Below are 143,467 nucleotides of genomic sequence, written 5' to 3' on the forward strand. Positions count from 1 at the left end.
AGATCTCAGTGGCCCCGCAGGTGTAGAGCAGCCCAACTCCCCTTCATTGAATATTTTCTCACCACTTGAGGTACAGGGGGTGTCCCTGAAGAGAATCAAGGACCTGGATAGTTCTCAGTAAAATAGTCATGAAGAACGAGAGGCCCCCTCCTTTTTCAGAAGCCAGTGATTAGAGGATGCTACCAGGGGGTGAAGCCTAAATGTGGGACCATATGGACGGGGAACAGCTGCCACAGGCCATGGGATCTAACCTGAGTGGGGGGAAGTACTCTGACCTGATTGGGGGAAGAGACCCTGACCTGATTGGGAGAGGGGGGGGGCTCTGAACTGACTGGGTGAGGGGGCCTGATCAGGTTGAGGGGATCCTGACTGGTTTTGACTATGGGACCCTCAGCTAGTTGGAGTTGGAATACGGGCAAGTATCAGCAGAGATGCTGCATCGTGTGCTGGGGAACATGATTTACTTCTGCTTGGGGGAAAATCTAATGATCCTCCAGGGTTACTCTTGGCTCTGTGCTCAGGAATCACTCCTGGTGGAGTTCAGAGCACCATATGAAGTGCTGAGGATTGTACCTGGGTCTGTCACATGTAAGGGAAGCACCAGCCTTCTGTAGTGTCTCACCAGTTCTGGAGAAACATCCTTTAAACTTGACCCTGAGATCACCCCACTGGGAAGGCTCCTTAACAAATTATTTTCTTCCTCCAAGCCTGGTCCTTTGGTCCATGGGAAAGAGAAACTATGTTCAGAACAAACATTTACCTGAGCAGTAGGAGAGGTGACCAGACAGCCATCTGCTCCTAGAGCAGAATCAAATTGAGAGGAAGGTCATGTTTCTTGGTGGTGGGTGGACAGTGAGAAAACTGGGCAGGTAAAAGAAGGACCTTGTGGTGGGACCAAGGTTTGTGCCCCATCCCCCTATCCTGTCCTCGCCTCTCAACATCACTTTGCTAATATTTAGGAGCTTGGATACTGCAGAGGAATCACCACTGTCAATGTTTGATGAGCTAACTTAAATCAAAGCTCTCTGTGGGCCTCTTGGAGACCCTGAACTAGAAGAAAAGCTTGGAGAGTTCACTGCCATCATCATCTGGGCTTGGCACACAGTGGGCATGTCATAAATACCTGTGGGCTGAACAGGAGAGTTCAGCCTTCATGACAAGTCTGTGTTAAGGAGGGATCATCTAGAGAAATGAGATGCTTTCTTCAGGTCACACTGTTGAAAAGCGCAGGGACAGGAAATTCTATAGTCCAGGTCTGGCTCCAAGTGTGATGCAAATCAAAAGGGAGAAGAGGGTCCAGTGCCACATCTCCAGAAGAAGATAGTACTGCTGAATCTTCTAAGGTAGACTGATTTGGGCTGACAACTCCAAGGCTTTCTCGAAATGGAGGTGGACAGATTCCCCTGTCTGCTTGAAGACACAGCAGCCCACAGCCACAACCAACAGCCTCCAACATAGAAATGGAGCAGTGATAACCACTGAACTTGAAACTGCCAAGCCACCAAATTGTTCCAGGTCTAAAGTTACTGTACTATGTAGTCACGTACGTGGTCACACAACACCTCAAAATTTTATAGTACTGTCAACTCAGTAGAACCACAGCAAATCTGCTGGGAAAGTTGCATCACCAAGATCAATAATGAGCTTTAACAACACAAAAGACTCAACTAGCTCTAACCAGCACAACAGATTCTCAGATAATTGTAAAAAACTAAGGAACGCCGAGGGGCGTGTGCACGCGGGCTCTCTGGGCGGCTCTGTCTCACCGCCCGCGTTCGGTGCTCTGGAACCGCTGTGTATGGGCTGGATCAGGACGGCCGTTGGCCAAGGACAGGCGAAGGAAGAACGAGGACCAAGCTGGTTGCTGATTAGTTACCGTTTATTCAATCTTCCATCTTTCCCATCTCCCGCACTCCCAGCTCCGTCCTCTCTCTGGATCTACTCCAGCCTTCTCGCTTCTCTAGTCTCTCCTCCTACTTGTCTCTCCCACCTTGCCCTCTAGGCTACCACCAGCCAGGTAGCAAAATCAACATAACAAAGCCCTTCTTGAGGGCAGGGCATTCCAAAGCCCTTCCTGACTCTTAAGGTTTTTTTCCTTTCCTTAGTCCAAACACTTATTAATGTCTTAATACTAGTTATTTTTGTATGGACATAGCAAGAGATACATTGAATCTTGCAAGGCAGCTCTCCTGGCAACATCTTGCCACAGGCTCAGACCACAGCACTCAGGCCAGATTAATCACTCCTAACCCTAGTAGGGTCCAAATCTAGTTATCACTGTTTGAATCATGACACATTTGTCCATGATCAAGCTCTTAACTTATAGTTAAGCATTAGGCGCTTTGGCCAGGCCCATCTCGATGCCAGGGTAGCACACAACTCATCGCTTGCCCTGGGTCCATCTCGTCCCTCATTGGAACCCTGCTTTTGGGGGTGCTAGGAAGTAAGGACAGCTGAGGCTTAGGTTGAGAGAACAGATGCCCAGGAGGAAAATATCATGTAGAGTCAAATGACTCCCAGGTTACAAGAGCATAGCATTTGTTAAGTCTTCCTGTGCCCATAAAAAAGGACATTGCTCTGAATAAACTATGCAAAGGACTCAAGGAGAAGAGAAAAACAATATTTACAAGTCAACAGAACACTGAGAAAGAAGCTACAAATAAACAGAGGAATGGGAGCACTGTAACAGGAGTAACCCAATAAACCTAAACTACCTGAGGCTATGTAATCCTACAGATAATAACATTAGTAACATCATTGTGATATATAACATTTATCACAAATTGACCACTATTGATCTAAAGTTTGATAATTCAATTTGCTTTTGTGTTGTAACAAATATTATGAAGTAAATCTTTTGTGCCTACAAGAGAGCAGGCTGTGATGGTGAGTGGGAAACTGGGGACACTGGTTGTTGGAAGGTCACACTGGTGGTGGGATTGCTGGTGGAATTTGGTGTTGAAATGTTTAAGGCTTGAAACAACTGAATTATAAACAAATTGGTAAATCTCAATGTTATAATAAAAATATTTTTAAAAGAGGAGAACTCAGTTCCACTTGACAGCAAATATGAACTGGGGGGACATTGGAACCTAACATAAAGAGAAAATGGGGATTGTCAGATGGGAGCCAGTTCTCTGGTTTCTATCTCAGATCCTCACCCTAAGGTCTGGTGAGGCAGAGACATTGGACCCCTAAGGAGTTGTGTTCACTACGTAGACCCCTTTGTTCTGTGTGGCTACCCTCCAAGGTGTGTTGAGATAGGGAGGATAGGGGCCTGGTGGGTTTACAGCAGTAAAGCATCTCTACTAGACACTTGCCTAGAAGCTCTAAGGGGTGAGGCATAATTGCTTGTGACCCTCTGAGACGAACAGGGTGTAAGTTGTGTGTCTGTATCTTGTGATCTGAATCACATCTCGTGTGATTTTAATGAAAAGATGGAAAGGAAGGGGTTGTTCTAGAAGTTCCTGACCTCACTGTGGGGCTCGTGGTGTGCCCTGAGGAAAAGATGGTAGTTGGGGATGGTAATGACTAAGACCAATATTGTCCCAATGTTCTTCCTGTTTTAACTAAGTTGCTCCACAACCTCCCAGAGCTGTTGATTCACTTGGTTTGATTTTCTCTCACCTGAAGTTTGATGGTGTACAGCAGAGAGTCAGTGTTGGCTTTCAGACATTCCAGCCACAAATGTAAGCGATTTAAAGTTCTCTCCCCAGTCCTCGGATTGTCTAAGTTTTCTCCTGAGACTTGAGGAGAAAATCACACTGGCTCTCCCTGGAAGCCTGTCCATCTCACTTGGCTGATTTGGAGTCAGGGGCTTGGCTTCTTGGAACAACTGTGGATTCAGTCCAGCAATGTGACTCCAGGTTGCGAACCACCTCAGATCAGAGTGTATTCATGGGTTTCATGAGCTGGTATGATAAAACTTTCTCTAAGTTTACATCAAGTGCAGACACTCCAGGACTACCTGACGGAAGCACCCATTCTTCAGGCAAAAGACGCCATTTCTGCAGAATCATCCCTAGGTGGAAGACTCTGAGGTAGTCTGGGATGACAAAAGTCTGTCTGGCGGTAAGAGTGTCACCTCTCCTCCAAGTGCAAAGTTGTGTTGAGTTCAAGGAGGGGTGTGCCTGTGATCAGGGTCTGCCCACCTGCCCAGGTGTCCTGGGGCTGGGGATTTGGTCTCACCAGGATGCTTGAGCAGCACTTCACAGCAGGATCCCTGGCACCACATAATGTCTCCTGAGCCCACCAGCAGGGATCCCTGTGCACAGAGCCAGAAGTAATACCTGAGTACACTAGAAGTGGCCCCAAAACAAATAAAAGACTAAAAAGGAGGGAAAGGAGAGGTTAAGGACCAAAGAAATCAGGGGGCTGGGACAGAGTGCAAAAGGCACATGTCTTGCTGTGGGAAAATTGGTTCCATCTCCTGTACCTTAAAGTCACTTGAACACCAGTAGGAGGAATCTCGAAGCACCAAGCTGGTACCAAGTGCCTCTGGGTGTAGGCCCAAAGTTAACTAAATATGAAGTGAAGAAAATTGTGGGTGGATAGAGATGGGTAGGTTGCTTGTTTTGCGTATGAGTTCCAGGTTCAATTTGTGGCACCACACATGGTCCCGTGAGCACTGCCAGGAGTGATCCCTGAGAGGAGAACCAGGACTAAGTCTGAGCACCATAGCAAAGTAAGGGAGGAATGGAGGAAAGGAAGGAAGGAAGGAAGGAAGGAAGGAAGGAAGGAAGGAAGGAAGGAAGGAAGGAAGGAAGGAAGGAAGGAAGGAATGAGTGAAAGAAAGGCAACCATTCATCACCTGATGTGACCATCCTGAGTCCCCACCCTGCTTCCCTCTCTGATATTCTCCTTCCAGTCCATACATATTTGTAATTGCACACCTATTCAGATAGTGGTGTTACATCTTTCCCCTATTCCTTGGGCCATAAACTCTAAGACTTAGGCACTGTATTTCTCTTGGTCAGCACCATAGCAAAATTTCCACCACAAAATGCCCAGTAATATCTGTTGAATGGAGAAATGGACTGTTGTTACACAGACGGAGGGACTAAAAGGATGGGTGGGTGGGAAGGATGGACAGTGAGAGTGAATATAAGGTGGCGTTGCCACTGACGAAGAACCATCCAATAAGGCTTATGCGGATAGAACGAACCCACCCTCAGTTTCTGACTGGATTCTAAAGCCAGGAGAGCGCATGATGCCCAGTATTTATTCTGGTTTTCCTGAGAAATCAGGACTTTCTGGAGGCAGCCTGTGGGCATTTTCAGCTCCCTGCTGAGGGCAGCAAGGGGAATGCACTCAGGAGGGCATTTGGAAAATCCTGTGGTTCTCTGAGGAGACAAAGTCTTGTTTGTGCATTGATTCAGAAGTTAAAATGTAATTTGTTATTTATTTAAGAGGTTGTTTTTCGGGAGGGAGTATCGGTTTGGACACACCTGCAGGTGTTTGGAAACTACTCCCAGCTCTGTGCTCAAGAATTGATCCTGGTGGTACTTAACGGGGGTGGAGGGGTGGGACCTTTTGGTACTGGATATCAGACCTGGGCCTCTTACATGTGAAGTGTGTGCTCAGCCCATTGAGCTACTTCTCCAGCCCTTGACAAGTGGAGGACCCTCAGACTGGTTGGCTGGACCCGAGTGTCCCCTCTCAGCACAACAAATAAAGCTGCTTGACTAGAGCCTTACAGTAAAGGGCACAGCTTTCTCCTGGGGCCTGCTGCCAGGAACCTAGCCTGCTGCCTCATCAGAACACAGCAAGCTCACCTTGGTAGCACATCAGAGCACTGTCATACATAGTTTACATTACACTCTGGGCTAGATCTTCACTACATAGCAAGGTTATTGATCTGAGTTTCCTACCCTTTGGACATTTTATAACGTCAAATATCTGCCCCATCAGCCTTCTTCTGGAGAAGTATGTGACAAGCCAATTGGGCAATACCCTGGCCTTGGCCTAGAACTTAGAAACTGAAATCTGAGCCTCTGCGTGAAGGGTCCTCAGCCTGGGAGCCGCTATGGACCTTCCTGGCTGGATTCCCTCACAGAATACCTATGGATGCAAGCAGCACCCCTTACCAACCCTCCCTTCCATGGATTTAAATTCCTAGCGTTGGTGCCTCTGTCCTTCAGGTTAGATCAACCAAGCTCCTGTGAATGTACATATAGACATTGTCCCCTGGCTGGAGACCATGTGCACTTCATGAACACACCACTCAGAGCAGACATGATTCCAACAAAGCCTTCCTTCAAGCAAACATCTCGAAGACCAGAGGAGAAGACATTATAAAGAGGATGATTAGGTATCTGTGGGGCCCAGAGACCAAGGGGCAGTGACAGAGGCATCAGGAGGGCTTTGGGTTAAGAAGGACAGATAATGAGCACTAACCTGAATTCATTGTATGTACCTGCCCTGAACTGTCACCTCAGAACAGCTCTTCTGAGATACTACTTTTATTTCCATTTCACAGATGAAGGAAAAGAGACATAATGAGGTTCAATATCTTGGGGAGATAAGAGGAACAAAAGGAGGGCAAAGTAGAAAAAGGTGCTTCTGTTGATTCATATCAAGATGGGGATGAACTTGATGGGACACTTAATAAATGCTTGGTGCATTTGTGCTGAAAGGGCTAGTGGCTTAAGGAACAAATGTCTGTGTGAGTGAATGAAAGTATGGAAGGGCAGTCAGGATGGGATGAAGGTAGGATTAAGAAATGACATGGCCTGAGACTGAGGAGATGAGGACAAAGCTGGTGGGGGACCCAGGAGGGTGAGCAAGCAGGGGAGCATAGTCTTCATACAGAAGGACAGTTTTCCTCTATCCACGAACTTTGGTTTGTTTGTTTGTTTCTTTGGGTCACACCCAGTGATCCTCAGGGGTTACTCCTGGCTCTGCACTCAGGAATTACTCCTGGCGGTGTTGGGGGACCATATGGGATGCCGGGAATTGAACCCAGGTCTAGCCGCATGCAAAGCAAACGTCCTACCCACTGTGCTATGGCTCCAGCCCCTCTATCCACAAACTTTGGATTTCTGAAATATGGCTTCATGAATAAACCTCAAGGAGCCAGAAGTCTTGGAAATATATCCTTATGCTCCAAGCAACAGGATGCCAGCCAGCAGGTTACAGCACCATCTGGCATCATAATCACTGTCACTGTTATCCTGTTGCTTATCGATTTGCTCGAGCGGGCACCAGTAACGTCTCCATTTTTGAGACTTGTTATTACTGTTTTTGGCATATTAAATATGCCTCGGGAAGCTTGCCAGGCTCTGCTGTGCGGGTGAGATACTCTCCATAGCTTGCTGGGCTCTCCGAGAGGGGCAGAGGAATTGAATCCGGGTCAGCCATGTGTAAGGCGAATGCTCTACCATTGTGCTATTGCTCCAGCCCCTTTTTACATCTGGCATCATGTAAAAAGAAAAGTCCAAAGAATGCTAACTGCAAATACAATGCCTGCCGGTAGGTACCAAGCAAAGGACTCAAGGAACGTGAGGCCAGTGGAGTCCACAGAAGTGCTGTAGAGGATGAGCCTTTTAATTGGCTAAAGGTGATTTCACCAGCTGCCAAATCAAATGAAAAACCTAATTGGATCTCTGACCCTGATATCTGGAATATAGATAATAACATCATTCCTCATTCATTCTTTCCTTTGGATGGAGGGGCTTGGAGGGGGGCACTCCTGGCAGTGCTCAGGGATAATTCTGGCTCTGAGCTCAGAGATCACTCCTGACAGACTCAGGGAGCCATATCAGTGCCAGGGATCAAATGGGTCAGCCACGTGTTCATTATTAATACGTTTGTTCCCAAATGCTAGTTTGTGAAAGTGACTCAAGAAGCAAAAAAATGAATTAACATTTGTTGCTTGAATATTCGTTCAGTCGGAGGTGATCAGACAAAGAACGAGAAAGAAATTCATGTCATGGAGGGTCCAGGTTCTCTCAGAGCTGTGACAAAGGTAGAGAGCCCCGAAATATTCTTTTATTGGTCATGGTACCTCTAAAGGGTGCAATACAGTGAGGTCATCAAAAGAAGTCACAGAAAGAACATTGAGGCAGTCAGGGCATGTATTGCTTCCTTGCATCTGCAGGCAGTCATTTTGGCCTCGGGAAAGAAGATACTAAACCAAGACCAAAACCTTTCTTGGGCTACAAGCACTTGGATTTGCATCCCAAAGACAAGGCTGAGTTAGAGCCCTCAGGCTGGGCTTTTGTGAGAAAAAGAAAAACTTGACTCTTTCAATATACTGAAATTTATGAAATTATTTACTGAAGGCAGCTTAAAGAAAAAAAATGTTCAGCTTCATCAAAACCAGTCAGGACACACGAGAAATCTTGCCATTTTCATGGGTCCCTATGTTCCTGCCTGTTGTATGTGGTAGAGTTCGGAGTCGACCACCCTTCAAGGGCAGAGAACAGAGTCAATAAGGCAAATCACATACTGAGGCTTATTGTTCCAGCTAGCTGGGGTCCAAGTATCGGCCCGACGCAGCGGGTTTCAACAAGGACCCCAGCACTGAATTCAACAAGTTCTTATGCTTTTCATTTATTCAACAATTTTCATTCTAACAGGGCCGCGATACCAAACTATTTTCACGTGTGCATTCCTCAACTACTTTCACTATCTATAAAGTACGTATCTATATATCTTTTCCTCTTGGTCTGCAGGGCTCCATCGGTGTCGCTGCACCTCTTAACCCTCTGCAGCCCCAGACCTTCAATAACCACCGTTCATCTGGTTCTGGGAACAGCCCCCCACCCCACCTCCTGATACTTGGATGGCCAGAGAAGCATTTTCCATAAGTGCCTGGCTGCCTCTCAGGCTCAGCAACTCCATGCCACCTCAAATTTCAGTTTTGCCAAGTCCATTCTCAAATGTTCAAACAGGCATTTGACTTTGCCAGCTTCCTCTAACCGAACTGTTCAGAAAGTAACATTTTTTGCTTTAACAGCTTACCCCCTATTTGATACTCCTGAGAGCCTTCTAGAATCTGGCCCTCCCATCCTCTGGCTGAAACTGGCCTTCATTCAGGATACCCCCAGCTTGGTAGCTGTCACAGATGATCTGTCATGTCTTGCTTATGTGTCTTCTTTTCCTAGGGCTTTACTTTCTTATTTCTTCACCCCTAGGGTTCCATTTCTTAAGTGTGGATTAAACTGCAGGAACACGATTTCCACTCTTGGCGAACTGGCTTTGTGTCCTCAAGTCATTTCTTCCGTTCTCTCCTAACCCACTTAGCACTCCATCATGTGAAATGGAGACAATCAGTTTCCAAACACACTGCCAGGCTGGATGAAGGTAAGAGGGTGCTGTCATAGGGGCTGCCTGGTGGCTGGGCTTTGATGGGAGCTGGGACAGGATAGGGGGTGCGTGGGGCAGTGGGTAGCAGGTTAGGCAGCAACCACCGCCCTTCACCATATTCTCTGCAAGGAACACCCCGAGGTTTCCCTCCGTTCTTCCTCTCCCACATTTTTGACTGGCCCCTTCATTTCTTGTGAAGCTGCTGGTTCCATCCTGAGAATGGGAGAATAATCAACTACTCTTGAGGGCAGGGGTCTGGGCTGGATGCAGAGGTCTGTCCTCACTACAGGACACCAGGCCAGGGCCTGGCTTTCTCTGAGTCTTGCTGCCTCCTAGATAAATTCCATCTTCCTGGTAGAGTCCTGGGTGATGGAGAAGCCAGCTGCACCCTCCTGTTCCACAAGGGGCCCATAAGGAGTTAGGTGGGAGCACAGGACAGGAATACAGGGGTGGGGAGGGGGAGATCAGGGCTTACCAGTGACTCCACACCTCTGTGCCCCACGATAGATCTGCTGTAAGAGAAGGGCCAAGGGTCAGAGGCCTTCACCCACCTCTGAGGCCTTCCCCAGACCTCGTGGCCTTCCCTCTTTTCCCCTAACACTCAGAGGAAGATGAGCCAAGAGCCTGGTCTAGGGACAGCCTAGAAGGGACCTGAGAACCCGAGCCAGGGTTAAGTAGTCCCAGGCCAAGTGACCATGAGTGGGTGCCCCAGGAGCTCTGTGGATCCCGTTAGTTTGTCTTTGACTGTAGTGGGCATCGGTGGGCCAGCAGGGAGGGAAGTGCCAGAGCTCCGACCCACAGACTGGCGAGCACCAGAGCAGAGACCTCCTGCAGGCTGAGCACCCAGATGGGAAAGGCCCCTGATAAGAGGACAGAATCCTGGCACCTGGAGACCTTTATCCTTGGGCACTGCTAGGGGCCCCCAGCTCTAAGGAGCACCCTCCCTTTGCCTGACTGAGACCTCCAAGACAGCATGAAAACCGAGCCCCAAGGAAGCATCCACACACTGTCACAGTCAAGCAATCTTTCTCTCTGTTCTTTCTTCATCATTTTTCAGGTTTTTCTTTGAGCTGGTGGGCACATATGACAATGCTTAGGGGTTATTCTTGGTTCCACACTAAGAAATTACTCCTGACAGTGCTCAGGGACCATATGGGATGCTGGGAATTGAACCCTGATTGGCCACATGCAAGGCAAATGTCCTGCCTGCTTTTACTGCCTTTCTAGCTCCTCAACGTCATTTTTCATTTCACCCTCCCAGCCCTTTGCTTCCCAGGACACTAGAGAAGAGTCAAGTTCTGGGACTAGCTTATAGTCAAGAAAGGTCAGAGGGAACACACCAGGGGTGGGAGGGGGACACCTGGGAAAGAACAGAAACTTCCGCATGGGTGGTGACTGCCGAGAAGGCTCACATTGAACTTCTCGGTTGGAGGGAGGACAGTTCTGCTCCCAGACAGAGTCATCCTGCCTTCCCTCCAGCCCAGCCCAGGGAGCCACCCCTCAGCCTCCAGCCTAAGAGCAAGAGAGACTAGAGATTTTCCTGGGACCCTGGTGGGTAGGACAGTACAGACAGGGAAGAGCAGGGAGACAAGTTGCAGGCTGGAAAGTGAGGGTGGGTGCAAAGGGCTCTGTCTGGATGACACCTATGAGGGGCAGCACAGGCTGGGCCTCTGACCAGTGCCAGTGTGTTGTCTTGTAACCAGAGGTGAGAGGGCAGGGTGGGCAGTGCAGTACATGTAGGATGGTAAGAGGGACCGGTGGTTCACCTCTAGCCAGCCCTTCTCTTCTTTGGTCCCCAAACTGAAAGAAGACCCAAATTCCCTGAGAATGCATCCTATCTTCGAAGAACTCTGTAGTTGCTTCCTGCAAGACTTTTGTTGTGCAAAGGAAGGATACACTGGAATCAAGGAACCAGTGACCAAAGCTGATTCCCCCTTTGGAGAAACTTCTCTTAAGAGCTGCGGCTGCTTTTGTTTTTCTCCCTCTATCCGCTTTTAGTACCTAACATGTTGATATTTTGCAAATGAATTTTGAGAAGCTCTAGCCAACTCTAGGTCACGTTGCAAGAGAATCTTGAGAAGCTCCGGCCAGTTCTAGGTCATTTAGGTAAAGATTTCAATCTTTTTCAGATGTTGGAGGCTGCTTTTACTAGATGCTGGTTAGGCTGAAGTAGTACTGGTTTGTTCCTCGTTAGCCTTCCATAAAGTTGAACAGGATTTAACACATAAACCAGGGGCTACAAATTTTTGGCATAGGGGTCTAGGGCCTATTCTGTTAGATCTTTGATAAAAGTTGAATTGCAAAGTATTTGATAGAGTAAGAACCCTCTGATTAAACAAACATCCTCACTATGTTGAATTTTCTCATTTATGCTATGTGTCTGAACCTGAAAGCATGTGAGCTTGAGACACTGCATTGTGATGAGAACCATGAACATTATATGCCAAAGAATTGTAGTAAGGGCTGGGTAAGGGGAATGGTGTCTATAGGCAGAAAAAGCAGGTAAAAAGAAAAGCAGGATATTCTTCTGATGTCTGAGCATCACAAGGATACTCTGTGACTGCCTAGAGCAGAAATGTGGCTCACTCATTAATTCCCCATTATCCTAAGATGCGGTTTGATTATTTGAAAGGATTCTTCCACCATGTTTCAAAAGGCACTTGCTAAGTGGTCCAAGTTTTGGAAAATTGTTTTTAGTGTTAATCCTCCAGGATGGAGGTAGATGAATCAAAAGTTTGGAGCACATATTCTTTAGGTCCCTCTGCCCCCTTTAACCTGTTTAACCTCATCACCTATTGGTCTACAGAATGATAAAAGAACACATTCCATTTGGAGTTAGTTATATAGTAACCGCTATGAATCATATTCCTATTTTATCTAATTTTTATATAATTAATATTGAACATGTGTTCAGAGATGACATCTGTAAGCCTGTAAGGATGAATCCAACCATTACTAAGCTCAGTCTCAGGAGCAGTGTATATTCTAGAACCTAGAATCAGTTTTCCTGAGTGTTTACTCATTGGCCTCTTCTTCTCCTCTCTCACAGGAATTATTCTTTTTTTTTCCTGGCTTTTTTTGGGTTATACCCAGTGATGCTCAGGGACTCCTGGCTCTGCACTCAGGAATTACTCCTGGCGATGCTCAGGGGACCATGTGGGATGCTGAGAATTGAAGCCAGGTAGTTCGCATGTAAGGCAAACACTCTTCCTGCTGTACTATTGCTCTAGCCAGAATTATTCTCGACATGGTATTCAAAAATGAAATGCCTTGACAATTTCCTAGCAATGCTTAGAGCTGTTCCCTCTACTCCTCCAACTTTTGCTTGTTGCAAGTGCATAGCAGCCGTGGTTCTGGTGCTGAATGTGGAAAGTACAAAGGTGAGAATGCCGGAAAGCTTCAAACCAGCCAATCAACAAAAAATGAGAAGAGGAGACAAAAGAAGAGCCACAGAGGGAAGCCAATGTGGTAAAAATCTATTTGTGTCTTCTTTACAGTGTTGTCTGTTGTTGGGGTCTCAGCAGCCGGCCTGAGACCCTGGCCAAATCCCCTGCCCTTAGAAACAGGAACAGGCTCTACTCACAGGGGCCTAAGGCCCTGTGCCAGCACTCCACCCAGAAAGGCGCTCTGGTTGAGGAGATAATGGGATGAAACCTGAATGTCACCACTTGTCTGAGCTAACATACCCGGCCTTGAGAAGCGGGAAACAGAAATCATTAGCTAACATCTGTAAAGGCCCAGCAAAGTGTGCATGATGAGTATATGACCAGGTGTTCATAATATCTAAGCCACCCTGAAATTTTGTATATAAATATCCTGTGTGAGAGCTAATAAAATGAGAGTTGCTTGACCTCCAACTCTGCCCCCTCTGTGTGGTTCTTTCTTGGTGGCGGTGGCTGGGTACCGCGGTGTGCAGAGGGTCAGGACAGAGGCTTCTCCCTCTCCCATCCCCTCTCCCAGAGGGAGTAAGTCCGGTGGCTTGGGGGATCATACCCCAGTTTGCCAGGGTCGACTGGCCAGAACTCTGACAGTCTATGGAGTCCTGTCTCCACAGTGCCTGACTCATAGATTCTCAATAGATAGGTCTGGAAGGGATAGATGGAATATGTGTGGAATGTAAACCCTAATGGCTACGAAGAGGCACTTAATGTGAATAATGTGTTTGTGTATTTGTGGTGTTGGGGACTGAACTTCATGCCAACTTCTTTAGCCATCCAACTACTGCTTGACATAGATCATGGCAATGTGGTTTGGGGTTCAAATGAGCCCGTATTTACTAGGAGCCCACCTGTCTCCCTTCAGGTGTTCCTGGGACACAGTTGATCAGTCAGAGGAGATGACAAAACTCCTCTGTCCCTCAGCTTACGAGTGACCCTTAGAGAGCAGCTCAGAACCCAGCAGGGTTGGCATTGTCACTTAGTGAAGTGATGGCTACAGGTAGGGCAGAGCAGGGGACAACAAGGCCAGACTGGGTCAGGTGCCATGCTGGCTCTGTAACCTGTGAACTGCTTCTGAGGCCTGTTTGCATGTCTGGATTATGCCAGAGTCACAGTGCTTCCCCTATTCATTTGGTGGTGGGGATTTTCCAACCCTGCTATTCCTAAAGATAGCATGCCAGAGAGCTGGCATCTCCCTGCACCTGCCAGGAATACGGATTCCAGTCAGAGTACCAGGAGCTCAAGGACTTCCCGCAAGCCTTCAACACTCGCCTCCACTTTTCTATCTGTGAAAGAGGCATGATGATGATGATGTCTGTCCTTGCAGGTGAGGCGGGAGAGAGTGAGGATATATGGAAGTCCTGGCAGCGCTCCACAGGCAAGATTCTTTGCCCTTGACTCCAGCACACAAACCAGTCAGGTCTTAGGACCAGCTTCCCCCTCATTCGTCAGCACACACAGGAGCTGGGATCTTGGGATCTTGCCCTCAGAGAGCTTGCCCTAACCACTGAAGCCCCGAATGAGCAAGTGATGGAAATCATCTAAACATGGTATTGGTAGATTGACTGTTAGTAGTTATTCTTAGTGTAGCTTCTATTCTCATAGGTATCACCAAAGGATGTGAATTGACCACTAAGGTACCTAGACACTGGTAGGTTCCAGACATCCACTGGGCATGAGCTGAAATGAATTTGAGGGGCACATTTGACCCCTATTCCTACCAGCCCCTCTTCTTTTTACTCAGGTTTGATCGTGCAGGAACAGAAGGATAAAATTATCCCTTTGTTCTCTCCTGCTACAGAATTCTCCCTGGAACTCTTGCTCCAAGATCTCCAGGCAGCAGGCAGTTCCAGGCGGGGTCCAGTGAAGGGTGGACTTGGATTTAGTTCAATCCCTCTGCAAACCCATCGAAAAGTATAAAGGATTCCCTTTTGACATTTCTTAGATGAATAAAGGTTTCCCCAAAGTCATGGTTGAGTCAGAGTCAGAGATACAGATAGGACAGACAGACAGACAGACAGACACAGCACTTTAGTTTGGGCACAGAACCATCACACACTCTGGCAGTGGCAGGAGCAGCAGTTCCTGATGCTATGTGACCTGTGACCTAAAGGAGGCCCACATATCTCAGGAACCTCAGCAATTTTGTCTGAAAAAGGGAAGTTTCAGGATGTTTAATTCCTTTAAGTCTGGGAAAGAAACTTCTTCCTATATAACAAGAATAAAAGAAAGAAATCATAAGAACGGTTTTTTTTTTTTTTGCTTTTTTTTTGGGTCACACCCAGCAATGCACAGGGGTCACTCCTGGCTCATGCACTCAGGAATCACCCCTGGTGGTGCTCAGGGGACCATATGGGATGCTGGGATATGAACCCAGGTCGGCCACATGCAAGGCAAACGCCCTACCCGCTGTGCTATCGCTCCAACCCCGTAAGAAGGGGTTTTGAGGGAATTTTTTTGGTGAAAAGTTGATTGGGATCTGTTTCATGTTTCTAGCTCTGCCCATGAATTGCAATGTAGTACCTTTGCTGAGCACAAGGGGGAGTTGGTCTCAGTTGGAGGAAAATGAAGGGAATTAGGAGCAGTAGCAGAAAAGAATGGAATAGAGGTAAATTCCATTTCACTGAGTCACATGTTAGTGCGTGGTTGCTTTCTTCATTTCTGGGTCAATTATTTCCAGATGGGTATTGGGGCTGGATGGGCTGGAGCGATAGCACAGCAGGTAGGGCGTTCGCCTTGCATGCGGCCCACCCGGGTTCGATTCCTTGATCCCTCTCGGAGAGCCCGGCAAGCTACCAAGAGTATCCAACCCACACGGCAGAGCCTGGCAAGCTACCCGTGGCATATTCAATATGCCAAAAAACAGTAACAAAAAGTCTCACAATGGAGACGTTACTAGTGCCTGCTAGAGCAAATCGATGAGCAATGGTATGACAGTGCCACAGTGCTACTGGGGCTGGATGTGGTATGGAACCAGTCGGCTGCGCTGGAGACTTAATCCAGACTTAACCCAATCCCTTGGAAGAGAGCATTTCTGGAAAAAGGAAAGATGGGATATCTCCAGAAAGGAAGAGGAATCCTTGGATTGTAGGATAACATAGCCTCAGTAGTTTAGGTTTATTGGGTTACTCCCGTTACAGTGCTCCTATTCCTCTTTGTTTATTTGTAGCTTCTTTCTTAGTGTTTTGTTGACTTGTAAATAATGTTTTTCTCTTCTCCTTGAGTCCTTTGCATAGTTTATTCAGAGCAATGTCCTTTTTGTATGGACACAGGAAGACTTAGCAAATGTTATGCTTTTGCAACCTGGGAGTCATTTGACTCTACATGATATTTTCCTCCAGGGCATCTGTTCTCTTGACCTAAGCCTCAGCTGCCCTTACTTCCTAGCACCCCCAAAGCACGGTCCCGACGTGGGACAAGAAGGACCCAGGGCAAGCGGTGAGTTGTGTGCTACCCTGGCATCGAGATGGGCCTGGCCAAAGTGCCTAATGCTTAACTATAAGTTAAGAGCTTGATCATGGACAAATGCTGTCATGATCCAAACAGTGATACTAGATTTGGACCCTGCTAGGGTGAGGAATGATTAATCTGGCCTGAGTGCTGTGGTCTGAGCCTGTGGCAAGATGTTGCCAGGAGAGCTGCCTTGCAAGCCTCAATGTATCCCTTGCTATGTCCATACAAAAATAACTAGTATTAAGATGTTAATAAGTTCCTGGACTAAGGAAAAGAAAAAAACCTTAAGAGTGAGGAAGGGCTTTGGAGTGCCCTGCCCTCAGGAAGGGCTTTCTTATGTTGATTTTGCTACCTGACTGGGTGTAGCCTAGAGGGCAGATCCAGCGGGAGATACAAGGAGGAGGAGAGAGAGAAGCCAGAGAGAGGAGCAGTTGAGCAGTAGATCCAGAGAGAGGCCGGAGCTGGGAGTGCGGGAGATGAGAAAGTTTGAAGATTGAATAAACGGTAACTAATCAGCAACCAGTTTGGTCCTCGTTCTTCCTTCGCCTGTCCTTGACCACCGGCCGTCCCGATCGAGTCCACACACTGCGGTTCCAGAGCACCGAACGCGGGTGGTGAGACAGAGCCGCCCGGAGAGCCCGCGAGTGCACTCGCCCCCTCGGCGCTCTTTAGTTTTTTACAGCGGATGACATTAGAGAAAAAATGGAAAAGAGGACTAGAAAGCTTGGTGGATAAATAAGAAGAACATGAATTGGTCTGGAGTTGAAAAATGAGGGGCACAGAAACTGGAAGGTTATGGGGTGAGGTGGGAAAATAAGACATCCCTGGACTGGATGGCAAGACAGGACCAGAGAGCACCAGATATGGCAAGTGTTGGTTTGTTGGGTTGTTGCTGGTCTGTCCAGGTGAAGGTGAGTGTCCTCCACAGCTCCTCTTTCTTTAGACACCTGCCTTGGTGGGCATCCTAGCGCCCAGTTTTTGCCCCTTTCGGGTCCCCACAGAATTTCCATTCTTCTTACAACCCTAGGCTTCAGATATTGAGGTTGACCTCTGGCCTAGGAGAAAAAGTGTGGCAGTGATAGAGGGCTGACATGAACTTGTATTTTGGGCGTGCTTTCTTGTTTTATCACTAGGTATTCAGAAAAATATTAGCCTCAGGCACTTTTTAGAAAATTCACTAATATTTGAGTGCCAGTGACTCCTCTCCAAACTTCTCTTTCAATTGTAGGCATTTGTCAGATGATTTTATTGGAGACAGGACTTGACAATTCACTAATCTCCAGTTCCTGTTGTTAATCAAGCTCTTCCATGATTTGTCAGAATAATAATCATCATAAAACAAAAGTTGGTATTCATGCTATCTCAGCCAGAATCATTGATGAGGGTCTATGTTGGTCCACCAACTATCTGAAATACAATCTCTGATTCAGAGCTGCAGATGTTCTGGGCAAATCTTCCCCAGCTCCAGTACGGCTCTGTATATCACAGTGTCTGATACCCTGTAAAATCTTTCTGGCCCTTAAGAATTGATTTTCAGGTCACCGGGATGATGCGCTGACCTCATAGTAAGATTCAAGGGAGGTTCATTTCACACAGCATGTGAATGCCCAATCATGCTTATGAGTCACACAAGGATCAGTGATTTAATACTTCTATTAGACTTTTCCAAGACCAATTTTCTATTGAATATTTTATTCTATTTTATTTATATTTTATTAATATTAGGACCTGCTCCTGTACTCAGGGATCACTTCTAGCAGGATGCAGAGGAACATTCATGGTGCTAGGAATCACTCACAGATTGGCAGCATGTTTATTACAATATTTTTTCCTTTCACCTTTTGTTTTAATTTATTTTTGAGGGGGGAGGCACAACTGGTTATGTTCAGGAAACAATATGGAGTGCTGGGGAACAAACCTGAGTTGGTCACATGCAAGGCAAAGAAGCTTACACTGTACTATCACTTCAGCCCTGCTTTTTATACCTAATGTCTTAAATTTTTTTTAAATATGTGAATTTATAAAGTAATTTTCCCTGTGTATACTCTTATCTGCATCTTCAGACTTTCTTATAGTGATACCTTAAAATTTCTCATCTCATCATACCTGCTGCCAATTTCTCACAAAAATTGGCAGCAGGTATGCTGATGGATATAAACTAGACTTATTTGGACTATTTCACAATATTATAAATGTTAAATAAAATTTTGCACACCTGAAATAAATATATTGTATGTCAATTATATTTATGAACTCAGAAGTTACACTATATACTGGACAGCTCAATCATTTCAACCTCTGTTTACTCAAAAATGCTTATTTGGACCTGTGAATAAATTATGGTCATGATATGTTGTGCAGGGAAACTCACAAGAAGATAGCCATGTATGGTGGAAGTGCAGGACTCTGATGAGAAATACAGTTGCATGAATCCAATGTTGACAGATCAACATTGAAAAGAAATGGGGTGGGGCTTGCTCAGGTCAAAAGCTTATACCAAGAGATTCTTGAAGTAGAACCTATAAATGAGGCACTAAAGTCAAGGATGTCACCTAGACACAGGTATTTTATTTTATTTTATTCTTTTTTTGGGGGGAGAGATATTGTGGATCTATTGTACTTACTCCTCTGTTTCTATTTCAGGTCTCTCTCCATCCTCGTGAAGCCAAGACATTCTACAGTGGCTCAGAAAACTCCAATTATAGAGCGGTTGCCATGCGCACTACTGGCCACCAGGTGATGCTATTTACTTCTTCATCCTCTCATTTTATATCTTTTTGGGAGAGGGTGGCCTCCCAAATAGAGCTCAGGGAAACTGGGAGGCCTTTCTGGTGATTCTCAGTCAACTCAGGCAGCAAGTCAATGCATGGAATTGAGGATGGGGTGCTCCGTGGATCTCCAGGGTGTGTGTGGACCAAACCATGGTGAGCCGCATGCAAGACATTTCCCTTAACTTGTGTGCTATCTCTCTAGTACCAAACTCTCCTTACTTACAACATTTCTCTTAAACTTTTCATCCTGGGACTAGCTCAGGGTCATCAAATCTTGCCTCAGAGCTCTGAAACTGAGGTGATTTCCTACTTTCCTTCTTTCTGAAAGAATTTCTGTATGTCAACTGGTGAGAATAATTCTGGATACCCATTCCTGTGAGTCCTCAGAAGTCATCTGGGGATCTTGAATGTCACTGTCACTGTCACTGTCATCCCATTGCTCATTGACTTGCTCGAGCGGGCACCAGTAACGTTTCCATTGTGAGATTTGTTGTGACTGTTTTTGACATATCGAATATGCCACAGGTAGCTTGCCAGGCTCTGCTGTGCAGGCGAGATACTCTCAGTAGCTTGTTGGGCTCTCTGAGAGGGGCGGAGGAATCAAACCCGGGTCAGCCGAATGCAAGGCAAATTCCCTACCACTGTGCTATGGCTCCAGGGATCTTGAATGAACTGAACAATGTCTCCAGCCCTTGACAAAGGTGATTGCCCTCAGGAAGCATATTGTGGCTCTTCATTGATTCTCTATATTCCTGCATGGATACTGGAAGGAGTTGGCAGAGCCAATACTGGAGGGAAGGCTCTGTGCGAAAGGACAGGGGGAGATGGAGAGCTAGCACCTCATGAGCCCCTCTCAGATGTAAGGCCTTTTTCAGTGCCTACTGAAACTTTCTAACAGACCTCATGGGGTAGGTTTTCTCATTTCAGAAAAAAGGAACGTGATACTGGGAGTCTAAATCCGTCCATCCCAAAGTGGGGAGGGTCTGTTTTAAACCCAGGCCTTGATTATCTTCATGGTGCCACATTCTCATTCCTCATCTGTGGGATGTGCAAGATGAAGTACCCTCACTGTAACTCTCTTTGTAATATGCTTAGAGGTCAACAGCATGAGGTATCTTCCTTGAGGGCCAATGTGACTCAACATAACAAAAAAGAAGGCTTAATTTTTTTGACTTATCTTATTCACTTGTCACTTGTATCACTTGTCATCTCATTGCTCATTGATTTGCTAGAGCAGGCGCCAGTAATGTCTCCCTGTTGTGTGTTAGTCTACACTAGCCCAATGACTTCTGCTCGCTCCAGAAACATGAAAAGCCTCAAGCCGTTTGTTCAGGGTCTTGACGAAGAAGTCTGACCATCCCGTAGGTGGGCGGCCAGGCATTCTTTTGATGTCCTGTGGAATTAGTGATAACAGCTCTAGTCCAGAGGTTGTCTCCAATTTGCATTATGTGTCTGACCCATCTGATTTTCTTCTTTTTTTTAAAAATTTTTTATTGAGTCACTATGTGGAAAGTTACAAAGTTTTCAGGTTTAAATCTCAGTTATACAATGCTCGAATACCCATCCCTTCACCAGTGCTCATATTCCACCACCAAGAGTCCCAGTATAGCTCCACCCCGCCCCCCCACCCCTAACCCCCCCCACGCCCCTAGCTTCCCCACCCTTAGCCCCCCCCACCTGTGTAACTATTAAATTTCACTTTACTTTCACTTTGATTGCATACAATATTTCAACAAAACTCACTGTTATTGTTTGGAGAGTCTCTCCCCTAAAGTCAGACCTGCTGAAAAGGAAGCATTAGATAATTTGTTTTCCATTGCTGAGGATGAAGAGGTATGAGGTCGAGTGACCACACTTAGCGGCCTCTCAGTTTTGGGTTTCTGTATTTTAGTATTTTAGTAACTAAGTCCAGAGAGATATCTGCCAGAAGTTGCATCGTTGCCAACTTGTACTTCTCAGTTACATTATATTCCACATATGAGTGCAATCTTTCTATGTCTGTCTCTTTCTTTCTGACTCATTTCACTCAACATGATACTTTCCATGTTGATCCATTTGTATGCAAATTTCATGACTTTATGTTTTCTGACAGCTACATAGTATTCCATTGTGTAGATGTACCAGAGTTTCTTTAACCAGTCATCTGTTTTGGGGCACTCTGGTTTTTTCCAGATTCTGGCTATTGTAAACAGTGCTGCAATGAACATAGAAATACATATGCCATCTCTACTATACCGTTTTGCCTCTTCGGGATATATTCCCAGGAGTGGTATTGCTGTGACCCATCTGATTTTCGATGCCTTGGCAAACGAGACAGTGTCCCTGATTCTTGATCATTGACGGAGGTCAGAACTCCAGATTCGTTCCTTGAGTGAAACGTGATATTCCAAGTATAGATCTTTCGATTCCTCTTTGGGAGACCTGAATAGTATTCTTATCCTGTTTTTGTAAGGCCCAGGTCTCTGAGGCATATGTTAGTGCAGGAAGAACAGTGGAGTCGAAAAGATGTTCCTGGAGTTGGAGGTTCTTTGTCCTCTTAGCAACTTCTTCGATGCTCTTGAAGGCATTCCACGATGCTCTCTTCCTCCTGTGCAGCTCAGGTGCCAGGTTGTTCATCATGTTGAGTTCTCAACCTAGGTACACATAACTGCTGCATTCGGAGGTGTTTGTTCCATTGAGAGCAAATGGAATGTCAGGAACTAGTCCGTTTCTTATGAACATTGTCTTCGTGAGATTCAGCTACAGTCCAACCTTTTCACACTCACGGTCCAAGTCAGCCAGCATTCGTGGCTCTTGGCTAATGTTTGGTGTTATTAAAACAATGTCATCATCGAAGCAGAGGTGGTGTAGTTGCCGACCGTCTATCTTCACTCCCATTCCTTCCCATTCCAGTCGTTGCATAACGTTTTTGAGGGTAACACTGAAAAGTTTTGGTGAAATGGTGTCGCCCTACCAAACCCTTCTCTTTAAGTCGAAAATGGGCCTTATTATTATTTTAGGGCTGGAGTTATAGCACCGCGTGGCAGAGCCTGGCAAGCTACCGGTACATATTGGATATGCCAAAAACAGTAACAATAAGTCTCTCAATGAGAGATGTTACTGGTGCCTGCTCGAACAAATTGATGAACAACGTGATGACAGTGACAGTGACAGTGATTAATATTTTAGTTCATGGGCCAAATCAAATCCTGCTCAGGGTTATTCCTGGCTTTGTGCTTGGGGGTCACTTCTCTTGGTTCAAGGGATCAAACCAGGGTGGCTGAATGCGAGGCAGGCACCTAAACCCCTGTACCTTGACTTAGTTAATGACTGGTAGAAGAACACCTACAATTGTGTTAGGGAGGAGAATAAACACAACAGAGCACAAAACCCATGATGCAGAAAATACCTTGAGATCCGGCATCATAGAGAAGGAGATGTGCAAGTAGGTATATGGACAGAAGTCCGTACTCACTCTGGGATGTGATAGGCAAACACTTCTAAGTTGAAAGATTTTTGTTGTTCTTGTCTTTCCCCAAAGATGCCAATGCTCAGGAAAACACCAAGAGAGAATATATATAAGTATATATGTATATGTGTATATGTATACATATATACATGCACATATAAATGTGTATATATATACATACATACATACATAAACATATAAATGTATAATTTCCTCAATAGCTCTTGGAGACTGAATAAAATTATATTTCCTGATTTAGAGGTTATAACTAAAATATTCTGTGGGCAAGCAAAAGGGGAAATTTAGTAATAGATGTATTGATTCTTATAATCTACACTAATAATTACACGTTCTACAGTATCTCAAGTGATGTATCTAATTATGACAGCAGAAGCTATTACCCCTAGCAGGTAGGAGAAAAATGGAGTTTCAAATAATCTTCTTGATATCTATTAATGTCCCTATAAGAGTAAGCCAGAAGCAGAAGAAGAGATACAAGATGACCTCACTTCTCTATGGTATATAGAAAAATAAATCAAGGGTATGGGAAATATTAATTGATAATAAACCTCAAAGACTAGAAATCAGATCTGAGAATAGTAAGTTGAGGGGTTGGGGTGACCAGGTTGGGGGGAGGCAGCACAGAAACATAAGGGTAAGATGTTGAGCACACGGGGTGGGGGGTGTTAAGTGCTAAGGGAAGGAACTGTACCAAAGCTATAGCTGTCAGTTGTCAGTTAGCAAACAATGGGGGCAGGGTGGGTGGGAGGGAATTCGGGACCTCAGTGGACACAGGAGTGGGAAGGAGGATCATGGGCAGTGGTGTGAGCAGACCTTTGTGCATTACCAGCAGAAACTTGAACACTGTTGTGACGCTGTCACCTAAACTATAATAAATGCCTTTAAAAAAACAAAACCAAACCAGAAACAGGAGAGTCTTTATATCTTAACCAAATAAAAACTAGATTTTGCTCATTGACCCCTAAGTCTAACAGACAGTGAAAATATCAATTTGTCAAATTTCACTCAGTCTATACATGTCTTACTACAGGAAAAGAGAATATTTCTTCTGTTGATTTTTCCATATATTTTGTATGCAGAATTGCTTAGAATGGGTGTTGTTTGCTTACCTGTGGTGCAGAGGTTTTATACGGAAAATCTTGGGTCACTTCTCAGTTTTCTCAAAGCCTGAAGAAGCCCTGTATGCTCTTTAAAGAGGCCACAGGAGCCCAGAGCAGAGGGAGCCACACCTGAGCCCTCTGTGTAGGCTACAAGAAAGTCTCAGAGCAAAACGGATGACTAGGAGACAACTCCAGAACTCCAAAAGTGTCACCAGAAAGAGCATGGCATGGTCCTCTTGAGTCCCCACTGGAAGTAGCCCTGAGCAGTACTGGGTGTGATCCTCAAATAAAAACTAACAAAATAAAACAATCCCATCAGTATAGCTTCTGAGTTGATTAGCCAGAAAAAAAAAATAGGTAAAATGGAAGCAGGTTGGGAAGAGGTAAGCTCAGAGCTCAGTGGCCAAAGGACTCATCCCCAACCTTATGAGGTGAGTGTGAGTCGAACCTGGGAGCTCTGCTGACTGGTTCCAGCTGTAGGGAAGCCAGGTGTGTGGGAGCACTGTCACTGAAGGTGCCCTTCACCAAGAGCATGCGCATGAGCCCTGAGTACTGTGACCAAGATATGTGTTATGCCAATCTGAAAGAGAGTGACGCTGAGGGAGCACGTGTGCAAGCATCGCCCCTGCAAAGGAGTGAAGCCTGGGGCATATCACAGTTCAGTGTGTGAGCCCCACAACCTGGCATGTGACCCCAGCAAGCACCCACAGTCAGGTGTGAGTGGGACCCCATCATTACACTATCTATGAAGGAAGGGAGGGGGAACACCTGCAGGGAATGTATCATTTATTTTATTTTATTTTATTTTAGGTTTTTGGGCTACCCCGGCTATGCTCAAGGCTTACTCTTGGCTCTGTGCTTAGGGATCACTCCTGGCAGGGCTCAGGGAACCAAATGGGGGTGTTGGGGGGAATTGAACCTGGATCGCCTGCCTATGAGACAAGTGCCCTGCCTCCTGTATTATCACTCTGGCCCGGATATGTAATTTAAGCACAGTGCTGAAGGGCGAAAGTGCAGGTGAGAAGAGACGTGAAGGAAGTGAGGGAAATCCTAGCACATCAGCCTGAGGACCAGTAGGTGTAGTGGGATCTGAGGTGAACAGTGCTGGGAGTAGATGATGAGCGAGAGAGAGAGAGAGAGAGAGAGAGAGAGAGAGAGAGAGAGAGAGAGAGAGAGAGAGAGAGAGAGAGAGAGAGAGAGAGAGAGAGAGAGAGAGAGAGAGATGGGGGTGGGGGAGGGGAGAGGGAGAGAAGAGCGTGCATAGAGAAGTACGAGGACCCAAAATGTAGACCAGCTTGGAGGCGCTCAGGATGTTCCTGAGGGCAAGGAGAGGCCTCTGGAGGTGGAGCAAGGGAGGAATTACCTCTGATTTTTGTTTCTTCTCATGCAAGCTTTCTCAAAAGTAATTTTGTCAATGTAAGATGGACTCAGTTCTGCTCTACTACTGACTAAGGTTCGAATCTTATGACTTAACACATACATTTCCTTATTTACTTTAATTTCTAATGAAGGTTCTCTGGAACTCTGCTCGTCATGGTCACATAGAGACTGAAAGGACACATGTTTTTCTGTCACTGTTTTCAGGGCTATGACTCCCACCGAGAAGTGAGTTCATGCTTACAGCCCTCTGCCCCGAGCAAGTAATTTGACTACACCCAACTTCATATGATAGGGAGAAACTCATCCCAGTTCTGGAAGATGAGAATGACATGTTGGCAAACAGCTCAAGTAACTTCTGTAATTAGCTTCTTGGAAATACAGCCTTGCAAATCTCTGTTTCAGTTGAGAACCCTGCACAGCCAAGAGCTCCACTAGTATGCATGTGCATGTGTATGTGGGGTGTGTGTGTGTGAGTATGTGAGTCGCTGAGGGAGATGGAATTTAAAACTTTTCTGTTATCATAGCAGCAAAGAGCAGTGAAATCCAAAATAGAATTGGTCTCTCTGAAACCAAGTTGGCTCAAAAGTTGAAACAGAAACTTGCCTTGCTTTCTTCATGTGCTCCTGGACTGAGTCTGATTTAGAGCTCAGGTAAGCAGGTCCTGCTCACAGACATACTCACAGTTCTGCAGGAAGGCCTGTCCACACCCTCAAGCCTTAGGTCAGGCAAGTCCCCTGATTTGGAAGAGAAGATGGTAGAAGATGATAGGTACCTCATGGCACCTTCTGTATCTCTTCTATTTATTTCCCTTTCTTTTTCTTTTTTAAAAATAACACTAGATGGTCTACCATTGAAACTGTCAGTGGTTTTCAAAACAAAGTCATCAACAGCCCAGTGTGGAGGAGGGCGTGGAAAATAAACATTTTTCTTTCTAGTCTGTTCTATTAGTGATACTTTATATTTCCACTCTTAAAACCTCACCCTTTCAAAATCTCTTGGTTGTGGTTTGAAACGTTTGAAAGTAGAAAGACAATAAAGTGGCTCACTGAAGGACCTCATAAGTATGTCCTGCATTTATTAGAGGATACAATCACCCATTTGTTTCTATGGTGAAAGGCCAACCGAGTTGGAGCCTGCAGATATGTGAAGATAATGAGACCTGTAGTCTGGGACTGTGTCAGGTAACTTTTTAATTGAAATTTAATACATAAAGTGAAAGGAACATCCTGAGAGTTACCTATAAATGTTCATCTGGCGTCAGTCGCTAGGAGTCACCAAACTCTGGAAGTCCCCGAAGAACTCATTCGATCTCCTTCCAAGTCATGGCCTCTCGCTGGGAAGCCCTGCACCTCACTTCTCACATCAGAAATGAGGAAGGCTTCTGGGAGAAGATCCCTTAACACAGTGTCATGGGCAGACCTATTTCTGTGACTGACCGCCTCCCTTCCACACACTGTCTGAGGGTGGTCGTAATTTACAAATTCTCACAGCTACTAAATACTTCATTGAATACACCAGAGTTGACTTCTCCTCTCTGCTCTGAAGAGGTGTTTGGGTTGGTTCCTGCTTATGACTGTTTCACTAATACCGTCTGGCCACTCTTCTTTGGTGGCTCTGGGGCTTGGTGCCGGCATTTCTGGGAGTGGATTTGCTGGGTCATACATAGCCCGTTTTCTCATTTGGTGACAGAGCTCCGTGAGGAAGGCTGTGGTCAACAAAGTGTGTGAGTACATCCAAGAGAACATGAACTGTTGGCCAAGGTGGTAGGATTTCCGGCATCAGTGCGAGTAGGAGCTTGTCAAGAGAGGACATTGGTTGTTCAAGTCTGGCTCCTGTGAAGATCTGGTGAGGTCACTGCAGATCCCTGACGGATGGTTGGAAGCTCAATTTTATCTGTTTGCTCTGTTGAGTCGTTCCAGGAGTACTCAGTGTCCTGGTCAGTTGTTCACCTATAAACAGAGTCACTGTACTCACCACTTGGGCTCCTCCTTCACTGAGCCTGAACACGAAGCAAAGGGTGAGCAAAATGGCCCCGAGCTAGGGAGGCGGGCTTCAGCACAAATGGGTGTGTGCTGAGATATTTTGTCACCTTCCTTAGGTTGGTCTTGGGTCAGGTCCTGGAGCTGCTCGTAGCAAGAGACTTCCAGGAGACCTCAGGGCAGGGGTTTGGTTCTCCCTGAAGACAAAGTTCCATCCAGCACACCTGAGGAAAATTGGGCAACCGCTTCCTGTCCCAAGTATCTCAGCATGAGAGGCTGGTGCGCTGCCCATCTGTCTCCCTGGGCCTGGTTTTCTCTAACATGACCAGGAGCATTGCTGCTTCTTACATGCTTCCAGTAACTCTTCCTCTGGAGCAAACCGATGTTGGCTTGCTAAAGGATTTACTCTCTGTCCTCTGGAATGTTCCTTTAAACTCTCTATTCCTCGGTTGCCTCATTTGTGAAATGGGGATGATAAATTTATTTCTTCAAACTGTGCTGATGAAATGAAACATTGCATGGAGAACCATCTACAATGTAGTAAGAGTTGAGAAAATACTTTCTTTTCCAGTTCTTCTCCTCTCCTGTCCCCCAGCCATAATTTAAGGAGACAGTCTGGATGTTTGTTGTTGTTTTCAAAGCATCATCCAGGGGGGAGGAGAGAAAATGAGCAGGTAAGGCTCTTGCCTTGCACATGGCTGACTTGGGTTTGATCCTTGACACCTAGTGTGGTCCCCCAGGCACCGAGAGGAGTGATCCCTGAGACAGTCTATTGTTGTCCAATGCCCATCCCCCTCCCCCAATATATTCTAAGTATCACCCACGACACCCTCAGAACTTTCTGCTGTAGGGGATTGAGGAAGATGCCAAAATCTGTCCATTTAACATTGATTCTTGTTAGTGTCAACATTTCATCCTGGTTTGCAGCTTCTCAGCGTGTCTCCAGCCCCATCTCCATGCCAGAAGCTCTTAAGAATCACTGCATCCAGGGCCTGGGATGTGTGAAGCCTGGGATTCATCCAGTATCTGCCAAAGGTTGTTGCATAATTAGGAACACAGGCCTCAAGGCTACACACACCGGACCCGATTCTCTCTCCAACGTGCTGTTTTCAGACCTCTGGGTACCACCCACCCACTGGAACCCACTATAGGTAACCCAGGCACCGTCCATGCATCTGTAAGCCAAGGAGGGGCTCGATTTATAAGCCACTTCAGCGACTGTAACGCCGATCCGTTTTCAAGAAGAAAAAAATATCACTGCTTATGACCGCAAGTGGTCAAAGGATCCTGGTTCTGTATATTTCACCCAACACCGCTCTTGGCACGGCGCCCACACAAGGCTCAAAGGCGCCAGTAAAGAAGACTCGCAGAGGAGCGGGGGTACTCAGGGTTGCCCTGGGCTGCCTGCCCACCCTGCAGCCCTCCCGGGTCCCCGCCGAGCCCCCAGACTGCGGCGCGGGAGCCCGGGGCACTGCTTTGCAGGGCGAGGTGCTGGCGGTGCTTCCCGGGCTCGGGTCCCCGCGGGCTGGCGGCGGTTGGCGCGGGTTCCCTGCGAGCACCTGGACCCCAGCCCCGAGCCAGCCTCGGTCAGGGCTTTTATTGTGAAAGGAGCCCCCCCCTCCTCCCTCCCTGCGCTTTCGGGGCCGGGCTCGGCCAACTCTGCAAACGTCCCGGGACCCCCGCGGCGCGCAGCGCGCGCACCCGCAGAGCCTCGCAGCGGTTCGTGGACCCCCGGGGAGCGTGTGCCGGGGGAACTCACCCCCGGGGCAGCCGGGCGAGCCAGGAGGAGCTGGCGAAGCCCCCCGAGTGGCCGCGGGGGACATGGTAGGAATCTGCTCAGGGTAGCGCGCGGGGCGGCTGGGGCTGGGGGCGCCGGGCAGGTGGGCCGAGCCCGCGAGACGCCTGGTGGGGGGCCGGGGCGGGGAGGGCGCTCTCGTTTCTGCACCCAGGACGGGGCTGGGGGTGTATGGCAATGGGTTTTGCTACTTTGCCTGGGAGGATGTAATAACGGGGTGGTGTTTCAGATGCCCGGTCCCCTGGCTGAGCTGTAACCCACTCCGAGGGCTGTACGCCCGGCAGGGAGGGGAGATTCCAGGGCGCACCGGTGGGCAGCTCTGTTAAGTGAGACTCCTTTGTATCTTCTTCCATCGCCTACTCCTGTTTTTGTTTTAAATGCACTTAATTTTTTTTTCTTTTTGGGTCACACCTGGCAATGCACAGGGGTTACTCCTGGCTCTGCTCAGGAATCACCCCCGGCGGTGCTCAGGGGACCATATGGGATGCTGGGAATCAAACCCGGGTCGGCGGCTTGCAAGGCAAACGCCTTACCCGCTGTGCTACCGCTCCAGCCCCAGACTTAATTTTTTATCTTTGGAGGAAAGGCATACCCTAGCAGTGCCTGGGATACTAGGCACTGCTGTATCCTAGTATCCTGTAGGCAAAGCATGTGCTCCAGCCCTTTGAACCGTCTCCCCAGCTCACCTCAGTCATATTATAGTATTTGAAAAGGTATCTTACATTGGTTGCCTTAGAATTAAAGCAGCCCTGGAAACATTCCAATGCCCAGGTCCCTGTGCCACCAGCTACCCACTTTCCACTCCTACCACCTTCAGGACCTTAGGGTAGGTGTGGGAGGGCTGGGGTGTGGAGGCAATGCGCCTTGTAGAGATCATTGTTTCACTGATAAAATCCAGGATAAAAAAGCCAGGAGCAGCAAGGAAGGAGTCCAAGGGTGCCTGCAGGAAGTTATGGCACATCATGTGTGTGTGTGTGTGTGTGTGTGTGAGAGAGAGAGAGAGAGAGAGAGAGAGAGAGAGAGAGAGAGAGAGAGAGAGAGAGAGAGAGAGAGAGAAAGAGAGAGAGAAAGAGAGAGAGAGAGCGAGAGAGAGAGAGAGAGAGAGAGAGAGAGAGAGAGAGAGAGAGAGAGAGAAAGGGGTGGGACAGACAGACAGAGACAGAGAAAGAGAAAGTTTGAGCCACTAAGATGAGTGTTAAGGTGCTTTTCTTTCCTTGCGCACAGCAGACCCAGCTTCTATCCCCAGCACCATGTACAGTCCCTTGGGCCCCACCAGCAGGGATCCTTGGTGCAAAGCCAAGAGTAAGCCTGAACCCCAGGGTGGCCTAATCCTCCCACAAATAACTTCGTTAAAATGGAAATGCAAACACCACCAAGTTATTTGAATGTGATGCCCTTTATCTAATCATTCCTTAGGAGTATCCTGATGCTGATCCAAAGTGGATCCTGTGGGATACTCTGGCTTAAAAATTTGAAGTTATAAGTGTGGACTTCTTCAAAGTCTTTTGCAAAAGTGAAAAATGAGCTGCAGGACCTGGAGGAGCATTTTGGATTGTCCTGAAGAGTCTGTGGCTCTCTGTCAGGGCTGGGTGCATCTGTATCTCAAGCTAAGAATGGGACTCTTGTGACTTTCTTTACACTTAGAGTGGGAAAATGGGGGTGTGCCAAGGACTCTGAAGTTGGATGATAAATATCAGTAGAAGAAATTTTTGACCATTACGGCCAGTTTTAGAAAACTCTTCCTGATTTTTAAAAAGCAAAACAAAATGAAGCAAACAAGCAAAAGAAACCCCAAAATCAACTTCCTGAACAAATGCATTTATGTATGATGGCCTTACTGCCAGCTTCTACAGATAACCCTCTTGTGTTGATATCAAAACACGCAGTTTTGCCACGTGGCTGTTTTCCTTCCCTTTTTATTGAAGCCCACTCCCATGCCTGCCTATGGGAAGACTCTTTATAGCCATCCCTTTCATGGACACTTCCCTGATCGAATGGCCATCTCCCTGCTCATGGACTCTAGGTCATTTATAGTTTGGGGGCTATTTGTGGTGGCAGGTGGCCAGCTTCTGATTGGCCATGGAAATGGGGATCTGAGAACCCCGCTAAGTGGCAATCAGACAAGCTCAGGAGAACAAATTACTTCGGCTTTACTGCAACATCCTGAGGGCTCAGAATGAGGGCCTGGGGGAAGAATTTTTCCTGCCCTCTTCATTTTGTGCTGGCGGGGTACATGTCATTGTAGGAAGAGGGGGGCCCCAAGAGAGGGGGGTGGGGTGGCTGTTTTAGAAAATCCAGGAGCTAAAATCCCTGGAGGCAGAATCTCCATTTATAGAGAAGAGCCACTGGGCTGAGCTCAGGTCTCCCACTTCGGTGGCACTTTTCCGGAATTTTGACACCACATTCGTGTCTGTGCCATATGCGGCCACGGCCACGGTGTGGTGTGTGGCTGTGGGCAAGCACCCCAGTGCTCTGAGTTGGTTGCTCTGGCTGAGAGAGCCTGCAGGTCCCGGGGCTCAGCTGGCAAAGAGGTAGGAGTCAGAACTGGGAATCAGGACAAGCAGCCTTCAGGAAACTGGATCCCCCCTCTCTCCCTCCCTCCCTCCCCCACCCTCTCTCTCTCTTCCTCTCTCTCTCTCCCTCTCTCCCTCCATTCCTCCCTCCCTCCCCCCATCTCCTAGAGACCAGTTGCCCCCATAAGGACCAGCTCCTGCTGCCTCCATGAGCCCAGCTTTGCCTAGTGCTGGATGGTTTTTTTTTTTTTTTGAACATTTTATTTATTTATTTATTTTTTATTTTTTTTAAATTTATTTATTTTTAATTAGAGAATCACCGTGAGGGTACAGTTACAGATTTATACACTTTTGTGCTTATACTTCCCTCATACAAAGTTTGGGAACCCATCCCTTCACCAGTGCCCATTCTCCACCACCCGTAAACCCAGTGTCCCTCCCACCCTCCCCAATCCCATCTCCCCTCCACCCCACCCTGCCACTGTGGCAAGGCATTCCCTTCTGTTTTCTCTCTCTAATTAGCTGTTGTGGTTTGCAATAAAGGTGTTGAGTGGCCGCTGTGCTCAGTCTCTAGCCCTCATTCAGCCCGCAACTCCCTTCCCCCACATGGCCTTCGACTACAATGTAGTTGGTGATCGCTTCTCTGAGTTGACCTTTCCCCGGAACGTGAGGCCAGCCTCGAAGCCATGGAGTCAACCTCCTGGTACTTATTTCTACAGTTCTTGGGTGTTAGTCTCCCACTCTGTTATTCTATATACCATAGATGAGTGCAATCTTTCTATGTCTGTCTCTCTCTTTCTGACTCATTTCACTCAGCATGAAACTTTTCATGCCCATCCACTTGACTACAAAATTCTTGACCTCCTTTTTTCTAACAGCTGCATAGTATTCCATTGTATAGATGTACCAAAGTTTCCTCAACCAGTCATCCGTTCTGGGGCATTCGGGTTTTTTCCAGATTCTGGCTATTGTAAACAGTGCTGCGATGAACATACATGTGCAGATGTTGTTTCGATTGTACTTTTTTGCCTCTCTGGGATATATTCCCAGCAGTGGTATTGCTGGGTCAAATGGGAATTCAATATCTAATTTTTTGAGAGTCGTCCAAATTGTTTTCCAGAAGGGCTGAACCAGTCGGCATTCCCACCAGCAGTGAAGAAGGGTCCCTTTCTCCCCACATCCTCTCCAACAGCGGTTGCTTTTGTTCTTTTGGATGTGTGCTAGTCTCTGTGGTGTGAGGTGGTATCTCATGGTTGTTTTGATCTGCATCTCTCTGATGATTAGTGATGTAGAAGTGCTGGATGGTTTTTAAACCTACAGGCACTATCATCCACCTGAGCAAGGATCAGTTCCAAAGTTGTGGGTGGTGGAGAGTCAGGGTGGGGGTTCAGGCCCCACAAGGAACTGAGTCAGTGGGAGCAACAAGCCTCACTTAGGTCCCCTAAGCACTAACCACCCTTTAGAACAGGTGGTTAGCTGCCCAGTCTGAAGTGCCCATGGTGAGGGTGGACGGGGGGCGGGGGCACGGAAAATCTCTCTGAGCCTGATGCTCTGAGTGAGCTGGGAGCACTTTGGCTCAGATCATTTTTTAATGTGACTGCTGATATGTTTCCATCTGGGGACCTAGGGGGGTGGGGCGTGTAATCCTGGTGTCTATCTATACAGGCCTGTTTGAAGGGCCACTTGGTCTGAGAGTAAGAATGGAGGGATGGTTTGTGGGTGTCCCCCCGCCCCTGGTCCCCAGCTGCTATTCTCTCTGTGGAACACCCCCAGCCCCCCACATACACTATATATAGTCTCAGCAGTGGTGGCCTGGGATCTGGCCATATTCCTGAGACCTTGGGCTGCTGGCTCAGTGCAAGCCAGAGTGGTCAGATGACAGCAAGGTTGAATCCAGGGGCGAGTGGGGTTCAGAGTGAAAGGGGTACGCCAGAGAGATAATACAGCAGGTGAGCCACTTGTCTTGCATGCAGGTGATCCTGGATCCCTTGTACCCCCTGTCGTCCCTCCAGCTCCACCAGGAGTGATCCCTGAGTGCAGAGTTCAGGAGGAAGCCCTGAGCACAGCTGGGGTTGCCCCCTTTGCCCCCAAGAGTGAAAAGGGAGGAGGCTGTGGAGGATAAGGGGCAGTAGGCTAGTCCCTGGGGTGGTTTCCTCAGTGAACACTCTCCCCCTAGGGAGGCAAGTATCTTACTCTCTGGCGGCTTTGGAATTCTTCAATGTCCTGTCCATAGGTCACGAAAAGGCAATTTACAGACTCTCTTACGAAGGGGGCCAGACACAAAAACTCAGACACCCAGACACCCATTCCTGAAAGACCTCCACGGCGATCTCAGAGCTCCCTCTGAGCTGGGCCAGCCCCTGCCCTGACAAAGCCCCAGTGGCTTCTCTGCTCTCACACCCCTAAGCTGCTGCCCAACCAGATTGCTCAATTAAATATTCTGGATTTTCTGGAGCGAGTCTCCAAACTCTACAACACTGACATCACAGTAGTGGCACACCAGGTCCGATGGGTTGTAATGCAGAATCGAAGCAATCTCCACTAACATCATTGTTAACACAGAAGGCTTCACTTGCAACCACAGTTTAGTAAACCCTCAGATGAAGATTTAAGGTCCCCATGGTGAGATACAATAATATTTACAAATTTCCTTCTATGGCAATATTTTATGATCATTCTGTTACCTAGTTAGTGGTAACAAGCAACATAAAAAAATATTGTGGGCCTGCTACAGGGGCAGGCTTGAGGGGTGGCTGGGAAAATGGAGACAATGATGGAGGGAAGGTGACAGTGGTGGTGGGACTGGTGCTGGAATATTGAATGCCTGTATCAAATCATCATGAACAACTGTGTAAACCGTGGTATTTAAATAAAGTGGGGGAGGGGAAAATGAATGGGGTCAGGGAGATAGTATAGCAGGTAGGGCGCTTGCCTAGAATGTGGCCAGCCTGGGTTCGATCCCGGCATTCCATATGGTTCCCTGAGCCCTGCCAGAAGACCAAGGAGACTGTAGGGAATGGAGGCCAGGGGGCGAGTCTGGTGTCTGGGTGGAAGATGGGGAACAGCCTGCAGCTGGCAGAGGGATAAAGGCCATCAAGACTCAGGAAAAGAGCTCGTGCCAGGGACTTCTCTCTGGCGCCAGAGATTGCTCAGTTTCTTGGTCTGGTGTCTGGGTACATGGGCCTCTGCCTGCTTTTTTCTTCTCCTTTTATTCTCATTTCTTTTATGGTGGCCTTTAGTCACACTTAGAAATGTTATGTGGAACATTGTGTACAAGGGCTTGTGTAAAATGATACTCTGCTTAGTTCTATAAAATGGCTTGTTCCTCAAATACAAGTTCAAGAATATTTCAAAAAGCTAAAAGTAATTTCACAAACGGCATTGTATTGAAAAATAAAGTTGATTGTCAAAGTCTTCAGGCAAAGTGTTTGTCATTTCTTCCTTAGTCATCTTACTGGCTTTTGTCTTTCTAATGCTTACCTAAAACTGGAGCCCATTAAAGAGGTAAAGTATGTTTATTTGTGGGTAAAGAATTGAAATTTGGGGAACATAGATTTAAGTAGAGACCTAAAAACACGGCTCAAGAAAGGACAAAAGTTAGGGGGTTTTGTGGAAATAAAAGAGGAAGGATGAGATCGAAGGCTAAAGAAAAGAGTTAATTAGTTAAGAGTCAATCACTTTGACAATTTTTAACTATTTGTGACTGTATGAAATTAGTTCCCAGTTGGTTCTGTTCTCTGGCATTCAGTGTCAGGCATCAATCATTATGATCAGGGTTTCTGTTCTGCTGACTTCAACAATTGTTGCGCGCAAGACACAATTGCCATTTGGTCTGTTCTAGTGGCCTTTGGTGCAATCCAAACAAGACTCTGAAGTGGGCTTTTTCTACCGTGGCACTAGTGGCGTCCTGTTAAAATGGTTTCACAGCTTTTGACAAATCATGCAGGGAGACAGATTTGTCAGATGATAGACATTTGTCAGCTTTTCACTAATCACAAAGGACAGAGGACAGAGATAATTACCATAATAATGAGTCCAGTGCAGCCACCCTAACCACCTTGCCTGTGGTTCAGGAGATCCTGCCTGACGAATGGTGGCAGATTTCTTCCTCCAGGCCCTCCCCCAATATCCAGCCCCACCAGTGGGTGGGCAGGGGCTGTGGCATCTCTGCCTCTCCCACCCCAGCTTTCCCACCTGTCTCAGGCTTGGGTTTCTTCGAAGTGGCTGCGGGAAGGAGCTGTGTCTCATGCTATTTATTTGTGGGAAGATTCTGTTTGGCTTTCAAGGGTGTTTGCTTGCAATGAGCAAACAGTCTCTTCCAAAGCATCTGGAGAATTTAAATCCATCTCGGCTTGGCCAGTGGGTGCAGGTTTAGGAGCCAAGTTGGGTAGAGATTTTTTTTCAGGAACGTCATCAGCCAAAACACTGGTCAAAGGCAGCAAGGGTATTTGGGCTGGAAGAGAAAAAGGGAGGAACAGAAACTCCTTTGGAGCCATTGAAGTAAGAGAGGAGAGTCCCAGACATGGGCCATCTCTGCAGGGCTCCTTGTACTCCTGGTGCCTGTCCTGGAAAAGCAGGCGTCGCTCCCAGCTCATGTGAGAGCCACTCGGGGACCCGGGGGTCCCAGGCTGCACTGGGCTGGATGACAGCAGGGCCCTCTGGTAGGGCAATGGTGTTCTTGGCTGGCCTGGCTGTGAGAGTGATTCCATATCCCTCTGGACACTTGTCCCTGCAGATATGGCTCTGCACTCCTGCCTGCGCTTCCTTGTGCGACAAACACGCTGCCCTTGGTGGCTTTCCTGGCTTTGGCCCGCGCTGGCCTGGCAGTGCTGTGAGGCGGCTCCACACTATCCCAGGTCGTGGGGGAGTCTCAGGACCTTCTGGCAAGGATTGCAAAAGCTTCTCTGGTTATTTTAAATGGCTGGCACCAGGTTTGAGGTGGGAAGGGCAAACCTAGATAGTGTCAGGCCTCCAGTACGGAAGGGGCATCGTTCTGGCCGGCCATCCTGTGCGCTTGGATTCTCCAGGGTCCAGAAGGCCCTAGATCTTCCTGATCTTTTGAACCTGGAGTTGCAGTCAGAACTTGGGAAGCCAGCAAGAATCACCTTGCTGCTTCTCCCTCCCACCTAATCCTGGGAGAATTTCCCCTTCGGTTTTCCTCTGGAGCCTGAGAGCATTTTTCAAAGTTTTCATTGTCTCCCTTTCTCCTTCAGTGAGAATCCCCTGCTTGGTTGGGGCAGGGGCGGGGAAGGGTAGATGTGAAGGGTTGGGATGGCCTTTGGGTCTCCCTGGCCTAGTCACTGAGCAGAGCTCCCCCTGGTGAGAGGGGCACAATCTCAGCCCCTGGAAAGCTTCAGACCAACCTCTTTCGGGGCAGCTCCCGGCACTAGAGGACACTCAGCTGTGGGGGTGGTAACAAAGGGCGCCCATGTTTGCTATGGTCAGTAGACACAGAGCGTCTGCTGATCAGGTCTTCTGTGAGTGCCTGCCCCTCCCCCACTCCCTCTCCATCTTCCCGTCTTGGGCAAGGGGGATGAGTCTCCTGAATCCCAGGTGTGAGACACTGTCCCTCAGGAGGGGGTTTGCTGCCTCCCAGGTGTGTGTGGTGGGAACTAGATGCGACTCTGCCTTTTTTTCCTTTTTTTTTTTTCTTTTTGGGTCACACCAGCAATTCTCAGGGGTTACTCCTGACTCTGCACTCAGGAGTTACTCCTGGCAGTGTTCAGGGAACCATATGGAATGCTGGGAATCGAACCCGGGTTAGCTGCATGCAAGGCAAACACCCTACCCTCTGTACAATCATTCCAGCCCCATGACTCTGCCTTTTATAGATGCAGAACTTAAGCTCATCTTGTTCAGCTTGTGGCTGGGGAGGGGGGTGTGGGGTGGGAGGGAAGGGCTCCGAACTATTTTGTATTGTTTTGTTTTGTAGTCTGTGCTCAGCCTTATCCCTGTCTCTGTGCTCAAGGATCACTCCTGGCAGGGCTCAGGGCACCATATGTGGCACCAAGTTGGCTGAGGGCAAGAAAGTGCCTTAACTCCTTTACCACATCTTTTTTTTTTCTTTTTGGGTCACACCTGGCGATGCACAGGGGTTACTTCTGGTCTGCACTCAGGAATCACTCCTGGCAGTGCTCAGGGGACCATATGGGATGCTGGGAATCGAACCCGGGTCGGCCGCATGCAAGGCAAATGCCCTACCTGCTGTGCTATTGCTCCAGCCCCTCCTTTACCATCTTGTGGATGCTGGGTCCCATCCTTAGTGAGTGACAGCCTGTGTCTTTGTCCTGACCCTGAAAAAGTAGGGGCAGAGAGAGCGCAAAGGGCAAGGACACAAATAGTGGCAGGGAGCTTGTCCTCTTCCCACTCAGCACCAGCCAGCCAGCTGGGGGAACATCTGGGAACCCGGAAAGGAGCCCTGAAGTTAAAACGGGGGGGGGGTGAGTGTGGTGGAAGTGGGGGCCAGGCGGGTTTGCCCTGAGCCAGGGAAAGTCCCAATAAAGATGACTTCTGAGTCCTTGGAAGCCCCTTGGGAGTCCCTTTTTGAAGTTTTCTTCTTGCTGGTATCTCAGTTCTTACTGCCCCCGTCCCATCCCCCCAACACACACACAGACACAAACACAGACACACACAGACACACACACAGACATACACAGACACAAAGTTACTTCCCAAAACTCTCACCCTGGAGACGCGTACCCCGCGCGCCTTCACACACACTTGCACACCACAGCGAAGCCTTGGGGTGGGCTCCCGGCACTCCACCCCAGAAGGGGCTGCTGAAGAGAATGGTGGGGTGAGGGGTCCAGAGCCAGGCCCACGTTTGCCCAGGCTGGGGTGGGGGCCAAGGCCCGAGCCAGCGGAGGTGGAGGCTGAGCTCCGGAGGTGGGGCTGGCCAGAGAATGGGCTGTTAGGAAGCCTGTCCTGTGTGGCGGCGGGACACACACAGCCCTCTTCTCCGGGACAGAGGGGCTGTGTTGTCTGTCCACACAGAGGCCCAGTGTGCACCTCCTGGGGGGCCTGGACCCCGGCTCAGGGACTGGCCTCCTGGACAGCAGGAGGCTGCTGGGCTGTTGCATACCGGCCACTCTCTGCAGACCACGTGAGTCCCTCACTGCGCCGTCTCCTGCCCCCACCCCCCACCCCCCAGCGCCCTGGAGATCCTGCTGTATGTACAGAGATGCTATTGTGTTCCTTTCTTTCAGAACCTTCTCCGAGGAGGACTCCAGTTACAGCCCCCTCGCCCCCTCTGGGGAGGGTGTGTAGACGGGTTGGCTGGACTATGCCACCCCATTTAGTCTCTCCACCACGAGGCAGAAAAGCACTCCTCGGTCATTCGCTTGTCTTTCGAAGTGGCCCAGGGTAAATGGGTTTAGACGGTGCCGATTCCTGGCCTTAGGGTTCCGAGGGTGAGTGTCAGTGAGACCCACTCGGGCATGCCATGAACCTTTCACCTCCCAGCCTCAGTTGCCCCATGAAGAGAACACTGCTTCTCTGGGGAGGTGGGTGTTGGTGAGGTTCCTGGGCACATACTAAGTACTCAGCTAATGGGGGCGGGCCCCACTGTCCTTAGTCTGCAGAGGGGGGACACAGTGAGGCCTGGGCCCAGCAGGCGGTTTGCTGGATCCTTTAATGCAGGCAGGGGAGCAGGGCCTGGGGAGAGTCCTGGCCCTCAGCCGCACACAGCAGGGGGTAGGGATGGGGGTCAGGGGCCATGAAGCGCCTGCTTGTCTCGCAGATGTGAGTGGATTCCTAGAGCGATGGACAATTGCCTTGTTTAGCTATACAGCAGGTGAGCAAGGCCTGGGGTAGGAAGCTCTGTAAGTGAGCTGCATCTTGGCTAGGGAGCGGCCTTAGGGAGAGGCCAGCCTTAGGAGAGGAAACATAGACACTGGGGGTGTGGCTGCTGGTGCGGGCAGGGCGGGGGGGGGGGAGGCTCTGAAGCTTTAGGCTTGGCTTGAGGTGCCTCATTGTGAGGGACTGGTCCCCTTCTCCGAGCAGCACCTCCAAGGCAAGGCTGATGGAGGCAATTTCTGGAAGACTCTGGAGCCTGTGAGAGAGGAACAGAGCATTTTCTTGGAGACAGACTTGTCCCGTTTTTCCTCTTGTCATGGTGGCTGGTGCTTGTGATGCTGCGGGCACTAGCCTTCTGCAGGGTTGAGAATGAGCCCAGGGAAAGCTCAGGTGTCCCCACACCTGCCCCAGTGCCCGGGCAGTGAGGCAGAGGCTGTGCCTCATCCTAAGGATTGCCACTGTTCCGTCGCCTCCCACTATGTGTTTTCTTTGTTCTGTTTTACTGTTTTTGACATGCAGACAGATTTCTTGAGACATATAAGGCATTTGTAGAGAAATAATTAAGTGGCACGTCACATGACTTTTAATTTACACATGCATTTAAAGCATTGTACATTTATATCTCTGTGTGTGTGTGTGTGTGTGTGTGTGTGTGTGTGTGGTGCTGGCAATTGAACCCAGGGCCAAACACATGCTAGGTAAGTGCCCTAGCCCTGAGCCACATCCCAGCATTTCAAATATATCATTTGAAAATTATAAATATATATATATATTTAATGATAAGCCTTTGACCAAGAAGGTAAAATCATTGAACATGCTTGTGAAGGGAGCCAGAAGTAGATTTTGAGGGGCTTGAGAATGTGTTTGGGTATAATGCTCAACACCCCCAGTTCAATCTCTATATCACCCCATGTTGCTGATGGTCATCTCCTGCACTGCCAGGAACTATCCCGGTATGAAAACAACTGAGACCCCGGCAATCTCCACCAAACAAACCACCCCCACACCACACTGCATGTGATCCCAACACTTGCCACCACCACAATGACAGCACGAGATAGATTTTGAACCTTGCACTGCATGGCACCCGGGAGAGTCTGTGCAGGGCTGCCCTGGTGGCAGTTGCCAGAGGAGGTGGGCAGGCAGGCCTGTGAAGCTGGTGGCTGAGCTGGCTGGACAGAAGGCCGGGCTGGTTGGTCAGGCATGGTCCGGGACAGGCAGGAGGCAGGTGTGAGCCCAAGTCCTCCCTGCCAGTTTTTCTTAAAGAATTTTTTTAAAATTGAATCCTCATGAGATACGGTTCCAAAGCTTTCACAACTGAGTTTCAGTTATACAATGATTGAACATCCATCTCTCTACCAGTGCACATTTCCCACCACTAATGTGCCCAGTATCCCTCCCGCCACCCCTACCTCACCCCTCCCCCTGCCTCTGCGTCAGGCGCCTTTTTTCTTACCTTCTCTCTCTCTTTTTGGGCATCATGGTTTGCAATACAGATACTGAGAGGCCATTATGTTTGGTCCTTCATCTATTTTCAGCAGCACACATCTCCCATCCTGAGCGAGTCCTCCAACCATCATTGACTTAGTGATCCCTTCTCCACCCCAACTGCCTTTCTCCCACAGCTCATCGCTTCCAATCATGAAGCGATCCTCTTGGCCCTTGTCTTCTACTATCCTTGGATGTTAGTATCATATTATGTTATTTTATATTCCACAAATGAGCCTGTCAGGTTTCTTTATCAAGTACACGAGGTGTTAGGAGGCTCCTGAGGTCTGCCCTGCCAGCTATGGGTGGGCACCCTTGGGAAGTACTCCTTCAGAGCTGCTAGGGGCCCCTACAGGTTCTGGAGGCTAGACTTTAGACTCCGTTTCTGTGGTCCCCTTGTCCTCCACAAACCAGCATGACCCCGACCCCTTCAGTCTCTGCTTCATTTCCCCCAGAGCTGCCCACCAGGTCTTTCTGAGCTTATGGAAATGTTTCACATGGAGTCCCTGCCCAAAGGGCTGTTGAGTGCTTTCAATGTGACTACTGCAACCAGAAAAGGTAATTCTAAACTTTAATCAAATGTATATATGAATGGTCTCAAGCGGTCAGTGCAACTCTGGACTGAGCAATCATAACAGAAATGCTGATGGGGTTGCATGCAATATTTAAAGCATCATTTTGTTTGCTGGTTTTGTTTTTCTTTTGGTTTTTGGGCCATACCTGGATGTGCTCAGGGATAATCTCATCTTCTGTGCTCAGAGATCATCCTGACAGGACTTGGGGGACCATACATATGGGGTGCTGGGGGTAGAACCTGGGTTGTCCATGTGCAAGGTAAGCAGCCTACCTGCTATAGTATCTCTCCAGCCCCACTGTCTATATTTTCTTCTCTCAAGTGTCATTGAGCTATGACCAAAGACAATAAAGTCAGTGAAATTTCAATGGCAACTGTTCTTCTGTCTTGGTATTGGGAGGCAATTGGGAGTAGCAGGGACTGTGGTGAACTCAGGATCTGCTATTGAGAGAGGGAGCCTTACTATTTGCTTACTTACACACACTGGGAGGATGGGCCCCGAGTGTGGCTGGAAGCCCCCCTTTTCCAGGGAAGTTGGAAGTCTGGATTTTCATGAAAAAAATCTTGGTTCTCAAACATTGGCTTAAATATATTTAAAGTATTTCAGGCTCAATTAAACACATCTGCAAGCCAGATTTGGCCCATGGATCTTGTCCATAAACTCTCCTCTAGGTGTTAGGTCTAGAGGTCCTGATACTAGTGTGATAGTTTTAAGGAGAGTAAGACAAGGGTCTTCCTTGAGAGTCTATAATCTGCTCATGCCGGTTTGGTTGCGTGCGTGGTTGGGGGGAAGGCTGTCTGTAATACAGAGAATTGTCTCCTCCTGTCTTCTCTGACTCTGGGCTGGCCTCTGAGCCAGAGATTAGAAATCTCTGGAATGCTGGATCGACTGGCCTGGAGAGAAACGGCTTTGTCCTTCTACCAGCACTCCATCCTCCCTTCCTGCCCCAGCCCCACGACTAAATGTATGGCTCTGAAGACAAGGCACCAGAGAAAATTCCCAACAAATGACAAGGCCTTGCAGATCGGTTTGGCCTGCGGTATTCCTGCACTGGTACCCTTGGAAGCTGGAACAAAGTGGTCCCTAATTCACTTATGGATAAGGAGAGGGTTCCTGGGGCCAGCAGGACTGCAAAAGCCCCAACATATAATCAACAAGGAGACTTGGAGCAGAACCACTAGAAAGTGGGAGTGTGGTGGATAAGGGACAGAAATTTAACTCCCTGTGCTCGGGACCAGGCAGAGGGTTAAACTCCCACCTCTGAGCTCTGCTTTCTCAAGTTTCCCCACACTCTACGGTGGGGATAGTCCCAGGAGCATTGCTAGGAAGCTCTCATCATGGCAACGAACAATCCGAACACCGACTTAACTAGAGGGCAGACAGTGTTGAATGTTTTTCCTGCAACCACTCCCGTAACTCTCTCAGGGCTGTCAGAAGTGATTTTACTTTATGAAGGGCAGTCCTGTTTATTCCCCGCCCCCCCCCCCCCCCCCCCCGCAGTGGCCCCTCTCCAGGGGAATGACTTTGGCCAGCTTTGTCTTGCTGGGTCTCTTCTGCCTGCAGTAGTGCTGGGCTCGGTGGTATCTCTGCTCCATGAGCATCTACGAGGAAGGTTCTGTGCTTATTGCCACTGGAACGGTGAGGCAGCCAGGACGCAGTGGAGCTGGACAGACATCAGGGCCTGACTCCAGAACTCATGGGTTGAGTCAATAGGGCTCAGAGATGAGGCTTGTCAGACAGCTTTGGGGACTGGAGAAAGGTCACGGTGAGCAGATTTGCTTTGGGATCAGGGACTGAGGAGGGCCCCTTAAGACCAGTTGGAAGTGGGATGCTTGGTACCTGGCTCATACTATGTTTTCTGTGGGCTGTGGGACCTGAGGACTTGTGATCTTCCTGGAGATATGATGAGAGAGAGGAGAGACAGAGAGAGACAGAGAGGAGAGAGCGCACGCGCGCGCGCGCGCGCACAACACACACACACACACACACACACACACACATACACACACACAAAAGGGGGAGAGAGAGAGAGAGAGAGAGAGAGAGAGAGAGAGAGAGAGAGAGAGAGAGAGAGAGAGAGAGAGAGAGAGAGAGAGAGAGAGGGAGAGGGAGAGGGAGAGGAAAACTCTCATTCCAGGGAAATCCTTTTCCTTGTTCTTTCCATTATCTTTTTGTCCTGACCCTTAACTCTCAGCAGAGTTACCTGACCCTTTTTGTCCTGACCCTGTCCTCCCATTGTATTGCCTGCTCTTTGGTAATCTGATCGTTCTCTGCCTCTTTTAGGGGGCATATAGGATTCCATTAGGTCTCACCATCTCAGATAATATTATCTTAACATCCTCACCAATTTCCCTTCTTCTTCATCCACCTCCCAATAGAGTTAGATGATAATCGTGTTTACATGTTTATGACAACATTGAGAGGATTTAGTGCCATGTGAGTTTTCCCTCAGTACGTTAACAAATGATTGCCTGGTGGTGGTGAGGCTATGGGGATGTGAGGCTATGGGGATGCTTTCTTGAGAGGGAGGTGTTCAGGGAGTAGATGAGTTGATGTGGGTAGAGTTCTTCTGGGCATGGAACCAGGCACAGGAAATGCTCTGGAGAGTGCTGGGGACAGTTGCCACCACGGAGTCCTCAGGAGCAGGACAACTGTGTGTCAAGTTGGTGTGACCTGGACCCTTGCTGTGGCCACTTGAGTCTTCTCTAGTCCCCTCTGGCCCTGAGCTTCCTGCCAGAAAGAATCTGCGCAAGGGTCATTTTAGACCAACATAGTCCAATTCCTCCATGTTCTTTACGGTTCGTCTTTCTCAAGTAGGTGTCTGGTAACTATTTGCAGGGGAGCACAAAAGCCACCATCTCCTAGGCCAGTTGGTACAGGTCATGCAATGAAGAGACAGACCCAGGAAGCTCTCTTGTCTCAGTCTCCCTCTGTTGGCACTGGTTTCCCATGTTCACTGGCGATATTGAATGTTTCTGGATGAGGATGAACTCCCAAAGATAGGAGCTGATCCTTCTATCATATGCCCCAAGTCCAGACCCAGGCCCACGTCCGCATGCTGGGATGGGAACACTTGGTCCCTGGAGGCTGAAGACCTTGCTGGAATCCTGTCTCTTTGATACCATGAGCCGATGACGCCGTATCTCTGAGCTTTGAGGTCTTCAACTGAAAAATGGACATGATGAGAATTCTTCTGCTGGGACAGTGTGAGTGTCTGGAGGCAATCTTCTTGTAGCCATCCTGGTGAGAAATGCAAAAGAATTAAGAGATGCTGTCAGACTGTGGGGGTGTCCTTGGGGAGAGGCATCTGGCTCTGTCCCTCATCTTCCATACTCTACCACTTGTACCCCTACATGCTTGGAAGATAAATACCCTGGGAGGAAAAAAGGCTAGAGGGTTTTTATTTGTTGACGTTCCCCCAGTGAGTCACACCTGACTGTTCTTAAGAGTTATGTGATGCCAAGGGTCAACTTAGGAGCCTCACAAATGAAGGCATGCACCCCTTTACATGGGGAGTTTTGAGGTAGGAAAAACCAATATGGGCAAATGATTATATCCTTCTCATTGTTCCAAGGAAGCCATGATTCTTCCTCCCCTGTGTCCCTGGCTTCTGATCAGTGGCTGGCAACGGGGCTGCTGAGAGTGAAGGGATCAAGTTTTGTTTTGTTTTGTTTTGTTTGCTTTTTGGGTCATACCTGGCGACTCACAGGGGTCACTCCTGGCTCTGCATTCAGGAATTACCCCTGGTGGTGCTCAGGGGACCATATGGGATGCTGGAAATCGAACCCTGTTGGCCACGTGCAAGGCAAACACCCTACCCGCTGTGCTATTGCTCCAGACCCAGGATCAAGTTTTGAGAGGCAGACTTGGTTGTGTCTTAGCATTAGACCGTCCCTTGGGGGAGGTTGCTGATCTCCCAGCCTACAGCCCACTAAAGGGGCCCCTTTAGTCCCCACACTGGTCACTGAGGTGCTCGGAAGTACCTGCTGACACCTGGTTTACCCAGAATCCTTCATTCCATGGTGTCCAACATGCCATGTGTCATATCCCAGGCAAGTTTAAATCACAACTCAGCTGCCACTAACAGAAACCTTTGCAGTGATTGAGGGAGACCACAAAGGCAAATCTACTCAGAGGCTGCCCCACCTCTGGGTCCTCCTTCCTGCTGGGTCTTGGAGTAGGAAGCTGATGTTGTGGAGTGGGAGCAGGGGGCTCTCACACCCCTGCATTTGAAAACACCGTTAGCATGTTGTGTTCTAACTCAAATGCAGCAGGATAGACTGGGAGGGTTAACATTTCAATTCCTCTTACTGTTCTTGCAAATAATTTTCATTTTGGCTGAAGTCCTTACAGAAATGGTTTCCTGGTGTGAAGAATTCATTTGAATCTTAGATTTCTGCCACCTCTAAATGTAACATTCTTCTGTTTAGTGTTATTTTTTCCCTTCTAAATTTAAATAAATGCCTCCCCATCTCATTCTTTTATTGTTCTGACAACCAGGGGTTGCACATACTTGGCTGGAGCTCACTGAGGGTTGTGTGCAGATATTTTTCATGGCAGTGCTTGTACATGCTTGGTTGTGGTGCCCCAGCGAGTTTACAGGTGTGTCTCTCTGTGTGTGTCTGTGTGTGTGTGTGTGTGTATGTCTGTGTGTGTATCTGGGGTTTTCAAACAGCAGAGCCCTGGGACAGCACTTGAACTTGGAGGAGGGTGTAGGAATTGAACTCACTGATGCTGGCAAGGCAGGCGCTCAACCACTACACAATGAATCCTTAGGGTCCTCCTTGTTTGTAAAATTGATTTTTTTTCTGGGGCTCTTCTCCACTTTCTAGTCCTCATTTTCAGATGATTCCCATATCTAGGACTTGCTCCCACCATGTGCTCATTTGGAAAGTAGCCCATTACTTTTCAAGGTCACTGTGTCCCTATGGCAAGGCTATGCGAGTGATTAGGCAGCAGAAATTGTGTGGTGGTCCCTGACATACTTCTCTGGTGAAGTAATCTCAAATATGAGCTGCAGGAGTGCTTCAGACTATCCCTGCCTGCTATAAATCTCTCAAGGTGGGGAATCTAGAGATAGTATTTTAGTAAGGTCATCCTTGCACACGACTGACCCAGGTTCGATCTCCAGCATCTCATATAGTCCCCTGAGCGTACAAGGAGCCTTTCCTGAGTGCAGAGCCAGGAGAAACCCCTGAGCATCACCAGGTGTGACCCAAAACCAAAAAATAATCTCTCAAGGCCAAATATCTGTAGTAGCTTTTGCCTGATCACCATACTTTTCTCCCTAAAATGACAAGGAGTGGTTGTGGGCTTGGGCCAATGAAAGAGAGAGGGAGAAGAAACAGTCATTTTCCAAGGTTTTAGACAGGACTTCAGACCCGCTGGGCAGACTACCCTTTCCAAGACTGAGCTGGCTTCTTGGACTTAGCAGCTATGGAATTGGGCAAGTCAAGATGGGAAGCCTTGGGAAGTTGTTGACAAGGTAGCCAAACCCCAGGTTCCTAGCCCATGTCAGTCTATCTCTAAACTCACCTCTGTCTTCCGAAATCAGGACTTCCTTTGTTTTCTTTTATAGTGGGGTGAAAAGTACATGGGCTTTGGGGGAAATTTAGATCCTGCCTGGCACTCATCAGCTGCGAGCCTGCTCTAACTCTTCATTCCTACCATGGCGAAGTCTTGAGATGAGCAGATACAGTGCGGGGCTTAGAGGGGGTCTGATCCTGGGGTGCTCAGTGTGGGATTTTTGCCTGCAGAGAAAAATTTGATTCCCTGGCTTAAGAAGGCTTGAGAAAGAAAGAACTTGGGCACCACTTAATTCTGGAAGGAGCCAGAGGCATGGAGCCTGTCTGGTTTTGAGATCAAGCCTTGGATCTAATTTGAGGATAACAGATGATAGAAAGCTTCTTCTGATGTCACCTCTCAAATACTCCCAGACTTCAGCTGGTAGCATTTTCTCATCCATATTCTTTCATGCAATAGGCTAGGACAGAAAATAGAATCAAGATTTTAGGAAAATATGAGGGGGAAGTCACGGGTGGCGGTCTTTGGGGTCTACTCATGGCTTGGTACTCAGTTTCCGGTGCTCCTCTCTGGACCATGCAGTGCCAGGGATTGAACTCAAGGCTTCAGCCCTTTGAGATATCTCTCTAGACCTTAAATTATTTATTTATTTATTTTTATATATTTTTAAATTTTTATTTTTTTTTTTTTTTTGCTTTATGGGTCACACCTGGCAATGCACAGGGGCTACTCCTTTTTTTTTGTTTGTTTGTTTTTTTAAATTTTTTATTAGTTTATTTTTAATTAGAGAGTCATCGTGAGGGTACAGTTACAGATCCATACATCTTTGTGCTCATGCTTCCCCCATACAAAGTTCAATAACCCATCCCTTCACCAGTGCCCATTCTCCACCACCCATAAAACCCAACATCCCTCCCCCCCTCCCCAGTCCCGTCTCCCCGCACAGGGGTTACTCCTGGCTCTGCACCCAGGAATCACCCCTGGCGGTGCTCAAAGGACCATAAGGGATGCTGGGAATTGAACCCAGGTCGGCCGCGTGCAAGGCAAACGCCCTACTCGCTGTACTATTGCTCCAGCCCCCTTATTTATTTTTTTAAAGGAAAATAGATGTCACCAGGAACTTCCCTCAATTTGCCCCAGTGCACAAAAAGGTTGTTATCAACTCTTCAAGTCTCAATTTATGGAGGGTTTATGCCCTGATCCAGCTCTTGCTAACTCTGGGTCAACACAGAGCTTTTGTGCAACCCTCAAGTTTTCTGCCTGCTGCTCTCTTCATCTCTAAAATGAGACACTGGTACTGATACCTACCTCTTAAGACTGGTGCCAGTGAAACAAATTCATGGCAGCCAGCTTCTTCCAATGATCTCAAGCTCTGAGCAACTCTAATACATGTCAGTTATTGCTCCTTTGCTTCCCTCTCCCTGCCCTGAAAATGGGCCCACACGGCAGGGGCAAAGGTCCTTTCTAGTTTTGCAGCTGCTGACGTGGAAGGAAAATCACAGCTCTCCAATACTGCTGAGCAAGGAGGCCAGGCTGGTGGTGCTGAGGAAACAGGCAGCCTGGAACCCTGCCCGGAGCTCAGCAAACAGCTTCAGCTTCCAGCAGATTTGATGGAGTGGGAGGCGGGGGCTGGGGAGGCTCGCACAGCTGCTTGTTGAAGCCTGCACCCCCAGAGGCCCCGTGCCAGCTCCACCCCACCTCTCTGGTTCAGCCAAGGGAAGCAGACTATGGCCAGGTCCAGCCTGCTGAGTTACTTTCAGGACTGACATGTGGTTTTAATTCCGCCTCTGAAAATATGCGTGTGTACTCCCTCTCACCCCAGCCACGGATTGGTTGTGGCAATTATTTAACGGGACTTTTAAAAATGGAATAAATTCTGAAATCTCTATTTGTCTCACACAATCTCCCCCCTAGCCCCCCCACAACACACACACACACACTCAGACACACACATACACACACACACATATTGGGTGGTGTCAGGGATTGAACCTAGAGCTTCACACATGGAAGGAAAGTGCTTGACTGCTACACCATATTCCTGGGCTCACATTTTGTTTTAGTGGGGAGGAGAGGGTTTGGTCCATGCCTGACAGTGCTCAGCAGACTGTGAGATGCTGGGATGGAACCAAGATCAGCAGCATTCACACCAAGCATCCCTTTCTATCTTTCCCGCCCCCTCACTCGGTGTCTTACTAGTGATGATGAATCATGGACCAGCCAACGGTCACTGCTTAGAAGAGGGCCATGGTTGAAGAATAGACTAGAAGGGGTTGTCACATGCTTAGTGATGACTCTAGGACCAGAAGTAGCTGTGATTCTTAGGTTTCACACTACATACCGGACACATGCACCTACACATAATACTTACATGTCTATTCACACACATAAACCTACATGTAACATATCATCACATGGCTTCCCTCTGTGTGTTCCTTCTCCTGCCTGAAAACTCCCTTTTAGAAACACTTTACAAGGGCTTTATAGTTCTTCCTAGTTGGATGGGGATAGGAAGGTGATTGCCGTCTTTGCTCCATCTCGCTCGGCCAGCAGGGGACCCCAGGGGCCATGGCAGTTCGGTTTGTGGCATGTGTTTTGACATCTGGGAGCTGGGGAAAGATGTTTCACCACTCACTTCCCAGATTTCTGCTGGGAAGCATCTGGACGGAGAGAACCATGTTGGCAGCAGGGCAGGCAGTTTAGGGAGGAGGAGAGAGGGAGCTAGAATCAAAGAGGGAGGAAAAAGTTGGGTGGGATTTTTTCCATGTGGGAAAAACCTTTCTCTTCCCATGGTAGACCCTGAAAAAGCAAAAGTCTGCTGGGACACAGTGCAACCCAGGTCTTCTTCCTGCTGCTCTTGTTTCATAAACTGTCTCTGGGTGAAGGCCGCCAGCTTAGGGTGCAGTTTTCCAGAAGTCATCCAAAGACCTCTCTGCCTTCTATCTGGCCAGACAGTCGTTCGGTGTCCTTGGCCCATCTGATGGGGAAATTTTCACCTGTGGGTGGGATTTTGTCACCATTTCTGTCCAGCCTGGGTCCCAACTTCATGGCAGACTCCCACCCCTATCTTCCAAAGAAGATGCTCCGCTTCTGACCAGGGGCATGTGTTGATCCCAACAGGAAACACCAAAGGGTGTGCCGTAGCTGGTATGTAGCAGCTGGATTTGGCTGAGATAAAGCTACCGAGACTCCCAGCTCACCATCTTACTGGCACTTGACAGAGGCACATCTACCACAGGGTACACAGGATACAGGAATGTGGGAAAGCTGGCCTGGCCAGGCTGGCTTGGCTCCAGTCTGGGGCTGGTTTCATGTCCAGTGCAGGGGCCTCATTGGGTGTGTTCCTCTCACGGTGTAGAATAACTGTCCAAGGAGACAGGTGAAGCCACACGTACACCTTTAAGGCCCCCAGCATGAAAATGGTATAGTTATATCCACTCACATTCCACTGATAAAAACAAGTCACAGGGCCAAGGTCAAGGAAAGTGTTCAGGGAAGTTTACTTGTATTTGATCTACAGTGAAACCATGGCAAGAAGAAGAGGAAGGAAGAATTCTGAATAAATCCCACCAATGATACCAAATTTACTTCATGTATGAGACCCTGGGTGGAAGTTGGGTGGTGGCTGCTGAGTGGGTAAATTCTGTGTGTGTGTGTGTGTGTGTGTGTGCTACTTTTTCTAATTTTATTTAAACACTGTGGTTTACAAAGTTGGTCATAATACAATTGCTTCAGGTATTCACCATTCCAACACCAATCCCACCCCACTGTGAACTTCCCTCCACCATTGTCCCCAGTTTCAAACCTCAGCCCTTAGCATGCACAAAATAATTTATTTTATACTACTTACTACAACAAAATGGCAAGTGGAATTATAGAAAATTAGTTCAGTAAAAGAAAATTTGTGAAAATTATTATATCTCACCATGCGGTTATTAAAATCATTGAGGATTTTCTCAGCTGTGTGTGGCTAGTTGAGTCTTCAATGTTATTGTTTTTACTTATTGGGCTAAATTGGCTTCTATGCTATTTTTGCATCTAATTTGCTGTGTTCCTCATGGGCTGTCTATATTGTGGAATTTGGAGGTATCACACTCCAGCAGCCATAGAACTGGAACAATTATTTGATTTGGCATCTCTTGAGATTACTCTTGGAGCTGTGAAACTGTTTATATGCCAGTGTTCACAAATCTGAGGTTGCCACTTAAATGCCAGAAGCTGTGGGGTATGGGTGTGGTTGGGGGGCTTCCAGCAGTACAGGGGATGAGGTAGGGGTGGGGAAATGCCTTCCCGCCCCCACTCTGAGAAGGCCCTAGAGTTTTCAGCTTGAAATTGACTTGGGGTCCCCTTGTCTGGCTATGTGCCAGGGAAGCACCTTAATTCCTATACTATCCTCAAGACTGGGATTCTTTCCTGTTCCATCCTGGATTGTCTTTGGAAAGTACCTCTGCAGGATGACACTCTCTGTTCAAGGGGCCTCCTCTTGACTTATACTTAGCTTTATGCAGAGAGTTTCCCTTATTAACTTTACCTGGAGTTCTTCCTAAATACCAGCCCTACATTCCTACTTTCTTTCAAACTCAGAAGCCAAAACCCAGAAAGAGAGGTGCACGGGTACTTCTCAGATCCAAAAAAAGTAAAGGAAGTTCAGAAAGTGGGGAGAAAAACTGGTGCCACCCCTCATCCCAATGTACCAAATCGTACAGCAAAGTCCTTGACATGTGTTGTCTTGCTTAACGCCATCCAACACTCGGAAGAAGGAATGATGTCAACTTCCCTAATTTTTAACTTTTTTTTTTTTGCTTTTTTTTTGGTGGGGGGGGGTTACACCCGGCGATGCACAGGGGTTGCTCCTGGCTCATGTACTCAGGAATTACCCCTGGCGGTGCTCATATGGGATGCTGGGACTCAAACCCGGGTCAGCCGTATGCAAGGCAAATACCTTACCCACTGTGTGTGCTATTGCTCCAGCCTCCCTAATTTTTAATTTAGAAAATGGAGCAGAGAGGTCATGTAACTTGTTCATTGCAACAAAACTCAGACAGGCACAGGGAGAACCCAGCTGTATTTTACCACAAAGGCCCTAAAAGATCTTTTATTTATTTTTTGGACCCACCACTGGCTGTGCTTTCTGGGCCCATGGGCATCTTTGCTGAGCAGTTATGCAGGTCAAGGGTGGGTGGGAGGGATTTGAGGAAGGAGGAGAACCAAGGACACTATTCATTCCCCCTTGCTGTGCCCATGGCAGAACAGACAATTGTGTGCTGGTGGGGGAGGACTGGGGGTGAGTTTAAGCAACAGGTGATCACACTGCTGTCCGTTGGGACCCCCCCACATGCCAACAGATGTTGTAGGCATCATCTCCTTTCCTCTTTCGTGAATGTGCTCTTTATTACTCAGTTGAATAGTTCTCTTCAGATGATTTTTTTTTTCAGTTTGATCAAGTCTGTTTTTCTTTTCCCAAAGCCGTATGAGGGTGGCCTGCAGGCCTCATGGCCGTTTTGCACAGCCCCACAATTGTTGATGCTCCCCAGGTCGTCGTCTGAAGCCAAGGAAGATCTGGGAGAAGGATCAAAGCTGGTGGAAACACTTTTCAAAGATGATTTCTTTTTCCCTGATGCTATCCAATACTTTGAGAATACAAATCTTGCCTCCAACTTGAAAAAATACTTTTTATTTTTTTTAAGAAGAAAAAGAATTCTGGTCTTTATTAAGGCCATTTATCCTTTTAACTCTTATTAAAATGATTTGTCTTCTTGCCCGCTATGTTTTCTTTGGTAAATGATAGCAGTCTGGATCTTGCCATTTTCTCATCTGTGAAGTAGAAATTAAATAATTGCCACTTCTCAATGTTATTTAGGGATTAAAAGGGTTAATAACTAATCTAAAATCAAAGGTTACTATCAGTAAAAAAGAATGGGACCCAATAACTTCATCTTTTGGTATCTCCTTGATAAAATTCTCATATGTACCCCCCCTTAGTTCTATCTACTAGATATTCAGTACTGCATGGTTTATTATAATAAAAAACTGGAAATGATTTAAATAATCTTTGGTAGAGGAATGATGGCAAATTTTCACTGTGAGCTCTTATGCAATGGACAAATAATATAGATAGTTAAATAAGATAGTTGTGAAAATATCAACCAAATAAAGTTGTAGAATAAACTAATAAATATCTGATTACTTACCTCATGTGATACACTGAAAAATTATTCCCCTAAATTTGTCTACATCCTAATCCCTGGAACCTATGAATGTTTGAATGTTGTTATTTGGAGAATTTCTTTCTATTTTTGATTACCTCTTTGTTGTTTTAGGGCCACACCCAGCAGGGCTCAGGACTTACTCCTGGCTCTGCACTCAGAGGTCACTCCTGGCTGTGCTTAGGAGACCATATGGCATGCCGGAGACCAAACCTGGCTCTGCCACATGCAAGCAATTGCCCTACCCACTGCACTATTGCTCTGGCCTTTAGGTCTTCACATTTCTGATGAAGTCAATGACACTGAGAGGTGGAGCAACCTGGATTACCCAAATGTCCCTGAAAACTGTCACATGTTAGTTATGGTAGGGAGACAAATAGGTCTGATATGTATCTATATTCAGTTGAAAAGGGAGGTGACCACAAATTGGGGTGATGTTGTCATATCCAAGGAAGGCAAAGGGACGCTCGCTGCCAGTAGAAACAGGAAGCAGTAAGGTGCAGATTCTTTCCTAGAGCCTCTCGAGCAGGGTGCCCTGCTTGTGTCTTGGTTTTGATAAAGCAAAACTGATGTTGAACATTACGCTTAATGTTGCTTGAAGCCAACAAGTCTGCGGTGACTTCCCATCACAGGGCATGAACTAGTACTAATGCAATATGACATTTGTTGCTGTGCAGATGCACTTATTTCAGAGACTCCAAAGACATCCCATATCTGCTTCCCAACAGTCAGGCAAGATGACAAGCACCTTCCTGCTGGTGGCCCCAGGGTGCCTGAGCACCAGCCTTGAGACACTCGAATGACTTACTAGCGCTTATGTTGCTGGGGCCCCTGTTTGACAGATTGTACTGGGGTGGGGTCTGGGAATTTGCATTTCTGACTAGTTCCCCTAGGTGATACTGATGGATACTGTTGGTCCAGGGACTGCCCAGGGGGAGTCCTGGGGGCAGAGCTAATGCTGTTGTGCAGAGAGGGAGAAGGGGGAGAGAGATATATAAAGAGATAGAGAGAGATATGAAGGGAGAGATATGAAAGGAAGAGGGAGGGAGTGAAGGAGAGACCAGGACAGCAGGATAGCCCACTTCCTTTTGAACAAGTGGGGGCCCATACCTGGACCAGGTTTCAATCACTTGAGTTTTATCAAGGGAGGCTGGGCAGAGTTGCCTGTAGCCGGGGCCACGTGCCTGGTAAAAGCAAGGCTATGTTTAGGGAGAGAACTAGAGATACCCCATGATTCTGTTGGAGTGTGACCTCCACTATTTCATTGAGATGAAAAGTACTTGGTGATGGGGATGGGGTGGAAAAAGAATCTTATGGTGCTTGGGGACTGGCATCAGCATGGATGGAACAGAAGCCCAAGTGTGTCCACAGCCATCAGCAGTGGTTTCCCAGATGATGTGGTCCACTGGATGCAGGGCATGGATGGTGACCTTACCTGATGCTCCTTCGATGGCAGCAGGTGTTGTTCCCTCCAGATGCTGCTTCTATCTGCTTCCTGCTCCCCACGCTGTCCTTCACTCCATGTCCCCTCTGTTCTGTGGGCTGGTCTCAGGCTTGCTTCTTCTCTTCTGTCCTGCAGGCATCTTGGCTTTGGAGAAAACTGCGTGGCAAGAGGCGGCTGGTGATGGCATCGTGCCTCCTGGTGACTCTGTCAGTCGTGGCTGTCACCCGTATCCCCCCACAGCCTCCGACCCCTGATCCTGTGGAGCCCCTGAGACTCACCGGCTTCGCTGTCTCCCATCCCCAGCAGGCTCCAAGTTTGAGCCGGAGGCAGAGGGCAAGGCACATGGGGCTGCGGCGAGGCTGGGCCTTACCCAGGAATTCCAGCCTGGTCTGTGCCGTGCCGCAGGGCCCTGGGGTCATGGAGGATAGGAATGGGCTGTCGCTGCGTGGAGACACTGTGCATCCAGGGAGGACACGGAGGGATTTGCCTTTGCCCTCACCGGGAGATCTGAGGCATCGCACTTGGCCTATTGTGCTCCCAAGGGAGGACAAAGTCAGGGATCCAGAAGTTAAGGAGCTGGGCACCCCCTGGCAGGGTGATTCCGTCCCGGAGGCCTGGAGAGAGATGGGTGCCCCAGACAGCTCCTTCCCAGGCATCCACAGGATCACCTCACAGACTCGGACACCACCTGCTGAACTGACCCTCCGGCCCCAGCCAGAGAAAGGCCGGGATCTGTCAGTGACTGAGGCCGGTGCCCGGGCTGGTGGGCAACCAGCGTGGACTCCTGACGTGACTGCTGGAGCTCACCAGTGGCCCGGCTCTGTGGCAGAGCTGAGAGGTTCCGTCTGGTGCACTGCTGAGCCTCTGGGCCAAAGGCCTGGCCCAGCTCAGCTTCCTCCCTGGTTCACGGACCATGACGTGCAGAGCCTCCAGCTCCTGGCCCAGGGACAGGTGGTGGGCAAAGCCAGGGTCCCCGGCCACGGACAAGTGCTACAGGTGGGCTTTGCTGCCAAGACAGCTCTGCATAATGTGTCTGCTGGGCTCGGCCAGCTCTGCTCCGGGGGCCACTGTGGTCTGATCAAGAGGCCTGGGGACCTGTCCGAGGTCCTGTCCTTCCACGTGGACCGGGTGCTGGGGCTACATCGGAGCCTCCCTGCCTTGGCCCGACGCTTCTTCAGCCCCCTGCTGCCCTACCGCTACACGGATGGGGCTCCGAGGCCTGTCATCTGGTGGGCGCCGGATGTGCAGCACCTGAGTGACCCAGACGATGATCAGAACTCCGTGGCCCTGGGCTGGCTGCAGTACCAGGCCCTGCTGGCCCGTGGCTGCGGCTGGCTGGGCCAGGCCCCATGCCTGGGCATCCAGCATGCCGAGTGGGCACGCCTGGCCCTCTTTGATTTTCTGCTGCAGGTATGTAGGTGAACGGGGAGGGGAGGAGGCAGGCTGGGCCTGGAAAATAACCACCCCATCTTTTTGTCTCTCAGAACTTCTGTTGCTTTCCTGCCTCTGTGTTTAATCCCCCAGTGGTGAGCCCAGACCAGTTCACCAGAGCCAAGGGGTGAAGTGATCAGGAATTTGGTGACTTGCGTGTGAAATACAGGCATTGGTTAACAAAAAACTGTTTATAATGGCCAGGAGATAGCTCAAAAGGTTGAAGCATGATTCTGGCATACTCCAGGTCCTACGGGCATCCCGGGCACCACATGGCCTTTAGTACCGCTGGGTGTATCTCTGGTGGCCCCCAGCACTGCTGGAAAAGAGTCTTCCCAAATCCTCAAGGCAATAGAAGAACAGAAGTTAGTAGTGTAATAAACTCGAAACCAGAGTAATAAGTACTCAGAACTCATGACATCCTAATTATGTTGTCATTTATTTTACTATGGTTTATGCTCTTGAGGTCTTTTGCAGGTATTGATTGAATACTACATCCTGGTGAACTACAGCTGGACTCTTGCCAGTTCCAATCTAGTCCTGTCTAGGGTGAGGTGTTTCCATCAATTCACAGGATGGAAAACAAGCAAATGTTCTAAATCAGGATTTCCCTCTGTTCCTGGAAAGCTAGTGGTCAAACATTTACAACTCTTCACCATTTGCAATATAATTTCCTTGAATCAACAAAGATTCAAGATAGTTGCATAATTTTTAAAAGAATGAAAGAGAGAGGGGGAGAGAGGAAGTGGTGAGATTGGACAGACTCCCAGAGCTCGAGCCCCAGGGCCAACTGAGGTCCCTACAGTGCTGAGACTTCACTCTGGAGTTCCTGGGGACCCTAGGAAAGGGGTTGAGGCTTTCAGGGCATAGGGTTAGCTGGGGGCCTAGCAGCTACCAGTCATTTACTACTGACAAGTGTGGTTTGACAAGTTCTGGAACCCATTAGCTGCAGGTCAAGTGTGGAGACACATGTGGCAATGTACCCAGGAACATGGAAAAAGAAAAAATGCAAGTAGAGCTCACTGTGGGATGGATATGCACACAGACACACCCTGAACCAGCCCCTGTTTCCTTAGGGACCCCTATGATGAAAGATACACCAGCCCTTAGATCTACCTACTGGCATTAGTGGCTGAGCCACAGGATAAGATTCAGGAGCACAGTCAGGGCCTGAGGGGCTGTGTCTGGTCCATACAAAGCTGGGTTGCAATGCAATTCTTGGGCAACATGCAACATTTGGGAGTCTCCCCATAAAAAGCCAGCTTCCTTTGAAAGACTGGATGGTTTAGGAACTTTGGGTCTCCGTTTTCCATAAGAAGGTGATCAAATAATCTGATTGTGCTAAACCACATCCCTGTTGGCTGACACCCACCCATTGCCCCAGTCCCAAACCCTTGGCACTTACTGTTTGTCCCAGGTGCTTCCTTCCTGACCCCTCGTCTCTAGCTCCGACTAAGTGGGCACTCTCCCTGAGCCTGGAAGAATGAATCATGTAGAACTCATGGTCACCTTACCAGTGAAAAACTGTACCCCTGTTTTCTTTTTAAATCTAATTTTATTGCTTATTTACTTTTGGGTTTAGGGGCTATGGCCAGCGGTGTCCAGAGGCTTTTCATTTTCCCCTTGTGGTGCTCAGGGGATCATATGCAGACAATCCGCCTTAACCCCTATGCTTCGCTCTGACTCAGTCTCCCTGTTTGAAAGCAGAGAAACTGATGTCATAGACGTTGATTCACTTGTCCGTATAACCCCAACTGGCAACCACTCCTGGCTGCTGGAGCAGAGACCCGGCCCAGACGGTGTGACTCCAGACTCTTCACTGGTCACTCCAGCTGTCTGTGAGCTGGGGCAGGAGAGGGATCTTGCTGCTCTGGGGACATGTCCTTGCACAGCCCCATGAGTCCAGTGGCCATGGAAGCAGTGACTTTGCCCTGCACACAGAGACCTTCTGTCCGTTTCCTGGGGCTGCAGTGTGGGGCGCTCCTCAGCCACCTGGTGGAAATCTCAGCAGCCAAAACACACACAGGTGGGGTGTGTGGTCGGCCACGGCTCAGCTGGCCTCATGCCCCCTTTCCCCTGCTCGGCCCAACCCCGACTGGCTGCTGAGTCCTTCCTAGAAAGTTCTAGAGAGGGAGGAATTCAGAAGAGGCTGGACCCTCAGGCCTAGCTGGTGAGAGAGCATGAGCCTGGGGGCCAGCCAGGAGCAGAGTCTGGCTGGTCACCAAGGGGCCACTGCAGGCAGTGGGATCCCCATGCTAACTGGCCATGCTCAGGAGAGCTGGAAGGTGCTTTCTGGCCGTGCGGGTGCAGCTTGTTCACTGGCAGTCAATGAAGCGTGGACTCGTGGGGCCAGGCCTGGCTGCCCAGGAGTGATGGTCTCTCTGCCCCCAGTTAGCTCAGCTAGTTGTGAGGGCTGGGTGGGGGGGTCATACTCAGCAGTGCTCAGGGAGACTCCCTCAGGGCCTGTCCCTAGTGAGAGCCCATAGAGCATTGCTCTTGCTGCTGCTGTAAGATGGTGAGAGGTCATCATGGTGGCACTGCACCTCCAGTGATCCGGACCCTTGCTTATACCCTCCAGCTTCTCGCCTCCTGTTGCAGTGTTGTGAGAGTAGGCTCGTGGGATTGAGGAGCTGGGTGCTTGGCTTAGAAGCCCCCTTCCTCCCAGGATCCAGTTCCATACCTCAGAGATCTCTTTCCATGTGTTGCCTGTAACCCCACAGCCAAGTTTCTCTCTCTGAGGGCTTCTCTCTGATGCTCACCCGTCTATCCATCTGGGTGTTCTTTGTTTTCTGCAGACAAAGCTTTGCTCACTGAAGTTTCTCCGTAAAATTTAAGGGTTGATTTTCTTTCTTTCTTTCTTTCTTTCTTTCTTTCTTTCTTTCTTTCTTTCTTTCTTTCTTTCTTTCTTTCTTTCTTTCTTTCTTTCTTTCTTTCTTTCTTTCTTTCTTTCTTTCTTTCTTTCTTTCTTCCTTCCTTCCTTCCTTCCTTCCTTTCTTTCTTTCTTTCTTTCTTTCTTTCTTTCTTTCTTTCTTTCTTTCTTTCTTTCTTTCTTTCTCTCTCTCTCTCTTCTTTCTTTCTTTCTTTCCTTCCTTCTTTCCTTCCCTTCCTTCCTTCCTTCCTTCCTTCCTTCCTTCCTTCCTTCCTTCCTTCCTTCCTTCTTTCTTTCTTTCTTTCTTTCCTTCCTTCCTTCCTTCCTTCCTTCCTTCCTTCCTTCCTTCCTTCCTTCCTTCCTTCCTTCCTTCCTTCCTTCCTTCCTTCCTTCCTTCCTTCCTTCCTTCCTTCCTTCCTTCCTTCCTTCTTCTTTCTTTCTTTCTTTCTTTCTTCTCTTCTTTCTTTCTTTCTTTCTTTCTTTCTTTCTTTCTTTCTTTCTTAGTCAATTTATTTACTGAATCACCTTGAGAATAGTTACAAAGCTTTCGGATTTAAGTCTCAATCATACAATGATGGAACACCCGTCCCTTCACCAGTGCACATTTTCCACCACCAAAATCCCCAGTATAACCCCCACCTCACACTCTCCCCCTACTTGTGTGGAGATAATTTTCACATTATTCTCTCTCTACTTTTATTATATTCAATATTTTGGCACCAGACCCCCATTATTATTTGGGATTTTACCCCAACACTCAGATCTGCCAAAAAGGCAACATTAGACAGTTTGTGCGTTTGTGAGTCTCTGGGATCATGGCCGTTAAGCAGCTTGATCAGTAGCCAAAGGGGTCATTCGTGGGTGGTGACTTGGGGGTCTCATTGGGGAGGGGGAGGAAAGGGCCAGCTTCACCCTCATCCCGTGAGGCCCCGCATGTCTCGTCACTGCTGTCCCAACCTTACTGTCCATTGGCCTCTGGAAAATGGCGACCACCAAGTCGCCAGTAGGAATAGGCAATGGGGTCAATTTTCTGTGATTGGTGGAAGGCGTAAATACAAGAACCCCCTGTCATGTGCTCTCGGTTCCCAAGACAAGGCTTCAGAATGTGGGTGTCTCAGCACAGGAGCCCAAGGTACTGACTGGAACAGATGCCAGAGAGAGCCCACTCAGCAGCACATTCCCTGCTTGTTTTGTTTTACGCAATTCGAATGTTTGCTTTCCTGTTTGTAATATCAGAATGTTCTACTGACCTGATCTAACACGCACCAGCACTGGACACACACCATGTTAGTTTTAGACTCATACCTTAGACTAGCACAAATCATACCCTCTGCTTCACAGCTCCTACATAGCATTAGCTATTAGTGATTGCTGAAATAATGCTAATAGACCTCCCCAGATGTAACAGCCTAAAACACCAGCGCTTCAGTTCTTGCTCTGGGGTCCATAGATCAGCTGGCCTCAACTGATGTGGTTCCAGGCCATGGGTTGGGTACAACTCTGCTCTTCATTTCTTATGCTCAAGTCCGGGCTGAAGGAGTGGCACTATCTGGCAAAACTTTTCAGGGGGGAATGGAAGGAGCCAAGAGCCCAACCAAGCACATTTTATTTGTACTGAAATGTACCAGAAAAGTACATTTTAAGTCCTGTCACTTGCACTTCTGCTCATATTCCATGGGCCAAAGCCCAATGCCAGGGGAGGGGAGAATGCTCTGCCCAGAGCCAAACTGGGAGAAAAAGCAAACATTTGTTGGGCAGTAATCAAATCAGTCACACTTGAAGCATGCATTCTACACTTGAACGCAAACGCAATATGCCCACACACATTGTACACATATGCACACCATACACAGACCCATGCCCCCTCCGCCCACATTCTATATGTTCTATATGTGTTCAGACTCTGCTGCAGGCAAAGAACGGGGCTAGCACTCAATCCTGCACAAACCTTTATTAGGGTTTGCAAAACATATCTGAAGGTCATCCCACTAAGGTCCAAAGAAACTGGATTGCTGACTTACTTAGGCCCAGTCCTTGCTTGAGGCTGTTTCCTGTGTGTGTTTGTGTGTGTGTGTGTGTGTGTGTGTGTGTGTGGGGTGAGGGGTATTATGTTATACCCAGCAATGTATTCAGGGGCTATCCCTGGCTCTTTTTTCAGCAGTGACCCCTGGCAGTGCTCAGGGGACTGTATGCTATGCTAAGAATTCGAACCAGGGTCTGCTGCATGCAGGGCAAGTGCCTTAACCCCTATCTATCTCCCTGGCCCTTTCCTGGGATTTTTAAATTCCTGACTTGTGTAGACTCACCCATACACTGGCCATGCTCTTTGAGTCAGAAACAGGGCAAGACAGAGAGGCACAAGCACATGTAGAAAACCCTCAGGATGCCCAGGAAGAGGGAATGCCCAGTGGACATGGGTAGAGTGGCAGCATGAGCCATTCCTTGGAAGGAATAAGTGAGACACAAGCTGAGCAGGCCAATGGGCCCAGGGCAGCATTGTCTGTGAACACATGGGCTCTTATAAAACCATACGGTGCTGATACTGATAGTACAGTGGGTAGAGCACTTGCTTTATATGCAACCAACCTCCGTTCAATCTCCTGCACTATAAATGGTTCCCTGTGCAATGCTAGGAGTCATCCCGGAGCACAGATCCAGGAGTAAGCCCTGAACACTGCCATGTGTGGCTAAAACAAACAAACAAACAAAAAACCCCAAATAAATAAAAATAGCCTGCAGTATTAATGCTGAGAGTGAGTGGGTATCTCCTTCTGGCCCCTGGCAATGATGAAGCAAGAGAAAGAGTGGCAATGGGCCCCGTTCTTCCAATGCATCAGGAGAAGCTGATTCTATCTGCATGGAAATGGGTCAGACAGGACGTCTGTTTGGGCTGGGGGGTGGGGGTGTACTGAAGACGCTCCATTCTGCTTAATGCTAGAGGCTGTCTGTACCCTGAGCTACACGCATTCTGCTGAGAAGCCTAAAGCCTTTATTCTGCAGGAAGAGTGAAGGGAAGGCAAGTCATAGAAGGGAGGGGCTACAACCAGCCAAAACTGACCCAAGGGAACCTCAGAGAGCTCCCCTTAGAGGCCAGGGTGTGAGACCGAAGTGTGGGTCATGGGCCACTTTTCCGTTACCTTCCTTTTTTCAAGGAGCTTCTTTGTTCTCCTGCTTCCTTATAGAGGGTGAGTGGCTGGCTGGAGCAAGGAGAGAGTCATAGAGAATTTGGGTGGGTCACAAGGGGTCAATATTAGCTTACAGAAGTCACTGCACTTCTGTTTAGGAAGAGACTCAGGTTCCAGGGAGCCTCAGCATCCACCAGCCTGCTCCTGGCCCTTCCTTTTATTCCCTGGATAAACCCAACAGTCTCCTAATGCATCTTTCTGCCCCCTATGACCCCTGTAGGTCTCCTCCAACCCAAAGGGTGGTCTTGGTTTGGGCCTCCCAGGCAGAACCTTCCAGTGTCCAGGATTCCAGTCTACTGGCCTCTCCAAGGGGACTCCAGGGAAGGTGGACAGGGAGGCAGCAAGGGATCCTGGAGAGCAGGGGATGGCCTCAATCAGGTCCCTTGCTCTAAGTGATTTGGGCTAGTTCTCCAGGAGATTCTGAGAAATGGAATAAAAGATGTGTTCAGGGTTAGCCCAAGAGGCGAGGGACCAGGTTTGGGGCTGGGGCTTCTGCAGGTGCTAATGCCCCATTGTTTGTAATCACAGGTTTGCCCAACTTTGGAGAAAGCCTTGGCCCTCATTTTTGCAGCTGTAGGAAATGAATGTTGCAGGTCAGGAGGGGCCAACGGCCAATGCTGTAAGAGTGTTGCTCTCTTAACTATCTCTTCCTATTCTTCACTCTATTTTTTTTGGCTGGGTTGTTGGTCTTTTCATGATTTGAAGAGTTTTTTTTCTTTTTTAAATTAAGGAAATTAGGCAATTGTTTTCATCTTATTCTAAGATTGCTCCTAGGCTCAAGTGTTATTTCATTTTGTTTACAGTAAATATTCTTTTTTTTTTTATGTTGGGATTTGGACCACATCCAACAGTGCTCAAGGTCTGCTCCTGAGTCTATACTCAGGGATCACACCTGGCAGATCCAGGGATTATACGGGGTGCCGGAATCTCGGAGGGTTGACTGAGTGCAAGGCAAACACCGTACCTGCTATACTATCTCTCTGGCCTCTACAGTCAACTTATTTATTTATTTGTTTGCTTGTTTATTTATTTATGTTTGCTTTTTGGGTCACAATCGGCAATGCACAAGTGTTACTCCTGGCTCTGCTTTCAGGAATTACTCCTGGCGGTGCTCGGGGGACCATATGGGATGCTGGGGATTGAACCCTGGTTGGCCTCGTGCAAGGCAAACGCCCTACCCACTGTGCTATTGCTCTAGCCCCCTCTACAGTGAATTTAAAAAACTAGGGCCCAGACTCAGTGGTGCTGGGGACACATGGTGCTGGGACCAAATTCAGAGCTTTGCACATGCTGGACACATACTCAGCCACTCAAGCTCTCTCTCCAGCTCTTATTTAAAATTTATTATTTCCTTTTCTTTATAGCAATTTAGAAAAACTTTATGTTGCTTAAATGATCAAGATTTTTTTCTTGAATTGTAGGTTACTATAGTATGTTTTTAAAAGCCCATTCTCACTTCAGGGCTATTAAAAACTCTACTATGTGGTTTCACGCATCTTTAAAAAATATATTTTTATTCATAATCTCTTTTTTGGGGAGAGGGAAAGATAAGGTACAGGACAACAGTTTATTTTTCAGATGGTAATCCAAATGTCCCCACATACCATTTGTCGTGTAGTTAATCTTTTCGCAGTCTGAAAATTTGCCTTTACCATGTTGCTTATTTCCTTACTGGTCTCTGTCTATTTCTGGGCTCATTTCTGCTCCAGAGAAGGGTCTATTTATATGACTAGTCACTCTGTTTTATTATTGTGCTTTAGAGTTTATGCTAATAATGAGTAAGGGTTGGCATTTCTCATTGCTTTACATTTTAAAAATACAAAATTGTGTTTTATTAACACATATTATAAAAATAAAACCTTTTTCTGATGATATTTACAGTGAATTCATGTGTTTCCTGAAAAAAATAAACAGCTTAAATTATGTCTCTAATTAGGAGTAGCAATATACTCTGGAAAATAATATAAGCTGTAATATATGTACATGTGAAAAGAAATGCCTAAAAGTATCACTTGTCACTTGTATCACTTGTCATCCCGTTGATCTTCGATTTGCTCAAGTAGGCGCCAGTAACGTCTCCAATTGTCCCTGTCACGTGCTAGTGCAGCCCAATGATATCTGCTTGCTCCAGGCACACGAAGAGCCCCAAATTGTTCATTCAGGGATTTGATGAAGAAATCTGACCATCTAGTTGGTAAATTTAAAAGTAAAAACATTAAATTGACAGTAGTTCTTATCTCTAAGAAGTGACAGTGATAGAAAGAGAAAATTTGGGAAAACTGACTTCAACAATAATGTTTGCATTTTATACACAAATATATTCTCATGTTATAAAAACATTTAAAGATTAATACTTTTTAATACTTTTTAGTGGTGCTGAGGATCAAACCCAGGGTCTTATACATGCAAAACAAGTGCCCTGTCACCCCAGCCTCAAATTAGTATATATATAATAGTATATATATTAGTATATAAATATATATATATATATATTTTTTGCTTTTTGGGTTACACCTGGTGATGCTCAGGGATAACCCCGGGGTGGTACTCAGGGGACCATATGGGATGCTGGGAATTGAGCCTGGGTCAGCTGCATGCAAGGCAAACGCCCTACCCACTGTGCTATCACTCCAGCCCCTCAAATTAGTATATTTTAAAGGATAAACATATAATTGAAACATAAATACAGAAATGTAAGGGCATAGATTACTATTACCTTAAACATTTATTTTATAACACATTACTGAATTCTTATTCTCATGGTACCACTGTCACTGTTTCCTGTTGCTCATCGATTTGCTCAAGAGGGCACCAGTAATGTCTCCATTATGAGACTTGTTGTTACTGTTTTTGGCATATCAAATACACCACGGGTAGTTTGCCAGGCTCCAGACACCTTGTTTGACAAAGAACAGTATTAAGCATTATCATGACCACATTAATTATAAAATAAATGAAAATTGTTAGAAGAAAACATTATCTTTGCTCTTCTGTGTGGAAAAGTTCAGTTTGGTGTAAGGTAAATTTATAGAATCATCACAACAATGCAGAATGGTTATTGTTATCACTGTTTACAAGTTAGGAAATCAATCTCAGAAAATACTTAGCCTGATATCACACAGCCCAGATACAGCAACACCAAAATTAAAGCCCATATCAGAGTCCAGAATGAGAAGACTTTCAACTGAGCAATTTACTGCCATGGAAATAAGCATATTTTCACCATAAATTATGAGAGTCACAAGGTAAAGTTCTTATATGCATTTATATGTGATGCATATGCATTCATATATAATACATGTCATTCATATTAAGAATCATCATCATCATCATCATCATCATCCTGTTGATCATCGAATTTCTCGAGCAGTCTCAGTAACGTCTCCATTCGTCCTAGCCCTGAGATTTCAGAAGCCTCTCTTCACTTGTCCTTCCCAACGATGCCACATTGGAGGCTCTTTCAGGGGAATGAGACCCAGCTTGTTACTGGTTTTGGCATATAAATACACCATGGGGACCTTGTGAGGCTCTTCCATGTGGGCAGGAAACTCCTGGTAGTTTGCCAGGTTCTCCCAGAGGGAAAAGTAGGCTGTAAGACATCCTACTTCTATAAGAAGTAGGATATAAGATATTAAGAATATATATGTTTATGTATAATGCTTACAAAGAAAGCATTTGAGGCTGGGAATGTGGCTAAAGTTGGTAAGAGCATGTGCCTTTCATGTGCAAAGTCCTGGGTTTGATCCCCAGTGTGACATGACCCCTAACCTCCACCTGGAACATGCAAGAAGTGGCCCTTGATACAGTTACACCTGGCGGTGCTCGGGCTGTACTTGTAGGTCACTCCTGGTGGTACTCAGGGAATCATATGGAGTGTCTGGGAATGAACCCAGGTTGGCCACGTACAAGGCAATATCTGCTGTACTATTGCTTCTATCCACAGATTTTTTTGTTTTGTTTTCTGAGCATAAACAGCTGTGCTCAGAGCTTACTCCTGGCACTCAGGAGTCTTTCCTGGTAGAGCTCAGGGGATCATATGGGGTGGCAGGGCAAGCAATATGCAAGGCAAGCACCATATGCATATGTGAACCATGTGTAAGGCAAGCACCTTACCCACTGTCCTATCTCTCGGTCCCAGCTTTGAAGTATGTTGTCCACTGCTTTTCTGCTTCTGGCACAGTTGCTACAAATAGTTTGGAATTTCCTTAACTGTTCCTGCCAATAAGAACCAATTTGTCCTCCCAATGTCATCTTCCAAGCTCACTGTCACCTCCTCCAGGTCGTATAGCTCATGGACACCCTGGGCCATCAATCTCTGGCTCCTTTACGGTTTGTCCTTGATTGACACCCTTCAGTCCTATGACCTTCTTCGATTATCTTTGCTTCTCACATTCTCCTCCCACAGAAAGTTCTGAATAAATAGCTTCCCTTGCACTTCCTGCAGCTTTGAATGTGTTAGTAACAATGTTCCTTTCAATGTGAGGTTACATTATTGGCACCAGTTGAAGCTTTTTCTACAAACTAACTTCAGAGTAACTAAGACTGAAAAGCTCATACTTTCGAGCAGTGTTTCAACCTTTTGCTCATCATAGCCCCTTCCTAACCTTGTTTGCATCCTGTGGCCCCCTGTGCGGAGGGAGTTGATGCTCCACAATCCCCTGCTGCGCCCCACTTCCCCCCATTTTTACATGAATTTCACCTTCTTGGAAAACGGCCCGTTGGTTGAGAAATACTACTTTAGAGAGATTGACTCTTGATCCAATCTAAAAAATGTCTCCATCCATTTTGATTTTAAATCTAAAATGATTGTTCTTGGCCTTCCTTTTTTCTTTCTTTCTCATCTTTTGTTTTAGGTAATGTGATTACAATCGTGTTAATATTTATGTACAGAGTTATAGCACCTCGTCACCACCAAAGTGACCAATACCCTCCACCAATGTCTTTACTCAAATGGTTGTTCTTAATTTGCTTAAATCACCTTCTGCAATCAAGCCTGTTTGATGGTGAAGATAAAGCAACTTGTCTGGTGACCGCTGAGAAGACCATGACGCTTTCTTCTGTTAAGTGTTTTCAGTCACTTTGAATTTAAGTACTTTGACTCCACAACAGGTATGATACTATCAAGACTAACATCCCCTCTTAACTCATCAGTGCCCCAAACATAGGGCCCATGCCACCAGGACCAGCTGACCCCTTCAGTGTTCTCAACAATATAACCAACTTACCCTTTCTCCTACATCAATTCTCAATTGCTCCAAGTCCTTTGTCCTTCACAGAACAATGGAGACCACTGTCATCTCTAATTCCAGACATTCTTCAAGTACTCTCCAGGCTGACAGGATTTCAGCACTGCGCTTCTCCAGATTCATTTAAATTACCTGCTGCTCTTTTACTCTGTTGCTCAGTCAAAACATCATTCAGAGGTATCATTCTGGCACCTAAATTTCCAGTACTTTTAATTAAATAATTTAGGTTTTGGGGCCACACCTGGTCTGCACTCAGGGCTTACTCCTGGCTCTGTGCTCAAGGATCACTCCAACCAGGATTTGGGGGACCATATGGGGTTCTGGGAATCAAACCTGGGTTGGCTCTTTATGCAAGGCAAACGCTCTCCCTGCTGTACTATCTCTCCAGCCCCTTTTAAATTCTGTCCATTTCAACTGGGAGCTGCTCTCCCTCTCTCTCTCTCTCTCTCTCTCTCTCTCTCTCTCTCTCTCTCTCTCTCTCTCTCTCCCTCTCTTTCTTTACTCTCTCCTCTCTCTCCACTTTCTCCTCTCTCCTCTCTTTCCTCTCTCTCTCTCTCTCTCTCTCTCTCTCTCTCTCTCTCTCTCTCTCTCTCTCTCTCTCTCTTGCGCACATGCACACGCTTTGTTGCAATAGGGACCAATTCAGGACAATCTCCCCATCTCCTCCTCCCCTCCCAGAGCCTGGAATGTTCTGCCCAACTGCTCATTTCTCTCACAGCTCAGGAGCTAGAGTTGAGACACTGAGCAGTATGTGTGCATGCTGACAGTCTCATTGTTCTTTTCCAAAAAAGAATTTCCCCGACACTTATGCATACTTTTCTAATCATGTGAAATTTGCAGTCAGGTTTTTTTCTTTTTTGAAAAAATTTCCTTCTCCTTCCCCAAAACTTTTGGAATTTTATTGGTATCACCGTATATACACTGATATAGAGAAGATTTACATCTGTTTTGGAAGGATGGGGTCTTGGCCAACAGTGCTCAGTGCTTACTCTGGCTCTGTGCTCGGGGATTGCTCCTGGTGGTGTTTGGGGGAACCATCCCTGGTGCTGGGGATTTGAACTGGAATCAGCTGTATGCAAGGCAAATGCCTGTAGTACCTTGTGCATTTGCATTTTTTTGGTTTGTTTTTCTTTGGGAACTACACCTGGCAGTGCTCCGGGGTAACTCCTGGCTCTGCACTCAGGAATTACTCCTGGTGGTGCTCGGGGGACCACATGGGATGCTGGATCTCAAACCCGAGTTGGCTGTGTGAAAGCAAATGCCCTATCCCTTGTACTACTTCTCTGGACCCCAGAGCATTTATATCTTTAAACGAAGTCATTCTAGGAAAGATCCCGTTTCTCCATTTATTCACATTTATCAGATGTTTCATATTCATATTCCTTGATGTGTCCCACAGCTCAGTTATTGCCAGGTATTTCATCTTGCGGCCGATGAAAGTGGGAGTCTTCTTCTCCATGCTCTGGCACAGAGCACTTGGTCTGTGTAAGAATATTACTTCTGTGTTGGTTGGTTACGGCGACCTGCTGTCTTTGCATAGTTTCTAATAGTTGCTGGGTGTTGCCAGGATAATGTCTGCCGTGCTCTGCGTGTGCTTCTGACCAGTCTCCCTCTCTCACTCACCAGTGCCCCCAGAATGACAGTAAAGTAAGGGGATATTGCTACTTGGCTTGCACACTGGGACAGTTTTGAGTCCTGCCATCAAACTCAGGCCAGCAATTTCTGTATGTTGAAGATCACCGTATCACTGTCATCCTGTTATTCATCGATTTGCTCGAGCAGGCGCCAGTAACGTCTCAATTTGTCCCAGCCCTGAGACTTTAGCAGCCTCTCCTTACATGTCCTTCCAAACGGTGCCATATTGAAGGCTCTTTCAGGGTCAGGGGAATGAGATCCGTTATTGTTACTGTATTTGGCATATTGAATACACCACAAAGAGCTTGCCAGTCTCTGCTGTGTGGGCGGGGATACTCTCGGTAACTTGCTGGGTTACCGAGAGTAGGCTGGGTGGGCTGGGCTCTCTGAGAGGGATAGAGAATGTATATTAGAGAATACAAGCAAGTACGTTAAAACCAAACACATGTGTGCTGCTTCAGGTATATCAGTGGGCTAGACTATAAGAGGTTGCACTTCTGGGAGCTTTATTTTACAGTCTCTGCATCTTTTATAGTTTCTGGATGGGATTACATGGTGCCTGGGCAGTTTGTGGGTGTGGCTGCCAAGCTACTGGAAAATGGGGGATCTGGGTGGAGGAGGCCCAGTCCTGATCCAAGCAGGCTTGGAGATCTCAGCCCTGGGTCCCGCATATCTGGGTTCCTGTGCCAGTTCCTTTATGTGAGGCTCATCCGAGTGTGTGGAGAGTGCCCCTGAGCATGGCTGTGGCTGGGTTCTGGATGTTTTTGGTTGCCAGGGCTCTGCTTGGGGGCGGGGAGGGAATCTCAACCCACCCCACTGCTGAGGGGCCCCAGTGAGGAGAGTTGAAGATCAGCAGAAAAAAAACTAACTCATCACCATTCCTGCTTTAAGAGGTTTCCATCAGGAATGAAATTTTCTACAAAGCCTTTTGTGTCTGTGAAGATATTCTCCCCCACTACGGTTCATGAGGAAACTTTGACCAAAAGGGTCTGAAGGGTGACATCCCAGTCTTGTCTGTTGGCAGCTCCACGGCTGTGGTGGTTTTCTTTTCAGGGACCTTGTTTTTGTGGGCGTGTTTATAGCGTGGACTGCTCTGCAGATGTCTGTTCAGATGTCTGTTCTGTGCATTCTCCTCTGATGCAAGAGACTTTGCAGAATCTTTATTTTTGAGGGGGTGCTCTCCTGGCAACTTTCAGCCAATTATACCAGTGGTTCAGTGCATGAGTGCAAGGATGTGGTGCTGCTTTGTCCCTGATGTGTCGGAGATCACTCAGGTCTCCCTGGTAGTGCTTGGGGGTTTCCAGGACCACACCAACCTCATTCAGGGGCTACAGGGCTGTACCCCACAATGCTTGGGGATCCGTACGTGGCGCCAGGCATCTCACCATGGTCAGATGCACTCAAAGCAAGTGCCTTACCCTGTGTACCAACTCTCAGGCCCCACCCTAGGGAACCTTTGAGGGTCCCACCCCGTTTCCAGGAGGCCTCTGCCTAGCTCATGTAGAGCTACAGGCCAGAGAAAGGAGAGTGATGGCCGGATAGCCATTTTCTTCCACACACAGGCCAAGCTTTTGGGGTGTGGGCAGAACCCCTCTGGCTGGGAGATGAAGGTTCCGGCAGCTCCAGCAAGACTGAGACACAGTGAGCCCAGGATTGAGCGCACCTCATCAGAGCCAGCCAGGCATCTTCCTCCCGCCAGTAGCCCGGCCCCTTCTCCAAGCCCAAGCCCCTTTGTGCAGATTTCAACATGCAGCAGCGTTCAGTTCCGGAGGGAGCACCAAAGAACACAGATCCTCCAACTCTGCTGCCCCAGCTGCTCCCCCACTCGCCCGTCTGATCATTTCACCGGAAGGGCCCGGCTGGGCAGCACTTCCAGCTGGATTACTCTGCCTCGCCATCTGGCTGTTCTTTCTGAAGAGAAAGGCAGCTTCAGCAGCAGGGGGTGGGCAGCCAGACAAGACCAAGCTCCAGGTTCATCCCGTGACGCTCCATGATTTGACTCTGCCCTCCTTTTAGGGGGAAAAAAACGAGAAGTTGCCAAGACAAAAAAAAAAAAGAAGATGAAGAAGAAGAAGAAGAAGAAGAAGAAGAAGAGAAAAGAAAAGGAAAATCTGCTCTGGTTTGGATTTTCTGACTCAGCTGGCAGAGTTGTGTGATGCCAGTGTGGCTGGAAGGTTTGGGGTATTTTACGTGTGCAGGTGTGAGGCACTTCCTGAGGGCCAGGTCCTTCTGTGCCCGCCTCACATGGCACACTCATGTGACCTCCCTCCAGCTGGGACGGACAGGCTGCCGTTATCCCTACGAGGAAACCAAGTCCCAGAAGTGGGGTTCTGGGCCCGCATCACCACCAGGAAGTGGCCTCAGATCTCAGACCAGAGTCAGGCCCTTACCCCAGTGGGCAAACTCTGAGGCAGCATGTGTGAGTGGCATCAGAGGTCATGAGTGACAGGGGTGGGGCTCCCTCGGCTGACACTGCCAGTGTGTGTTCACACAGAGTGAGTGAGATGGAAGCAGGCTGACAGCAGGAAGGAGGGAACAGGGACTTGCTGTGAGGACAGACCTGAAGGGCATCTCGACGGGCCCAGGAGGCCAGGACCAGAGGGCTGCAGCCGGTTCTATCAGCTAGGCAAAAGCTGGACCTTTTTTACCTGCTGTGAGCCAGATATGGTGGCCTTAGGGATTGTTTAACACTGTCCCATTTCTAGATGTCTTGCACTGTAGCACTGTTGTCCTGTTGTTCATCGATTTGCTCAAGCAGGCACCAGTAACGTCTCCATTGTGAGACTTGTTACTGTCTTTGGAATGTCGAAAATGCCACGGGTAGCTTGCCAGGCTCTGCCGTGCGGGCGGGATACTCTTGGTAGCTTGCCGGGCTCTCCCAGAGGGGCGGAGGAATCGAACCTGGGTCGACCGAGTGCAAGGCAAATACCCTACCCGCTGTGCTATCGCTCCATTTCTGTGAGGTTGGCTAGAATTATAGGCATTTTTTTTTCCTGGTTTGTATTGAAGGGAACTAATTTTGTATTTCTTAGGGACTTATGGAGAGTTTTTTTTTCTCCAAGGCAAACAGAAATGGAGTAAGACCTTTGACCTGTGGGTGAGTGCCGGCGGCTGGGTGGACTGATGGGGACCTGGCCTGGCTATGGTGGGTGATGCAACCAGAGTGCCAGATTGAGCCCCACCGCCCTGCGTGTGTCGAGAGGGGTGGGCTGCAGGGGGGCCAGTGCCTGGTGCTGACTAAAGCCAGAGCGGTTTGTGCTTCAGGTTGGTTGAGCGGAGAGGAGAAAGCCCTGCAGCACCAACTGTACCGTGGCTTCTGAGTCTCCTGGTCCCTCTCTTTCTTCTCAGCAAGGCTGCGACCAGACTCTCCCACCCTGTGGAGTGAGGCTGGGGTGGTCATCTGCCCCCTACAGACTCACCCTTTCTGTTCTTCAGGGAAGTGGGGCAGGAGAAGATGGAACCAAGCTTCCTGCCTAGATTCTAATGCCAGCTGGGCCTTGGACATGGGGTGCAGGAAATGGGGTGGGGGCAGGATTGACCCCAGCGTAAGTATGGGGACAGCAGCGTCCCCTTTGCAGGGCAGAGATGGTGGCTTTCATCCGAGTGCCGTTCCCCTGACACTCACCAACCCTCCAACGTGGACACTGTGCTCGGTCACTCTGTTCTGACACTGGCTCCCAGAGCCGAGCCAGCAAGACCTTCCCTGCCACCTCTCCTGCTAGCCCTCCTCCCGCACCACCCTCCACCTCCGTCCCACACTTTCGTGTCCTTCTGTGCCTGTGGGAAGGAAACCCCTGCAGGAAGGAAGCAATGAGTGGAAGGTGACACAGGAGTAAGTGCCCCGAGATGGGTGGCCGGCCTTGGTTTCACCTGTTACAGCATAGACAAGTTACCCACTCTGGAACTATCTGGGGGTTTATTCAAGGCCTTTTACCACCGAGGAAGAATGGGGTCCCCAAGGCAGCCTTTGTATTTATTTATTATTTATTTATTTTGGGGTCACACCTGGTGGTTTACTCCTGGCTCATGCACTCAGGAATTTCTCCTGGTGGTGCACGGGGGACCATATGGATGCTGGAAATTGAACCTGGGTCTGCTGTGTGCAAGGCAAATGCCCTACCTGCTGTGCTATCGCTCCAGCCCCACCAAGGCAGCCTTTGATGCCCAAAGAAAGCTGGGGTCCTTCATGGATCTCCCCTGTTGAGGAGCTCCTCCCTCCCCCAGACCTGAGAACTCAGGAGCAGACAAAGTCACGGGCATTGGGTGGAAATCACGCTTATAACTCAGGGGTACAGGGTGAGCACCCCCAGACAGCCTCTCTCTGGGGCCTGGTGGAGGTGGGTGGGCTTTCAGCTTCCCTCAGAGGACGGTGTCCCACAGGTGCACGACCGTCTGGATCGCTACTGCTGTGGCTTCGAGCCCAAGCCCGAGGACCCGTGTGTGGCGGAGAGGCTGCATGAGAAGTGCCGGAACCCGGGCGAGCTGCGGCTGGTCCACATACTGGTATGTCCCTCAGCCCCTCCTGCAGTGGGGTGCTGGTTACTCAGTCTCATGCTTGTCAGCTGCAGCATGCACAGGGGGGCGGGTCTCCAAGGAGCCCACCAGATGCGGGTGTATGCTGGAGCCAGGGACCATTGCCCGGAGGGACTCTGGAGAACCCCTCAGACTCCTGGAAGCCGAGTGTGAGAACTGGGTGTCTAAATAAAGAAACCGGGGCCGGAGTGGGACAGAGAGTTTCCTGGGTCATTAGACCGGGTGAGGACCGCCAAGGGGCTTTCAGAGCACAGGACCTGAAGCTTTGGGCCCTGCAGTGCACAGGCTGTAGCTGACCAGAGAAATGTAGGGGGCCTCCTGAGAAAACCAGAATAAGTAACCATCCAAAGGACCATGTGGCAAATCAGCCACATTCTTGCACAAGAATGAAAGGCCGTGCATGGAGGGAAGGCCTGCCTTCTCCCTGTGGGGGCCAGTGTCCCCGCCTTGCTCTGGCCCCCCACTTTTGGAGAGTCATGGTCAGCACATGTTGTGTTTTAAGCCACATCAAGCTGGAGGCCGGGAATGACCTCCTGGACCATTAGTTGGGGGGAAGCCCCCATCCCCACCCCCAGAACCACCTTTCCCTCTCCCTGGTAGAAGGCAAACACCTGGGGCAGGGAAGAACTTTCTAGCATTTCCTTGGGACAGGCAGCCAGGAAGCAGGTCCTGGAGGGCTACAGTTTTCAGCACGAACTCATGGGGCTCCCAGAAGTGGATGATTCTGAGGCAGGGCCAGAGACAGGGGAGGCTGGTGGCTTGGAGGCATGTGTCCATGAGCCTCCAGGGGCTTACCTGGAGAGGGTAATGGAGCAGCAGTCGTGGAGTGCAGGGAGATGTGGAGAACTGGGCATGTGCTGGAATGACGGACAGGGAGCCCGAGAAGCTGCTCTCTGCTGAGGGATCATGGCACTTGAAGGGGTGGTAGAAATTTTTTTTTTGCTGAGGTCAGTTCTGAAGAAGTTGGGGAGTCGTTGACCCTAGTCCTAGGGGGACAGTGCATGGCAGCTACTTCTTGAGGAGAAAGGGTGCTGTGTGCTCTGGGGGGGGGTGCCCAGGGTGCAAGGTGAGTGTGCGCAGTGTGAGACAACCCCCTCCCTCCACACCCTGCCCCTGGCCACATGGGAGATGACCCTGCACCTCAGCACAGTGAGAGCTGAACCGGCCGCCACTGCTTAGCTGTGTGATCTTGTGCACTTGAGTCTAGACCTCTGTGTTTCTGTAAAATGGGTTAATACCAATGAGGTCTCAACCTCCGGAGGTGCAGGAGGGCTCCCTGTGATGGTGCCTGAGAGGCCACAGAGAGTCAGCTCACTGCGCAGCACTTGGGGACCATGAGGGCAGCAGCCAGGTTGGCTGAACCCTGACGCCCATGGGCGCTGCCTCTGCCATACCCTCACCCACCCATCTCTGTTGGGTTCCTTCCCCAGGTGCGAAGCAACAATCCCTCTCACCTGGTCTACATCGATAATGCCGGGAACCTGGAGCTCACCGAGAACAAGCTGAACTTCCGGCTGCTGGAGGGCATAAAAGGGTGAGGGGCTGGCCTGAGGGGCGGGGGCCCTGAGATGGGAAGGTCCTGCTGCAGATTGGGGCCTTAGACAGTAGCTGCCCCAAGTCCACCAGACAGATGCTGCTATGGCTCACATAGGGTGGGGTGGCCTGGGAAAGCTGAGAGAGGATCCTCCTCGCTGGCCCTCAATTCTGGGCTGGCCTGCCACTCGCTCCCACTACCCAGAGGGCCTTTTGGCCCCCAGAGCACCTGCTGCCCTCTGGGTGCAGCCAGGCCAGTTGTTTCCTTGCCCTGTGAGTGGAGCTGGTCTGGGATCCTGCCGTGGTTTCCGCCCCTCCGCCCCCAACCTCCCTGCAGGCAGCTCAGCCTTCCCGGGTCTCATTTCTAGCATTTGCCAAACAGAGCTGCAAACTTCAACCAGCCTGGAGCACTTGTCCCAGAAGTGTTTTCAGTGAGTCCCGGTCAGCAGGCCCGGCGGTGTGAGCTCCGGCTTTCTGTTCTCGAGAGCCCACCTGCATGGCTCCTGTTCCTCTTCCTGTAACAGAGTCCGCTGACCTTCCCCGCAGGTTTCCTGAGTCGGCCGTGAGGGTTCTGGAATCAGGCTGTCTACAGAATCTGCTGCTCCACTCGCTGCAGATGGACCCCGTGTTCTGGGAGAGTCAAGGTGGGGCCCCAGGGCTGAAGCCGGTTCTGCAGACACTGGAGCAACGGGGACGGGTCCTGCTGGGACATATCCAGAGACACAACCTCACACTCTTCAGGGATGAGGACTCGGGAGCCCACCTGTGGGCTGAGGCAGGGCCCTCAGTTCCCAGGTGGGGTCCCTCATGGCAGGCATCAGTGGATGAGTCCCTATCCCCATAATCACATTTTCCTGGGTCCCTCCATCTCGAAGTTAAATGCAAGAAGCCAGAAACCCAGACTCCATGGGATGTCACAGGATCCGTCGTGCCTGAGGGTGAATGTGGTTGTGGTGTTGGGGTTTCAGTCACATGATACTCCTTTCTGCCTTCTTAGCTCTAGCTGCTGACTCTCTGGAACCAATTAAAACATTCAAGAATGTTTTATGAGCTGCTCGGCTGCAGATACTGTGAAACTGTGCACTCCACATGCATACACAGAGCTGGACAACTGTGTGTGTTGGTGTGTGCATTTGTGCATGTGTGTGTTCATGTGTGCATGTGTGTTTGTGTGTGCACTTGTTCATGTGTGTTCGTGTGTGCATGTGTGTTTATGTGTGCATTTGTGCATGTTGTTTGTGTGTGTGTGCGTGTGCATGTGTGTGTGCATGTGCATATATGTGCCCATGAATGAAAAGAGCCTACTGAAGTATCTTCCCAGAGCTGTTCATTGTGTTCCCAGAGGGTTCTTGGTAGCAGATCTAGAACTGAAATATCAATGAGCCTGTCCTTAAAAGCTTTAACTATTCAATCCTGTTGTATTTTGACTTAAGAATGATAAAAGGTAACATGTGTTCACTAAAATAAAATCATAAATAATAGAAACAGAAAAACTGAGAGCCCCAGAAATTCCCTAGAGATGTGTATGCGTATATTTTATTTATGCACTGTCATGCAAATAAAAAAGATAATAAAAGCAGGGTCATCTGTTTACCAACTCCCCATTTTTATAAAATCTGGTATCAGTGTGAGGCATTATGCATTATGCCCAGGATGCATTATTGTCTTCACAGCCCCTTTTTTGATACCAAGGACTTGCGGGCACTGTCACAGTCTTGCTTCTCTTCGTTCTCCTGTCTATCAGCCCTGTCCCACCTCTCCACTGGTGTGGGCTGTGTGTTCCATGCCGACCACCTCCAGACATCAGCCAAAGTCTTGACCAGGACTGCATGGAATTCCAAGACAGGAAGACACCATTTTTCTTATTTAGCTGTTCCTATTCTGATACCCATTTAGGTGGCTTCAATTTTCATTAATTATAAACAATACTGCTGTGGACATCTTTGCATAGGTGCAAGTATCTCTGTAGATTCCCATAAATAGATTTTTGGGTCAGAGGTATGAGCTTTCTTTACCTTGAGGGGCAACCCCCCTCCCCCAAATTGATGGTATTAATTACCATTCTGATTAAGAGTAGGGGCACCAACTGTTTACCAATTGTTTCACATTCCTATTGAGGGTGGGGTAACAAAAAAGTTTACTCTCTCAAGCTTTTTGTTTTTATTGAACAATCTTTACTTTAAAAAAATCCATATTTTTGCTTTTTGGGTCACACCCTGCAATACTTAGGGGCTACTCTTGCCTCTGTGCTCAGGAATTACTCCTGGCCATGCTCAGGAGACCATATGGGATGCTGGGAATTAAAACTGGGTTAGTCTTGTGCAAGGCAAATGCCCTAGCAGCTATACTATCACTCCGGCCCCGAACTGTCTTTATTGATCTGATCTATTTGGGTGTTTGAGGGGACAGGTTGGGCCACATGATGGTGGAGCCACTCCTGATGCAAGGCAAGTGCTTTCACCCTTGCACTAACTCTGCAACCCTGGGAAAATTATTCTAAAAATGGTAATTCCTTAATCTTTCCATTTGCATGTTAGTCATTTGAATTTTATTTAAGTTGTCTTCTCCTTTTGAGATGTTTGTTCTTTCCTTGTTAATTTGTTAGCAATCTTTAAGTCTAATTAGTGTAATCAATCTTTCTGTTAGATATGTTGCAAATATTTTCTTCCAGTCTTGTCATTTGTCTCTTGACTTTGTTTATGGAGTCTTTTGCCAAGTGGCAAATTTTAATTTCTGTGCCGTATTATCTGTTTATCTTTCCCTGTAAATTTTCTGAGTTTCACGCCTTCTTAGAAAGGCTGTCACTATTTCAAGATTATTGAAATAATCTCTTCTTTTTCCCTAGCACATATAGAGTATTTATTTTAAACATAAGGCTTTAACAATCCACATAAAATTTATGTTGAGAACTGTGTGAAGTAGGGATCATAACTAAATTTAACCCTACCAAGATTAAATGTGCTAACATTTAATGAGTGAATTCAACAATTCACTCATTCTCTACTGATCTCACAATATATTGTTCCCAGATGTTCAAGAGTTCCATTTGTCAATTATGTATTACTCCACTGACTTTTTTTAGTTCCTGCATCAATATGACACTGTTTCAATTAATTTTACTATTTTGCCAAAAACATTCATCTTTTTCCTACTCTCCTTTTTTTTTTTACTTTTTTGTTGTACATTTGCTTATAATAGAATAGTGTTAATCTATGAAACATGCGACCCAGTTGCCAGTGGTCTCAAAATTCCATTAGTATTTGGTATTAGTATTCCATTAGTATTATATAAATTTAATATAATCCCCTTTTTGAAGGGGATTTATAGATTAGTCAGAATCTGACCTGTTTGTGATATTATGTACTCCGATTAAGGGACATGATTTATTAAACCACTCATTCTTTGATAACATCCATTAAAAATGTAAAATTTTCTTCAATAATAAGTTTGCTTATTTTTTTGGTTTTGGGGTCATACCCAGTAATACTCAGGACTTATTCCTGGCTCTTCACTCAGGATCATTTGTGGTGTAAGTTGGGGTACCAGGTATTGAACCCAAGTCGACTGCATGTAAAACATATGCCTTACCTTCTGTACTATCCTTATGACCCGTATATCTTAGAGTATTTAAATAGAAAATCATAGACTCAAATAATGATATTTTAAAATTTTTATCAAGTTAAAGACAGATTCTCATAGACATCTTTCACTAAGTTCAGAAAGTTTCTTTTATTCTTAGGTTTTAATAATTTTTTGTTTTTGGACTGAAGTGATAGCACAGTGGGTAGGGCATTTGCCTTTCATGTGGCTGACCCGGGTTTGATTTCTCCTTCCCTCTCAGAAGCCCGGCAAGCTACCGAGATTATCCCACCTGCACGGCAGAGCCTGGCAAGCTACCCATGGCGTATTTGATATGCCAAAACTAGTAACAAATCTCACAATAGAGATACTGGTGCCCGCTTGAGCAAATTGATGAACAACGGGGCTACAAGTGTTACCAGTGCTAATAAATTTTTTAGGGTTCAAGATTGGTGCTTCAATGTTATTAATTACCTTTTCAAAGTCTACAGAATAAATAATATTTCTCTTTTATTTTCTAATGTGAAACCCTCTTTACAGTGTCACAATAAACCTATTACTTAGAATAGGCATTTAAAATTTAGATTCTTTGCATATATGCTGCATATATATTCACATACGGTCTAAGATATAGATTTCCAACTGTATTTAGTCTGTTGTCCCCTTTTCAGGAAGACAAAAGCAAAGGACAACTTTTTACAGGGCAAGCTTCCTTAAGGGAACAAAGAGCACTATAACAGCAGCCACTTCTGTCACCCTCGGCTTGTTCCACCACCCCCAGGGGGACAAGTGTCACCCTCTTTGGGAAGTGCTGGTTTAAGTTTTTCTCTCTTGTGTGTGCACTCCATGGTTATCTTATTCTGAAAGTTATGCAGGTCTCATTGGATAGATTCAGAATGTTCTCATTCTAATTTATTTATCATTTTAATTTATGTATTTGGGGGCTTTCCCAGCAGCACTCAAGGACCCAGTCATTCTCTGTCAATGTGGGGGAGGGGGCCTCCAGGGCCACGTGCTGCAAGGCTGGTTGGGGAGAAATGCGTCCCATCTCACCCTAACCCAATGCCCAGTGTGCCAAGTCATGTGTCCCATAAAGGAGGTACAGAGAGATTAAGCTATTTGTCCCATGTCAACCAGCATGTTAGATGGAGGAACCAAAACTCAAATCCAGGTCGGAACAGAGCCAGCAAAGTGTTGAATTCAGGACTTTTCATGGAGACTCAAAGGCACTATTGCCAGCATCCCTGACCCCTGTGACAGCTCCTCTTGCTCTCATCCCTTTGAACACGGAGCTGGTGACTGACTGGGAGCAAAGTGGGGTCAGTCCTAGAAAGCAGCAGCAAAACGCAGGTCTCAGCCCAGCGCCTTCCCAGGCTGTGGCTCCCTGCTGTCGAGTGCCCTTCCCTTGTCAGCGGCTGTCTATGAGCAGTGTCTCTCCTGCACACCGGAAACTTCAGCTGCTGTTTATCCTTTCCAAAAACCACCCAGTTTCAGTGCCTGCTGCCAGCACCATGCCCCCACCCCCCATCATAGACTCGGGAACAGGGGCACCCTGACAATTGGAGGATGGGGCCTGGGAAGGCTGATGGTGGAGGACAGTTCCAGGAGGGCCGTGGCTGCACTGGGTTGGCCATCCCCCCTCCACTGGCTGCCCTGCTCTCACCTGTCTGACCTGGCCTCAGTCTATCCATCCGCACCACACCGCAAAAAGTTTCCTGCACAGGCAATGAGAGGCCAGTGGTAGTAACACAGCTTCAGAAGCCTCTAGGTGCGATTCCGGCAACCCCCCCAGCACCCATGACCAAAAGCATATTGGGATGTACACCAAAGCACACGACTGGCCCTGTGGAATTTTCCTTGCCAGCTGCAGGAACGCCGAGGTGCAGGTGGAACGGAGCCTGCCCAGGGGACTCTAGGCACTGAGTTCTTTTCCCATTGCAGAATGATCCATTTGGGCCTCAAGAACTTGGGGATGATTCTAGACCTATAACGAGTCATTGGTAACCGAACAGGCCCCCGGCCAAGGGCTTCACACAGATCCTGTGAAGGTGCCAGTAGAGAGACCGGCCCCTGCAGATAAAGAACCTTAGGCAGGCAGGAGGGAGGACTGAGCCATATAGAGGGGGGCGCAGAGCCTCCTGTGAGCCTGGGGTGCATGGCCTGACAGAAGCCGAACAGGGCAGTTTCTCCGTGTGCTGAGTCATTTGTGCCTTAGCACTACAAACCTTCCCAGAAGCCCCACTAAGCAGGTCCTGTCAGGCACTCCCATGCCCTTTGACATGTCAGGAAACGGCTCAGCCAGGAGGCATCCCCTGTCCTTGGTTCCAGAGCAGGGAGGGAGACTTGACCCCAGTTTCAAGGGCTGCAGTTCCTGTTCCGAGACTCTCCATCCTTCCTCCCATCCTCCTCTGGTTGATCCTTTCCATCCATCTCACAAACACTGCTCACGGCCAGTTCTTTCCCGGGGAACACAGACTTAGGAAGGAATCAGGTGGGGCCGCAGATGTCCTGGGTGGGGTCCTGTTCCATCTGGTGACAAGGGCACATGTCTGCTGAGCCAGGCGCTGGGGCCTGAGACTCTGGGCAATGCAGGGGCTGTGCTGTGGGAAGGGATGGAGGCCATGGAAGTGCTTGGCTTTAAGGAGTTAGGGATTGAACCTGTTCCCCCCACATGCACTTCAGTCTTCTGAGCCATTTCCCAGCCCCCCTAGACTTTAAAAGCATTTGTTTTTAATTTGAGGACCTCCCAAGCAGTGTTCAGGGGTCCTGGGATCCACTCTGAACTAAAGCTCAGTCACTGAGAGTGATGTCCAATGTTAGACCCAGCAGTACTGGGGACCAACAGGACCACAGTGCTCCTGAGTAGGGAGCAGGGTGTGCAGTGACGGGGATCAAACCTGAGGCCTTGGGCATGTAGGCCCTCAGGGCAGATTTCCTGTGGTGGCTCTGAGGGTCCTCATGGCCATCAGCTCCCCCTAATTCACTTCTCTCATCCCAAACATCTCCCACCCTTGGGTGCAATTGACTCAGGCTCCACCACTGCCTGGGGGAAATGAGGGACCCTTCAGTGCTGGCAGTGGTGTCTGGCTTCTCTCAAACCTGGGCATACAGTGCGGCTCGGACCTGGCATTGCAGAAGGCATCCAGGTGGGTGAGGGGACCACTGGAACTATACCCACTGGGAGGAACTGGGAGCTGGATGTGTCTGTGGGGAGTGATTACCATCTCTCTCAGCTCTGGCCCTCGGAAAGATGACGCTTCCCAGGAACCTGCAGACAGAAGTCCGTCGAGGAATTTGGGGCATCAGGGGTATCCGGCTGCACAACTCACCGCCTCCCACTCTGCCCCCCCCCCACACACACAGCTTCTGACAGTGTTGCTTTTCATGGTGGGGAGATTTTTTAAAAAATGTTGATCAGGATTTTTTTTCTTTTTAAAACTTGTATATCATAAAATCTAAAGGGGAACATCATAAGAGGCTGAAGAGTATCCCCTCATTTTCAGATTTCCTCAGACCATGCATGGCATGCAAGTTCCCTGTGGCTTGAGCCGCTGTGTGTCTATGTGTTAGTGTGTGTGTGTGTGTACGTGTGTTAGTGTATATGAGTGTGTATTAATATGTATGTCTGAATGTATGTTAGTGTGGGTATGAGTGTGTTTTCAAGAGTGTTAGTGTATGAGTGTTGTTGTGTGTGTTGCTAGTATGTACTAATGTGATTATGTGTATATGAGTGTGTGTGTATTTTAGTGTATAGTCCTACAGTTGGCTCAGCTCCTGCAGGGAGACCCTGCTGTGTGTGTGTGTGTGTGTGTGTGCGCGCGCGCGCGCGCCACACCTATTGATGCAACTTTAGTTCTCAGCCTCAGGTGCCAACCCCAAGACCTTGCCTGGCTGGTATCTCTAAGCTGCAGTGAGGGCGGCCAGCCCCAGCAGATGGAGGCTGGCAGCCGCACAACTTCTGGCCCTCTGCTCCCCCCCTGTGGCAGTGGCTGACCCTGCCCTCATGCACGGAAGGAGGCAGCCCTGGGCAATGTGATCCCCCGAGCCTTGGCAGATTCAGTACCGAGACTTTGGGCTGAATCATTCTCCAGGCGCTTCCCCAGGGGTGCCAGGGGCTCAGGCATCCCTCTCACAGTGCTGGCACTGGTGTCCGGCTTCTCTCAAACCTGGGCATACAGTGAGGCTCGGACCTGGCATTGCAGAAGGCATCCAGGTGGCTGAGGGGGCCACTGGGACTATACCTTGGGAGTCCTTGGAGGATCGTATGGTGCTGAAGATCCAAGCAGGAGTCTTGCACAGGCTTCACTCTGACCCCAGGTTAACCCTATATGTTTGGGTTAATGTTGCAGTTTGATGTGGTGGCAGATGGAGAATATGAATAAGGAGACAAATTCTGAGGAAAGGAATGTTGTAGAGGCTCCAGGTGACCATAAATATATGTCCTAGAGACACACCACTGAATAGGGCTAGAGAGATTACAGGGTGTAAGGCGCTCCCTTTGCATGTAGCCTACCTGGTCCTTGGCAACACATGATTCCCTGAGCATCACCAGGAGTGACCTCCAAGCACAGAGAAGGGAGTAGCCCCTAAACACCACTGAGAATAACATAGTACTCCCTCCATTACCCCCCAAATAAGATGGGACCAAATTGGCGTTAGGCCATTCCCAACCCCCTGCTCCCACTGCGGCTGTCAGCTAGGGACTAGGATGCAGGTCTGTGATGCCCTTGGTGGGACAATGCCCATCAGCCTGCTGCTCTCCGAGCTAAGCGCCAGCCAAGGGGAAACCTTAGCCCCACTCTTCTCTTCTCTTCTTCATGGGGCTGGGGCTTGTGCTAGGGCCTCCCTATGAAGAAAGGGCTCGACTGCTTTCTCCCTAAGGACACGGCTGTTCTTGGGCTAGCTCTCTAGCTGTTTCTGTGGAAGCCACATTAAAAAGGTGAATGCCTGATGTGGTGTCTGACAAAACTGCTGTGGGGAGAAGGCTGCTAAGCCATGTCTCACTAGGGATGTAGTGTCTGGAAGATGCCCAACAGCTCATTTCACCGAGTGATGACTCATACAATGGGATGGGCATGGACTCATGAAGGACCCTGGACACTGTGAATACTGAGTATGGCTCCTATGGGGTTCTAAGGCAAAGCTGCCCCCACAAGTCCCAAGGTTGAGGAAGGCCATCTCCCCCCCAGGTAAAGTGGTGGGATGGGGAGGTACCAGAAAATGGTCCCTGGACAGTGCAAGGGCCCATCCTCTCAGAGCCCTGGGCCCTGCCTGATGTGCAGCTCTGCCTCAGAATCAGCCTGCAGGTGACACCACTTCCTCATCCTACTCAGCAGAAGGTGTCCATCACTCTCAGTGGAAATGGTCCCACAGTGGTCCCACCTGCTCATCCCCCTCTGATGTCCTGGAGGCTTTCCCAGTGCCACCCCGCCTTGGTGGGCAATCAGGAATAATGGACACCTAAGTATTAACAACAGTCCCCCGCCCTTAGCATCCTCCAACTGTTCCCCCCCCCCCATTAAAAGACTCAAAAAGATGTTCACAATCATTTAATGGTTGTCCCAAACACTCTTCATGTGGCACCGGATGAATTCTATGATGGGCACTGAGGACCCACAGTGCCCCAGACACCCCACAACCGAGCGCCACTTCCAGATACTTGGATCCTGCCCAAAGGGACTCGGGAATAAACGACATGATCGCAAAGACAGGGCGATTCTCTTCGAGGGTTCTTACTTTTCTCTTCCTTCTCCTTTTCCTCCTTCTCCTAACAACCTTCTTCTCCAGGGGTCTGGAAGCTCAGGATAGGAGAAGGCAATGAGGGGTGGAGGCTGTCCCGTGGCACCGGCAGAAAGAGAGGCGCTGCCAAGCCCGTACCCCAGCCACAGCTGGCAGTCTTAGAGGCACAGGACTGCTCAATAACAGACCTGCTCAATAATAAATTAAAGGGAGATTCGAAGCAGCCACCAGCCCCGCCCCCCGCGCATGCGCACTACGTGTTGCACACCAGCACATCTGCGAAGGGTCCCTGGAGGGTCTTGTTGAAGATGCAGCGGACCCACACCAGGTAGGTGGTGAAGGGCTTGATGTTCTCGGTGAAGGTGTGGTTCTGCAGGGACAGGATGTAAGGCACGTAGGTGTTCTCGCCCTGCTCCTGCAGCCACACCTCGTACTTAACCTCCCGCACCTTCAGGTACTTGAGATTCCAGGGGATCTGCCAGGAGACGCTGAGGCGGGCCTCGGACGCCCCCTGCACCGACGCCTGACACCGCGCATCCCGCACCTTGCCCGGGTACAGGCCCACCGTCCACTTCTGCTTCCGGGGCGCTGGCCGGCCCTTTACCACCTGCCGGATGGTCTGCACGAGAGACGGGATGTCCACCGTGGTGTCCTGGTAGATCCGGAAGAGCCATTCCGGGTTGCGGCAGCACAGATGCCTGGGGACCTCCTGGCTCTGCAGGATGCGGGCCTGCTCCGCCCGATCCAGGTGGGTGATGCCCCCCTGGTCCCAGGGCCGCTCGGGGTGTGTGACCGTGTTCTCGGGGATCATGTTCCGCCAGGCCACATACTGGAGGTCCATGCCGGGCAGCGTGGCCAGGGTCTTGTAGGGGGTGTAGTGGTCAGGATTGACGGCATAGGGGAAGAGTTCTACCACAGTGGCCCCGCGGGGCAGGAAGAGCGCAGTGACCAGCTGGGCACCATGCATGCTGACTAGCATGGATGCGTTGCTGACCAGCCGGACCACATCCGCAAAGGTGTGATCTTCAAGGTTCACGGTGACCGTCTTCATCTGGAACTCCTGGGCCAGGGCGAGCAGCAGCTCAGCCTCGTTCAGGATGAGTCTGTTCTGGGTGCGGCTGAAGACCAGGATGTAGTCCTCCCCGAGGGGGACGCCCGTGTGGCTCACGTTCAGCTTCTTCGTCATGAAGTGTGCAAACTGCCGGATCTCTGTGCCCGAGACCAGGATGTTGGCCTTGGGGCCCTGGGGCTGGACGAAGCCATACTGGTACCAGGTGGTGATCTTGGAGAGGCCCACGAATGCTTGGGAGAAGCAGAGCAGCCGGCCCAGGGCCTTGAGCTGCGCCCGCAGGAGCGGCTGCTTGGGGCTCAGCAGCTTGTAGAGGTCGAAGTGCGCGCCCTCGCCCCAGCCCTCCATGAAGAAGAGCCGGGCCTCCTGGGCCAGGCCGGGAAACTGGCGCAGTGTGTAGAAGAGCGGCAGCAGGTCGTCGTGGAAGACGTGCATGAGGTTGTCCGGGTTGAAGCGGTTGAGGATGAAGGCCACGTCGGGCACGAACACGGGCTTGGGCATGAAACGCAGGGCGGTGGCCGGCAGCTCCACGAAGTTGAAGTACTGGGTGTTGTGGTCCTCCACGGTGGACAGGTCGAGCAGGGCCGGCTGGAAGCGCCGGGAGCCCAGGTTGGGCAGCATGACGGAGACGTTGCCGTGGAAGAAGATGAACTCCTCCGCCTCGTTGGAGTAGCACAGCCACTTGAAGCGGCAGACTCGGTCGGTGTGCGTGCGGCCGCTGCACACCATGTGCGTGCCGCCCTCCATCAGCATCTGCAGGGCCTTGGAGTAGTTGATTCTCAGCATGGGGGTCGGCTCCGGGGCCTGGCGGCCCAGGGCCAGCTCCTCCTCCAGGGTGGCCGCATGCTCGCACAGACGCACATGCTTCCACAGGACGGCCGCCAGCACGGACACCAGCAGGGCGTTGAGCACTGCCGAGAGGTGCATCCTCACCACACCGCGGGCACCCTAGGGAGAAGGAGGCCTTGGGGATGTGCTGCAGGTCTGGTGCGTTTCACCCATCCCTGGTGACTGGCGAAAGTCTGCAGGAGGAGAGAAGGGGAAAGAAAAGGCACTGACACGGGCTGTTTGGCAGGATTCCCAGCGTGTGCTATGGGTCATGCTCAGCTGTCCATAAGAGCCCTGGAATCAGCACCATCTGGCAAATTTCATAGGAATGACAGATGAATCTGTCCCAAAGTATTCACTTCCTCCCTCCCAGACTGCTCTCAAAGGGGCGGAGGAGGGGACACCCTGACTTTGGTCTTGGCCACACAGCTTCCTGGGTGATGAGGCATTTGACAGAACCCTCTTAAGATCTGGCTGGCTGCTGGGATTCCCCGAGCAGGTGCTGAGTACCACATCCTGGGGCATCATCTCCTGAGGTTCTGCTGCAGGAGACCTAGAGGGTGGCCTGGAAGCTGCATCTCTCAGTCCTGACTCATTTTCAAGTCTCCTTGCGGATTACCATTCCATTCTGCTTCTCTCCAGTGTTTTAAACTATATCTCATGGGGCTGAAGCAATAGTACAGCAAGTAGGGCGTTTGTCTTGCATGCTGCCAAGTCAGGCTCGATTCCAGGCATCTCATATGGTCCCTGAGCACTTCCAGGAGTAATTCTTGAGTGCAAAGGCAGGAGTCAGCCCTGTGCATTGCTGGGTGTGACCCCCCAAAAAAACCCACAAAAAATCTCGTTATACACACATATCTATCTATCTATCTATCTATCTATCTATCTATCTATCTATCTATCTATCTATCTATCTATGGCTGCCCCAGGCATCAGAGTCCATAGATCTGATTTATAGTCTATAGGCACTTGCGTTTGCCTTTGTAGGAAAGAACCTACCCCTTACCTTACTCTTCCTCCTTTAGAATTATCTTAAGTTTACGTACATTGAGACCTGCATCAGACAGTTCTGCCTTGTGCTTCAAGTGGCAAATGTAATTTCCTCAAGAGAAAAGGGAACGTCCATACTGACCCATAGGTTTATACTTTCTGTTCTCTGTTCATCCCTGATGTTCCAGGTTTCCTTCCATTCTTAGTTTTCCTGAGGAATTTCTATTAGTCATTCTTTTCAGCAAGATTTGCTAACAACAAAATCTCTTGGTGCTGGAGTGACCGTAGAGAGTAAGGCATACGCCTCACACACAGCTAGATTAGGTTCAATCCCTGGCACCACATAAGGTACCTGGAGCCAGGAGTGATTCCTAAACCCTGAGTAAGGTGGGCTGCTCCCCCCCACCCCCACAAATGCCCCAAACAAAAAAAAACATGCAAACCCCAAATCTCTCACTTTCCCTCATGCGAAAATGTCTTGATTTCAACTTCTTCCCTAGAGGGCATTCTTGGTGGGTATAGAACATGCTGGGCCACTATATTTTCGGGAAACATCTGCTTCATTTGGATGACTACTCCCCTTGAAGCATGCAGCCTTACCCTTTGGGGACTCCAAGGAGTTTTCCTTAGTCCTGGTGGATAGAGGGTCAGAGTGGTGGTGGTGTGTGTGTGTGTGTGGGGGGGTAGGGTATCTTGTTCAGATTTTACTCAGTCTTAGATCTATAGGTTTACAACTTTTACCGAATTTGGGAAAATTTTAGTTAGTTTTGGGGCCACATCCAGCAATTTTGGGGGGTTACTCCCGGCTCTGCACTGAGGAATTACTCCCGATGGTGCTTGGGAGACCATATAGGATGCAGGGGAATCAGACCTGGGTCAGCCATGTAGAAGGCAATCACCCTACCCGCTGTACTATTGCTCCAATTCAAATATGGGGAAATTTTAGGCACTAGTCTGCTAAATACTTTTCTAATCTCACACAGCTCTCATAGGGCTCTAATAACACTGATGATGGGTTGAAACTTTTTTTTTTAAGGGGAGAGACAGCACAAAAGGTGGAGCACATGCCTTACAGGCACAAGAGATCAAGCATGACACCTGCTCTAGACAGCCCCCTTCTCTCTCTCTCTCTCTCTCTCTCTCTCTCTCTCACACACACACACACACACACACACACACACACACGCACACACACATACTGTATACAGCTGGAGCACTGATATATCAAGCAGGTGCCAGGCCAAGTAGAGCCAGGGGTGATACCAGGCCCCTAAGAACCACTGCAGAGGCCCCAATTACAAAATTGCTTTATATTGGGGTTGGAGAGATGGTAAAGCACTTAGTTAAGCACTTGCTTTGCATGCAGCTGACCAGGAGGTCAATCCCCATCACCCAGTTCGGTCCCCTCAAGTCCCATCAGAGTGATCCATGAGCAGAGTCAAGAGTAAGCCTGAGAACCACCATGAGTGATCTAACACCCCCATGCCCCCAATCACTTTATAGGAGTCTGAGGCCATGTTGAGCTCCTTTTCAGGTCTGTTTTCTGCCATTGTCTGTTATTGTCCTTACTGGGTAATTTTAATTGTTCTTTACTCTGATTCTTCCTTCTGTCATCTCCCTTCTACCTGGTAATTTTTAATTGGTCACTATGTTTTCCAGTTCTCAGACTTCCACTTAGTTCTTTATATAACAGTAACTTCATGCAATTAGGTTCCACCCAATAAGGTGCAGACTCTGGCAGAGAGGGAATGGGAAAAAAAAAAGTGGGGGAATCTCAGAAGAGAAGTCAAAGCAATGAAACTTCCAGGTATACAGGTCTTCAGGCTGAAAACTTGGGGCCCTCGTGAAGTGGGGTGAGCAATCTCCCCGCTACCTGATAATGCCAGAAGCCCCAGCCGCTGCACCTACAGCCCTCAGCCTCCACCCTATAAACGGCTCAACTTCATAGTTAAGAGACGCCAAGCTGATGAAACTCCCAGGTACACTGGTCTTTGGCTGAGAACTTTGGGGCCCTCTTGGGAGGGGGTGGGCTCAGTCTCTACCCTCCCAAAGCCTCAGCAGCCACACCCCCACCCCACAGCCTCTGGCATATAAATGGCCCAGCTTCACAGTGCCAAGACCAATCTCAAGAGACGCCAAGTCCAAGAATCGTCCCAGTTCTACAACTCCTGGAGCATGCAGCCACACACCTTCAAATTCCATAATATGCACAGCAAATCAGATGGAAAAGTAGCACAGATGCCCACACACCTCAATAAATAAAACAATAACACAGAAGGCTCAACTAGCAACAAAACAACTCAATAAACCCTCAGACAATGACTCTAATAACTCCATTGTGAGTTATATCAATTTTCACAAATTTTCTTTTCCTGAACTATTTTTTGATAATTCCACTTACGATTTTGTTGTAACAGGCAACATACAATAAATGACTTTGAGCCTACTAAGGGGGCTGACTTGTTGGGTGGGTGGGAAACCGGAGATAAAGGTGGAAGGAAAGGTCACACTGGTGGAGGGATTGGTGTTGGAACACTGAATGCCTGAAACAACTGTATTATGGGCAACTTTGTACACCATGGTGTTTAAATAAAGTTATAAAAACAATAAAGAAAGTGTCAGGGCCTCAGGTGGTTAATGGAGGGCCACGGGGATAAGCACAATGCAAGTTGGAGTTTTAAAACATGCTGGACTTGCGTGGCTGCCTTTGCCCCATGTGACACAAGTGCTGATCGGTACCCAGGTAGGAACTGTCACTTTCCACCAGCCACTGGAACAAGAATTTTAAACCTAGGCAGGAGAAAAAGAAAACCCCTTTCAAAGACGGATGCTGAGGCCACATGGAGGATGCGGCTGTTCTGTGCTGCTGCTGCGTGTGGTGCCGTGGCCAGAGTCTGATGTCAAGCCCAGTTCCTTGGGATTCTGGGTCAAGTGTATTAATAAACGACACAGCAGATCCAGGACTACCTGGCGCCCTGCCCCCTTTCCTTTTCCTATTCAAGTCCCTTCCCTTGGTGCAGACACTAAGATCAGACTCACTCCTGCTGTGCACCGGGCAGCAGAAAGCATGTGCCCACCGGTCAGTTATTGGCCCCCTCGGTCCTGACTGGGGCAAAGCGGATCTCCAGGTCTGAGTAGTCCTATTCCAAGCTCCCACTGGTAGACAGAGAAAGGAAGGCGGACTCCCAGGCTACTGCCTGCCACCTGCTGACCAGTCTCACCAAGTGGATAGGGAAAGGGAGGCAGTTTCCAGGCTAGCCTGCCACCTGCTGACCAATTCCCACCTCGTGGATAAAGGGAGGTGGTTCCCTGGAAGCTGCCTGCCACCTGCCGACCAAGAAGGAAGCAGCCTGACAGCAGAGCCAACATGCCAAGGGCAATGTGGCAGAGGAGAAATGCCACAGACAGACACCCTAGTCGCTGGAGCCCTGGCTGTGAGCAGGGGTGCCTTTCCTCAACACATGCTGGTTTGAGTTTGGCTTTGGGTAATAGCCGAGAGTGATCTCTCGGGCACAGAGCGAGGCCCCCTTTGCAGAGTGTCATGCATGAAGCAGATGCATAAAGGCTGAGTTTCCACCTCCTGACTTTCTGAGCTCTAACCCACTAGAGCTATTTTGGCAGCAGTTTCCAGGGCCTGGGGAGGGAAAGAACAACATGAGCTTGGAACATCCTGTAATGTCAAGTATAAGGAAGTCTTTTTTTTTTTTTTTTTATGATGAGGTGTTAAAAAAAAAAAGGCACAGAAGCCAACCCTGGAAGGATTTAGTCCAATGGCTAAATCTGAGGCAAGTCAAATAACAAAATTAAAAAGCCAGAGCAGTGGTTTATAACCTACAGAGTAAAATTAATATCCACAAGTTCAGACTGATATGAATAATTGACTAGAGTAATAGAGAAGTAGGGTATATCTTCCTTAAAGTATAATTTTTCCAATTAATAAATGTAGAAGCAATAAAAAAGACAGGAAATCACCATTTGGCAAACATCACAGAAATAATTGTTCTAAGCAAGAGCCACTGATGGATGCTAAAATTAGATGATGAAACTAAGATGAGAACCAGGATATTTGCATAGTCCTTGGGAGATACAGATGAATTACTAAGATTTAAAAATGAATTTTACTGTAAAGAAGCCGGCAGACATTTCCTGAACCTAACAACTGCCATCCCCAGTATTAAGTTATCATGCACCCCTAAACGTGAGGCACTGGGTGGGCGGGGGTGGGGGAGAAGGCAACACAGATGGGCTGGTCTACATGGACCTCACTGGGCACTTTGGGCTCAAGGGTTACCTTCCCAGCAGGAAATCAGGAGGGCAGGCTTGTGGTGAGTAGAGGACAGGCCCTGAGATCAAACTGTCTGGGTTGCTAACTTGACCACTTATAGAGCAGGCAGCTTGGGAAATGTCCCAAAGGAATGGATGTATCAAGAGCGCTGGGAGGGCTTGACAGGAGCACCCAGAGAGTTCCCTGATGGAGCAGGGGGTCCCCACAGTGGCAACAGGCCGGGCACAGGCTCCCACCCAACTTCTCCTCCCTACTCTTGTTTCTGGTTAATGTGAAGTAGGGGCCAGCTTGGGGGTCCTTTGGCAGTCCATGTCAGGGGACCATCCCAGCACAGACAACCTGGAAAGACAGAAAACCATAAATCTGAACGTTTGCGGGGACGACACAGACTGCAGGGAGAAGCCTTCCTGCCAGTCTGGAATGAGGGCCAGAACCCACCAGGAGATGGCTCACAGGCAGGATGGTGTGTGTGTGTGTGTGTGTGTGTGTGTGTGTGTGTGTGTGTGTGTGTGAGAGAGAGAGAGAGAGAGAGAGAGAGAAAGACAGACAGACAGACAGACAGGCAAACTGACCCAAGCCCCCACAAGCTAAAAATCCCTCCTTCAAGTGATTTCACTTCCTTTTCTGTTTCCATAAAAATTCTTAATTGCTTGTTTTGTTTTACTCTCTCCATGATTTATGAGAATCCATAAAAATTCTTGTCTATGGCCAAAGACAAAGGGCCTGGGTGCTGTTGAAGGTCTTTCCTTTGACTTTGTCCCCTGCGAAGGTCTTGCTGGGCTGTGGTCTGAAAATCTCTGAGACCCACAGACCCTGGACATCCAGACTGGAGGGCCCAGCTCCCCCCGTAGGTCTCAGGGGCAGCTTACTGATGGCCCAAGCCGGGCGGGCAGGGCTTGAATGTCCACCCTGCACAAGAGTTCATGCAGATGGAACCAGTTCTGACCTTCCTGGGCATGCACCCCACCCACAACATGGGGATTGGGCACAAATAATCTACTCGCACTTGAACTTTTATCTCAGGACTGCTCCCAGGGTGGTAGGACTTTAGCCTTCTGTGACATTAGAGAGATGACAAGCCATCCTTGACAAGTAGAAGAAAGTCCACAAGTATTTAGGCATTGCCAAATCCTTCCCAACAGGTATGGCTGAAAGAACACAATACCGCTGAATCTTCCCAGGGAGACTGATCCGAGATTGGTAACTCTGGGGCCTTCTCAGAATGGGGCTGCAGATTCCCCTTTCTGCTGGAAGACACGGCAGCTCACACCTGACACTTTCCAACACAGAAATGGTCCAGAGACACAATTGAACTTCATCAAACTGCCAAATCATGAAGTTGTTCCAAATCTTTGGCTCGTGGACCACGCAGTCACATACATGACCGCATGACACCTCTAGAAATTTCATGGGACTGTCAGTCCAGGCTTACAGCAAATCTAAACAAAGTTGCATAGAAGACCACCAAGCTCAATGCGCCTACACCATCATACAGAGGCTCAACTAGCCTCTAGCCAGATCCCAGGACAATGACTTTAGTAACTTTAGTATATTTCGCTGTGAAATATAACAATGACCACACACTGAGTCTTTTTTTTTTCTTTTTGGGTCACACCCAGCAATGCACAGGAGTTACTCCAGGCTCATGCACTCAGGAATTCCTCCTGGCGGTGCTCAGGGGACTATATGGGATACTGGGAATCAAACCCGGGTCGGCCGCGTGCAAGGCAAACACCCTACCCGCTGTATTATCGCTCCAGCCCCACACTGAGTCTTGTTAATTGAAGTTTTGATAATTCCATTTGCCTTTGTGTTATAACAGACAATACAAAGTAAATTGCTTTGTGCTTGCAAGGGGGCAGGCTGGGGTGGTGGGTGGGAAGCTGGGGACACTGGTGGAGGGAAGGGCATGCTGGTGGTGGGACTGGTGTGGGAACACTGAATGCCTGAAACAACTGTATTATGAACAACTCGGTAAAATCATGGTATTATAAGAAATTAAAAAGAAGTCCTTCCCACACATGCCCTGGGGTTCCCTCTTCCCACCCTGCAAATGCACCAGCAGAACCAAAGGGTCAGGCAGAAGGTTAGAAACTGAAAGAGAAGAGATGGAGGCAGAGTTCATGTTCATCAGATTCTGGCCCTGAAGGAGAGAAAGGAGAGCCTTCCCCTGCACCACATAAAAATGGTTCTGGACATTCCAGGAGGAAAATTGAAATTGGCCACATATATTTGTGCCAAGAGGGAAGCCACAGACCAGGGCAGTTTTCACTGTGACTTGGACCTTGAGGGGCTGCCAGTCTCAGTGAGGGATGGGAGAGGACTTGGCCCATGAGATCTGGTCTGGGAGATAGTGACAGATGTCCTGCTCCATGGTGGCCCTCAGCAGGACTGTAGCTGAGCCACTAGCTGGGCATGCTCACTGCTCAGTGCTCCATGCACTGACAGGACCCCAAGACAACAGCAAGCAGAGGCCGAGCCCTCTTTCCCACCAGAGGCCGCGACTCTCAGCTGGCTCTGCCGAAGAGGGCCAAGGGGGAGAGATTCGCACATCGGGAGGCAGCGCCTCTCACTCCGGCAGATCCCTAAACACGCTGTCCTTAGCAATTACCGCTGCGAGTGGCCACTTTCCTAGGATGGCAAGAGCAGAGCTGGCATTGCCGTCCTTCATCCTCCAGCTGAAGACACTTCTAAGTCACTGGTGTGCAGATCTGGTAAGCACTGAACGCTCTCATAGTTTCAGCACAGGGCCGGGCCCCACCCATGCACACACCTCCTCTCCTCCTCCTCCCCTTCGGCGCAGCAGCAAGGACCGCACTGCCCTGTTCACCCGAGAGAGGCCTGGAGTCTGGCCACAGTTGCATTTCCGTTGGGGCTGGCTCTCATTTCGAGGGTCCTTGGACAAGGAGGCAAAGTGGACCCAGAGGCAAGGCCTTCCCAAGGTAATCCAGTTCATCTCCAAGTCCTGGCTGCTGGGGGAACCAGAACAGCAGGACCCAAAGGTTGTCACGGGAGCCTGTTTTGAAGCCAGGGAGGTCACAGCAAGAAAGGTCTGGCTAATTCACTTCAGCCCGCCAACCTGCTTTGCCCAGACTGGCCTGGCCTCGCTTTATCACCCCAGAAATCACTGATGCAAAGGTCAGTGCCTGACCCAACAGACAACTCTGGGACCATGAGCAAATACCTGCTCCTGGTGGACATGAAAGAACATCAAAGCCCTGTCCTTTCAGAGACAGAGGCCACCTCTGCCAAGTCACCGAGAGCACATTCCACTTTCGGGTCTAACACTTTGGGTTCCCATGCAAAACTTCCACCCAAAGCTACTTAAACCACTCACTCCCTTGCTTAATTCTTTTTTATTTTTCTTTTTGGGTCACACCCGGCAGTGCACAGGGGTTACTCCTGGCTCTGCACTCAGGAATTACCCCTGGCGGTGCTCAGGGGACCATATGGGATGCTGGGAATCGAACCCAGGTTGGCCGCATGCAAGGCAAATGCCCTACCTGCTGCTTTATCACTCCAGCCCCTCCCTTGCTTAATTCTTATTAAAAGGAAAACGAAAAATCCCAGTCCTGAATCCGGGAGATGGATATGAACATGCCTCCTACCTGGAGGTGTCACAAGGCTTCTTTCCTGCTTTCATCTTATTTCATTTTCCTATTTTCATTTTGTGCTGGGACGAAACCCAGGTCTTTGTGCAAGCAAAGCCCGTACTCCACCCCAGACCCTCTAGGGCTGCTCTCTTCTCTCCAAAGCCAGTGTCATCAGCCGAGGGCTCGTGTGCAAGTCCGGAGGTGGTCTCTCCCCTCAGGTCAGCGCTGCAGGGCATAGTGGTGAGGATGCCAAGGTCACCCCAAGCATCACTCTCTGCTTCCTCAGGCCCCAGATGGAGGACCCAACTGGTGCAAAGCACAAAAAACTGCGTGGCTCAGCCAGGGCACAGCATGAGAGAGCAAGAAGCTTCTCCAAGATACAGAAAAAGGAAAGAGACTAAAAGCAAACCCAACAAAAGCCTTGAGAAATGGAGGCAGACAACAGATGCTGCTGCCTTTCATGCCAACCCCCACTCCGTCCCCCATTAGCTGCAGAGTGGCTAACCCAGTTCCTACAGACACAGTGACCCCCCTTTCCAGGATCCCATCTATGCTGAGAAGCAGGGAGATCTTGGTACTGCCACAAGCAGCCACAGACACAGCCAGAGCTGGGAAGCTGACAGGGGTGGGGAGTGGGGGAGAGGCAGTGGGGCAGGACTGTCATAGGGGAGGATGGTCTGATGCTGCTCATCTGGCAGTGGGAGCACAGCTGCCCCCCCCCCACCCCAGTCAGCTCCAGACACAGGCTCAGAGGAGGGTGTGATAGTCAAAGCGCTAGGCACAGTGTGTGTGTGTGTGTGTGTGTGTGTGTGTGTGTGTGTGTTTGTGTTTGTGTTTGTGTGTAGAGGTTTGGGCCACACCTGGCAGTGCCCAGAGGTCAGAGGTCACTCGACCAGGACTCAGGGGACAGGATGTGGCACTGGGGATGGAACCTGAGTCAGCCGTGTGCAAGGTAAGCAGCGACCCCACCTGTCCAGTTCAAGGATTTCTAGGTCGAGGGCAGGGGTATAAACTCACATTGTGACCAAGAACTTGGCATGCAGAGACGTGAGAGGCAGGCATGTGGCTTGGACACGAACCCTCTATGTGACAGTTCTAGCATATGAGGACTGGACCCAGCTGGCTGGGAATGTGTCCGGGGCAGGGAGGTGGGTAACTTGGATGCATCAGGGAGCTCAGGCTGCCATCAGAAAATACCACAGATGGAGAGTTTAAACCACAGAAATTCATGTCCATGCTTCTGGAGGCGGGGACAGCAAGACCCAGGTGTCAGCAGGTCTGGCTGTCCCGGGGTCCCTCGCCTTAGCCTGCTGAAGGCTGCTCACCCACCATGCTCCCGTGACCAGGCCGTGGGCATGTGGGGAGAGGGGAGCTCTGGCCTTGCTCCCTCTCCTGCTAAGGACACCCACCAGGCCTATGAGCACAGAACTCACCCCGTGACTTCATTTTACCAGAACGAGACTCTAAAAGGTGCCATCCATAAATTAAGTCACGGAGAGGAAGAGCTTCAACATGTTATTTGTGGGCAGGCAGAGACCCACAATGCAGACCATACTGTCCCACGCTCCGCCCCAGAGAAGCGAGGATCCATTGAAGATGTGTTCTCAGAAGTTCTCAGAAGTGGTAACTTCTGGCGACTGTTCTAATTGAGCGAAGATGATGTGCGCACCCAGGGCTGAAGCAGGGCTTCCCTGCTGGCTGTTAACAGCCCGCAAGGCAGTTCTGCCTAGAGAGAACTAGGGCATCTCTGCCCACCTCCAGCTGTGCCAGGCTCCCAACTCTCCTCTGGGCACACAGCAGGGGGTATACTCTTGGTACCCACCAGACCCTCCAGGAGACTCTCCAGGGCCCCGGCCAAGATGGGCTGTGAAGGCACTTACAAAAAGCTTTCTCCATTGATTGACAGGATGACAGCATCACTCTTAAGGGTTGTTCATTCTCCCACTGAGAACCAAGGATGCGTTCTTCCGTGTATCACCGAGATATGCTTTTATCCTAACAGCAATCTGAATGTGCTTTTATAAATGTGCTTTTAAATTCAAAACCACAATGAGAGATCATCTCACACCACAGACATTGGCACACATCAAAAAGAACAAGAACAACCAGTGCTGGCACAGATGCGGGAAGAAAGGAACTCTCATCTATAGCTGGTGGGAATGCTGACTGGTCCAGCCTTTTTTTGGAAAACAATATGGACATTCCTCAAAAAACCAGAAATTAAGCTCCCATTTGACACAGCAATACTACTTCTGGGAATATACCCCAGGGTCCCAAAAACACACAGCAAAAATGCCACCTGCACTTCTATGTTCATTGCAGCACTATTCACAACAGCCAGAATCTGGGAACAACCCAAGGGCTCAAGAACAGATGACTGGATAAATAATTTAAAAAACAACAACTATGGTACATCTATACAGTGGAATATTACACAGCCACAAGGAAAAATGAAGTCATAAAATTTGCTTATAAATGGATGGACATGGAGAGTATCATGCTGAGTGAAATGAGTCAGAAGGAGAGGGACAGACATAGAATGACTGCACTCATTTGGGAAATATAAAAAAACATAGTGTGAGACTAATATTCAATTATATAAAAAACAGGGGCCAGGAGGATTTGCCCATGGTTGGAAGCTTGCCACAAGTACATGGGGGAAGGAGGGAAGTTAGGATAGAGAGGGGACTACTATGAGACATCGAGAGAGAGAGAGAGGGGGGGGAGGATAAAGAGAGGGAGGGAGGGAAGGAAGGTATGGAGAGAAAGAGAGGGAGGGAGGGAGAGGGAGGGAGGGGGGAGAGAGAGAGAGAGAGAGAGAGAGGGGGGTGTCTGTTTATGGGGATAGGGTGGGGGAGGGTAACTGGGGACATTGGTGGTGAGAAATGTGAAGAATTTCTTGGAATACTGTATGACTGAAACCCAATCGTGAATTACCTTGTAAATGTGTATCTCGTGGTGATTTTGAATAAACAAAACATTTTTGTTTAAAAAATAAACCCAAAAATGTGCTTCCATACAAACATGCTTCTTATCCAAAATCTTTGCACTGATAATTCACCAGGAGGATTATAAGACCCCTTGCTTTAGAGAACGAGGGACAGTCACAAAGAAGCAGAAAGAAGTATGCAGAACATACCAACGCATACCAGGGGCCAGACATCTCTGGGAAGCATCTGCGGGTGGGCTAGGCGGGGTCTTTATGGTGGCAAGTATCAAAGTAAGCAGCTGGTGTTGCAGGCAAAGAGATGAGAGAGAGGCTGGGAGTGTGCAGTAGAGGCAAAACAGACAATTTTGGGATCCAAACAAGCAGTTGACATAACACCCAGTTAGAGGAGCCCAGCCTGAAAAATCTTTAAGATCCAAAAATTTCAGGGGTTGAAGAGAATTGTCCAGTGGGTAAAGCATTTGCCTGCGTGCCGTCAACCCAGGCTTAAGCCCCAGCATCCCATAGGTCCCCCGAGTCTGACCAGGTGTAATAACCGAGCACAGAGCCAAAACTCAAAACCAGTAACAGCAAAGTCGTGGAATTCCAGCCAGGAGCATGGCTGGACCCTTTGGGAGAAGTGGCTTCACCACTGGAACAAAAGCCAAACTAAGATTATCAAAGACCACCAACAGCTTGAAGCTCGCCCCCTGACATACACCCGGGCAACAGGCTCCAGAGGGGTGCAGTATGTAAAAAGTGTATAAACTGACCAGAAAGGGGGAAAGGAACAAAGGGGCCTTTCTGGGGAAGGAGACGCATCCCTGCCTGAGATGTGGACTTTCTCACTTTGGGACTCACACTCCAGGTCTTGGGGACTCACTGTGGCACTCCTTGGGATGTGTACTGGGCTCTCTCCACCCTGGAGCTTTATAAAACCCTCTTTCCCTCTCTCCTCATTTCCCAGATAAACTTACTTCACTTCTCATCCTCTTCCTGAGAGTCTTTCCTCAAGGGAAAGTGATGTTCCTGGGAAACCTGCCTAGGATTTAGGGCTTGACGTTCCTTTCCAGATTCTTTGCTCCGGCCTGAACCCAGCGCTCCTGAGAACGTGGGGAGTGGCGATCATTCCCCCACGAGTTGAGTCAGTGGAACTCAGGTGCGGTGAGATGATGAGAGTGAGAGGTCTCAGGGCAGGGGAGATACCAGGTCTGTAATGCGCAGGGGCTCATGGCAAACTCACATCAGTCCCGGGTTCCCCCAGGCTGGAGGCTCTGCCACCAAGGGAGCTGGCTGGGCAGAGCATGGCAAGCCAGATGAAGATGGAGGAGCGCGGGCTTGGGCAGTGCCATGAGACCCAGGGTGTCCTCAGTGGGGTTCAGGCGACCACGTGGGCTCTGCAGGGTGAAGCCTGGTCAGGAATGGCCCCTGCTGGACCGGTCTGCCTAGGGCCTCATTACCTCGGCATCACTCTCATTCCCGTCCTCGTACAAATAATAAGAACAGCAGCGGACCAAACCAGGTCCGGATTCACCACTCCCCAGGGAAGGAAGCGAAACCCCGCTAGAGAGTTGAGAAACCTGCGTCCAGTTAGCAGAAAGGGCTGCGGGCCTCAGAGCCAGATGCTGCCTCCGCTACTGTTTCTTCTTTTTATCTGCAAGTAATTTCAGACTTGTAACATGTTGCTTCACTAGGAACTCGCTACATTTTTACTCTTACCTACTGCTCAGTTGACACATTTTCTTTTATTTGTCATCCTCCCCACCCCACCCCCAGACACACCAAACATGAGGGCAATGTTGTGCTCCTCAAGCCCCTCCACCATGCATCTTCTAAGAATAAATGACATCACCGAAATGCAGAAGCGGGATATTGCTAAGCTCACTGCCAACACTCCGTGGTCTATTCTGTGGTTCAGAATCTAGTCCAGGATGAATCACAGCCTCCAGGGATCAGTTTTCTCTACTTCCCTCCGACCTGAGCGGCTTCTGGGTCTTTCCCTGACCTTCAGGACCCTGAACTTTAGAACAGTCCAGGCGGTAATTTCCTGGGAAGTTCCTCAGTCAGAGTGCGTCCCCCATATCCTCCTGATTGGACTGAGGACCAGGAACTGGAATGGAATCCACATAGGCTCAACCATTCTTTCTGAAGCCTTGTGAGTCCTGCTGGGGACCATTAGGAAGGATCTTACAGGTGGGATCCTAAGGGGAATGGATGCTTAAGGCTCAGGGTTGCTTCCCTTCGGGAGAAGCTGCTGGGCCTAGCCCAGCTCCCACTCTGCGCCTGCGTGCTGAGGCTGCTTTTGCATGGCAGGAGGGGACCTGACTGGGCCATATGCAAGTTAGGCTCTAGGAGTAGGGGAGTCACACACCACCTCACCCCACCCCTCATGGCTGCTGCTCTGCTTGGGGCAGAGTCCTGAGGGTGTGCAGAGTGAAGGGGACGAGGACTCCAGCCCAGGGGAGGCGGGCTGGAGCTTACTGAACAAGGAGGGATTGGCCACACTGCGGGCCCAGGTCCAGCAGCAACAACCCAAGAGGGCTGCCCCACAGCGGAGAGAGGGGCTGGTCACTGTGTCCTCCGAGGCAGCACTCATAGGTGACCTCCTCTACCAGAATACCAGAAATGCAGAATCCTGGGTTCGATTCCAGACCCATCATTCCGGAATGGGAAGTGGAATCCAGGGAGCTGAGTTTTACCAAACTTCCCACAAGGTGCCTTCTGCGTCTTCCCATAAAGAGCTCAATTTCCTGCCTCTAAATACCCAGGGTGGGCATTGCTAGCTAGGCCAGAAGCAAACAATCTCTTCCTCCCTCATCACTCATGTCTTGATTTGTTCCCGGTCTCTGCTAAGATGATGAGGAAGCCTAAATTCTGGGGCAGGAGAAGCCTGCGATAAAACACTTAAGGACCCTCCTGAGAAAAGTGTTCTCAACCATCGCCTCCCCCTACAAAATACTTAGCTTGTGATCTTGAGAGGAAAAAACAAACAAAAGACAGTCTGATCTCTCAGGCCAGCTAAATGACTGAAAGCAAAAGCCAGTGCCTCGTGGGAGAGGCAGGGAGAGGTCAGACTCCATGGTGGGCCCCAGTATCAGACGTGCAGACCTGCAGAGAGGGTAGGTGCCCTGACAGCAAGGCCAGCCGGTCACTCTGCCTGCACTGAAGCCTGTGTTTGAGAGTTGGGAGGGGGGGGAGAGGGAGAGAGAGAGAGAGAGAGAGAGAGAGAGAGAGAGAGAGAAGAGGGAGAGAGAAGGAGAGAGAGAGGAGGGGAGAGAGAGGACTGAGAGAGAAAGGGAAGGTGGAGAGAAAGAAAGGGGGGGGAGACTGAGCAAGAGGGACTGTGGGGGGGGAGTGTTTGGGGGGAGAGAAAGAGAGGGCAAACCTTAGGGCAATGCAGTATTTTTTACGACAAGGGCAGAGCAGGAGTGGACGGTTCTAGAAATACAAGCCCACAGGCCCTGCACTGTAACTTAGCAACCCAAGGGCTCTTGTGTAATCGCTCCCTACTGGGGGAGGCAGAGCGATATCGGTGGTGGTGGCAGGTGGCTCAGGAAGACAGGGTCATGTTCCCACCTGGAGGGACGGCTGGGGAGCTGCCAGTAGTGCCAGTAGGTGGGCCGGGCTCTGGTCCTGCGCACCCCCGCCCTCCCCCCCCCCCCGCCTCCCAGCAGCTGGGGGTTGCTGATTTTCCTTTTTTTTCTGACACCCCTAAGCCATTAATGTGGAATTCCAAATCCACTGCTATTTTAGAGGAAAAAACAAAACAAACAAACAAAAAACCAAACAAACAACCACAGCCCTCAGATCTGATCTGCCCTGACTATTTTATGAAAGACACTCCTCAGGTAAGTCATGTGAAAAGAGAAAGTACGGCAGGAGGGCTGCCCCTGCCCAGAGCAGACTCGGGTCCAGAGAAGCAGCCCACAGCTTGGGGCTTCTTCCCAGCCCCTAGAAGAGGCATCCTGGCGGCACAGCCAAACTCTCCAGATCTCTCAGCCTGGCCCACGGGGGGTCTCATGGTCAGAACTGCCAGGGGCCACAGGGCTTGCTTCCCAACACCCTCAGGGGTACCCCCTCTAGTTCCCCAAATAGTTAAGCTGTGGCAGACTCCTGCCCTCTCCCATGTGGGAGGGGAAACCCCCTCCTGAAACACAGAAGCCTTATCATCCCAATACCCACCTCAACAGCAGCGGGGACCACACAGTGCAGAAGGCCAGCAGCAGGCGCTGGTTCTGCAGCTGAGATGCCAGTAGCTTGGTTAGGCTCTGGTCCTGCCCACCCCCGACTCCTGCCCTCCCCCCGCAGCTGGGGGATGCTGACTTTCCTTTCTTTTCTGACATATAAAAAGCCGTGCATCACGACTGCCCAGAATTTGATGAGCTAGAAGGTAAAGGTACACCCCGGAAACCATCACCATAATCTATGCCACAAACCATAAACCTATTCACGACTCCTAATGTTTCCCCTGGCCCTCTTATTTTTTATTGTGAGAAAAGCACTTAACCTAAGATTTAGTTTCTTCTTAGCAACATTCTCAGTCTATCAAACAGCACTGTGAACTACAGGCTGTGTGGTGGATCCCTGAGACCTCGTCATCTCATAGACCTGAAAATTCTGTGCTGTTGGCCTTTCACCTCTCTCTCAACCTTGCTTCTAAGAAGTTGAATACTGGGGGTGGAGCAATAGTACAGTGGTTAGAATGTTTGCCTTGCACGAGGCCAGCCAACATTTGATCCCGGGAATACCATATGGTCCCCTGAGCACCATGAGGAGTGATTCCTGACTGCAGAGTCAGGAGTAACCCCTGAGCATTGCCGGGTATGATCCAAAGAGCTAAGAGGTCAAATATTTTATTTTTTATAAGAGCTATCTGCTGTGTGCCAGGGTGTTGGGGAGAGCAGGGGCCCTTTCCTCAATGCTTAGCTCAGTGCTGGGTTGGGAGTGCTTATGGCCTTTAGCTACACCCAATGGTGTTCAAGGGACCATGCAGCCCTGGGGACCCAATCAGGGCCATCCACATGCGGGGTGTGCTTGAGCTGTATTGCTAGGCTGACTTTGAATAGTTTCGCTTCATCATATAATGGCATTGTATGACATTTGTCTTTCTCTGTCTACAAGCATTGGCACAGTGCCTGGCAATTATTTTTGTACTATTATTAATCAGGATGTTGTAAGCACTCTCTGTCAGGCCAGGCACAATGCTCCATGCTTTCCATGAATCCTCCCATTGATTATCACCTACAAACCTCAAAGAGGTGTGAACAATCTCATTCCACAGCTGGGGAAGTCTGTACAGATTTGCTAAGTGACCTGCCCGATGTCGCTTGGCTGTTAAGCGACAATCAGCTAGAATGAAACTCAAGCCTGACTCCCAGGCCTAGGATGACATTGGCAGGTTTTGCCTCCCGCATTTATTATCTTCTCCGATAAAAACCCCTCTCAGGGGACAGGAGCATCCTGCGGGAGATGCTGACAGAGTGACGAGGACCCTCGGGGAATGCTTTGGTAATTAAATTTTCTGATTAGCTCCGTATTCAGGAGGCACCTTTGTTTATTGCTGAATGTTCTAAAGCCAGGTTGAGAGCAAGAACTGGCCAACCAGAAAGCCGGTGGGGAATATGCGACAGCTCCATTGACAACTCAGCACATCAAGGCCTCCCAGACACTTCCATGGACACGCAGGCCACGGTGTGTGTGAACCAGCATCTCATCCTCTTGAACCAAGGATCTCTGCTCTGACTTCTGCTCATCTTTCCTGGCAAGCCAGGTGCTGCAGCTGCTGCCTGCTGGCCATCTTGGAGGCAGAGGGGCCCAGTGTCATTCTTGCCTCTCCTAACCACAGCCGCTGACATTCCTCCTCCAAGCAGTGAAAGGAGGCGATGGAAGATTGTCAAGATGTAGGTACGCTGGAGAAGGGGTCTTGCTCTAGCAAAGGTGGTCCTGGGTTCCACTCTCCCTCCCCGCATGCCAGACGGAGACACTGGGCCCAGGATATCCGGCGCCCAGCTTCACAGATGCTTGCACCAAGTGGGTTGGGAAATGTCCTTTTATCCCCAGTTGGCAGAGAAAAGAAAAAAAACTCAAAACCAAAAAAACAGGTTCTGAGCTGACAGTGACTTGCTCAAGGGCACATGGACACTCAGGCCGGGGATTTGGGTGCCCAGCACACGAAGCGTCAACGCTGAGTAGATGAAGCCTTTTGTGCCAGTGGCTGGGAGCAACTCAGGCCTTTCTTCCAGGCTTGGTCTCGCTTTCCCAAGAGTTGCATAAAGTAAGCTGATTCCGTCCACCCAGCACGCACATGCCTTTGGTTCAGGACGCCAAGACCTGGGGAGGGGATGTCTACCAGGGATGGGGAGGTGGGTTCGGACACGGGTCTTGGGTCGGGGACCCACCGGCCCCTTCTTCAGAATCGAGCTCAGTGATTTGCAGCAGATTAACACCCCACAGAGAGGGGTCCTCTGGCACCACGGAGAGCAGGGATGGGCTGCAGGCCCGCCTACGTAGTGCCCTGGAGGAAACGCACGAGGCCCAGGCCCCTTAGGTACCTCGCCTGGCTCCTACCCGCGCCTCCTGCGCACCATCAGTTCCTAAGCAAAAGAGCGTTGGGGACGCGCAGCTGGTGCCAGCCCCAAGCGAAGGGCTTCGGTGGGCAATACCTACCTGCCTCCCTGGGCCCGCAGCCCCCGCCCCGCGAGGGTGCACCTCCTTCCTCCCCTTCTCCCCCGCCACTTCTCGAGCCAGCGTTCGACCACACCACGCGTCCCTCCTCGGCTCTGCCAACTCCCCGAGGTTCTCCCTCGCTCCCAGGCTTCACGTCGCGCCGTCTGCTCCCCGCGGAGGTCGGGGGCGAGGCAGCGGGTTGCAGACCCAGCTGGGTGGCAGGACCCCCCGAGAGCAGAGGGAGCGCGCGCATCTCACCTGCAGCACCCCCGGGCTGAAGACAGCCCCACCGCCGCGTCCAGGTGCGAAGCCCGCGCGGAGCCCGCTCCGGCCAGCACCGCGGCCGCGCCCGGCACCCGCGCACACAGGCCCGGGCGCAGCGAAGTCCCGTCCGCCGTCCCAGCCCGGGCTCCGGGGCCAGCGCGCGCCTACCCGGCTGGCCAGCCCCGCGCGGCAGCTGTGCGCGCGCGCAGCTCCTGCGGTCCGGCAAGCACCACCCCGCGGCTCTGAGAACCCTGGGAACGGTAGTTTGGATCCGAGGACGCCGGCCCCTGCATCCCTGGAATCCTGGGAGTCGTAGTTTTCTCTTCCGGAGGCGCTTGTTGAACTTGCTGGGGGGTGTCCTAATAGTCCATTTCAATGCGAGTTAAACCTTAGGCAGGTGCCACTAATAAAATTAGTGATTAAGTATTTAAATTATAACTATGTCAAGCCTGCGCATGCTCTTAAAAAATATTCTCTGGGAGAACTTAAAATACAAACGTACTGCTCTGCAGCGCCACTGCAATTCCCCGATCCCTATTCTAGTGACCTGGACTGTCCAGATCCAGGGTAACGCTTTCAGATTCTGTTGACCTCCGACTTGAAAATACAGATGGCTCGATTTATTGATTTTTATGAACCTTACGCCCCTTGACTTTTTGCTAGTATTAATAAGAATTGAGCTCATGCATCAACCATGCGTTTATTCATGCATCAACCATGGCTACTTCTTCCTCCCCCTCCCCCCCGCCCGTTGAGATATGAGATAATTTCTATCGAATTGGGAAAATCCTGTCTCTCGTTTGTGATTCTTTACAACGATAATGAGCAAATGTTGAGACAGTGAGTTGGTAATTTTATGCAGGACAATTTGATATTTTTAAAAAGTCCTTAAAACATGCAGATCCTAAGGCAATTCTAATAATTGTGGGTGGGTGCAAAAGCTGAACAGTGTGTTTGCAAAAATTAAAAGCCTTGACTGTCTGCATTAAGCAGTTATATTAAATTCAGATAAAACAGAATCAAGTGCAAGAAAATTACCAGGGATAAAATTGATATTATGTAAGGCTAAAAAAAGGTCAAGTCACAAAGAATATATCATTATTATACTAAATCAAACTAAATGTGAACGTGGTCATCAATAGAGCTTCAAAATATGTAAGTCAAATACTTGTAGACATGTGATAAAAGTACAAACCTACAAATCTGCAACTATAAAGATGTCAATAAATCAATATCTCAACAGTTGATAAAGCAAACTAACTGAAAACTCAGCTAGAAAAAATAGATCAACGATATCCTAGATCTAACAAAGCAACAAATCTAATTGATATTTACTCACCACCACCGAGCAGAAACAGAATACACAATCTCTTAAAGCACCTAAAACACATACTTAAATAAGCTCCATCCTGCCTAAAAGTTTAAAAACTTGAAAAGATGGGAATAGATATTTTACTGAAGAGTATGTTTTTGCTGTATCAAATCAAGACTTGAAAACACATTCAACATCTACCTATTAAGGAAATCAAGATCATATTGTATGCCACTATACACCTACAAGAACAACTACATTGAAAAATAATGGCAATACCAAATTTTGGTGTGTTTAGAATTAGAGCCCTAAAATTGGATCTCTGCTGTGCTGCTGGCAGAAATACTTTGGTAGCTTCATTTAAAAATGAACACACAACAATTGCATTTTTGGAAATTTATCCCAGAGATATGAAAATTCATCTTACAGAAAAATTTGTACTAATTTTTATTGTATAAATAATAAACATCTTTTTTTGAAAAATCTTTTTCATTTCTGCAAAATCTTATACATTCTTTCTTTTCTTTCTGTAATAGTGTCAAACCAATAACAAATGTCCCTTAACAGATTAGTGGTTAAATACAGTGTAATACATCTTAAAATAATTATCTTGAGATGATACTCCACCATTAAAAAAGGAATGGAAAATTGATACATGCACAGATATTATTCTAAGTGAAAATGAGTCATTAGCAAAAGATTTCATATCGTATATTATTTAGGTAACATTTGTGAAATGATAAAAAGTATAGAAATGGAGAACAGATGAATGGTGTTTGGAATTAGGGATGGAATTAGAGGGGTGTGACTAGGGGCAACATGAGAGAATATACTAGGTTCCATATCATGATTACAATGGTGATTACATGAATCTGAACTCATATGATAAAATGACATAGAAGTGGGTCATGAATATAGCTCAGCGATAGAGTACTTGTCTTGCATGTGTGAGGTCCCGATTTTGATCCATGGTACATACACTGTCACATACACACACTGCCAGCCCCTCCACCCCCGCCCCCTACACACCCACCCACCATTGTGTGACAATTTTCTACCATTGTAAAATGCCTGGTATTGATACTGCATTCTTATTATGTAACATGTAATTATTAGCAAAAACTAGATGAAGAATATCCATGGAATTTCTCTGTTCTATCTTTGCAACTTCTTGTAAATATATAATTATTTCAAAACAAAAAAAATGTTCTAACAGTCTACAGAATGGGAAAGGATATTCACCCAGTACCCATGTGATAAGGGGTTGACATCAAGGATATACAAGGCACCGAATGAACTGTACAAGGAGAAAACACCCAACCCCATCAGAAAATGGGGCGATGAAATGAACAGAAACTTTCTCAAAGAAGAAATCCAAATGGCCAAAAGGCACATGAAAAAATGCTCTGCATCACTAATCATCAGGAAGATGCAGATCAAAACAACAATGAGGTATCATCTCATACCACAGAGACTGGCCCACTTCTTCACTGATGGTGGGATTGCCGACTGGTTCAGCCCTTTTGGAAAACAGCATGGACACTTCTCAAAAAATTAGAAATTGAGCTCCCATTTGACCCAGCAAAGTGGGATATATTCCCACTTCTGGGATATATCCCAGAGAGGCTAAAAAATGACATCTGCACTAGAATGTTCATTGCAGCACTGTTTACAATAGCCAGAATCTGGAAAAAAATCCAAGTGCCCGAGAACAGATGACTAGTTAAAGAAACTTTGGTACACCTACACAATGGAATACTATGCGGCTGTTAGAAAAGATGAAGTCATGAAATTTGCATGTAAGTGGATCAACATGGAAAGTATCATGTTAAGTGAAATGACAAAAAAGGAGAGGGACAGACATAGAAAGATTGCACTCATCTGTGGAATATAAAGTAACAGAATGGGAGACTAACACCTAAGAGTAGTAGAGATAAGTACCAAGAGGTTAGCTCCACGGTTTGGGAGCTGGCCTCACATGCTGGGGGAGAGGGCAGCTCAGATAGAGAAGGGAACACCGGGTAAAGGGTGTCCTGAGGACCCGCTCGGGATGGGAGTTATGTGCTGAAAATAGACTATAGACCAAACTTGATGGCCACTCAATACCTTTATTGCAGATCACAACACCCAAAAGGAGAGAGAGAACAAAAGGGAATACCCCACCACAGAGGCTGGGTGGGGGGGAGGGGATAGGGTGGGGATGGTGGGAGGGATACTGGGATTATTGGTGGTGGAGAATGGGCACTGGTGGAGGGATAGGTACTGGATCATTGTGTGACTGGAACGCAAGCACAAAAGTTTATAACTGTAATTGTACCTCACGGTGATCCACTAATAATAAAAATTAAAAAAAGAATCAAAATTCATAGATAGAGTAAAAAGGAAAGTGCTTGCCATAGAGGCAGGGAGTGGGGGTGGATGGGGTGGGGGTGGGGGTGGCAGGAGAGATACTGGGGACATTGGTGGTGGGAAATGTACACTGGTGGAGGGATGGGTGTTTGATCATCATATGACTGAAATGCAATCATAAAAGCTTTGTAACTATCTCACAGTGATTCAATAAAAAAAGAAAGAAATGTTCTAAAAAATAAACGAGTCCAGAATGCTCAAGGACTGGAGGGCGGTCTGGGTTTGATTCCAGCACTGCATGATCCCCCTAGCACCACTGGGAGTGACCCATAAGCATCAGACTTGGAATAACCCTTGAACATTACCAGGCATGGTGGGAACAAAGAAAAAGAAGGAAAGAAGGAAGGAAGGAAGGAAGGAAGGAAGGAAGGAAGGAAGGAAGGAAGGAAGGAAGGAAGGAAGGAAGGAAGGAAGGAAGGAAGGAAGGAAGGAAGGAAGGAAAGAAGGAAGGAAGGAAAAGAGGGAGGGAGGAGGAAAGCAAATACTTGGAAGTGCCTCATATCTCTGCCAAACAGAATTAATTCAATAAAATTGTAGACTGCCTAAGAAGTCATTAAAAAGATATTACAAAATTGTATTTACTTAATGTAGTAGAAAAGAGTTCACACTATAACATTTAATGAAAATAATAGAATGAATATTAAAATATTGATTTGGATACAGTGGAACACTGAAATATTCAACATGATCCCAGTTTTATGTAGCAGATTTTTTTAAACTTTTTTTTGGGGGGGGGTCACACCCGGCGATGCACAGGGTTACTCCTGGCTTTGCACTCAGGAATTACTCTTGGCAGTACTTGGGGGACCAGATGGGATGCTGGGAATCAAACCCGGGTCGGCTGCGTGCAAGGCAAATGCCCTACCCTCTGTGTTATCACTCCAGCCCCAGTAGCAGATATTTTTTGGTGATGGGCCACACCAGCTGTGTTCAGGGCTTTTTTCTGGCTCTGTACTCAGATGTTACTCCTGGTGATGTTCAGGGACCATATGGATGCCAGGGATCAAACTAGAGTCAGCAGTGTTGCAAGGCAAGCACCCAAAACTGCTGTACTTTCTCTCCAGCCCCTGGTTTCCAGTTTACAGGAGAACTGGGGCTGAGTGGTTAAATACTTGCTCTCCATTTTGTAATTGGAGAAGGCACATGAGACCTAGCTTAGCGTGATTCCACCTCTTCATTCTTCTCTTCATTCTCTGTCAAGGGCTTGAAACTTCAACGTCTCCTCTACGCCTACTGCTTCCTCTCCTTCCCTATTGCTAAGTATTGTACATTCCTGCAGTGTTCATCCTCCTCATTCTCTTCCAGTCTTGCTTCTGCTGTCCTGATACAGGGTAGCCCTGTAAGTCTCAGCTATTTCAAAAACTGAAAGATAGGGGCTGGAGTGATAGCACAGCGGGTAGGGCATTTGCCTTGCATGCGGCCGACCCGGGTTCGAATCCCAGCATCCCATATGGTCCCCTGAGCACCGCCAGGAGTAATTCCTGAGTGCAGAGCCAGGAGTAACCCCTGTGCATCGCCAGGTGTGACCCAAAAAGCAAAAAAAAAAAATTTAAAAAAAAAAACTGAAAGATAAAAAAAAGTATGTGTTAAATTAATGAAGAAACTTAAGCAATGGTAGTAGGTCTGTCTCTCTTGGGTGGAAACTCCAACAACTATAGTGAGTTTTGTGTTGAAATGTGGAATGTAATCAAGGTAAAGAGAAAAATGAAGTGAAATTCATTAGTTATACAGTAGGGGGTAGGGGGTGGGAGCGGGGGGGGGTATACTGGGGTTTTTGGTGGTGGAATATGGGCACTGGTGAAGGGATGGGTGTTTGAATATTGTATAACTGAGACATAAACCTGAGAACTTTGTAACTTTCCACATGGTGATTTAATAAAAAGTTAAAAAAAAAAAGTGGATTTTGTGACAGAGCTTTCCTTGAACTGTGGAAAAGTTGTTTCTACTAAAAGCAGTCCTACTAGCCATGTGCCTTCTGCAGTCCTCCTGAATAAAGAGAAGAGGCTGGGGCCCTTCACACTTCTCAAAAAAAAAAAAAAAAAAAAAAGAAAAAGAAAGAAACTTAAGCAACCTGTTTATAACTGCTCAGTTTGAAATGTCTGAATAATACATTCTAGCAAAGGATTGTTAAAAGTATCCGCAGACTCAAAGCCAGCAAAGAAACAGGAAGTCATAAAATCTCTATAGTAGCTGTTCTCAGATGATTGGGGTGGGGCGCGGAGAGGATACCATCAGGGCTGAGATGGCAAAAGAGGCAGAGAGTAATTCTGCAGAAGACAAGCGTCTGCCTGCCAGTGTTGAATGCAGGGTTGGTTTCTTAGTGATAGCCATAAAATGAGGGTTTTGTTTGTTTGTTTGTTTAGTGGTGGGGAGAGATAAGGCACACCAGGCAGTGCTTATGGCTTATTCTTGGCTTTGTGCTCAGGGTCACTCCTGGAAGACTCAGGCGACATTTTGGGGTGTGGGAGATCTAACATATGTCAGTCAGATGCAGGGCAAGTCCCCTGTCCACTATACTGTCCCCCTACAGTGAGGTTTTGAAGGGCTTTAAAAACTTGCTTTTACGGGGTGGGAGCAATAGTACGGCGAGTAGGGCGTTTGCCTTGCACACAACTGACCCGGGTTCGATTTCCAGCAACCCATATGGTCCCCTGAGTACCCCCAGGAGTAATTCCTGAGTGCAAAGCCAGGAGTAACCCCTGTGCATCACCTGTGTGATGTAGGGAGCCATTTTACCTTACTGATCTTATCCTGTCACTATTTGTTTAATCACTAGCTAACCCCATGCCACACCTAGCAAAGGTTGCCACTCCTAATCTTACTGATCTTATCCTATCAACATTTGTTTATTACTAGCTAAATCCCGTGCCACACCCTGCATTTCTGTTGGGGGTCCTGGCACCATCTCCTCCCAACAGGGAGGTATAAATACTGTAACTGCCATAGAATAAATGCCTTTTCTCCCTCCTCCGGGCTCTGCGTCTGTTCCTTCGGCTGCGCCCTACGAAGGGTTCTCCCTGCTGAACAGAACGAGACCTCCACATCGACTTCCACACCTGGCGCCCAACGTGGCTGTCGAATTCACGGAAAAAGTGAGTATTTCTGAGGGTCGCCTTTCTCTTGGCACACACCGTGGTGCGGGAATGGCCTACTTACCCTCTGATTCCTCCATCCCTACCTACTCCTGGGAATCCCCAGTTATTTGCATCCTTTGTGTTATTTGCATCCTTTGTCTCGCTAATTTTATTTGGATCTTAAATGAGATTTTTAAGGCGAGAAAAAGTCAGCCATTTTCAGAGATTCAGCACCGTGTTTCCGAAATTGAGATTTTTTTGAGGAAAAAGTATGAGAGTTCAGAGGCTTCCTCAGTCTTTGGGGATGAGGCACCCCCCATGCAGGGGACTGACTCCTCCCGCGCAGAGGCACCTCTGAGACTTTATCCTGTGACTTCTGATATCCCCGATCCCTCTCCACCGGAACTTAAATCCTTGCCCCTGGAGGACAAGGCTACCCAGGTAGATGAGGAGGAGAGGTGTAAGCTGGAGGACAAGGCTACCCAGGTAGATGAGGAGGAGAGGTGTCAGCCGTCAGCTCCACCACTCCATTATCTGTCCCATGACACTGCCTTTTTTAATCCCCCATACGCCAGTGAGGCACCCTGCCAGCTTGCCCAGGACACCGCTGCCTTAATAAGGCAGGTGGTTCAGGAACTAGTGAGTGCCCTGCAGCCTTCTACCCTCTCCCAAGAATCTAGTGCAAATTCGGTCTCTCCTCCGCCCTGCCACACTCTAGCTTCAAAACCTATGGCTGCCTTCCCAGTTACCAGGTCCCATTCTCGGGCCCCCAAATACCCCACCTCTGCCACGGCTCCACCTGATGATGATCCCTCAGACAGAGAAGTTGAGGAGGCCGATCAGCCTGAGGAAGGGGCACATTCCCAAGAGGAAAATTCCCCTCAGGACGTAGCTCCGCAGGCACCAATCCGCCAAAGCTACCGTAGATTGAAATTCGAAGACCTGAAAGATTTAAAGGCTGCTGTCTCTTCTTGCGGCCCCACTGCTCCTTTTACGCTTGGCCTTTTGGACTCCTTTTGTGAGGGATGGCTCACGCCGAACGACTGGTTCTCAGTCGCTAAGGCTGTCCTGAGTAGGGGAGACTATCTCTTGTGGAAAGCAGATTATTTAGAACGATGCCAAGAAATGGCACGCCGCAACGTCGAGGCAGGAGGCTCTTCCTCATCCTGGATCTTTGCTAAATTTCAGGGTCAGGCACCCTTTGATTCTAATGAGGTGCAGGCTCAATTTCCCCCAGGGCTACTTGCCCAAATACATGTGGCTGCCCTCCGGGCCTGGAAGGCACTTCCCTCTAAAGGGTCGGTGGTAACATCCTTAGCCAAAGTTCGTCAGGGAGCTAACGAGCCCTATAGTGATTTCATAGGGCGCCTCACGGAGGCGGCTGAAAAACTCATGGGAAACGAAGAGACGGATAATGAGCTGATCCGCCATTTGGCCTATGAGAATGCTAATCCCATCTGCCAGGCCACACTCCGCCCCTATAAGCGTGGGAAGACCCTCTCAGAATACATTCGGCTATGCTCCGAGGTTGATCCCACCACCCAAAAAATAGGGTATGCTATAGGAGCTGCCTTCAAACAGTTCTCTATTCAACCATCGAGCAGTCAGAACAAGCTGTGCTTTGGCTGTCGGCAGCCTGGACATTTCTTAAGAAACTGTCCCAATAAAAAATCGCGGCCCAGACCTAGAAGTCCTTGCCCTAAGTGCAAACAGGGTTTCCACTGGGCGTCAGAGTGCCGCCAGAAGACCAGGCCGGGAAACTGGATACAGGGCCAGCCCCAGGGCCCCCAGTCCACTCCCTCTCCCGTGTCTGGGGCACCTCAGAATCATGGGCCGTTCAACCCATCGGCGTCCAGCCCCCAATTCGCTCCCTCTCCCATGACCGGGGCACCTCAAAATCATGGGCTGTTCAACCCATCGGCACCCAACCCCTCTGCAGAGCCATCCCATACTCAGCCGGATTGGATCTCTGTGCCACCTCCCGCACAATATTAGTCAAAGAACAGGGTCCCCAGATAGTGTATGTCAACGCCTGTGGCCCTTTGCCATCTGGAACTTTTGGCCTAATTATTGGGCGAGGCAATATGCTTCCTCAGGGCGTGCAAGTACTCCCCGGGATTATAGATGCTGATTTTCAAGGGCAGATTGGAGTAGTAGTTGAATCACTCTCCCCATTTTCAGTCTTGGACGCTGGCGCGCGGCTAGCACAGCTAATACTCATTCCAATAACAACAGTACAAAAACCACCCCCAATGTCAGAGACTTTTGCATTTTTTGCCCAACGCATTCTTAATCACAAGGGCTTGATGACTTTAGAGATCAACGGGAAGGAATTTTTAGGTCTGATTGACACTGGTGCGGATGTAACGGTCATTGCTGAAAAAGACTGGCCAAAAAGGTGGCCCCTCACCCCCTCACTGACTCACCTTCAGGGTATAGGTCAATCCCAAAACCCTATGTTAAGCTCATTTACGCTTGATTGGCGCACCAAGGAGGGAAAATCCGGGATGGTACGCCCCTATGTTCTGCCCGGGCTCCCACTCAATCTCTGGGGCAGGGATATTCTTTCACAAATGGACCTTATACTAATTGATGCCAAGGGCCTAGACATGCTCCTTGCAGCAGGTTATTCTCCCGGAAAGGTTCTAGGAAAATACCTCCAGGGCACGCCTGCGCCGCTAGCCCTTGGCCCAGTGAAAAATGACCGCGCAGGCTTAGGTTTATTCTCAGTAACTGCCACTGCTCCTCCTGCACCCCATATGGATAAGATCATATGGAAGTCCAATGAGCCTGTATGGGTGGACCAGTGGCCGCTTCCCACTGAAAAATTACAGGCTGCCAGGTTGTTAGTGCAGGAACAACTCGCAGCGGGACACATAGAACCCACCTCTTCCCCCTGGAACACACCCATTTTTGTTATAAAAAAGAAAAACGGCAGTTGGCGACTGCTACAGGATCTACGAGCAGTAAATAAAACCATGGTCATTTTCGGGGCACTTCAACCTGGACTGCCGTCCCCAGCAGCCATCCCTTCAGAAATGTATAAGATAGTACTCGATTTAAAAGACTGCTTCTTCTCAATTCCCTTGCATCCTGATGATCGCCCCCGTTTTGCCTTTAGTTTGCCAGCTATTAATTATAAAGAGCCCATGCAACGTTTTCAATGGAAGGTTTTACCCCAGGGAATGGCAAATAGCCCCACACTGTGTCAAAAATTTGTGGCTCAAATTCTTGCTCCCATTAGGGCACAATGGCCCGACATCTATATGATCCATTATATGGATGATATACTGCTTGCTGGATCTGACCCACAGGCCACTATGCTCTGTTGCAATCAGGTGATCCGTGCGTTTACTCAGTCTGGCTTTCAAATTGCCCCCGAAAAAATTCAGATCGCTGACCCTTATACCTTTCTTGGATTTCGTCTTCAGGGGTCCCGTGTACTTTTGCAAAAAACGCAGCTGAAGCTTACTTCATTAAAGACACTACATGATTTTCAACAACTGCTTGGGCATATTACATGGCTCAGTCCCTATCTGAAACTTACCAAAGGAGACCTTATGCCCCTGTATGACCTTTTGCGCGGTGATGCTGACCCTTCTTCCCCTCGGAGTCTGACACCAGCAGCCCGAGAATCCCTAGTTCTCATAGAAAAAGCGATTGAAGGTCACTTTGTTTGCTCTCTAGATTATCAGCGCCCTTTTCACCTCCTTATCTTCGCTACTCCTCATTCTCCTACAGGCTTAATTTGGCAGGAAAACCCTGTTTCTTGGATTCACCTTCCTGCCACACCAAAGAAAGTTCTTGTACCCTACTATCTCTTAGTGGCATCCTTAATTATTGAAGGAAGGAGTTTCTCTCGTAGACACTTTGGTCTTGAACCGGCTTCTGTTATTCAACCCTACAATAAGGAACAGATAGATTGGCTTCTTCAAAATACTGATGATTGGCCCATCGCCTGCGCTTCCTTTTCAGGAATTTTAGATAATCATTATCCCCCCAATAAGTTGATACAATTTATGGCTTTACATCAATGGGTTTTTCCTGTTGTCACTAAGACCAGCCCTATCCCTGGGGCTAAAGTGATTTTCACTGATGGATCCTCTAATGGCCAGGCCGCCTATGCCTGTGAGGGTGAGACTGTTTCTTTTTCCACAAAGGAGTCCTCTGCTCAGCTGGTTGAACTCACAGCTGTTCTAATGGTTTTTAAAAATTTTTCCCTTCTTCCTTTCAATTTATACACGGATAGTGCCTATGTGGCCTTCTCTATACCATTACTGGAGACTATTAGTTACATAAAACCCTCCTCCCCCGCAACGTCATTGTTTTTGCAAATCCAACAGTATATTCGCTCCCGGCGAGCTCCATTTTTCATAGGTCATCTTCGTGCCCACACTAACCTCCCTGGGCCACTGGCGGCAGGTAATCACTTGGCAGATTTGGCCACCCGATCTTTCACAGCGCTAACTCTACAAGCAGATCCGCTGCAGGAGGCCACAACTGCACATGCCCTTCACCATCTGAATGCTCAAACTCTCCGCCTTATGTTTAAAATCACGCGTGAGCAGGCACGGCAGATTGTGCGCCAGTGCCCTTCCTGTGTATCCCTTCTACCCGTGCCTCACTTAGGGGTCAATCCCCGAGGACTAGTCCCTAATGCCATCTGGCAAATGGATGTCACTCATATTCATTCCTTTGGGCAGCTTAAATATGTGCATGTGACTATTGATACCTTTAGTGGGTTTATTTGCGCCTCAGCCCAGACTGGAGAGGCCTCAAAAAATGTCATTGCTCATGTCTTGCACTGCTTTTCTGTACTGGGCAAACCACAGCTAATAAAAACAGACAATGGTCCAGGATACACTGGAAAAAAGTTTGAGCATTTTTGTAAGAAGCTGCAGATTTCCCATCATACAGGGATCCCCTATAATCCTCAAGGGCAGGGGATAGTGGAGCGAGCCCATCTCACTCTTAAAACATATATTCAAAAGCTCCGGACAGAAAAGGAACTGTACCCAGCCTCACTTTCCCCTAAGACGTTACTATCTCACGCTTTGTTTGTCATGAACTTTCTTATACTGGACAAAGAAGGTCGCAGCGCAGCGGACCGTTTTTGGCATACTTCCACCAGCCACACTTATGCAAAAGTAAGGTGGAAAGACCCTCTGAGTGGTCTATGGAAGGGCCCTGATCCAGTCCTTATATGGGGCCGAGGATCAGCCTGCATATTTGATGCTGCTGATAGTGTAGCCCGCTGGCTCCCCGAACGACTGATAAGGCAGGTCGACACACCTGCTCTGGCTGAACCAACTTCCACCCAGAGAATAAATGAATCCTCTGAGGACAGTGTCCCTTCTGCCACTGCCCAGGAACTTGCTTCTGCTCAGTCAGCTGCGTCGGGAGTGACCAACTAGTGGTCTCGCTCACAGAACAGTTATTCAGACTTGGCCTGGCTGGAGCAGGAACCAGTGTTACTTCAAGACCGAAGATGATGCCCATAGGGCAGGATGGGGAGTCTCAGTGTGAATGTGGTGAGTGGGGTGCGCACCCGCGTGAAAGAAGGACCGGTCCGAGCGTGTGCAGGAGTAAGATTTGTGCGTGTGCTCCTAGTGTGTGTGCAATTGTCTCATTATCTTTCTTAATTCTGCTTAGTTTTCAACAACTTTTGAGAAGGTTTTGCCAGCTTATATCAACAAAAGTGCTTTCTTGACCCGTTTTTTTCAACAAGCAGGAAACTGGCTGCTCAGGCAGAGAAACGGGGAGCAATGTTCCCAATCGGCCGACAGGGCTCACTTTGCCCTGGGGACTGCTCTTTCCTTTCTCAGTCTATCAGTTTTTTCCTGCCATTCTTGAAGGGTCAGATTGATCGATCAAGTATATATTTGTGCACATGTGTGATGTTTATTGTCTGACTGTCTGTCTCTGTCTGTGGAACACTCGAGTATTAGAGCTAGTTTAAAGTCAGTAATTCTTAGATCTGGGCAAACAAAATCAAGGGAGGTCAGAGTGATATGGAGCCCAGCAATTTAAAAGATCTAAGTATCTTTGGAGCTTGCTAGATTCAGGTCTAAACAAAGATTTCTAATCAGAATGTGGCGCCTACAAAGAAATTGAAATTTTCAATCCAGATTTCATATTGGGAGAACATTAATAGTTATTAACAGTTGAAATCCTCTTGAATTCTAGTAAGCTGAACATATCTATTGGACTTACATTCCTCACCCTTCACTTTTACAGGTTGTAGATTGGACCATGCCAGGACCCAGTATCTGGGCTAACAATTCCTTTCTTTTACCCCCTCCATGGGATTCACAGATGCCTCAGCTGCCGAATAAAGAAGAAACACCTTTTAATTTTTTCTCTAGGATACTCACTTGATCCTGTCTGCATTGGAGTGCCTCCCTGTCTCCCTCTTCACTTTCAGACTTGGATTCATACCAAGTCCCAAATTCATACTACCTCTGATCACTCACAAAAAGATTTTTCTTTTCTGGTGATTGTGCATTATCTACCTGTCTCAATTCTTCCCTCTCAATCCAAGATTCTCCCCACAGTATAATTTTATTAAGGGCCGGATCGCATATGGTTACCAGTGAACCTGACCAGAGAATGGCAACGCTCCCCCGATAAAGGGCTCCTGGCTGAAGACCTGACACAACTGCTCCAGCATTCCTGACAATTCCTTGGGCCCCTGATCGCAGCTATCCTGGACTCATTGCTGTAACCACCACTGATGCTGTTGCAGGAATAGTTCTTCAAGCCTCGGTCCAGACACACAACTTCGTCTAAACATGACAAAATGACTCTTACCACCTTGGGACAATGCAGGCTACTGTCAACCATGATGTTGAGCAACAATTGGACACTCTACAGCAAGTGCTACTTTGGGTCCAGGGCTGGGTTAATATTTTAGAGTAACAAATGAGATTTTCGAGTGTTTAAGGATCTTTGGCTTGATTTGTAGGACCTCATCTTCCCCCAGTTCTTTACCTTGAGGATGCCGGGCTCCCAAGGATTTATTCTTGTGGATCAGGTTGCCAGGCAAAGCACTGCAAGGGAGGGCTGATACCCTGGCCCGGCTCCCTGTGAGGTATTCCGGTATAGCTTAGAGGTTACTCCAAAACCAAGGATTGATGGGGCCTATGAGGAGCCCCCTGCATAGACCCGATCATCCTTTCCTTCCTCTCCCTGCAAAAATGGAGTCTTTATGTCACAAGGGATACCGGACAATGCCTCCCCTGACCACATTTAATTTAAGACAAAACAGGGGGAGATGTAGGGAGCCATTTTACCTTACTGATCTTATCCTGTCACTATTTGTTTAATCACTAGCTAACCCCATGCCACACCTAGCAAAGGTTGCCACTCCTAATCTTACTGATCTTATCCTATCAACATTTGTTTATTACTAGCTAAATCCCGTGCCACACCCTGCATTTCTGTTGGGGGTCCTGGCACCATCTCCTCCCAACAGGGAGGTATAAATACTGTAACTGCCATAGAATAAATGCCTTTTCTCCCTCCTCCGGGCTCTGCGTCTGTTCCTTCGGCTGCGCCCTACGAAGGGTTCTCCCTGCTGAACAGAACGAGACCTCCACATCGACTTCCACAGTGTGACCCAAAAAGCAAAAGAAAAAAACCAACCAAACAAAAATAAAAACAACTTGCTTTTGGGGCTGGAGAAATAGTGCATCCAGTAGGGTGATTACCGTGCATGCAGCCAACCAGGGTTCAATTTCTAGCATCCCATATGTTCCCCTGAGAGACATGAGTAACTCCTGGCTCTGCATTCAGGGATCACTCCTGGTGGTGCTTAGGGGACCATCTGGGACACTGGGGATAAAACCCAGATTGGCCACATGCAAAGCAAGTGCCTTACCAGCTTTACTATCTCTCCAGCCCCAAACATATTTACCTCTTGACGGAGTAATCTCCCAGTAATTGATCCTGGAGGTGTGTTCTCCCCTATATGTGCGGGCTTACAGACCTCAAGTTGTTCCTCACTGTTGGGCAGATTCATGGAAATGCTTTCCCAGCAGTAGTGCCATGCCCCACTGAATGCCATATTTTGCCATCTTCTTGGAAACTTCTCTTCTCAACATGTGAACAAAGTTTATCATCTTGAAACTAAGCACAAAAGTAAGGAGAGGAGAAATGACACCCTACCGCTAGCCCACAGCCTCTCACTGCACCCTGTGCATCGTCAGCAGCAGGAGTTAAAGGCAAAGAGATCTTGCCACAGATGGAAAAGGTCACTCCAGAATCTGTAAGCATCGTCCTATTGCACTTTTCTCCATAGAAGAAGCAGAAGAAACAGGCTCCAAATGTGACTGTTAATAATCAAGATTTTTTTTAAATTATATTTTTATTTTAGTTTTAAATTTTACATAGGCACCGTGATTGGCAAAGATTTTATTTTATTTTATTTTTGACTTTCTGGGTCATCCCTGGCCATGCTCAAGGGTTACTCCTGGCTCTGCATTCAGGAATTACTCCTGGTGGTGCTCCGGGGAAATATGGGATGCTGGGGATTGAACCTGGGTCAGCCATGAGCAAGGCAAATGCCCTACTGACTATACCATACCATTGCTCCAGGCGCTGATTTGCAAAAAATTTAATAACACTAAAGACTCTTAAAGACAATCAGATCTACCTTTTATTTTCAGAGGAGGAAGCTGAGTCACAGAGAGTTGTGGGAGCAACGATGATGGAGATGCTCACGGGTCCCCTATAGGCAGCAGTTTTCTCTGGGTCATTGTCCACATTCAGAGAAACAACTCATAGCACTAAACTGGCAGTTCATTCCTGAGGACTGCTCAGAAACTAGGGCTGGGTCCTGAGGCACCTGCCTGCCTATGTCTTGACCCAGCACTTACAGCTCAAAGGGACCCACTCTTGATTCCTCGGTGGCTCCATTCACCAGCCTCCTTATAAATGAAACTCAGAGAAGACACTCCCTACCCTCACCCCTAGGAAGAGAACTGTTGGGAATTTACATGAAAACAGTCCCATTGTAGGGGGATATCTGTGTGAGTTACCATCCAACCACAGTTTGGTATATTCTTCAAGTGTATGAGGCATTTGTGGAAGGATTCAAAGTTGCCTTAGAATAGAGATGAGGGATATAGGCTTTTTTTCAGCTGACAGTGGAGATTGGTGAGGCTCTAGACATAGGTACTGTGCTGTGCATTAGTAGCTGAGGCAAAGGTACTGAGTGCATATGGCACCCCTTTCCATCCTGTCTTCTCCCCATAAAAACATCAACAACCTGAATAGATGCAGGAATATCTTTTTACCTTTCCTTCTACCCTATTCTGTTTTATTGGGGGTAGGGGGGCAGACATACCCTGAAGTACCCAGGGCTTACCTCTGGCTCTGTGATCAGGTACACTTGGTGGTGCTCAGAGGATTGTACATGGTATGAGGAATTGAAACTGGACCAGTCATGTACAAGGCAAATGCTTTACCCACTGTATTATCTCTACAGTCCTCTACCTGGCTCGAAGCCAGCACTTGGTTCTCTCCCTCTTGGTTCTGAGGCCTCTTGATGTGGGATCAGGCAGGGTTTAGAAGTTCTTTGACATGAGTGCCTATGAGAAAGTCTAACAACTCGAAAGAAGCAGAGCCCAATTAAATCCCCCGACCCATGGTCCTTCAGACTGGAACCTAGGGGTCTCGCTCACCAGCCTTCCTGAGCTAGCAGTGAGCTGATGTTTCTTCCATCTATGTGGATGGATGTGGAAATCTCTCTGCTTCTTCAGTCTCACTCACTCATGCCGAGGACTTTGTCCAAATCTGTACTAGACACCGTGCTATACGCTGGGCATGAAAATGAGGCTGCACTAGGCAGGTGTGGCCAGCAAGTCAGGCCTTGTCCTTTGCAGAACCAGGACCTGAAGAAGTTCCACTGAGATGGATGGGAGAGGCCTTTAACAGAACATCAGTGGAACATGGAAATGAGGCCCTGGACAGAACAACATGTGGTGAAGGCAAAGGGCATAGAAAAGGCCATGAAGACAGAAAATCTTTCTGATTTAGCTGACCCAGCATCCTTGGTCTTCCTGGAGTTCTTGTGGAGAGCAATCCTTGCTCTCCTTCAGTTCATACGCTATGAGTAGACCGGGCTTTATTTTTTTGCTGGCAGTTTCTGAAAGAACCAAAAGGAGTATGGGCATGGAAGAGTCTCGTCGTGTGTAGCAAAGGGTAGGGAAGCTGGTGCAAGACAACTTTCCACTCGGCAATGCCCACGGGGAGAATCAGAGGATCCATAACTGGGACTGGAAGCAGTGGGCTGCCCTGCTCATGCCTTCCTTGCTAACTCAGTGCTCATGACGCTCTTCCTTCTTGCTGCTTCCGTTTGGCTCCTCTTCGAGCCGTGCAGCTCATGAGCAGAGTTGTTGGAAGCGGTGGGAATTAAGGCTTTGAAAGCAGACAGATCTAACACCGGCACTGGTTCTGTGTCCTCTTCTAGCCACAGATGATTTGTTCCTCAAGTGGGAATAATAGCACTCTGCAGGCATGATGACTCCAATGTCCGTTGTGTGTGTGGGGGGGGGGGGGTGGGGTGGGCGGTGGTCCTGTCTTCTTGAGAGATCCCAGGGCAGGGGGATTATCTTGATCCTTCTCCTGCTTTGGGATCATGTTCTGGTTGGCTACAGGACAGCCCAAGACTGCAGTGGGTTTAAGAATCAATCCAAGCTGGAAACTGTCTTCTCACTAGTTTCTACCCAAAGCCAAGCAGAAAATGTGTTTGCAAGCCCAACAGAGGAATCGACTTACTCACCGTGGCACCCACCAGGGGGCGCTTCGAGGGCTTTTCCTTCACCAGGAGCTTTTGGCGTGGGCAATCCTTGACCATCTCCTCTCCCTTCTGCTTCTGGCTCCTCTAAACCTGGGATTCCTTCTCTTGACCCTAGGCAAGAGAGTCCCTCCTCTTCTCTGAAGCCTCCACTCCCGTCAGCATCTGCTCCCGGAGCTTTCAACGTCTGGCTTGCGTTTGTTTCTACAGTCAAGAGTCTGCAAATGTAAAGGGAGCCTCCGTGGTCTTCCCAGGGGCCTTGGGGGCAGACGCTGCTGCTGCTGCTGCAGGTGCTTCTGCAGGTGCACGGCAGGTGAGGTCCAAATGGCTGCACCAGGGCCCTGGGGCGGGGAGTGGGGTGGGGGTGGGGGGAGTGAGCCTGCTCCTCTGCAGCCAGTGGCAGCTCCAGGATGAAGTGACACACTTGTAGCAAGGCTTCCTTTCCACCTAGGTTGGGACACACACACATACAGAAAGATACGTTGTTTCCAACAAGCTTAGGTGCTTTCTTCGCTGAAGCAGCAATATTATGTCTCTGTGGGCAAAAGGACAAGTCAGCACAGGCTGACCTCTCAAAGGACCCTTCAGCCCCCTCCCCAGAGCTGCACAGTTGTCTGTGGCTTTACCACCTGCTGTGCTGTTCATTCTGCACGATGGGCCAGAGCCCAGAGCACTGGTTTGTAACCTGCGCCACCCTTTCTCTTCCCCAAGAGGGCAGGAGGGTCACAGTCAGAGCTTGGGGGAAGTGACAGCAGTTCTCTGGGAGTCACAAATAGAGGGGAATAAGGTCGCTGATTCATCTGCTTTGGCCAAAACCACACTTTTCTTTAAGTGCCTTGGCGATGAATGCAGGCATCTTTAAATGATCATTTTCTATTTTTAATAAGCTCGTGATTTTTGTTGCTGTTGTTGTTGTAAATGACTTGACTTTGTTTTCTCCCATTGGGATGAGTCTAATGTTACCGACGCAGTGAGCTAATTGTTCGTTCTTTGAGATCTTCAAGAAAGTATTTTACAAAGGTAATCAAAGGCAATCTTAGCGGGACCTTTGTCCAACCCTCTTATTTTATGGGTCTGAAGATTGAGATCCAAGGAAGATGGCACCTACTTGGGTCGTAGAACTGGTAAATGTCACATAGTAAGATTACAGAAATTGTAACTTTGCACATTTTCAAACGCATGACAGAGAGACTTAAGCATATTGTAGCATTGGAACTCTACAGTGACCTCTGATGTGAGCATCTGATTCGAGAGTGCTCTGTGGGGCCCGAGAGACAGGGCCTTGGTCTCTGGTCTGGAGAAGGAACTGGAGTGTCATTTCCCCCACCTGCTCTCAAGATCCCAGGTGATTGGGGTGGCCCCTATAGTCCCAGAATAAGACAGGGTTGAGCTGAGCCTGCTGGATTCTTTTTTAATGTTTTTTCTTTTTGGGTCACACCTGGCGATGCACAGGGGTTACTCCTGGCTTTGCACTCAGGAATTACTCCTGGTGGTGCTCAGTGGACCATATGGGATGCTGGGAATCGAACCTGGGTCAGCCGCGTGCAAGGCAAACGCCCTACCCACTGTGCTACCCACTCTCCAGCCCCTGGATTCTCACTTTTTGGAGGAACTTTTTGGGCGAACTTTTAAATGGACCCTCGGGGATGGGTGAGTGATGTGAGAGGAATTATGTGGGCAGAAGCTCTTACCTAAGACTCCAGGCCTTTCCTGAGACTTCTTTTTTGGGGGTGGGAGTGCTTGGGCCACACTTGGCAGTACTCAGTGCTAACTCTCGTCTCTGTGTTTAGGAGTCACTCCTGGCAAGGTACAGGGAACCATACCCAGTACCAGGGATCATTTTAGCTGCGTGTAAGGCAAATGATTTACTTCTGGTCTATCTCTCATGTCCTCAGCCTGTGACTTCTTCCCTCCACAGAGCATCCCAGGCCACTATAAAGGGGCCAGTTTCTCTTTACTACCTTGGAAGCAATACAGCAATTCCTGTTATGTCCCATTTCCCTCCTGCCTCTTAGTCAACCTCCTTCTGGCTCATTATCTCCCACTTCTTTCCCTCTGATGGCATTTCCTTTACATAGACACGTGGATCTATATTTGGCATCAGAGAGAGAGGATTTTCCATGGGTGAGTGGTTGGAGGTAACTTTTGAGAAGACAGATGATTCTAAATGCATGCCCGGCCAGTAAGTGTCCCATGAAGTCAGCCATGTTCATGATGGGTGGGAAGTTATGGTAGTATTTGGTCTGCTGCACTGTAACGATCACACAGTTTCCATAAAGGTGGAAAATGTAAACTGAAAAACAATCCAGACCCTCTCCGGGATGGCTCAGAGTCAAGGACATTGAGTCATGCCAGCTCTCGCCAGCTGGTGCTGGCTCTCTCGACATACTTGCTGGTTCCCCTCGACGTGTACACTCAATTTATATCTCTTGGTACACAAATATCTTGCTCACTTTCAGCATGATTATTTTCCATAGTAGTTGGCTAAAGTTTCATGTGTCATACAATTATTTGGAAACTCTATGAAAACAGAAGTCTTGGCACCCTCCCGCCCATCCACCTGCCACTTCTTGGATCTGTGTCTCAGCAGCACCTGAGCCATCTTTCTCCTTTCAGCTTTTGATTTTTTGATCTTTCTAGATATACAACCCCCTCGCCCTCCCCCCCCGCCACCCCACCCCCACCAGCTTCTACCCAGCTGGGTCAGAATCCCTGAAGAAGTTCAGGAGGAGACACGAGCAAGTTTTCAGGACAAAGGACAGCAGCCCCAGGCTGTCTGCCCACCTCTTCCCCAACTCTACACACCCCAAAGCGCAGGTCCCTGCCTCTTCTGGTCAGCTCATCTTTGTTTCAAAACCAGCCTCTGAGTCTCCCATTGTCTCTCAGATCTGAGACTGCATCCAAAATGACCTGCCCTTTCTCTCTAAACCTCAGAAAATGGTTTCAGCTGCCCTCCTCACAGCTGTGTGTGTGCCCTGGACTCCCATCACGGGGGCTCAGAAATAGTCTCTGAAATAACATAAACTTGGGATTTTTTTGGTTGATGTGCTTGATCCTTTTCTGGTGACCCATTACTCCAGAGATCCCACTTTTATATAGCTCTTCTCTAGATGATGATGATGATGATGATGATGATGATAATGATGATGATTTTGCTTTTGGGGTCACACCCAGCGCTGCACAGGGGTTGTTCCTGGCGGTGCTCAGGGAACCATATGGGTTGCTGGGAATTGAACCTGGCTTGGCTACGTGCAAGGAAAATGCCCGACCCACTGTGCTATCCCTCCAGCCTCTTTGCTGTAATTTTTGTTCCTAGTTCTCAACAATGTTTGGCCAATATTCACTACCCATGTAAATTTTTTTTTGCCAAGTCTGGTATCTGCTCCAGGGATAGCAACTGGATTAGGAAAGAGAGTGAGGCTAAGAGGGGGGAAAGGGGGCAGGGCTTGGCTCATCCTGGGTCTTAAAACCCAAATTAAGAGTTCTGTATGTTATCCTTCTCGCAGAGCTTCTCAACTGAATGTGTTCGAGAAACCCTGGGGTCATGCACCTTCTGAATGTGGGGTCACCAGGGCTAAGGCAGTACTGGGTCTGGGGACATTGGGTACCAGTGAATGAGCTCAGGGCCTCACCTCTCCACTGGTCTCTGCATTTCTAATCACACGATGCTGTTGCTCCTGACCACACTTTGAATACCCACCTTAGACTCCTCTTTCCCCAAGGTTGCCAACAACCTCCTTGGTTATCAAGCAGTTGAAATGTGCTAGTGAGATGGATGAGTCACACATAAAATGTTTATTTCATTTACCTGAATTTAAAATTGAAAATACATTCAATTGGTCATAAAAGAATTTTTTTAATGTCTAGATTAACTTGAAAGTGTGACTTGATGCGTCCAGTGGCAAATTTTATGAAATCTCAATAGATCAAGTGTTTCCAATAAAGACAGCCTCTGGGGGCTGGAGCTATAGCACAGCGGGTAGGGTGTTTGCCTTGCACATGGCCGACCCGGGTTTGATTCCCAGCATCCCCCAAGCACTGGAAAGAATAATTTCTGAGTGCAGAGCCAGGGTTAGCCTCTGAGCCCCGCCGGGTGTGACCAAATAAATAAGCAAAAATAAATAAATAAATAAATAAATAATAAAGACAGCCTCTGAATTGAGAAGTCTTTGAAGCATAAAATACCAGCCAGAATTCACAATCTTATTATGGTGAGAAAGAATTTGAGATATTTCGTTAAGTTTTATATGGGTTAGATGACATTTGGAATACACAGTGATTTATGGGGCTAAGTGTAAATTCTTTGTAGGGGTTTCTGGGTCATAGTGCTTTGGAATCACTTCTGGGTCTGTGTTCAGTGATCAGTCCTGGCAGGGCTCATGTGATCACATCACATGTCATGCCAAGGATTGAACCTGGTAAGTGTTCTACCTACTGTATGATCTCTCCGGCCCTAAATCATTAAAATGAAACTCACCAGTTTCAACTTCTTAAAGTGTGGCTACAAGAAAGTGTAAAATGACATTTACACGTTGTTGGCTGGCACTCTTTTATTGGAAAGCAGTGCTGTTGATGAAAGGAAGTGATATTCACCTTTCATCTAAGGATAGTTCTTGGGAGTCGCTCATCTTCCCCATTTGGAGAGCTGCTAATCTGTAGTGATTCTTCCCTGTTCCCATGCATGGACAGATGAAGATCTTGGAAAGTTGTGTGATATGTCTTGGAACACTAGTCTGACTGCTAGAGGAGAACATTTATTTGAAGAGAATCATGGTTTCAACTCTCCCTGGCCTGCGTCTGCCCATAGGCAGCTCCTTGCTAGGAAATGCTATTGACTTTCACCGTGTTCTTTGCCAGGACAAGAAGACAAATGGATGCATCTTTAAGACATGCAGCTCAGGGGGCTCAGAGCTGAGCTCTGGCAGCTCACGTTCACCTGTAACCATGACAACCCCATTGATGCAAGTTGCCATGGAACACAATTTAACCTGAATCAGATTGAGAAAGAAAGAATGGAAAAAACACTCCATGTTGTCACAAGGGACAGCTGGAGAGGGGACCAATGGCTCTGTGCTCTTAGCCACCAGAACAATTTCATTACTTTTGCTTGTGATTTCCCCAGGGAGGTGTCTCTGTCAGGACTGATTTTTGGAGAAGACTGGGGAGGGGAGTATTTGCATGCAAATGGTGGGCATTGAGGAATCCCATAGGCTCACAGGATCTTGGACTGGACTTTGGGAGGATTTTCACCACAAACCTTCAGATTCATCTTATTTTCACCTCATTAGCTCAAAAAGCAATATCAAATTTTAGTACATTTCAAAGATGCAAGGTGCTTGGGTGGGAAAGAAAGGTGGTATGGATGTTTTTGAGCCCACTGGTGTTTAGAACTTGGGCTACAGAGAGGATGGATCCAAGGATGGATGCAATAAAGAAAGAAAGAAAAGGGATACAATCAAAGAAGTCACGGGAAAACCCTCTGTTCTTACATTTAAATATGAAGCATCAGCAATCTGTGTCCTCTTTCTAAAGTAATGTGTTTATTTTTAGGATCAACTCTGCTTGCTGAAGAGGTCTAGTATCAGCAAATTACTTCCATGCCCTGATTGTAGTTCCTTAACATGATTTCCCACTACAAAGAATCTGGGCTCCTTGAGAAATGGCTGATTCAACACCCAAGGCTAAAAAAGTGTCAGGTGGCCCTGGGATATAGGGTTGTGCCAGAAAAGGAGGAAACCTTTGACTAAAATGGAATTATTTTCCCACAAAAATTTAATATGTGCACTGAAATGACAATTGACTAAATTAAGTCAGTTGCAGTTTAAGTATTATTGTAAATTTATAGTGATACTTAAAATAAGAAAACTTTATCATTATTTTTCAGCTATTGCTAGGGGATGCAACCAAGAAAGGGAAAGAATTAAATATTTGTTGTAGGATATCATTGGTTTGTCCTTTCTCCCTTGCTACAAAGAGTTTAGGCATATCTGGTAATAATCTCTAAACATTTTAAGACAACATTGGTATGTCCTGTTCTCCTTGCTACAGGGAGCTTAGGTTTATCAGGTCACACCCATCAAAGTGCTCCCGGGTCACTCCCATTCCTTTGTCTATCTGTAACCACTTCTCTATGCTCTCTTTCCCAACCAGTTATTCAGCTTTTCCCCTAATCATACTCTGTTAATTTGTATGGTCAGACCTTTCTAGGACACTGAACTTGTATTTTAAGTTAATGTTGCCTTGCTCCTCTCCTCATGTCTTTTGAATAGTTTACTTTAAAATAATGTCCTTTTTGTATGGACAAAGAAAGACAGTTGTTAATATGCTTTGGTAACATGGGATTTAATTGGCTTCAAATATTATTCACTCCTGGGCATCTGCTTTCTCGACTTAAGCCTCAGTTGCCCTTAGTTCCTAGCACACCAAAGGCAGGGTCCCGACGAGCGACAGGACGAACCCAGGGCAAGCGGTGAGTTATGTGCTACCCTGGCATCGAGATGGGCCTGGTCAAAGTGCCTAACGCTTAACTATAAGTTAAGAGCTTGGTCATGGACATGTCATGTCGTGATCCAAAAGTAACGACGAGACTAGGACCCTGCTAGGGATAGAAAAGACTAATCTGGCCTGAGCACTGTAGTCTGAGATTGAGATGACCCCAGGAGAGCAATTCTATGAGCTTAATGCATCTCTTGCTGTGTCCATACAAAATGATTAATATTATGAATACTTATATGTTAGTTGGACAAGAAGAGGAGAAACACACCCATGGGATTCCGCTCTTGGATGGGTGTCTTGCTGAAAGAGAATCTGTCCTAGAAGAAGCATCCCCTGAGGGAAAGAATTTTACCCTATTGATTGTGACCACACCTATGTGTAAGCCCCAACCCCTCATGCTAGGGGATTTAACTAGGCTGTGAGAGTGGGCTGGGGGCCAGTGCCAGGGCCAGATCTGGAGAAGCTAGATCCAGATCCAGAGAAGGAGAATGGAGTAGCATGGGGGAGGAAGAAGCAGGAGGAGAATCAGAGAATGGAGATGGGAATGGAATAAACTGCAACTGAGACCAACCAGCCTGGCCCTCATTCCTTCCTTCGCCTGCCTCATCATCGCCACCAACCTCCCTGGGGTGGGGGAAGCTGCTGGAGACTATCGAACTCGGACAGCAGGAGAGATAGAGCACTGCTGCCCTGTGCCTGGTGTGGTTCCCCCCCTTCTTTGTGTGTGTTTATACAATTTGTCATGTCTCTTTTTCCATAAACCTTTTAAAAAAGCAAGCAAAGAGCTGACAACAGTGCTTTGTAGAGAATACCAGGTTAGGGATGCAGATGGAAGGATAGACACTAGCAGACTGACTCTGGTAGAGCGATGCATTTAGGTAACAATTGTCTGTGGATGCTTACACCATTGGGCGAAGTATTGACAGAGAACTATGTAAGGGACAGATCAGGCTGATGAAGCCCAAACCCATGAATCTGTCTTAGCATTAATAAAAGTGAAACAGGGTAGGGGAGATGGTTCAGTGAGTAGAGTATGTGCCTAGACCACAAGGTCCTGAGTTTGATTCCCAAAACCACGGGTTCCTGAGTACTATTGAGTGTAGCTCTGGTGGTCCCTGAGTGGTGGAGAGCCAGAAAAGCATCCTTGGAAGGAGTCGATGGTCCCCAACTCACGTGATCTCTATTTAAAAAAAGAAAAAAAATGGGAAAACTAGACATGATGGTCCAGAAAGCAACCTTTGTTTTCTGGGACAAAAGAATCTAATCCCTGAGCTAGAGGCAGCAGGTGACCGAGACCAGTAAAGCTCCTTCCATACTGGAGTCCCTTGGAACTCCACATGGTTTAGTGAGACCCCAGCCAAGCCGGCACCAAGCTGACCACTTGCACTGCAAAGGCTGTGGAAATGGAAATGTCATTGGAACCTGAGCCCACAAACATGAGACAAACACCTGCAGGCTAAGCCAAATTAGCGAGACCACCTTCTAAAGCCGAAGAACTAGATAGGAACTAAGTCTCTTAACCCAAGATCCCAAATATCCAGAACCCAAGAAAAAAATCACCTGTCATGCTCAGCCCCCAGGAAATCACATCTTGAAGAAGGAAGGGTAACCCACTGGCATAAATATCAAAATGAATCAGGTGTTGGAGTTGTCTGGCATGGATTTTACCTCCATCACCAAGACTGTGCTTTCGTGATGATTACACAGTTTCTAGAAGCAGATGGAAAACGGCTCAGCAAAGAAATTGTGTTTGTCCAAAATCAAAGGGAAATAATGGGACTGAAAAATACAATAAAGATTTAAAAAAAAAGCATAGAATGACTGGCAATGCAATTCACGAAGTCCAAGAGATAATCCATTTATCTTGGACTAAGATCCACTAAGTTGATTTGCAGATCAACTAAGCAAAAATGAAATTAAAAATAAATGAAGATATATGTCCTCCACCAGACTAATGGTTCAACAAACTGCATAGCATGCAACCATAAAAAGAAGCAGACTCAGTTTTCAAGTTGTCATTCTTTTAGAGCAATTCTGCTTGTTTGTTTTGGGCCCATACCCAGTAGCGCTCAGGGATCACTCCTGGTTGGCTTGGGAGACCATCTGGGGTGCTGGGAATTGAACCCAGGCTGGCCATGTGCAAGTCAAGAGCCCCACCTGCTGGACTATCTCTCTGGCTCTAGAGGGATTTTTTTTTTCCTCATTGAATCATTATGAGACACACAGTTACAAAGTTACAAAGATACAGGAACAATCTGCTAAGTTATACTGAGTGACAAAAGCAACAACAAAACACCTGTCAATTTCCCAGACTCACAGAGTCCCTGCAAAGATCTCAAGTGACAAATTCTAGAAAATGTATTGATGGTTGCTGGCGCTGCAGGATGGCAGGGTAAGAGGGAGGTAGATTATAGAAGGTCACATTGGGGACCTCAGTGATGAAACACAAGATATGTTATCAGACATGGGGTGGGGGAGGGACAGGAGAAAGTGGGAGAAGATAGGGATATTAGGCTAATGGGGTATAGTTCTACTCATCTGCAACTTCAAATTAGTAGCTATGGAGGGACCAGGTCACAATCTCACTCAGGTCTACTGCACAGGATAGCCAACCAGTCACTTCACCAGGGTCTGCTGCAGCTGTTATCACAGTGTTACAAACCACCTCAACTCCAGTGCCTTGAAGCAACATCGATGCAGCTATTCAGTGGGTCAGAAATCCAGAAATGACAACAGCAGGAACAGTTTGTCTGGAGAGATCTGAAAGCTGGAGGCAACCCAACTCAGATGGAATCCAGAACTACCGGAAGGCGTATTCTCCTGCATCTGGTGCTTGGTGCTGGATGTGGCGGGGCAGGCAGGGAGGCTCACTGGTACACTCGTGGTATGGGCACCTCAGGCACAGAGGGCAACGGGGCTGGCCTTTCCACCCTAGTTTGGGATTCACGAATGTCCTTTCCACCCTCCTTACAAAGTCAAAGGGAGGAAAGGTGACGCAGACTTAACAGCTTTGTGGGAGAAGTGTGAACGGATTGTGGTCATACGTGGGAAAGTATATTCTACAATTTAGGCAAATTTGTATACTCGCACATTTGTATAGTTTTCTACTGAGCGTCTATTATGTGCTCGGCTCCAGGGCCAAAATGTTTATAATAGAAGCCCCATTGTCAGAATTCTTGTTAAAACTTCACTGGGGAATATGTCCTCGCTCCATAGACTCTGCTTTTTTGAGAGCAGCTCTGGTGTATAATAGCTACTTGGTCGTCCTCTCAGCCCTGGCGGTTTGGGGATTAACTCTGAACAAACAAGGGCAACAATGGTCCACAGTGACTTTCTTGAAGTGGTTCCAAAGTGGAGCTGTTGTTTCTTTGTGTGTGTGTGTGAGAGAGAGAGCACAGCCTTCAGTTCTAGGCATCTCTGAGGCCCGTCAGCACTCCTACCTTTCCCAGAGGTGTATGAAGTTTCCATTCTCTGCAAACCTTCTTTTTTCAAAAGCTGAATTTCTGTCTCACGTGCAATTCAAAGGGCCTGGCAAGGGCAGGTTAAACAATACGAGGGCATTCTCGGTATGGGCTGGCCTGGAATGAGGGTCGGGGAGGAGAGCAAGGCAGACCAAGATCAATATTTTATGAAAAACGCTGCCATCAGATTCAAGGGCCAACTGGGAGGTCACAGTCTGGAGGTGGGTTAGACATCCAGAGATGAGCAAGCGAAGAACTGGCCAGGAAGTGGGGTTCAAAGTGGCCTGGGGAAGGTTTTTGTAGTCAACATAGGGCTGAAGTGATAGCACAGCGGTTGGGCTTTCGCCTTTCATGCGGCAGACCAGAGTTCGATTCCTCTGCCCCTCTCAGAGAGCCTGGCAAGCTACTGAGAGTATTGAGCCCACACGGCAGAGCCTGGCAAGCTACACGTGCTTATTGGATATGCCAAAAACAGTAACAATAAGTCTCTCAATGAGAGACGTTACTGGTGCCTGCTCTAACAAATCGATGAGCAGTGGGATGACAGACCGAGATCCAACCCTCGCCTTGGAGATTTGCTGCTCCTGTTCTCTGAGCTTTGCTTCCCTTGTAAAGTGGGACTAATTCCCATCTCATGGGGTTCTAGAGATTAAATGCCTCATTTCAGTAGTAGGACTTTGGGGAAATTTCATTCATTCATGTAGAAATACAAGATTCTAAATTATTATACTCTCCAACTGTATTTTATTGGCAACTGATTTTTATTTTTTGCTTTTTTGGGTCACACCTGGCGATGCACAGGGGTTACTCCTGGCTCTGCACTCAGGAATTACCCCTGTTGGTGCTCAGGGGACCATATGGGATGCTGGGAATCGAACCTGGGTCGGCCGCATGCAAGGCAAATGCCCTACCCACTGTGCTATTTTTTTTGCTTAAAAAACCTGATTTTTCTGGCAAGGCAAGGGGTCACCCTCATCAGAGAAGCTTCTGTATGTGTCCCAGCCCCATAATCTCCTGCCCAGCCCACACCAACCCTCTGATTTCATATGCAGGAGTGTGTGTGTGTGTGTGTGTGTGTGTGTGTGTGTGTGCACGCACGTGTTGGTCTCCTGCCAATGCTATATTGGAGCTTTTCTCCATTGCAATGGGGCCAGGCTGAAGAGTTAATGCCCAGAAACCTTCATTTGACAAGGGATAGAATTAGTGGACAAATGCTCCCCACCTTACCTGCGTTTGGTAGTCTCAAACTGATTCCCCACCCCAGGGAGGTTGATGGCGATGATGAGGCAGGCAAAGGAAGAAACGAGGGCCAGGCTTGTTGGTCTCAGCTGTTGTTTATTCCATTCCCATCTCCATTCTCCTCTGATTCTCCTCCTGCTTCTTCCTCCCCCATGCTACTTCATTCTCCTTCTTGCTTTGGATCTGGATCTTGATCTGGCTTCTCCAGATCTGGCACTGCAACCCCCAGCCCACTCTTAGAGCCTAGTTAAATCCCCCAGCATGAGGGGTTGGGGCTTACACATAGGTGTGGTCACAATCAATAGGGGTAAAGTTCTTTCCCTCGGGATGCTGCTTCTAGGACAGATTCTCTTTCATCAGGATGACCCACCCAAGAGCAGAACCCATGGGTGTGTTTCTCCTCTCCTTGTCCAAACTAATGTATAAGCATTCATAATATTAATCATTTTGTACGGACATAGTAAGAGATACATTAAGCTTATAGAATTGCTCTCCTGGAGTCATCTTGATCTCAGACTACAGTGCTCAGGACAGATTAGTCTTTTCTATCCCTAGTCTCATTGTTGGATCATGACAGCATTTGTCCATGACCAAGCTCTTAACCTTTAGTTAAGCCATTAGGCACTTTGGCCAGGACCGTCTTGATGCCAGGGTAGCACATAACTCACCGCTTGTCCTGGGTTCATCCCGTCCCTAGTCGGGACCCTGCTTTTGGGGGTGCTAGGAAGTAAGGGCAGGTGAGTCTTAAGTCAAGAAAGCAGATGCTCAGGAATGAATAATATTCAAAGCCAATTAAATCCCAAGTTATAAAGCATAATAGTAAATGTCTTCCTTTGTCCATACAAAAAGGACATTGCTTTAAAATAAACTATTCAAAAGATATAAAGAGGGGCTGGAGCGATAGCACAGTGGGGAGGGTGTTTGCCTTGCAAGCGGCCGACCCGGGTTCGATTCCCAGCATCCCATATGGTCCCCCGAGCAGCGCCCGAGCAGCGCCAGGAGTAATTCCTTAGTGCGTGAGCCAGGAGTGACCCCTGGGTGTCACTGGATGTGACCCAAAAAGCAAAAAGAAAAGAAAAAAAGATATAAAGAGAAAAGAAAGACAGTATCTCACTCATACATATAAAATCATAGATTTCTGAGGAATCTGACCTTACAAGTTAACAGAGTCTGATTAGGGGAAAAGGTGATAGACCAGTTGGGGAAGAAAGCATGGAGAGAAGTTTACAGATAAACGCAGTGGAATGGAAGTGCCTCGGGAGCACTGTGATAAAGCTGAGCTTCCTATGGCAAGGAGAACAGGACACACCAATGTTGTCTTAAAATGTTTAGAGATTATTACCAGGTAAACCTAAACTCTTTGTGGCAAGGGAGAAAGGACACACCAATGATATCCTACAACCTGGACTGATGGGCTCATCAAGGCCTTTCAGGGGTCTACAAGGGCACTGTTTCAAAGCCCACCCACTCAGCAGCCTTTACTTCGTCAGTTTTTCTCCTTTCCCTTCTCTCTTCCCTTCTCTCTACTCGTCACTTGGAAGTCTTTCCGCTTCCTGGAATTTACCCTCGCTCAGGGATCCCGCTGCTGTCGGTCTGTCTGTCTCCAGGTCTCCCCAGATCTATATATCACTGGCCCAGAAGTCTGCCAGGAATGTGGGAGGAGGCAGAATGCACCCCCTGGTCATGGACCCATTTGGTTTATGCAGTGTTTTCTGCTACCATCTCTCCTCCCTTCAATCAGGGAAATCTTGTCTCATTTTAAATTATGATCTTTGTTGTATTTTAAGCTGAGTCCCACTGGGTCTAAACAGGAGAAACTTAAAACCCAGGAAGATTTTTTTCCCCTTTTTCCTCTAATCTACTCTCATTCCCTGAAGCAATGAAGTTGAGCCTCGTCAAGCCCAGTTGATTGAATGAAAATAGGGGTGGGGAAGGGCCCCCAGGTACGGGAAGTGGGGTAAGAAAAAACCACAGTCTGCATTCTAAAATTTAACTCACCTCAAAGAAGCCAGAAAAATAAGACACAAAAAGATGAAATGTCATGATCAAGGTTCACACAAGTTAATATAGAGTAAAGCTAGGACCCAAATCCAGTGATGTGTTATGCTTGCCAAAAGTGTGGCTCCCATAATGTTTGTTGAAATCCAATATCCCGTGTATAATTAGGGTCCCTGAAGAGCAAGGGCTCAGATGCATTAAATCGAGTTCTGTCTTTCAGAGACCAACATTGGCAGAGACCCAAGAAAGCCTTTGCAGTTCAGGGTAATTCATTATAAAGAACTGCAACTGAAGGCAGTAGCTACTGTTTCTGTATCATGGAGACCTCTGCCTTGGCATCCATCATTATCCAATGTATGTTTGGATGTTCTATGTATGTTTCATGCACGGCATGGGTACCCTAAAATGAACCTGCTCCTTGTGAGAGCTCACAGACAGGTCTCCTGAGCCTCAGCCTGCCTTGGTTTATCCACCCTTCAGTTTGCTTTGCTTTTTCTAGTCTGCAGGATCTGTGCTCAGCCAGAGAGTCATACTTGGGGATGGAGGAATGCGGAAGGAGGATTCTGAAGTCTGAATGCATGTCGGTATCTGGATATTTCCTTGGCTGCCCAAAGGCATTCAGGTTTGAAATGAATACTGATTCTGTGCACAGGGTTACCAGCCTTCTCCAGACTCCCAAGATGGTTGCTTTGGTTCAATTATTCAGAGGAAACAACTTGAATCACACCTTCCCCCAGGTGTGAGCCATGAGCCACGTTCTTTTGGATTTAGCCCTTCCCAGTGTCAGATACGAATGCTTACTGCAATTATGAGCAAGTGAAGGAGAACATGGGGTGACTTGCACAAAAAATTCGTGGAAACCCATAAGTATATTGCAATATTAATCTATAGTCTAGGTTCTTAGGCCTTGTTTACTTAAGCCTCTAGAATTTTCTTTCTCCTGTTTTTCTTTCTTTCTTTGTTCTTTCTCTTTCTTCTTTCTCTCTCTTTCTTTCTTTCTTTCTTCTTTCTTTCTTTCTTTCTTTCTTTCTTTCTTTCTTTCTTTCTTTCTTTCTTTCTTTCTTTCTTTCTTCCTTCCTTCCTTCCTTCCTTCCTTTCTTTCTTTCTTCCTTCCTTCCTTCCTTTCTTTCTTTCTTTCTTTCTTTCTTTCTTTCTTTCTTTCTTTCTTTCTTTCTTTCTTTCTTTCTTTCTTTCTTTCTTTCTTTCTTTCTTTCTTTCTTTCTTTCTTTCTTTCTTTCTTTCTTTCTTTCTTTCTTTCTTTCTTTCTTTCTTTCTTTCTTTCTTTCTGTGGAAGTGGGTATACCCAGCTATGCTCAGGGCTTACTCCTGACTCTACTCTCAGGGATCACTCCTGGTGAGACTCAGGAGCCATATGGGGTGCCAGAGATTTAACCCACGTGGGCCACATGCAAAGCAAGTGCCTTCCCCAGTGTACTCTTACCCAGACCCAAAGTCTCCAAGGTTTTCAAAACTTCATCCCTGACACAGCATTAATAGCTCCTTGTCATAGCCTTTCTGTTACAGCTTTTCTTTGAAGATGGAAAGAAGATGGAAAAGATAGATGATGCCAACAAGCAGCTTGTGAGCTACTGGTTTACACTGGGGAGAGAGTCAGTGGAGATCCCCAAGTGTTCAAGGATAAGACCAAATGGCATGATTCTATGGCTAAGGAGCTTGAAGAATGCATTCCCTCTGCTCTGGGAAGTTTCCTGTGGAGACCTGTTAGGGAAGTTCCTACTGTAATTCCTGGATTGTGGTCTACTTCCTCAGATTCCAGCTTCTTTCCGTGTCTTGCTGGAGGAGACCTTTGGAATAGGTTTCACTGTTTTGGGGCTCCCCAGAGGAGCTGGGAATATAATGTAGCTTCAGAGGGAACGCTGTCTCAGTGGGTCCACAAGGGACACGCTTGCATTTAAGATGGCACACAAAAGAAGGCCCTCTGTTGGCAGACTTCTTCTGCTCACATGCCAGGGAAGCTCTCAGCTGACTGTTCTCATTGGAGGTTTTGCACAGTGTTACAAAACAGAACTCATAAACCAACGTTACTTGTAATGATCTTGGAGACATATTAGATGACAGCATTCATTTCCTTCATGGTTCTTATCTTTAGAAATAATCCAATGCATATAAAATATGATCATGTGGCAATAAGGGCCTGAGGAAGTAGCCCCGAAACTTGCTGGAGACCAGGCTACCTGTCAGCAGTACTCATGAAGGATGGCTGCATCATTCATTCCCGCTTCAGGAATAACAGACTTGTTCCTCCAGCTGCTCTCCCAGTGGAGGTTTCCATTCAAGGGAACAATCAGGCCCAAGTCTTCTATAACGATCAAATGAAACAACTGGACAACCCAAAGGTGGAAAGGCTTGGACACTTCCCATGACCATGGGAAGAGCATGGTCAGCTCTTCCCATCTGCCCAATCCTTCTGCTTCTTCTCCATTCTACAGGTGTTGGACCTAAGATCTCTCCCTCATCAACCTCCTGCACATGATTCTCTTCGTCAGCTTCTTAATGAGACCTGCCCTGAGACAGTAGGGCCACAATTCTCTGTGGCTCCACCGTCTTGTTCACACAGGAGCTTGCAGGAAGCATGTATTCCTTCACAACAGGTGGGTGGGTCAGTGGGGGTGAGTTCCTCCAGGCGCTGGCCATCTGGGCTTGCTGCAGATTCTTGGTCAGTTCCAGTCTGCTCTGTGTGTCCCTCACTCATTCTCCTTCAACTTATTCCTGCTAGACCACTCCCCCAGGGTGCAGGATAAAGAGCAGAAATAGACACTGTCTGACTCTGCCCCTTTTCTTCTCAGCATCATGATCAAGTGGGAACAGAGGAACAGATTCTTCCCAGATTCTGCCCACTGTAGCCCGCACTAAGAGAGATGCAGGAAAGACCTGAGAACAGGAATTTCACCTTCCTCCATCTTCCATCCTCTCCTCCATCCTCTCACATAGTTCTTGGTCTGTAGAATCATGTCCCATGTCCCTTCACAGTCACAGAGACTAAGAAGACGGGCAGGGCAGGCTTCCTGCTCTCAGGACATGCCCAGTTCTGTAGGGAGCACGCACGAGCAGCAGCGACCTCACATTGCAGTGAGATTGGTACTTGACCAGGTGGCTCTGAATCCAGTAGACATGTAGGAAAGGCACCATGGTGTCTGATGTCACTCCCCAGCATCCATTTTGCTCCCAGTTTCTTCCATGTCATTACATTTTTGGAGGGTTAAAACAGTGAAGGAACTAAAATCCAGAGACAGGCCACTGTCATCCCAGGGCCAAGCACATGAGCCAAGCCAAACATACTGTTTCTGGTTTCTGCAGCCTGGATGTGTGACATGCGATGCCAGATGGAGCTCATAGATCCAAGGGATGGTAGCCAGATCACTGACCAGTTCTTCCCGCTGTCCTCACTCCACCTCAGTCTCTCTGGCCTTTAGCTCACACAGGAGAGAGCATTTTCCCATAGATTCAAGGGAAAGTGGGCACAAATGTGAAATTATGGAAGAAGGAGGAGTGGTTAAGAGAAAAGGACTGAAGGAAGGACCTGGGAAAGGAGAGAAGGAAGGAAGGGAGAATAGAGAAAGAGAGAAGGGAGAAAAGGGAGAGAGAGAGGGAAGGGTGTAGGGAGGGAGGAAGGAAGAAAGGAAGGGAAGGAGGAAGGGAGGGAAAGAGGAATGGAGGGAGGGAGGAAGGAAGGAAACAGGAGATACTTTGAACTATCTTCTATCCTTGCACTTGATCTTAGCCAAAAGGCCGAGAAGCGATATCTTCTATCCTTGCAACAACTTTTCCATCTTGCTTCTGCCAGCTAGATTCAGTGTCTGATACTTTAGTCAAAGTAGGATCTGAACCCAGGTTTGGGGATGGAGAAGGAATAGGAGAATCACCAAGTGTAAGGGATCTATAAAGCTTAGCCTTAAAGAGCAGGGATGGGCTGGCAAGGGGAGGGAAGGGCAGAGGGCACCATGGACAAGAAGCAAACTGGACAGAGATGTAGAGGTGGCAGGGTCCTGGCTAAAAAAGGAAGTGTAAGCCGAGCATATGAAAAAGCGTTTGTTGGGCCATTTTCATCATCAGGCTGTGGCCCCCAGTCTCCCTGTCTCTCTGTCTCTCTGTTGGGGAGGCCTGAGGAGGTGGGCAGGTGGCTCACAGCAGCGGCAGCCCCCCACCCCACATTTAACTTTGTGAACTCACGTCTGGCGTCCCTTGTTCAGGCATGAACCACCAACTGGTGGACAACTCAAGCTAGGTTACATGTATGACTGCCCGTGAATCTGACCAGAGAATGTCAGCGTTCCCCTGCTAAAGGACTCCTGACAGAAGTTGTGATGCTCCTGCTCCAGTGCTCCCTGCCTGCTCCAGTGCTGCCTGCAATTCATCGAACTCCTGATTATTGCTTTCCTGGGACGCTTGCTGTGACCACCACCCCACCACCGATGCTCTCGCAGGAGCAAGTCTCCACACCTCTATCCAGACACACGATGGCATAAAAATGTGACTAAATTACTCTTACCACCTCTGGACAGTGCAGGACAATTGGGCAGTTTACAATAGGACTATTTTGGGTCCAGGGGCTGGTTGAAGTTTTAGAACAAAAATGAAACTATTTTGTGAAGGAATTGTTCCTTGTTCTATTTCAGGTTTTTGTATTTTGTAAACAGAAAAGGGGGAAGATGTTGGATATCCAAAGTGCTTTAGGTTTCTTCTGTGAATTGCTCCTTTTCCTCCTCCCAGAGAAGTTTAAGATGCTTTTGCTAGCATCCCTAATTTAGTTAAAGTTTGACTTTAATTTTTCCTTTGTATTTTACCTCTCATTGTCTCAGTTCCCCAAGTCAGTCTTGATTACTTAAAAGCCAAAACTTTCTGGTAATTCTGAACTTTATATTTGTACTTCTTTGTATTTAAAGTGCTGTGTATTTGTACCTGCTTTTCTATTTCCCCTATAGCCTTTTTATATGTTACTATAGAGCAATGTTCTTTGGTTAAACACAGAAAGACCATTAATGCTGTGGCCCTAATGTTTGGGAGTTGATTGATATACTCTTGGGCATAACTACTTGGTCATAATTACTTGACTCAGGCTTCAGTTGCTCTAGTTCCTAACACTCCAAAAGGTAGGTCCCACCATGGGACTGGGATGGACCCGGAGCGAGTGGCAAAGCTACCCCGGCATCAAAATGGGACAGTCCAGAACACATAAATACATGATCTTGATGTAAACTGTTATGACTTAAGAGACAAGACCCCCATGGGGAAGGACAAGCTGAACTGGCCTGAGAGCTTAGTCTGGGATATATGGTAAAAGCCTTGCTGGCTCTCAGAGCCCAAAGAAGTAGGTTTTGGGGTCTTTATCTCTTACTGTGTTTATTCAAATGACAGCAAGTATTGGTAAGAAGTAGAACTAATTGTTTGACTAATTGTTTGACTTAATTGTTTGATATATATGACTAGAAGGAAAAAGAAAAAGAATATAGATATCCCTGGGAGACAGAGAATCCTCTTCAGTTTATCTCCCCCAGAGAATTGCCTCTGCTGGAATATTTTACCTCTGTAAATCGCACAGACAAGCAATCCTACACCTCTGACCCCCTCAGATGTTCTATAAGTATGCTAGCAGCTCTGCATTAAACAGGTCATTTTCACCATTAAAAAAAAAGAAAAAGAGGGGCTGGAGTGATAGCACAGCGGGTAGGGCGTTTGCCTTGCAAGCGGCCGACCCGGGTTCGAATCCCAGCATCCCATATGGTCCCCTGAGCACCGACAGGGATAATTCCTGAGTGCAGAGCCAGGAGTAACCCCTGTGCATTGCCAGGTGTGACCCAAAAAGCAAAAAAAAAAAAAAAAAAAGAGTTTGTGTTTATAAATCTGATTTCCAGGGTCTGCTTGCTGCAGCCATCTTACCTAAAGTGACCCACAGTATTCATGTACAGCCTTATCAAAATACCAGTGGTATTTTTCACGTAAATGTTTCTTTTTAATTCTAAAATTTATATGGAACTGAAAAAAAGCATGCATTTAAAAAGCACAAACAGTTCACCTGTGATAAAAGAGCCAAGTCAGACCTCCTTCACTTCAATATAAATCCACCCCAAAATGCAGGTGGGGTGCAATTCCACTGACTTCTTTAGAGGCCGGTGGACTTTGCTGGGGAGAGCAAATAAGCCAGTTTCAGCCTGATTCTCCTCTCATCTCTGTTTGCCAGTTCCTGGACCTTTCAAGGACAACATGGGTAAAAATAGAACAGGAAGCTGCCAGGATTTTGTGTTTCAAGGGTGCCTTCTGGTAGCTAAGTAAAATACCCAGCCTCTGATCTTCATGCACCTCTTGAATGTTGATGTGCTTACTAATTGTCCTTGATGTCTCTGTCCACAACGGCTGGCTCACCCATTAGGAGCGCAGTGGGGGGTGGGGGTCCCTCATTGTATTGAATAATGTCCTGTGAGACCAGTGAGGGCTGCCCAGGGGACCCTAGAGATTGGACAGTCCGTGTGTGTTTGTCTGTCTCTTTATGTTTGTCTCATTCTCTGCGACCGACCCCTGCTAGATGGAGGTCAAAGGTGCCAAGCCCACTGGCATCAGACAGCCCTATACACTATAGAGGTTCTAAGCGATACCCCTAAAATTCTACAAAATCGCAATCCCAGAAGGCTGCGATCCCGCACTGTTCAGCTCCTCTGCTCGGGAGGCGCAGAGGCTCATCCTGCTCTCCTGCTCCAAGAGCGGGATGCCGTGGATGGAGGTGGCAAAGCTGCAAGCGTGAGTGATTGGGAGGGACAGAGCGGGCAGATGTGGGGGTCACACCAGCCCAGGAGCGGGCAGCGTGGCCTGGGGCGGGGGTGGGGTGGGATGGGGGAGCTTGAACCAGAAAGAGGCCTGGAATCGAAACAAGCCCGCAGAAGACAGGGACTGGAGGTGGAGACACACCAGTCCAGCTCAGGACCAGAGGAAGCAGTCGATCCAGCCCTACTAGGCGTTGCTCTGGAAACCCTTCCCTGCCTGTGCAGCGTTCGCAAATCCCGTCGGTGACCCGCTGCTGCCCTCTCCTGGCTCCCGACGGAACTACGGCCGTAGTTCCTGCACGCTTAACCTCGGAGAAGGTGAGAGCTGGGCCGAGGCCAAAAGATGCTTTCCTCCGACCAAAGCCAGGAGAGACCCGCCTCAGCAGTGACTTTCACGGGTCATGACACGTTCCAGATGAAGGACCTGAAGCCTACAGAGGGAAGGGACTAACTTTGGGCTCTGCGGCCGTGTCTGTGAGCTCCCTAAACTGCAGTCACAGATCTTGGGGGCTCACAGGGACCTGCCAGCTCGGGGCAAGAGGCTGCCCCCAGAATTGCAGACGTGGCAGAAACGCACCGGCTCGCTGCTGTGTGCTCTTGGCTGGCACGAGTGTAAGTTGTTTACCATTCCTGCTAGGTGGAATTCCCGAGAACGTACGCCCTGGAGGAGGAACAGTGAAGGGGACAAAGGAACATGGCTCTTTATATCTCAGATCCAGCCTCTACTGGCGGGTGCTTCTAGATTCAAGTGATGTCGAGAAGGAACAGGGTCGAAGCTCCTGGACACGAGAGCCAGCCAGCTCCGCACCCGTTAGGTAGGTGATCAAGCGCCCTAGCATGGGGGTGGGGGGTGGGGCAGCAGCTTTCTCCCCAGCCAAGCAGCCTGGATCTTCACTCCCAGTCACCAACCAGCCCCTCTCTGCTTTGGAACCTGCTCACCCCGTGAGCCTCTGACTTGGAGGCGTTGTGCTGGTATGAGCCGCAAATGAACAGAAAGAGAGACAGCTCAGGATAAGATAGCGAGTTTATTAGCGGCTCAGCGCTGAGGACCCCCAAGTCAGAAGACAAAGAGACTCGGAGCCCTGCTTGCTCAGACGGCCTCTCTTTTATTCTCTAAAGGTGGGCTACAATCTGCGTACATTCTTATCAGTGAAGCAGGGAATACAGAGGTAGTAAGTAAAGAAAAACAGTCAATGCATTGTTTCCACATGGTACAACTTATGGGTGCTCTGAAGAAAAACAGTGTCAGTAGATCTTGCCCATTTTGGGTGCAGCCTTCAGGGTATTATCTATCATGC

At 48.3% G+C, this 143,467-nt stretch overlaps 2 protein-coding genes and 1 non-coding gene across 3 annotated transcripts; 1 reads left to right on the top strand and 2 right to left on the bottom strand.

Moving 5' to 3' along the window:
- Nucleotides 1-17,735: 17,735 nt before the first annotated feature.
- On the bottom strand, nt 17,736-17,835 carry LOC129404736 (small nucleolar RNA U13). The gene has a single exon (XR_008630093.1). It is a non-coding gene; the product is annotated as a small nucleolar RNA U13 (small nucleolar RNA).
- Nucleotides 17,836-28,633: 10,798 nt separating this feature from the next.
- On the top strand, nt 28,634-75,666 carry GASK1A (golgi associated kinase 1A). The gene is made up of 5 exons (XM_012934059.2): nt 28,634-28,722; nt 54,372-55,646; nt 72,983-73,105; nt 74,566-74,669; nt 75,215-75,666. The coding sequence occupies exons 1-5, from the start codon at nt 28,720-28,722 to the stop codon at nt 75,510-75,512; spliced, it is 1,803 nt and encodes a 600-aa protein (XP_012789513.2). The 5' UTR covers nt 28,634-28,719; the 3' UTR covers nt 75,513-75,666.
- Nucleotides 75,667-83,781: 8,115 nt separating this feature from the next.
- Nucleotides 83,782-104,819, bottom strand: POMGNT2 (protein O-linked mannose N-acetylglucosaminyltransferase 2 (beta 1,4-)). Its single transcript, XM_004614537.2, has 2 exons — nt 104,602-104,819; nt 83,782-86,077 (listed from the first exon to the last, which is right to left on the bottom strand). The coding sequence occupies exon 2, from the start codon at nt 85,980-85,982 to the stop codon at nt 84,240-84,242; it is 1,743 nt and encodes a 580-aa protein (XP_004614594.2). The 5' UTR covers nt 85,983-86,077; nt 104,602-104,819; the 3' UTR covers nt 83,782-84,239.
- Between the last annotated feature and the right edge of the window lie 38,648 nt (nt 104,820-143,467).

The sequence above is a fragment of the Sorex araneus genome, chromosome 4 (assembly GCF_027595985.1).
Source record: "Sorex araneus isolate mSorAra2 chromosome 4, mSorAra2.pri, whole genome shotgun sequence".
Taxonomy (NCBI): Eukaryota; Metazoa; Chordata; class Mammalia; order Eulipotyphla; family Soricidae; genus Sorex; species Sorex araneus.

Bases quoted from the DNA above. Each gene is read 5' to 3' on its own strand.
- GASK1A (XM_012934059.2), top strand. The intron at 55,647-72,982 runs GTATGTAGGTGA...GGTGTCCCACAG, and splicing joins TCTTTGATTTTCTGCTGCAG to GTGCACGACCGTCTGGATCG. The intron at 74,670-75,214 runs GTGAGGGGCTGG...CCTTCCCCGCAG, and splicing joins CTGCTGGAGGGCATAAAAGG to GTTTCCTGAGTCGGCCGTGA.
- POMGNT2 (XM_004614537.2), bottom strand. From the start codon at position 85,982: ATGCACCTCTCGGCAGTGCTCAACGCCCTGCTGGTGTCCGTGCTGGCG.